Source organism: Ailuropoda melanoleuca, chromosome 6 (genome assembly GCF_002007445.2).
Source record: "Ailuropoda melanoleuca isolate Jingjing chromosome 6, ASM200744v2, whole genome shotgun sequence".
In the NCBI taxonomy this organism is placed as follows: Eukaryota; Metazoa; Chordata; class Mammalia; order Carnivora; family Ursidae; genus Ailuropoda; species Ailuropoda melanoleuca.
The window spans coordinates 89,838,202-89,975,556 of NC_048223.1; the positions used below are offsets into that span (position 1 = coordinate 89,838,202).

At 43.1% G+C, this 137,355-nt stretch overlaps 1 protein-coding gene across 3 annotated transcripts; it reads right to left on the minus strand.

The window, feature by feature from the left end:
- Nucleotides 1-39,875: 39,875 nt before the first annotated feature.
- Nucleotides 39,876-112,682, minus strand: ERCC6 (ERCC excision repair 6, chromatin remodeling factor). 3 transcript variants are annotated; one of them, XM_002927115.4, is made up of 21 exons: nucleotides 112,573-112,682; nucleotides 108,603-109,038; nucleotides 106,621-106,741; nucleotides 104,584-104,695; nucleotides 99,905-100,622; nucleotides 84,968-85,093; nucleotides 79,988-80,146; nucleotides 72,996-73,131; nucleotides 62,954-63,124; nucleotides 62,322-62,498; nucleotides 57,267-57,383; nucleotides 53,459-53,554; nucleotides 51,054-51,269; nucleotides 50,501-50,611; nucleotides 49,977-50,096; nucleotides 49,458-49,552; nucleotides 47,782-47,927; nucleotides 46,998-47,696; nucleotides 45,264-45,468; nucleotides 44,586-44,664; nucleotides 39,876-43,466 (listed from the first exon to the last, which is right to left on the minus strand). In XM_002927115.4, exons 2-21 carry the CDS (start codon nucleotides 109,022-109,024, stop codon nucleotides 43,047-43,049), a joined length of 4,446 nt encoding a protein of 1,481 aa, XP_002927161.1. In that variant the 5' UTR covers nucleotides 109,025-109,038; nucleotides 112,573-112,682; the 3' UTR covers nucleotides 39,876-43,046. The 3 variants fall into 3 exon arrangements, with proteins under 3 accessions (XP_002927161.1, XP_019663425.1, XP_019663427.1); XM_019807866.2 differs by having other exon boundaries at nucleotides 108,603-109,034; nucleotides 112,573-112,668; XM_019807868.2 differs by lacking the exons at nucleotides 106,621-106,741; nucleotides 112,573-112,682 and having other exon boundaries at nucleotides 108,603-108,737.
- Between the last annotated feature and the right edge of the window lie 24,673 nt (nucleotides 112,683-137,355).

Sequence of the window (137,355 nt, forward strand, 5' to 3'; positions counted from 1 at the left end):
TAATTCTTGTGCGGTAAAATGTATTTTTCAATTAACCAAATTCACCGATCTGTCCCGCTTGGACACTCTGATAATTTACAACCTAAAAGTGTACTTTCTTTATCTAAAGACCAAGGTGACTGCTTTTAATTTTCTCTAACCTCTTTACACTTGATGTTCACCAGACTCATAATGTTAATTGGCTTCATATACGGATCATCAGTTTAATGAAGAAATAAATCCTGTGTTGCTTTATGTTTTAACAGTGATTGCTTTAATGAGGAATGTGACATGTTCCAAAATCAAAGCTGCAGGAGACATTAGAGGGGGCTTCTATTAGGACCGAAATGCTTATTTAAAGTTAAAACCACGGGTCATATTTCAACAGATTCTTACACCGCTGGCCCTCCCCACCCCCACCTGGGCTGCTTCCAGCCCCTGGAAGGAGACAATTCTGTGGTTGGTCCTCAATGTTCCTTCTTGTCCCTATTTAATTCACAGCAGCCGCAGAGTCTCCCTTCCCTCTGAGTCATTTTCTGGTTACTAAACAGACGTGCTCCTTTACCGCCTGTCCAACAGAGCACAGAGAAGCCAGAATAGGGTGGATTGTTCAACTTTCAAGGTTGTTCACTTTTTAAAAAATAAAACAAAGTGGGAAGAGAGTGTCACACACTCCCTAAGACATGTGTGCAGAGGTGACTTCCCCCCTTCCCAGCGTGTCTTTACCACCGAAAATTCGAGCCTCCACTCCTAAAGCAGACAGCTCCCGTTTAGGCCGAGGGGGCTGCTGCTGACCCACTGGCCCCCGAGAACATCTGCAGGGGATGTGCTAGGCTCCCGCCCGGGTGACAGGAGTTCTACATCTCTACATCAATTCATAGCAGAGTAAATCTGCTTTCTCTAATGGGTGTTTGATTTTTCTAATTTTAAGCTTGTTCTGTGAAAGGAAAACTGTCATCTCAGAAACACCAACAGCAGCAATAAAATCCTGGAAATTAGAGCATCTATCCCTGAAAGCCCTAAATTGTCTTTCAGTTGAATTATGAGTTATTTTAAATTGATTCCTGAAAAGAATCCCAAATCCTTAGAAAATGTAGAGATTCGACTCCGGGTTGATGTCTCAACCATCACACATGGTTTTCATTTCTTACCGTTTGCTCTGTTCTGGGGAAACTGGAGAAACATTTCAGTATACCACTGTCAACATCTTTTGAGTGCAGATACATGAACAAATGTGAGATTTGACATCTCAGTTGTGCTCAGAAGAGATTTTCCCCAACCTTCCTTTTAAAACTTTGTTTAGCAGAAACAATTTCAGTAAACATGGTTTAAAAGCATAACAATATTTCCATTTTCAGGGAGGAAGAAAAACCCACTGAATTCCTAATTTGTGTTTTGGAAGGGTCTGGGTGATTTGTAATGTTAATGTTGTTTTGTTATTAAATTGTTTAAGACCTCCCTGGTGTAACTCACAGTGGTCACACCGCTCTCCCAAGGCAGAAGGTGAAGCATATGCATGCTCAGGATGGACCCACATATTCTCTTCTTGTCAGCTAATCTATTGTCATTCTGTAGTTTTGGAAATTGCCAAGAACACTTGAGTGAGCTAAACATGATAAGCTCTGTGGAAAAAAAAAAAAAAAACAGCAGCTAATTGAAATTCCAGATGAACAGGGAACTATGAACAGGAAATATATATATACAACAAGGGATAGATATGCATTTTATTATCTTGGAAATTTCTTACCATTCATTAGTTTTACTGTCATGTGAAAGTAATAGCAGCTACTCAAATGCAAGCCAACTTCCAATAACTTCATCTGCGCTGGCCACAGGACCAAGTGTATTCCCATGTGGTTCCCAGGAAGTTTTGCGGCTCAGCTCCAAGTGGCCTAACCCTCCCAGGGTAACAAAGCATCTCACCTGATGCAGGCCCACCCCCTGCAGAGCCCGCAAATGCGAGCTTCCCAAACAGGGTGCACTTGAGAAGGCCACTCATTCTCTCAGGAACGCCTTGACTTCCTCTGAGAAAGGAGTTTGAAAACACCTACATCCAGCACTGGTAAGGGGATTCAAAACAGTGCTAGACAATGTTCAGGGCAGTGAAACTATCCTGAGTGATACTACAGCGGTGGGTACTTGCCATTACACTCTTGTCAAAACCCATAGAATGGACAACACCCACAATGAAACCTAATACAAACTACGGGCTCTGGGCGATTACGATACGTCAACGTCCAGCTCTGGTGAGGGGCGTTGGCAACAGGGAGGCTGTGCACGTGGAGGGGCAAGGAGTAGATGGAAACTCTCTATACTTTCTGCTCAGTTTTGCAGGGCTTTGAAAACTGCTTGAAAAAATAAAGTCTATTTTTTTTAAATAAAGGGGAAAAAAAGATAGTGCGGAAAACAATGCCCAGCACAGAGCAACCAGTCAGTCAATACCAGCTATGATGGCTCTACTGTCATTCCTGTTACTGCCCTGCCACTACTAATAGCCCACAAGGAGACACGTGCCTGGAGAGGGGCTACCCAGTCTGGTGCTGCTTTGAGTACTTCTAGATGGCACGTGACTTTTCTGGCTGTCTCCAGGATGAGCCCACCTTGAGCTGAAGCAGAACCACCCTGGGGAGAGCTTCTCTGCAGCTCCTAATACTACCTATCTACCAGTCTGCCATGCTTGCTTCCTTACATTTTGTCCTTCTTCATGCTTCATTGTCAGGGCTGTTCACTTGCACTCAGTACACGGCTATTTGACTAGGAAATCGAAGCCAAGGGCCTTTGAACTGGATCAAAGGTATTTTATTTGGCCAACAGGAATTTTTTAAAGAAATTCAGATGGAGTGCCCTTAGCCTGAGCATGTCAACCCTGCTTAACCACAAGCCCCACTATTCCACACTACTTTCCTCCAGGTCACTTTTTCCATTTGTGTGACCCACCTTGTTCCTGCAGGCATCTGACTTTCCGACCCCTCACATAAATTCTGCACGAGTCTATCATAATTTTCAGACTGATAATGACTTCTTGTCAAGTGTTAGGATGGGAGAAGAGACAAATCCATAGCCTCTGGAGTTCCAGAGTTTAATTCAATCCAATTCAACAAACCTATATCGAGTATTTACTCTGTGCTAGGCGCAGAGGACACAGACCTGAGCTATGGGCCTTGGGAGCCAACCCCCAGAGATTTTGGCTAGGAAAGGAGACTAGATAGCAGGAGAAAGGAATCTGGCACTATCTGGTACCACAGGAAAAGCCACTGGATTCACTGAGCCTTCTTTCCACCGCCCTAGAGAGCTTTCTGGAAGGGCAGCTCTCAGACTACAGCCTACCCCAAACTGGCAGAGGGATCCCCCACACTCACGTATCCTCATACAGCTTTAGATGGAGAAGTACCCTCCTTCCCCAGAGCTCACAGACAGTCTCCCCTCTGTCCTCCAGGGACCCAGAAGTCTTGACAGGGCTCAGCATCAGCCTCCAGCCCCTTGCTTCCCAGTTCCAGCTGCAGGGAGAAGCTTGAGGGACTAGACCGCACATCAGTCTGGGATATGTCCTACAGGTTCACCCACAGTTTCAATTTTTAAGATCCCAACATCCAGCACTACTCTGACGGATCTCCTACAGTCACTGGCTTGGAGCAAAATCATTTAATAAACATTTAGTTGGTAAGCCTAGCTGACTATGATGAAAAATGTAATAATGAATTGCAAACAAGAAAATGAAACCAATCCAAGGAAATCTCAAATAAGATTCGGCCAAAAATAGAAGAAAGATCTCAGTCTCCAATTCTACATTATCTCTCCAATAAACCTAGGAAAAATAACTTCCAAGGTCAGCTCTTTGGTGCAAAACAATTCTCCCTAAGAACGAAATAACAGAGCTGTAGCATGTGAAGAGTGGAACCAACAGAATCATGACTGGAGGCCAACCTTCCCAGCCCAAGCCCAGGGCTGGTCCCTACACGCTCTTTAATAAGACAGGCTTCTCTTGAAACAAAATATACAGCCAATTGCCCATGCTAAATGCTCAATAAATTTAATTGAAATGACTATTGAAGAAATGAAATAAGTTTGTTACATGAATGATTAGTAAACACAACGAAAGCCTTGTAATTTCTAATAGACTTGAATTATGTAAACATCTCCAATGGGAAGGGTGTGGGTTTTCAATGAGGTGGACTGGGGGTCAAATCTGGCTTCTTCCTAAACCCCCCTGTCCTAGTCTACAAAGTGGGCTGGATAATGCCTACCCTGCAGTTATCTGTCCCAGCCATCAGTAGCTTCTTCTCGGCCTTCCACCCACATACACAGTAGGTACTTCCTAACTGTCACTTCTCTGTGATAACCTTTGCAAACCTGGATTCATCAGACCCTCCCTCTTCCCTTCGACCAGCCCACTCCTGTCCACAATCAGAACCCACGCCTCCAGGACGCTGCCCCCCAACCTGCCTACCCCACTGTTCCACTTGTACTGTCTGGTTCTCTCTTTATGACTTGGTTCGCCACCAACTTGCCTAGCACAGCCAGGCCACCTGTGTGCAGACACGTGCACTTCTCTGCACACACCAGTAAGGCACTCACTGCCTCTCTTTTCTCTTGCCGGCCTCAGCTTCATCCAACAGCGGACTCTCAGAGTATATTTAAATCCCAACATAAATATTTATTGAATGAAATTGACTGATGTCTGAGCAAAGCTGGTGCCGCGGTCTCCACCTCTCAGCCTCGGGGCCACATAGCCCACCGTGCTCCACAGGCCAGCCAGGTGAGGGGCAAAGCTTAGCACCACACACTGAGACACGCTAGCAGCCTTCACTGTTTACCTGTCTATTCATTCATTTCTTCACTCATTCCACAAATAGCCATGGAGCACCCGTTTTGTGCCAAGAAGTCTTCCGGGAATGCACCTGCAAACAAGACCCCAGAGACCTAGGAGAGTAGTATGTCAGGAAAGCCTCTCCGAAGCATTGTAGCAGAGCTTGCCAAAACCAGGTCCCCAGAGACAGGCTGCAACCCTGGAGAGGACCCCAGCTGTCCAAGACTGCTCCCACAGCCCCCCAGCTTGGCCCAGGCAGTCCGAGCCAGAAGGAATGAGCTCCAGAAGCTGCAAAGGGCAGCTGAGGCAAGGATGGACAGGCTCATCTTTGCTGGGAAGGTGGAGATCCCCGGCACAGCCTCCCCAAGTGTCCATCCTGTAGCCCAAACATTCCTGTTCTCCCTCACATTCCTTCAACATTCCTTCAACAGATGCTCGCTGAGACCCATGCTTGTGCCAGCCTGAAGCTAGGGGCAAGAGAAAAGAGATGTCTTGTCTTCCACCGTTCTTAAAACCTTTTAATATAATATATGTGTGTGTTGTTGTTGTGTTTTGTATTTGCTAATCTTGTCTCCCCAAGTAGATGCCATGAAGGTAGAGAGCAGGTCAGCGTGGGCTCATCGTGATATGCTAAGCACTTAGCCCCGTGCCTGGCACCTAGCAGACATGCAGTAAAGATCTGTTAGGGGCATAGATGAATAAGGCAAGATCTGTGAGCTCAAGTCTAGAGGGCATAGACATGAACAGACACTTGGCGATCAATACCTTTCCCTGCAGTGCAGTCTTGTGTCCTTCGATGCTCTCTGGGACAAGTTGGGACATAAATAAGTACATGAATCAAGAGCCAATCAATCGTCTCTTCTCTCTCGTATCTCTTACCAGATGCTGCAGACCTCTCAGCAGTCACAGCGGTCACCTCCGAGGTGGTCGTAAGTGGCTCCCAGTTGGCAGAGCAAGGCGAATGCGCTGTCCAGGCTTGCAGGAAAGGCTACAACTCTATGAGAACGCTCTCTTAGGCTATGTTGCCAAACTTCACTCACACACCATTCTAGAACCTTCTGTCTCCCCTCAGCCTGAAGTAGCAGAATGGATGTGGCATTCCACGTCCAAAATCCCTGTTGCTACTTTCCAGCTCTCGAGTCATCTGACCTTTTTGAACACCAGTGTCCCCATCTGCAAAAGAGAAATGATTCCCATCCCAGAAGAAGTCGTTTATAAGTGGTAAAACGCACACGCGGTCTCCCTTTCATAAAGCTAAAGGGGGGTGGGCAGAGAAGTGAGTCCCAGCCTTCCCCCCCACCCTTCTGTCAAGATCCCAGCATGCCTGCCTTTCTCTGGTATTCCCATTCTCTCCCTCGCCCTCCTGCCCCCCTCCAAGTCCTGCCTCCACCTGGCAATGCCTAGGCTAAACTCCTCCCTGTCCAAGGGGTGCCTACCTCCTTCCCTCTCCACTGTGAAGAGTGGATAGGTGGGGGAGATGGGGGTGGAGAACGGGGGTAGGGGAGGGGAGCCCTCGTGTCTTACCTGATGCAGAGTTTTCCACCTGACTATCACTGTAAGAATTTTTGTATTTGACCAGAATTGATATTGACTTTATTTTATATTCCATTTTACATTATTTAAAATGTGAAAACTGTACAGAACCCAACTGGCCAAGGTCCAGACCCTGCCCCTTTGCAGCATCTCACCCCTTCACGCAATGATGATTTCTGCCTGACCTCTGAAGGCATCTGAATTTACAGCCCCTGGATAGATTTTTTTTAAATAGTGGGCCATGGCTGACTTGCCTTTTATTGTGCTCCTCAGAAAAAGTTGTCTAAAGGAAAAAATCAATCCATCAATAAATTAAATGTTAAAATGTTTTTAAATAGCACATAAGACAATAAACTAAAACCATCGAAAATCTCACAACCTAAAGATAACCATTATTAACATGTTATTCCAAAACTTATGATATTTTACATGAATTTCTTGTATGCATATTTTTTAAAGAAAAAAAAACGGGATCATACCATTACGTGGTTTTTTAGTTTCTTATTCACTTAGCAATCTATTGCAAATACCTTCCATGTCATTGAATGTTTCACAATAATCTTAGGGGCTCTATATGTAGTTAGGACCTATGTCCAGGTGTTGTAATAGAGACCCAAAATAGCGGCTGAAACAAGACAGTTTATTTCCCTTTCATGTGGACGGCCAGTCTGGTGCAGTGGCTCTGCTCGAGGAGGTAGCAAGACTTCCCTTGATCTGCTTTCTCCACTATTGCTTGAGTGTGGCCCTTGTCCACAGGGCCCAGAAGGACCTCTTTCCATATTGGCATTGCAGCCACAAGGGAGGGTAGAAAAAGAGAGCAGATAACATAGCCTTCACTGGAGGCCCAGGGTCTGCAGGCTGCACCTGTTACCTCTGCTCTCACCCCATTGGCCAGAACCGTGGCCACACCCAGCTGATTGGAGGCTTAGAAAGAGTTCTTTTCTTAACATCCATGTGCCAGATAAATATCGCAGGTTCTATCATTATGGGGAATAGATATTGGGGGACAACTGTCAATTACTGCCTCTATCTTACTTTGGGGACTATTGCGGGATATCCACACCCATTGTTATTTTCTCAAGATAAATTTTTAGTAGGCAAACTATTTCAAAGAATAAGCATATTTAAGTTTCCTAAGAGCCATTCACACTTCTTCCCATTTCTGCGAAAGGTCATATGTAAATACTTCAGGTCTCCATCCTTTAAAAGGGGACCAGCCTGCATGGGTGGTAAACATCAGTGAGCATAGCTCCCAACTGAAAATCGCATCCATCAGCCCCTTCTAGTCCAAGGTGGCAAAGTTGGAGCCAGGCAGGGTCTCAGGGGCAATCTGAAATATCACGTGCTCCTGGTGAGAAGCCCCAGGCCAGGGGATGGAAGTGATGGAGCCGCTGATCCCCTGGACAGGCTCTTAGGCAAAGAAACTGTTTGGGGGCAGAGATCACAATCAGGAAACCCTAGACAAAAGGAGGGTGGGATGTGGGCTGGAATGCTGGGGAAGCAGGTTGTGGAACAAGCAGGAAGTTACAGCTTTCTTTCCCAGGGCTGGGGAAAGAGATATTTACAAGGTCAAATACCAAGGGAATCAAGACCCCAGGCCACTGGTCGATTTATCCCCAAACAGGTTCATCTAGCAGTGGTCCTGAGGACCTCCCCTAAACCCACAGCACAACTCTGGTGGGTCTTAGAGGGGGGCTGCCACCAGCAGATGGGGCTCTCTGTTTATACCCATACTTCCTGGGTCACGGATCAGCACAGTGAGCTCCATGAAAATCTAAATTCAGATTAGCCTCTGGTACCCCAAAAGGAGACTGAGGAAGTGGAAGAACGGAGGGTGGAGGAGAGCCAGGCAGCCCCGTCTTGGGAAGCAGGGAAGGGGATGGGGAGGGTCTCTGCATCCCCAGTGCTTCCAGCCCAATTTTCTCAGGTTTCTGCTTTCCTTGAGAAAGAGTTACCAAGCCACTGGGCGACTTCTGAAATGGCTGCTGTCCTGAAGTCTCACGGAGCCACCCTGCCCAGAATCATCCCACCCAGATCAGCCAGAGCCAACAGTGGCCGCCAGGAGGCACCAAACTGAAGAGGGGTAGCTCCTTCCTTCCTCTTCAGCAGGAAATACTGCGTAGTCAGGTTCCTGGTCCACCAGCCAAGCCAGCCCCCCCCAAACCTCCCAGCCCCAGCCTGGCCAGCCATCTTCCTGCCCTTGTCGTTGCCCTTCTCTCTGTCTGGGAAGGATTCGGGCTCTGCCCGCACTTCATCCAACCTCAACTCAAAGTCATCTCTTGAAAAGAAGATTTCCAGGGCTACCAGAGCCCCACTCTCCCCAGCTCTCCGCCATCTCCTGCTTTAATTTCCTTTTTTATCATCAACGCCTTCTCACAAGTTTTAATGGTACGTGCTTAGTGTTGTCTCCCTGCAAGCATGCGAGCTTAATGGTGCATCCAGTCTCTAGAACAGTCTCTGGCATGTAGCGTTTTGCTGACTGGACAAACCCCGGCTCGTCCGCGGGCTGGACCAGCCTCCAGCAGCTCCTGGTCCCCTCCTGGCCACTCCCAGGCAGGACTCTCCACCAACAGAAGTCTGTTGCCCTGAGAAATGCACCTCCTTGTTGCAAAGACAACTTCTCCTTAATTATCCTGCTGATTATAAGCCCTGTAGTCTGAGCTCTGCACCGCCACCATCGCAAGCCTCATATCCTTATGAAGTCCAGGATAAACAAATCCAATATATTTTGTTTTAATTATTGCTGTTTAATGGGCCATAATGAAACTATGGCGAGGGTGCACAAAAGGAGATCATTTAGAGAAGGCGCCGGGGCAGAGCTGCCGGTGAGTGAGGGCCTTGCTGCTCAGACCTCATTTACTGTAATACCGGCTGCCTCCCTGTGCCCAGAAACCCATCACTTATTCATCCCTCTTTGCCTTTGGCTCTGAGCCCTCCACCCCAGCAGGAGGTCTGCCTCATGCAGAGCAACCAGGAACCCAGGGACCAAGGGGACAATGGGAGTTCCCCAGGGCCAGGTGCCTGGATGTGTTCCCCGCACTCATGGAGGCAGCAGGCAACTTTCAAAACAATTTCTGACAGTCTGACAAGCCGCACACAGAAGACATCTTTTTCTATGTTCTCTCTCTCTTTTTTTAAGATTTTATTTATTTATTTGCCACAGAGAGAGAGAGAGAAGGTATACAAACGGGGAGCGGCAGGCAGAGGGAGAGGCAGGGTCCCCCCTGAGCAGGGAACCTGATGCAGGACTCGATCCCAGGACTCTGGGGTCATGACCTGAGCTGAAGGCAGACGCTGGACTGACTGAGCCACCCAGGCATCCCACTCTCTCTCTCTCTTTTAATCATTTTATGGGGTTAAGCAGTTTACCACACCCATATTGCTTTTATTGTATTTCTACTTTTTTCACATTTTCTTCTTTTTTCTTTCACATTTGTGTTTATTCTTATGTATTTTTTTAAATTTTATTATGTTATGTTAGTCACCATACAGTACATCCCTAGTTTTTGATGTAAATTTCGATGATTCATTACTTGGGTATAACACCCAGTGCACCATGCAATACATGCCCTCCTTACTACCCATCACCGGCCTGTCCCATTCCCCCCCTCCTTTGTTTCCCAGAGTCCATAGTCTCTCATGGTTCATTCCCCCTTCTGTTTACCTCCCCCCCTTCCCTTCCTTCTCCTACCAATCTTCCTCTGTCCACAATAGCTAAATTGTGGAAGGAGCTGAGATGCCCTTCAACAGATGACTGGATTAAGAAGATGTGGTCCATATATACAATGGAATATTACTCGGCCATCAAAAAGAACGATTTCTCAACATTTGCTGCAACATGGACGGGAATGGAGGAGATAATGCTAAGCGAAATAAGTCAAGCAGAGAAAGACAATTATTATATGGTTTCACTGATATTGTATTGTATTTCTTTTGGGGTTTTTTTTTGGGGGGGGGTCTTCTCATTCCATGCCTGTTTTTCTGTTGGAAGGTTCATCATTTCTACTGGAAGNTATGGTTTCACTGATATTGTATTGTATTTCTTTTGGGGTTTTTTTTTGGGGGGGGGTCTTCTCATTCCATGCCTGTTTTTCTGTTGGAAGGTTCATCATTTCTACTGGAAGATTAATGATTTGTAAGAACTCTAGATGCAATGAAGATTTTACTCTTCTGTTTGGCATCCACTTTGCAAACGTTTTTCTTGGTTTATCATGAGACAGTGCTGGGCGGTGTGTCCGCTCACAGGACAATCCCAAACACCGCACGTGAGAGAATTAAGGGGAAAGGAAACATCCAGAAAAAGGACACCGAGGAACCCTGGAAGCACCCTGCATGATGGCTTGTCCTCGCTGTGCGTGCTCACAGAGAGATTTCTCCGCACCGTGCAGCCCATCAGCAAATGGAAGAGTGGGGCCCCCTTTCGGTCTTGGCATCCACAAGGCAGTGTGTGAGGGTGAGATCTGGGGGCGTCAGCAGCAGAGGAGGTAGGGGAACTGTGGAAACAGCCGGGGCCTCCAGTGGCACTGGGCTCCACAGGGCCACACCCGGTCCCCTCGCACAGGGGGGCTTCCCAGGGGCAGCCCCCCGCTGGTCCTGAGCGCACAGAACCTTGAAGGGGCATAGAGGCAAGTCGGGGGCTTGTTAGGCTCCTAACTACGGCCAGGGGATTATTTGAAGACAGTGGGTATTGTGCCTGCTGCCATCTAACCAATCAATGATCTGGACCGGGCGAGAGGGCCAGACATGCCCAGATGTGTCGTGCCGGCTGGGCACCGTGTGGTGAAGAAGCAGCCGGCTCTGCAGGCCCGCCGAGGGGTCCGTGCCTGCTGTGTCCCGCAGACGGCCCGTGCGCCCAAAGACCCCCTTCTGAGCAGCTAGCTGGGCTTTTACTGCAGGATCATGAAGTTTCTGTCTGGGGTAGGGCTCAGGGACACGGGGGATTGGCCCCAGACTCACGGAAGGTGGGCCAGGACGGTAAAAGCACAGGACTGTGTACAGACTGAGCTGGGCCGGGGGAGGCACTGCCAGTGGCCCCCAACCCCGTCACGATGGACTGGCAGGAAAGCAGCCAGAGCTGGAACACTGGCTCTGCAGCTCGGGAGCTGTGCCCTGTCAGGACTGCATGGGGTGGGGGTGGGGAGGTGACTGGGAGAATGGGGAGGGACCAAGCCCAGGGGGGTCGGAGGAAGACTGAGCACTTCTTCCACAGCACCCACTCCCCTTTCACCTTTAAGAGCTCCTATTCATCCCTCCAGACCTGTAGTTTTCAACTGGGGCAACTTTACCCCCAGGGGCCATATGGAAACGTCTGGAGATGTTTCTGGTTGCCACAACCTGTTGGGGTGACAGGTTGCTACTGGCATCTAGTGAGAGAAGCCAAAGATACTGTTTAAGTTCCTGCGATTGCAGAGGACTCCCCACACGCAACCAAGAATCATCCATCTGGCCCCAAAGGTCAACAGGACTGAAACTGAGAAACCCGGTTGCGGACCCAGCTTGCTCGTCCATCCGTCCATTCATCCAGCACGTATTCACGGAGTGCCAGGAGGACCAGCCTTAATGGCCCCTCTGCTGACATGCCTCCCTTCCACCAGGCACATGTAGGTGCCATCTCTTTCTCATCTCCAGCCCATCATCTCCCCCATGTCTTCATTAAGTAGCAGACGTGTCCCAAAACCCAGCTCTGTGCCAGGCTTGGTCCCACAGGAGAGGGTTCCATGAAATCTGCTCCTAGATGCTCCTAGCCTGGCCCGGCACCATCTTCTCTGCCACCTTTCATGTGAATAGTGTTTATTCCATCTCCCTCACTATAGTGTCTCTTTACTTTTTATTTTCTTACTGTGCGTTTACTCCTGCACTAACCCTGAGAGATGTGGCATTTCTCACTCTTTATGGATAAGGAGTCTGCCATTCAGAACACTTGCAGGACTCTCTTACACAGCCAGCTGGCCAGGGGCAGAGCTGGGTTCAAACATAGGACTTTGACCACATTCTCAGTGTGCAAAGGACTGGAAGCTGACGGCCTTCATCTTTAAGTCTGCAGGACATCGAGAAATAATCCTTGAATGGAATCCTAAGTTGATCTGGGAACCCCAAGTTGTGAGAGGCCTCAGAGGTCCCCAGAACCTCATTTGTACCAGGCAGGAGCCCACGACAGGCTTGTAGGCAAGGCCTAGAGATGCCCCTGCTTGGCAGACACGCATCTCCCCTGGTCAGTGTTCCATGCTGCCCAAATCAGAGAGCACATCTGCTTTGTTTTTAAAATAGTTGTTTTTTCTCTCCCTAATATCTTCATTGTAGAAAATGTAGAAAATATAAGTGAGAAGAAACCAAAAGTGCACGAGATCTCACTAACAAATTTTGTAACCAATTTTTGTAAGCAGCTTTGTAACCCATTTTTTTCATCCAATGATGTTGTGAACATCTTGTTATGAACTTCATCTCCAATGTCTTCTCCATACCTTAGAAGAATGGATGGATGGATGGATGGACAGATGATGGAAGGAAGGAAGGAAGGAAGGAAGGAAGGCAGGAAAGGAGAGAGGGAGGGAGGGAGGGGAGGGGAAGGGGAGGGAAGGAAGGAAGGAAGGTCGTCCATTCACCAGTTAGTTCCCTATAGATGGGCTTTTAGTTCACACCTATTCTTAAATTTTCAAATAAATGGTTTGTCCTTGACAACATACTAAAGAATTTGCCAGCGGGAGTTTCTTCTTTCTGGTTTGCTTCACTTTTATCTGAGCAACACTATGCATCTACAGGGGACCACAGAGGGAGACTTACTTTTCTCTCCACTACCTGGTAGCTTACTCGCAAGGCAAAGTTCTTGTTCTGATTTCATGAGCCCTCTCGTGATCTCACCTGGGACCCAGGTGAGTGTGTGAGTGTGTGAAGGAGAAAAGTGAGGACCAGAGACACCTTCTGCTTTACTGCTGTCTCAGCTGCACAGGGAGGCAGGTGCCCCTGGCGCGTTGGCTATGCAAGGTCTCAGCTATGCCAGGAACACACTTCCCTATGCTTCATAAACACCACTGCTGAGCCGCCTGCTAGGGCTGACTGCCCCCACCACCCCCCATCCAGCTGGGAGAGGGGAAGGCCCCAAACTAAGACTCAAGACGCAAGCAGTGGGGGAGATGGAAGAAGTCAGGGAAGACATGAAACTCTTCCTCCTGCTTCCTCCAGACATGGCCTTTTGAGAAGAATGACAACAGAAGCTTCCAGTTCATTTATTATTGATTTAATACTATCAAGGGCTGACTCTGTGCCCAGCCTGTGTGGTCCACAGGGACCCAGCAGTGAATGACCCTGCAGGAGAAGATGACACAAGCAATAACAGCTCCTCCCAGAATGGAAGCAGCCACACTTTCCTCCCCAGCCAGTACCGTTCCCAAGTCCCTGGCTCATCTTGTGAGGCCAATCAAGATGCCTCTCACTTTGGAGATGGAGAAACCAAGGCTTAGGGAGGGTCTGTGCCTCACCTGTCTCCAAGGGACTTCAGCGCATCCTCAGACAGATCTGATGCTCTGGGCTCCCAAGTGGGTATTTTCTTCCCATACCCACTTCCTGCTGCCCCTACTCAATGGAGCCAAGTTGGTGCCAAGGGGAGGCTCCAGGAAGATCTGCCACCCACCCCTGCCTTACTGGCAGCTGCAGCCCTCCACTAGCGTCTGCATACCGCCACAGCACAACTGTGTCTTTGGCTCCTTGATGTAGAGGAAACTGACAGCATTGGGCTTTTTGGAGACCCAGGAGGGGCGGGAGATGTCGGAGTTCACCTTATAGTGGGAAGGGAAGGACAGGAAGGGGCTGTGATGAGAAGTATTGATCCTGTGGCCCAGTGGACAGACACACTGTGCCTTGCAGTCGTTGACCTGGTAGCTGGCGGGCAGGATGACCCAGCCCCTACTAGCTGATATCCTGGCAGGCCACAGGCCCTTTGAGCTGCCTCTCACAGTCCACAGCCACAGGGTGACCAGTGGTGACGCGAGAAGGTGGCTTCCGCAGGGCAGCTGCAGAGCGCTGGAGGCGTGTGCATCTAGCAGTGGCCTGAGCCTCCCCTCCCCGTGCCCGCCCCTCAGCCTCCACCTCCGTTCTCCAGGGAGCAGTAAGTACCGGTGACCAAGCTCTCTTACTGCCTCGCATGTGCTGGGCGGCTGTGAGCAACGGTCAAGTGTCAGACATGATCCATGGGTTTTACCCACATGCTGGGGTCGAGATGGGTAGGGGTTAAATAAGATCTTCCTACAGCCACACCGCCTGGGTTCAAATTCTGGCTCTGGCTCTTACTAGCTGACTGGTGTCTCGTGCCTTGGTTTCCCCCACTGTACAATAGCAGTAATAGCATACACCCACCTCGTAGGCCTGCGAGAACATGAAAGTCGTTTGACTTGGGATGGGTGAGCTTAAATAACTCATTCAACCCTACAAGACCCCCACCTGACCCCAGTTTATGCAAAAGGGAATGAAGGTCCGAGCGGGTGAGTCGATTAACCACGTCCTCAGGAGGTAAATGGCGGAGCTAGAATTGGAACCCAGACAGTGAAGCTTCAGGGCCATGTTCTCAACCACTACGTCCCGCAGCCCGCCTCCTGGTGCCTCCGCTTCAGACGTGTAGCAGGCACACAGCAGCACCTCTTGGTGGAGTTGTCGTGCTGGTGTGATCCGAGAGGGGCTCTTGAAGGGCCTTGTCAATGCGCGGTGCTGCCCACGGACTGCGGCCCGACAGTGTCGCGGGGCTGCCTGCTGCGGGTGCCAGGACTCCTTCCCAGCCCTCCAGAGCCCCTTCCCGTCTGATGCCTCCCCTGCCTGTCAGAGGGGCCACGGGACACCCAGTGCACCGTCGACAGAGCTCTCGCTTACCCAGGCTGAGCTGCCTGGGTAAGCACCTGCCAGCTGGTGGTTCGTCCTCACTGGCTGGCAGGGCCAGGCAGTCCCCCCCACCGAGGGGGCTTCTTGCCCCTATTGTTGTTGTAGACAACCTGCAAAAAGTCCCCATTCCCTTTCCTGTCCCTCCTGGTCAATCTTGCCTTCGCTGCACCTCGGCTTGCTTACATTCTTTGCCTCCAGGACCAGAGAGCTCCCAGCCGAGGCTTTCCTCTGGATCCAGGCAGTCGCCAGGGGACATCATCCAAGTGCCAGGGGCCAAACAGGTGGGGGTTAAACAGGATGGTCCTTGAGTCACACTGCCAGGGTCCAAACTCTGATTCTGGCCTTTATTAGCAGTGATTTTTTTTAATGATTTTTCTTAAATGATTAACATTTACTGGGAACTTACCGTGTGCCAGACACTTGATATTTTATGTGCATTATCTGAAACCAATCTTCCCAATAGCCTCAGAAGTAGGAACTATATTTATCCCCATTTTATATATAAAGAATCTGAGACTTACAAGGTATGTAGAGAAGTGAAAAGTCCTTAATATGTACCAATTCCCTTTAAGACAAACCGAGAGGGCAAGTCATGGTTTTCTGCTTAAACAGACCCAAGCCAAGCCAGTGTGTGTTTCTAATGGAAAGACAACCTCAATAAACACTTTATCTTTGAATATGAGCAATGGAAGAGACCTTAAATTTCATGCAGTCCCACATCTGACACCCCAAATTAGGAAAGCAAAGATCAGCATCCCTGGTCACCATCATAGCCTTGAATTACTGCAGCACCAAGGAGCCCTGCCTCACTGAGTAGCCTTTTGTGCCTCAGTTTCTCCATCTGTACAATACCTATAAGAATGGTGTAAGCGTTAAAGGTCTGCTGAGAGCACTGACTCATATGACTTGGTATGACTGAGCTGTTTTTCTTAGTCTAAGCCAACTTCCCATGAGCAGGGCATTCGCAGTATCCGGTGTCCTGGGGGTATACTCCAAAGTGCCCCTTGGTGTTCAAAACCAAGTCCACAACAACATGGTCTGGGGCTTTCCTCACTTCCCTGATTCACATCCCACCTTCACAAAGTGATACAACAAACCCAGGGCTTACTATCAACTTCCTTTTTTTTTTCCTATAAATTGCCTCATATTGGTAACCCAAAATCTATTTTAAATGAACATTTTAAAGCACTATCACAAACCCATTATCTTTCTGTTCATGAGGACTGACTTAATACAGAATAAAAGCAATGCTCCAATAGCCCTGAGCACATATAGCACTCGCTTTCTACATAGCATTCCCCGCTGAGACCGGAGCCAGACTGCAAACGCTATGTAAGTTTGAAGTTATTTCAGAATAAAAAGTTAAAAAGGGGGGGGGTGCCTCAGTGGCTCAGGTAGTTAAGCGTCCGACTCTTGATTTAGATTCAGGTCATGATCTCATCTTCGTGAGATTGAACCTTGCATCAGCCCTACTCATGCTCATGTTCTCGCTCTGTCTCTCTAAAAGAGAGAGAGAGAGAGAGGGAAAGAAAGAGAGGAAGGAAGGAAAGGAAGGGAGGGAGGGAGGAAGGAGGGAGGGAGGGAGGGAGGGGAGAGAGGGAGGGAGGGAGGAAAGAGAGAGAAAGAGAGGGGAGCAGTAGTCCTCAGAGAAATGGCTGATTCCAGCTCAGGCAGGGAAAGTACACTATGAGCCTGAACCATCTCGCTGTGCCAGGAGGTAAAGAATGGGCCAGAAATGATGGGAACATGTCAAAAGGCCACAGGAGCTCACTTAAAGCAGCCCCTGGCCAAGACTGGGAATATTTGAGCATCAAACTAAATGAGGATACTAATGGATTACAATCTACTGAACAAAATACAATTCTAGGAGTCCGTCCTGATGCAAATAAATACATAAGCAGTGACAGCTCTTCTTTCCAGTAAATGCCAATAATAAACGTAGAGGGAACGGCACAGTTAGAACATCTTCTGGCAACCGTCAGAGTAATCATGGACTCAGGCAAACGCATCAATGAAGGTTAAAAATATGGGGCAAAAGTTAGGTGAGAAACAGCTGCATAATCTCAAAGAATTTCTTCACAAATTACTTACTGAGCCCCAACGGGGCAAGAAAGAGCAATGCAGAGTGGAGGAGGCCACCATCCCAAGGCGGTCAAGGTCAGCACCACCACACGGGGCCAGAGGCTCCTGGTGCGTTCCCGCGCCACGCCCTGAGGGGACAACCACACACCTCTGCTGAAGGGCTTCACCTACCCCTAACCAGGCAGGCGGAAACCCTCCACAGGCTCCAGCAGAGAGAAGCCCTCCAGCGCTCGGGCTGGGGACATCAGGAAGGCAGAGGAAAAATGGGACTCCCCAGCTGAAGGAAATTTAAAGTCTGGCGGACCCAGGGCGGTGCGTGGTCCCGGACAGGTGCATGCGGGGGGCGGGGGGGGGGCGGGTCTGCAGGGGGCAGTGTGGGCAGCTGACAAGATTTAAAGATGGAGTTTGTATCAGGTGACAGTAGTATATCGATAGGAAACTTCTTGACCTTGATAAGTATACTGCGGATAACTGAGAGATTTCCCTTTTTCTTGGGAAAAACTCACAGACATATTTAGGGGTAAAGGGGCACGAGTCTGCAACTTACTCTCAAATGCTCAGGAGCAAAAAATGTGTGTGTGTGTGTGTGTGTGTGTGTGTGTGTGTGTGTATGGAGAGAGTGCACATAAGCAGACGGGGCAAAAATGTAAACAGTTGGTGAATCTGGGTTAAAGGTACATGGGAGTTTTCTGCCATTCTCATCACTTCTCAGTTAATTTGTTAAAAATAGAAATATTTTTAAAATAAACGTATCTGTGTACTGACCTGGATCCTCTGCTTCGGGGGTCCTTGAAAGAGTAGAAAGAGGCTGCACATCAAGAGGTCCCGGGTTCAGGTCCGGATGCCCCCTCCAAAAAAAAAAAAGAGTGTGTGGCCAACAGACACCCTGCAGCCCAGCAGCCACGTGCGGCATCCGGGGACCCCCAGGCATCTGAGCACTGCAGCCAGAGAAGCCTGGGCTTCAGTTTGGAGAGGGCTGGGGGAGACGCATCTAAGATGATGTGCACAGAGGAGTGGGAGTAGTGCCCGGCACATCACAGGCACTCAACAGTGCTGCCTCCTTTGCCCCCAATCCCCTCCAGCCCAGAGAGAGGAGGCCCTGGCCCCTTCCCATCCAAGGGACAGCAAACACCAGCTGGTGTCAGAGGCAAGTCCCAGGCTGAGGAGGCTCCCTCCCTCCAACTCTGGGGTGGATCTCAGGACCTCGTGGTCTTACACGTGAGAACGTGGCAACCCACCAAGAGAGAAGCTCACAATCCCAAAAGAGAAGGAGGAAAGCTGCCCTCAGCCCCATTAAGAAATAAGACCCAGATGCCAAGAAATGCCACAGCACTGACCACCAGGGAGCTGGCCACCTCCTTTCTGGGGAAGTTAAAGGGCCGCTGACCTGGGAATCCTTCCAAGAAACGAATCCAGAATGAGAGGGGAGGAAAAAACCTTTGTGCCTGGAAATGTCCATCACTATTGTTTGTAACAGGAGAAAATGGGGAATTGATGTTAATTATGACCCATCCGCATGATACAACATTATGTGACCAAGAGAATTCTTAACATGGGAAAATAATTTAGTGAAGACATCAAATGAAAAATATGTTTATAAAATATAATCTGCCATCAAAGAAAAGTCACAAGAGAAAAAGACTGGATGCGAATACATCGAGAAGTTGGAGTTGCCCGTGAGAAGTATGATTACGGATATTGTTGCTAGCTCTTCTTTAGAACTTCCTAAGTTCCTCCAGTAAGCATATGTCTCCTCGTTACCTATGGAATACAGTCCAGTCCATTCTTCTCATTCCATGCCTTCTACGATTACTTCCAACCCACCACCAGCACTCACATTCCCACACAGCCTTCTCTGCCCCCATCTTACAATACCTTCCCTTTGCTGCCTAGCAGCACCTATGCATAGCTCAGAGCCCAGATGGCAGGAACTTCTCCAGGGGCTTTGCCTGATAGAAGACTGTGGAATGCATGAGTACAATGCCAGCTTCGACAACAGCTCCCTTGGATTCCCTGCTCCATCCACCCACCTGTCTCTTGAGACTCTTACCCGGGCACTGGTTCGTCCTGCCTCTTGATAGTTCATCGATAGCCCATCTCCCCCAGGGTTCGGGGCTCTGAGAACAGAGTCTTTGCCCTTAGAGAATGGATTAATGGTACATACAGTTGACACCCAATATATGACCAAATGAGAGCAAGGAGGAAAGGGGGGAATAAGGAAGGAAAGGAAAGGTGAATTTGGAGATTTGCTAAATTCACCCCAGAAACAGAGTGCCCACCCTTTGCCACCTTGATTCTTGCTGCTGAGGATGCCCACCCTGTCTCCTCCAGGAGACATTCCATGGCTTCTTGCCCCCTACAATCTCCCCAGAAGCTTCCCCAGTCAACCTGAGAGTGAAGGCATTCGTTCCCTCAGATGGGCTTGGGTCCAGAAACCTCAGTCCCCAACCTGCCTCTGGGCCCACAGGCTGTGGGCAACCTGAGAGCTTGGGGAAATGTATTTGGACAGGCCAAGGCTGGTTGTCCCTTTCCAGACATGCTCTCTCACGCTCAACTGAGACCAGTTCAGAGAAGCAAGCAGTCTCCCAGCCTATCGCTGGTGGGCGGCTCCCCCAAAGGCCCTGCTCACCCTATGAAAATTGCTCTACTGGAATTTCTCCTCTCATGGCTGTTTCCAGACCACACTCTTTTATAAGGAAACACTCACGGATCCCCTCACCCAGCCCTAGTGTGCTGCACAAGGAGGATCCTGAAAGTCAGCCTGGGACCCTTCCTCGCCATCCTACCCTTACCCAACTACCTCACCTCAAGTTCTGGAGGAAGGGAAACTCTTAGCTCTTCCCAAGAGCCCCATGCAGGCCCTACTCATTGCAGGTGGAAAGGGCCTATTGATAAGAAAACCAAACAACCACTGGGGTATCTTAAGTTCAGTCTTCTGGGGCTCCCTTGGCTTCTCCATGCACCGTCAGCCCTCATTTGGGAATATAACCAAACCAACAAGCCCCTGGGCCCTGGGATTCCCTTACAACCCTCACCGCTAGCCCAGCCAAAGTCGTGAGACCAGCCCGGGTGCCACAGGTAGTGGGACTGCAGACCCCCCATTCTTTCTCCATCCTCCAAGCACACTCAGCTCACTTTGATGGAGCCCCAAGGGTAGAGGACATGGATCTGAAGCTGTGTTGGGGCCATTCACTTGAGGGAGTCCATGTGTGACTGGAGAAGACGAAAGTTCCTCAGAGCAATGGGGCTCTTTTGTCTTTCTTTTATTTTTTAACAGAGCAATATACGTGTATGTTTTAAAAGTCAAATGCTGTTCCAAAGCTGGTCATTAACTAAATGTACCCTATGCCGGATTGGGGTGGGACTACACAGGTATACACATTGTCCTCGAGTGTTGGATCCTTCCCTACCTGTTCTTATTGCATAAAGAGGCATCAGAATTGAAAGACCCATGTGCAAGAACAGAGCTGGCTGCTTGAAGAACTTCCTGGGGGGGGGTCCCCACTATTTGGAGTCCCCTCCCTCCTGAAGGACCTGAAGAGTGAAGTCTTTTCTCTTGGTCATTCCATTTTTCCAGAAGAATCTGCCAATTTTCTAACTGGGGATGAAATCTGGCCACTGGGAATCTGGGCCCAGGATGGAGAGAGTGGCTTGGTTCTCACCATGTCTACTTGATTTCTATCTTGCCGGCATGTCTGTACCCCTACTCTCTGCTGTGCCTGGTGCCCAAAGCCCACAACTCCTCCAGTTCATTTCTGCAGAGGGTCCACACTCCTGCACTGCCTGGGTAGCAGGAGGCATCTGGCATTTCCAGACTTGGAGGAGATTCGGCTGCATTCAGCCTCCAGTGGGCCCTTAGTGCCTCTAATTCTGAGGCTTTCTGGTCTTCCTCAGCATATTGTCTTCCTCCCCTTCAGCTTTATTCTGCTAGATTACGTACCCTTCTTCATCCACATTGTCTTTTGAAAATATTTCTGGTATTCTCATCCACTCTTTCCTCTTCTGCTCTCATGCCCTTGTGGGTCTACACCACGGTTCAGGAAGGAAGGGAGATAGCTGTGACCTCAACCACACTTTCTAACTAGAGGGCTCTGGTTCGTTTTCTAAGTTGTTATATTGCTCTGAAGAATGTTTCTTAACTTCTCTGGGCATGAGTAACCACCTTTGAAAGCCAAAAATGCTGACTTTCAGGCATCTTTAAGATCTCAAATTGCTTGATGGCCCAAGTGCCTGGGTGTGTGGTGTAGCCAGGATTCAGCTCTGACTTTGGAACGGCAACTTCTCACTCATCATGGAACAAGGCACAGGAAATGGCAGCATGGGGCAAAGTTGCTTCGCTAATGTTTGATGATGTTGCTGAAAGGAGGCTTTAAAAAGAGGGAGAGAAACATGTCCACTCTGCCCCAACACTAGGTGAGTCGCTCACCTCCTGTAGCCTCAGCTTCCTCATCCTTCTGTTAAGAAGAAAACCTACATGCAGGCTGCGAGGACCAAGAGAGTGAAGGGACATCAATAATTAATGGAGAATGGTGAGGGGAGGTGGATGACAGATGGTGAATGGAGGTAAATGGAAGTGGATGGTGGTGGGTGGTGAATGGAGGCGGGTGGTGGGTGGTGAATGGAGGTGACTGGCGGCTGGGAAGCTCTTTCCCACCTCTGAGCAAAGGAAAGATTTTTCACATTCCTGCAATTTTCATATCCATCTTCGAAGGATATTTTGCTTCAATCCATTTGAAAGAGTAGGGATTTGGGGATGGCTCTCAGAGGGTCTGGTATGAAGGAACAGAAAGAAGACAATATCCCACTCCTGGAAGATAAGTTCCAAAATAGCTTATTCCCAGAACTTTGCTCTAACCCCTAATTTAGGTCTTAGGGATGCATCTGGTTGTTATCTTCCAGAATGTAGAGAGATTAGGTGGCTCCCAAAGCGAGGTCCTCAGAAGCCTCCGCACCACCTAGGACCTTGTTAGAGAAGCAGAGTCTAGGCCTCACCCTCAATCTACTGAATCTGGAACTCTGGGGTGGGGCCTACCACTCCTGATTTAAGGAGCCCTCCAGGACACAGTGATGCCCACCCAAGTTTCAGGACCACTGATCTCTAACATGCACACAAATCATAGAGATCTTGTCAAAATGCAGGTTCTGAGGCCTGAGGTCCTGCCGTTCTTGCATGTTCCCAGGTGATGCCAGTGCTGCTGGCCTAAGGACTTCACTCTGACTAGGAAGGCTCTCGAAAGTATAATCTGAACCACAGATTGAATTATAAATTTTCTGGTAGCCACATTTTTAAAAAGTAAAAGGAGATACATTAACTTAGATGATGTTTTCTTTAAACTAATAGATTAAAACATTATTATTCCAACATTTAATCTATATAAAAAATGTTCAGAAATATTTGATATTACTTTTACATTATTTCCATATTTACATTCTTTTTCATACTAAGTCTTTGAAATCTTTTTAGTTTGAAGCACATCTCGGTGGACAGTGGCCACATCTCAGGTGTTCCACAGCCACGTCTGCCCAGTGGTTCTATCTTATAAAGGGTAGCTAGAGATGTTCTCCCCACAATCCCACCCACACACCCTGGGATGAAGACATGTGCCCACAGCTCTGTTGGTGAACTCCCTGTGGGACCGTCCCCTCATTAGACTGTGTACATTTCACTTCACCATTGATTTAATATTTAAAAAGATTCACACCTGTGTTTGGAACATTCCTATTGCTGACTCGAGATCATTGCCCCTATGCTCTAACATCCCACAAAAAGACAGGAGAAAACTCATTGTCCGCACTCAAGCCAGAGCCCTGGAACTGAGACCACGGCGCAAAGCTAGGATTTGCAGCAGCACGGGGGCTACAGCGAAAGGGGAACAAGGGAAATTCTGCCCAGCAGCATAAATGAGGTCAGGGTAGCTGATATGTGCACAGGGCTCTGAACTGGGGGGGCAGGCCGGGGAAGAGGGAGGATTGTCCCCAGGGAAAGTGAAAACCTAAGCTTACATCACACATAGGTTTGCAGTCCCCGTGTACACGATCAGGAAGTATGGAAATCCCTAAACTGTAAAAACTAACATGAGAATTGGTTATGATTGGGTGAGACCTCAGGCACCCTAGAGCAAACAAAAGCAAAAGAAATCCTTAGGAATAATTTCCCAGCCCAAAGGGTCCCACATTCAAAACAAATAAATGAAACCCCTGCTATGTGGAAGGTCCCAATTCAAAAATTCCAAAATATACAGGGAATAAGACAAGATGAGGAAGTATTAGCAGGAACGTCAAACAAGAGGATTAGCCTCCCCTACCCCCACCACACTTGAGTAAAACATGAAAAAGTTTATAAGGAAAAGAAGAGTTTATAAGGTAAGACTATTTTAAATGATTAAAGAGACTAGAAATCCTGTAAGAGGGGCGCTTGGGGGGCTCAGTTGGTTAAGCATCTGCCTTCGGGTCCAGGGTCCTGCGATTGAGCCCCATGTTGGGCTCCCTGCTCAGCCGGGAGCCTGCTTCTGTCTCTCCTCCCCGCTTGTGCTCTTTGGAGCTGTCTCTGTCTCTCGATCAAATAAATAAAATTCTTTAAAAAAGAAAAAAAAAAGGAATCCTGTAAGGACAAGGAACTTAGAAAAGATTAGCTAAGAAAAACAAAACAAACCATTTAAAGTCACTGAAATTAAAACCAATAAGTTAAAGAACAGGTTAGATGCCTCTGAGGGGAGAATGAGTGAGGGGCTGGGAGACAGTCTGAGGGAATCACCCAGCATGCATCACAGCGAGAGAAACAGATGGAACTCTCTGCGGAGTTCGAGAACAAGAGACTAGGAAGGGATGAGCTGCCACACATCCACAGGCATTCAGGAAGGAAGGAGGGAGCAGAGGCCATCTTTAAGAGGTTCGTCATTTTTAAGAAATTATACAAAAATATGAATCCTCAGACTGAGGAAGCAGAAGTAGTCTTGAGCAGAAAAAATAAAAACTGAACCCACGGCTCTACGCCACTAAAATCATCTAAAAAGCAAAGACAGAAAGAAAATCTAGAGAGCAACGAGAGCGGAAAGACCAATGACCTTGCTAGGCAATGACCGTCTGACGGAGGGCAGGTGTCTAAAGAGCAAAAGAAGAAGCCAGAAGACAAGAGAAGGGCATCTTCAGTACATTGAGAACACATACCTGCTAACTGAGCATTCCATACCCTGCCGAAGACTCATCCCAGAGGTGAAACAGAGTAATTTTCATTCAAGTAGAGTGTGTCATTGATGCTCATTCACTCGCTCACTCACTGAGAGGACTATTTAGGAACGTACTTCCGAAGCAAAGAAACTGGACCTAAAAATAAGGAGAGAGGTGTTCCCAGCAATAATGGACACAGAAATGAGGGAACGCTAGGTCCATCTAAGGGAGCATAAACTGTACAGAACTACACTATGATCGGTGGGTATCCCTGGAAACAAGACAGACCTAAAAGCAAGACAACGTTCATGCAAGTTGCTGGGAACAATCAATAACAGTGCAAGGGTCCCGTGGTTCTTTAATTTTTCAGGAAAAGGATAACGATGTTGATTTTTAAAAATGCATATTCAACTTTTAAAGAATAGGGATAAACTGTCTAACTTCCAAGTAAATAAAAGTTATAGGGAATAATAGCAAAAAAAAAAAAAAGTGAAAGTGAAAAACAATTCACTGAAGACGGGACAAAAATGAAGATTGAAACTAAGCATGATGATAATAAATACTAAAAAAAGAGAAGTAAATACAGATTTATTAGTAATCTCAGTTATAAACTGACTATATTTTCCCATTGAAATACAACAATCTCAGATAGGATTTTTTTAATCTAGCTATAGGCTATTTTATAAGAGATGCAGTAAACACTATGACACACAAAAACAGATGAATATAAAAAGATGAGAAACTATAGTAGGCAAATATTAATCAAAAGAGCAATTGAAGCTCTACTTACATTGGACAAAACAGACATTATGACAAAAAGCATTATTAGAGTAAAAAAGATCACACATGGAGATAATGAGAACAATTCACCATAAAGATATTAAAAAATTCAAATTTGTATGTTTCTAACAATTTAGAAAACAGATAAAGCAAAAATCAGTAGACTTAGAAAATTTAAAAATCCACATCATAATAGAAAATTTTATTAAACCCTACTCAGTGATGGATAAAGTAGAGAAAAAATAGACCAGTAAGGACACAGAACATTTAAACAACACAGTTTACAGGTTTGACCTAAAAACGTTTACAGTACACCCAATAATCAGCATCACCTGGCCAGTTTCTGGACAACAACACTGGCCTCAACAAATATAAAAAATCAATACCATGGAGACCATGTTCCCCAACCACAGTAAAATAACATTAGAAATCAATAACAGAAAGAGAGTCAAACGTGCAAATGTATTTGAAAATTCAACACTTGATTGGGGCGCCTGGGCGGCTCAGTCGGTTAAGCATCTGCCTTGGGCTCAGGTCGTGATCCCAGGGTCCTGGGATCGAGCCTCATGTTGGGCTCCCTGCTCAGTGGAGAGCATGCTTCTCCCTGCCTCTCCCCCTTCCCCTGCTCATGCTCTCTCTCTCTTTCAAATAAATAAATAAAATCTTTTTTAAAAAAAATTCAACACCTGAAACAGCTTATGAGATGAAGAAGAAATCATATTGGAAATTAGAAATTATAACCAAATAATGGTGACTACATAAGCTTAGAAACTATAGGATGCACCAAAGAAGTATTTCAAGGGAAATTTATAGCTTTCAATGCAGGTATTAAAATACAAGGAAGAGTGAAGAATCATGAAACAAGAACCCAAACCAGGATATTATTAAAAGAATAACGGGCTAAAACTCCAAAACCATAGAGGGAAGGAAATGATTTTTAAAAACATGTTCCTTTAGGGAAATAAATGAAATTGAACCTCTACCTTACACTGTACATGAAAATGAATTCCAGGTGGATTAAGTACATGAATGGTGAAGTGAAATTTGTAGTAGAAAATATAAGTAAACATCTTTCTGAATTTACAGTAGGAAAAAATTTTTTAAACAGGAGACAGCAAGCACTGGCATTAAAATTTTGATAAATTTGACTGTATCAAACTAAGGATTTATGTTCAATAAACACCTTAAAGAAAGAGCAAAGACAAGTTATAGACGGGAGAGCATATTTGCAACATGTGTAACTTACACCTGATTAGTATCAAGAATGTGAAGAACCCCTACAAATCAATGAGAAGGACAAACAACCCAATAAAAATGAACAGGAGAAAGAAATGAGGGAGAAAACACCTATTGAGAAATGTTCAATATCATTTGTAAATCAATGATCAAGGGAAAATCCGATTAAGATTAGGAGGAGAACGGTGCCTGGCTGGCTCAGTCCAAAGAGCATGTGACTCTTTTTTTGGGGGGGGGGCCAAAGTATTTTATTTTATTATTATTATTTTTTTAATGATTTTGTATTATGTTATGTTAGTCACCATACAGTACAACCCCGGCTTCCGATGTAAAGCTCGATGATTCATTAGTTACATATAACACCCAGTGCACCATGCAATACGTGCCCTCCTTACTACCCATCACCAGTCTATCCCATTCCCCCACCCCCCTCCCCTCTGAGGCCCCCAGTTTGTTTCTCATAGTCCATAGTCTCTCATGTTTCATTCCCCCTTCTGATTACCCCCCTTTCTTTATCCCTTTCTTCCCCTACCGATCTTCCTAGTTCTTATGTTCCATAGATGAGAGAAACCATATGATAATTGTCTTTCTCTGCTTGACTTATTCACTTAGCATTATCTCCTCCTGTGCCGTCCATGTTGCAGCAAATGTTGAGAATTCATTCTTTCTGATAGCTGAGTAATATTCCATTGTATATATGGACCACAGCTTCTTAATCCAGTCATCTGTTGAAGGGCATCTCGGCTCCTTCCATGATTTGGCTATTGTGGACAATGCAGCTATGAACATTGGGGTGCATATGGCCCTTCTCTTTACTACGTCTGTATCTTTGGGGTAAACACCCAGTAGTGCAATGGCTGGGTCATAGGGTAGTTCAATTTTTAACTTTTTAAGGGACCTCCACACTGTTTTCCAGAGTGGCTGTACCAACTTGCATTCCCACCAACAATGTAGGAGGGATCCCCTTTCTCCACATCCTCTCCAACAATTGTTGTTTCTTGCCTTGTCTATCTTTGCCATTCTAACTGGCGTAAGGTGGTATCTCAGTGTGGTTTTGATTTGAATTTCCCTGATGGCTAATGATTTTGAACATTTTTTCATGTGTCTGTTAGCCATTTGTATGTCTTCATTGGAAAAGTGTCTGTTCATATCTTCTGCCCATTTTATGATTTGTTTATTTGTTTCTCGTGTATTGAGTTTGAGAAGTTCTTTGTAGATCTTGGATACCAGTCCTTTATCTGTGGTGTCCTTTGCAAATATATTCTCCCATTCCGTGGGCTGTCTCTTAGTTTTTTTGACTGTTTCCTTGGCTGTGCAGAAGCTCTTTATCCTGATAAAGTCCCATAAGTTCATTTTATCTTTTATTTCTCTTGCCTTTGGAGATGTGTCGTGAAAAAGGTTGCTCTGGCCGATGTCATAGAAGTTGTTGCCTATGTTCTCCTCTAGAATTTTGATGGATTCCTGTCTCACATTGAGGTCTTTCATCCATTTGGAGTTTATTTTTGTGTATGGTGTGAGAGAGTGGTCAAGTTTCATTCTTTTGCATGTAGCTGTCCAATTTTCCCAGCACCATTTATTGAAGAGACTGTCTTTTTTCCACTGGATGTTTTTTCCTGCTTTATCAAAGATTAGTTGCCCAAAGAGCCGAGGGTCCATTTCTGGGTTCTCTATTCTGTTCCATTGGTCTGTGTGTCTGTTTTTGTGCCAGTACCACAAAGAGCATGTGACTCTAGATCTCAGGGTTGTGAGTTTGAGCCCCACTTGGGGTGTAGAGACTGTTTAATAAAATTAAAAAAAAAAAAGATTAGGGGGAGATTTTATATTCATTTGATCCACAAAAACTAAGAAGTCAATAGCATCAGCTGTTAAAAAGGATATGAATCAACAGGATTTCTTATACTTTGCTTGAAAGAGTGATTTTTGGAACATTTGGTTAATTGCATTCCTGGTTATGTCCAATAAAATACATCCCGGAGTTGGTCTTACTCATGGAATACCAGGAAGCATATATCAGAATGTCGATAGCTACTGTGTTTATGATATGAAAACATGGAAATAATTGAATGCCTTTCAATAAGTGAATAGACAACGTATGGACTATTCACCGAATGGCATATCATACAACAGTGAAAAGTGAAGAAGTACAGCTCCATGCAGCAACATGGATGAGACGGGACAGCAGGATATTGACTTGAAAAAACAAGTCCCAGGGGCACCTGGGTGGCTCAGTCGGTTAAGCATCCAACTCTTGATTTTTGCTCAGGTCATGATCTCAGGTTCATGACCTGAGATCGAGGCCCGTGTTGGGCTCCACACTGAGCGTGGAACCTACTTAAGATTATCTCTCTCCCTCTCCCTCTGCCCCTTCCCCCCATCCCCACCACTCGCCCACACACTCTCTCTAAAAAAAAAAAACAACAAAAAAAACCCCCCCACAAGTTCTGGAATACCATGTACTACAAAATGCCCTTTTTATTACATGAAGAGCACCTAAAAATTAACAATGTACTTTTAGAAATACCCACAAATTCAGAAGTGAAGAAAATGAGAAGCCCAAGACCCAAACTAGTGGTGGTCAGTTGGAGGAGGAAGCCGAGGGAAGGGAGGAGGAATAAATGGTTAGATGTGAACTGTTGGCGTTGTCCTTTCTCTCATGTGGAGCAGCGGGCTCCCACGTGGTTATTATGACATACATACACACAATAAAACAGGCCATGGCAGCATAATGATGCGCGTCCTGAGCCAAGAATTCTCACTTACCCAATTCGGAGCACCTGAGGTCCATTAGAAAGTTAATAACATAGTAATCAAAGAAATCATAGAGAATGACAAAACCTAAAAGCTGGTTCTTTGAAGAGATTCATAAAAGAGACAAATCTCCAGCATGATAGTGAGATGAAAGAAGGAAAAAGCACAAAACAATCTTACAAACAAAAAGGAACAAAATTATAGATACAGTTTAAATTGAAACAACCATTTGAAAATAAGATGAGTAAGTTTATGCTAATAAATTAGAAAACCTGGATAAAATGAAACATTTTCTACAGAAATATAACAATAAAAGTAGCACAGAAGGAATGAAAATGCAGAACAGATTCATATCTTTCTTTAAGTAGAATCAATAGTTAAAACTCTCCCATAAATGCACATACACAGTAAAACAGGTGGGTTCTTTCAACATTTCTAGGAACAGACAACCTTATGCAAATTTCTCCAAAGAGCTGAAAGAGCAGGAAAACTCTCCTAACTCGACCTATGTCCTAAACAAGAATAGTACGCAAAAGGGGCACCTGGGCGGCTCAGTTGGTGAAGCATCTGCCTTCGTCTCAGGTCATGATCTCAGGGTCCTAAAATCAAGCCCCACAACAGGCTCCCTGCTCAGCGGGGAGTCTGCTTCTCCCTCTCCCTCTGCTGCTCTCCCTGCTTATGCTCACGCGCTCTCTCTCTGTCAAATAAATAAATAAAATCTAAAAAACAAAAACAAGAACAAGAGTGTACAAAAGGAAAGTCATACCCCGGATTCATGTATGAACACAGATGCAACTACCCTACATAAAATATGGCAAATGGAATCCAACCGTATATTCAAAAACAGTAGCAAAGTAGGATTTGTCACAGGAACACAATGACAACAGAGCAGCGTGCTTCATCACATGAAAAGATCAAAGGAAGAAATAAAATCATAATCACCTCAACAGATGTAGAAAGAGCATTGGGAAATATTTAACACCCATTTGCGATTATGATTCTTAGTGAAATCAGTGAAGGAAATTTCCTTGGTCTGATAAAGGCCAGCTGTCAGAACCTAAAGCAAATACCATACATTATAGTGAAACTTTTAAATTATTATCTTTAAAACAAGGAATAAGAATTTTCTGCTAAGGCAAAAGCAAGAGAACTTACAGATAAAACTAAGAGATCTAATCAGAGGATTCAATCACCTGATAATGAGAAAACATACGTTTTTAAAAGGTATTACTCCAGTAGCAACAAAATCTATAGGTATCTTTGACTAAATCTAACAAAAGATGTGTATGAACTTTTATTGTTAGAAGTATAATGCTTATAAGTTAAAAAAAGTATAAAGTTGAGGTATAAAAGTATTAAAAAAATCCTACTTCATGGAGGATATAAAAGACCTACATGAATGGAGAGTATACCATGTTTCAATAGTCTACTCAAATCGTAAATATAGCCATTCTCACTGAAATAATCTATAAATTCCATGCAATTCTAATTTAAAGCCAAACAAGATTTTTCTTAGAACCTGGAGAGGTATCTTAAAATTCCCATGGAAAAAGAAAAGCCACGCCTGTTCTAAAGACTGAGATGATAGACTTTCTACTTCACATATCAAATTTTACCAGAATGCTACAGAAATTGAAACAATATGATAAATATATGTCATATATATAAACCCATATACACATACATTGTGTGTGGATATGTATGTGTATGTGCAAAACCTGTAATCTGACAAACTAAAATTATAAGTCAGACAAGAATAAACAAATAGTGCTGGGTCAATCAGCTGTCTCTATGGAAAAGGTTAGAATTCGATTCCTAGCTCACATCATCCACAAAAGCAAATCCCACACAGACTAAAGACAGGAATACGAAGAATAAAACTTTAAATGAAAATACAGATGATCTTTATGGCACTGGGGAGAGGGAATGATTTCATAAACCTAGCACAATATGCTCAAACCGTAAATAAAGAGACTGAGGGCTGAAACCTTTTCTGATAAGAGATAGGTTATACAAAGGACAAACACAAGCCGCTCAGAGGCAACTTTTGCAACATACAGATACAAGATTGGTATCTAGACTATTTAAGTCCTAAAATCATTTAAAAAGGGAGGGGAGGGTCATGGGGAGGGTAAACAAGTGATATAAACAGGCAATTCACAAAAAAGAAACATGAACCAACCCGCTCTTGAGCAAATAAAAAGATGTTCAACTTTTCTAAGAATCAGAGAAATGAAAATAAAACGAGATCCAATATCACTATCTATCCATTTAAAATACATTTTAAATATGTATTGCCGGGGGCGCCTGGGTGGCACAGCGGTTACACGTCTGCCTTTGGCTCAGGGTGTGATCCCGGCCTTATGGGATCGAGCCCCACATCAGGCTCCTCTGCTATGAGCCTGCTTCTTCCTCTCCCACTCCCCTTGCTTGTGTTCCCTCTCTCGCTGGCTGTCTCTATCTCTGTTGAATAAATAAATAAAATCTTTAAAAAATTTTTTTTAATAAATAAATAAATAAATATGTATTGCCATTTAACAAGATGAATTCAACGAACATAGGTGAGTGCCTACAAACGTAAGGCTTTTACCATGGCACAAGCCTCCAAGAAAACGACTCACAGTAAGTCAACTGCCTTTGCATTTGGCAGTGATGTCATACGAGTGAGTTTGCTGATGACTAGCAAAACTGACCCCAAGGCCACGGAATCAAGAGCCTCACAACAAAGACATCCTGAGTATTCAGGTCAAGGCAAGAGGTTGCAGGTAGCCGGATATGTTATTATTTGCCTGATTTTCATTTAGGAATTTGCTACAACAAATAAAATAGTATCTCTTTTGAGGAGAAGAGAGAGAAGAGAAGAGAAGAGAAGAGAAGAGAAGAGAAGAGAAGAGAAGAGAAGAGAAGAGAAGAGAAGAGAAGAGAAGAGAAGAGAAGAGAAGAGAAGAGAAGAGAAGAGAAGAGAAGAGAAGAGAAGAGAAGAGAAGAGAAGAGAAGAGAAGAGAAGAGAAGAGAAGAGAAGAGAAGAGAAGAGAAGAGAAGAGAAGAGAAGAGAAGAGAAGAGAAGAGAAGAGAAGAGAAGAGAAGAGAAGAGAAGAGAAGAGAAGAGAAGAGAAGAGAAGAGAAGAGAAGAGAAGAGAAGAGAAGAGAAGAGAAGAGAAGAGAAGAGAAGAGAAGAGAAGAGAAGAGAAGAGAAGAGAAGAGAAGAGAAGAGAAGAGAAGAGAAGAGAAGAGAAGAGAAGAGAAGAGAAGAGAAGAGAAGAGAAGAGAAGAGAAGAGAAGAGAAGAGAAGAGAAGAGAAGAGAAGAGAAGAGAAGAGAAGAGAAGAGAAGAGAAGAGAAGAGAAGAGAAGAGAAGAGAAGAGAAGAGAAGAGAAGAGAAGAGAAGAGAAGNGGGGGAGGGGAGGGAAGACGACAGATACTACTTATCACCATTCTGTAACCATGAAATGAAGATATTTCCTGCTGTATGATTAAAAGGAAAAAAGTCTTTAAAAAGAATATTAATCATTTCTATGTGTTCATCATAAAGTTCAATTTCTGATTTTAAAACATTATTTGGGGGGTGCCTGTGTGGCTCAGTCAGTTAAGTTGTCTGCCGTCAGTCCAGGTCATGTGATCCCAGGGTCCCAGAATCAAGCCCTGCATCGGGCTCCCTGCTCAGTGGGGAGTCTGCTTCTCCCTCTCTCTCTGCCACTCCTCACCCCTCTCTAGTGCTCTCTCTCTCTCAAATAAATAAATAAAGTATTCAAAAATATATATTTTACTTGGTATTTGCTCAAGAATCACATTTAGGCAAATGGCTTTTGACATATTAAAGTTCTACTAGAAAAACTAAGACATTTTTTAATGTTGTTTAACAACATAAAGTAAAACAAATATCAAAGTAAAAACATAAATACTTTTTTGAATGTATTAATGTTCTCAAAATCTAACTAGTATTGGCAAGGGTGTAGCTCCATAAACTGTTGGCAGGAGAGTAAATCAGTATGATTGTAGACAGCAATTTATTAGTTCCTAAGCTGAAAATGCTACCCCACAGCCAGATGCCTGTCATAGAGAAGCCTTGCACTTGTGCACAAGGAATCTGGAACAGCGCTGTTCACACTGTTATTCCTAATAATAGCAAAAATGTTTATCCATAAGGAATTAGATCACAATGGAATATTATACAGCGGTTAAAACGAACAACGAAGAGCAGTGCATTACCAACACGGAACTAATCTCAAAAGCATATGGTATGTGAAAAAGTAAGTTGCAAAAAGTATGCACAGAATGACACTATTCTGTTTAATTTTTTTCTAAAAAATACTCTAGTGTATGACTAGGTAGATAGTCAATGAATAAAAATATGCCTAGAATAACATACATCAACTTTAGAAGATTAATGTATATCAACATTCGGTACCTAGTTACTTCAGGGAGGGACGTGAAAAGGAATTGAGATGGTTGGTTCATTTTGTCACATTTATTTCTTTAAGAAAAAAGATCTGACACGAATTTTGCATAATCTTCATATTTGCAAAAGCTGGGCAAAATATCATTTAATTCTGCTTTCATGAAAGAACATAACTGAAAAGGTACTTCACTGAAAACTAGTAACTTAGAAATAGGGGAAATGCAGGGGAGAAAAGCACCATAGAAATGAAGATTTATCCTCAGGAATGAGAAGCTTGAGGGTCGGGGGCTGACATATCTGAAGAAACAGGTGAGCAGTAAGCTGGGGAGTTACAGGGCTGGAGGGAGGGGAAGCAGCTGGAAACCCTATTAAAATATTACCTTCCCGCCTTAACATCTCAGAGTGTTTGAGATTCCAAATGGTGATTATTAAATGGAGGAGGGCACCTCTTTTTATATGCAAATTAAAATTATTCTAAAATGTGACTATTATAAAAGTAAGACTAATGAAGAATTTTAAACCCACTTTGTCCTCTTAAAGGCAGAACAGCTGTTCACATCTTTCCCTGTTCCTTTGCCTCTTTACCATGATACAAACTCATTTTACACAGTGTACAATTTTGCGTCCTGATTTCTGAAGAGTAAAATGTATTGTCCCGCAGGGTGGGGGAGAGGGTGCACTGCCAGTGTCACCCAGGGCATGGATTTTCCACCCCCGGGTGCCCCAGGGCTGAGTTCTGCCCACAGCACCAGCAGCCTGTCCAACTCTAGCGCAGCTTTACAAAGCTGTTTTCCCCATTTTGTGGGTTTAAAAATGGAGCTTTGGTTATTTTGATTACTGGTTATGAGCCACTAAAAACCAAAAGGAGAGGAGGTGGGAATGTGAGAGAATGAGGAAGGAACAGGTGAAGAGAGGGAGAGCTCATGCTTCACATTTAAAGTAAAACTTCATCTTATGAGAGATAAGCCAGGAAAGTCTCCTGGGAGCAACGGAAACCTGGGGCACCTTGGTCCCCTTTCAAGACCATCTTCTCCCACCCCTCAGGGTGTTTGTATCCAAATAAGACTCCTGCCCTGGAGGGATCCACCTCCCGGCTCGGGAAAACTGAAGTGAATAGCCACAGTTGCAAAAGTCCAACTTCCCCCACATCCCAGCCCCTCCTTCCCCACCCCCACCCCCAGGCAGGAGAGTTAAACGCCTTGTTTTCCCAGTTTGCGACGCCAGTGGTCAAGGTTTAGCAGAGAATGTGGACCACGCCCCTCTCCCGGCCTCCTCCCTCCGCCTGCCCAGTGGGAGTCTCTGTGCTGGTCTACCCTGATTGCCGTGAAAAACAAAGAGAAAGCAGGTTTGTAGACTTCCTAGTGTAATGCTCCCAAGGTTGAAAGCACCAAATTCATTGTGCAAAAGAAAACGGTAAGTGGTGGTGGCCACGATTCAGATACACAGTTTCTCAAACCAAGGTACAAGCTACAGTGCTGCCCTTTCTCCGTTTCCAAAGAAGCAGAGGGTTCTAACGAGCAACTTTGACAGCGACAATACTAATGAGATGCAGTAAGATGCGTTTGTCTTAAACTCAGGGCTATCCAAAGCAACACTCTAAATTGAAGCTGGGTTCCAGCCTTTTTTTCAAATCTGAAATCCACAATATAGATAAAGGAAATATGCGGAACAGTTGTTTTCAAATCTGAAATCTACAATACACAGGAGGAAATATACAAAACATAAGGTTTGGGGCAAAGGGTTTCCAGCATTCTTGCTGGGCTGGTCTTGCTAGGGGACAGGTGGTCACAGAACTATGAAGAACTTCTGTTAAGATGGACTGAGATTATGGTCCTGTTAGATTCTTCGCCTCCAAAATTTCATTTCTATATTTAGTGAAAAATATTTTCCATTTACTCTCCGGCTACCTGCTCAGCAAAATGAAATTTTTATTCCCCAGAAAAAAAATTTTTCACTATTAACACTCCAACTGCTAATCTGAGGATGAAAACATATCCAAATAGACTAAAAATGTTAGTGACGATCTTCACCTGTAGTTACTTCGTTTGCATTCACTTCAGACACTTGTGCCAGTGGAGGTATAAAATGTCCCCTTGGTGTGACTGGATCGTCAGGAGGTTACCTTCCCTTCCCTCTCTGCATAAATGAAGTTCCCAGAGATTTAACAGCAGAGGACACTGAATGGGAAAGTGAAATTCAACTTCTGAAAGAACCTTTCCCACTTGGGCAGTAAATTAAGAGTCAGATAAAAAATATGTTCTAAAATTACTCTCATGAATTGTTAATACATTTAGGTTAAAGATGTTAAATCAGAGTTATTATATGAAGACGGAATCAAATGGTAGACTGAGTATAAATGCTTGACACCCCTTCCAGACAAAATATATATACACATATAAAAACAGTCATATATAGTTGTATGATATATATATAATATATATATATATATATCATATATATATATATCTCAATGTGTTGGAAGATGAGTAAAGGAGGGCCACTGTGAATCAGAAATTAGGAAGCATCCCTGAAGGGCGGACACCGTGGGGTGAGAAGGCAGCCTCCGCTGGAGCAGGTGGGGCGGCCAAGGCGGGAGTGGCTGGGTGTTGAGGCCACAGGCGGCAGGAGGTCATTGTCATAGGATCAGCGGAGGTCGGCCCTCCCTCCCTCACCTTTGCGCACCCTCACTGCAGCCAGGTGGGCAGGCATGTGGACAGAGGGGCTCTGCCAGGGCCTCTGCTGGAAAGAGCTAGGAGAAATGGGGTGCCCACACACACCTGAGACTTGCTTTGGAACTTCCTCCCCAGCAGCAGAGTCCAGCTCCCTCCTTCTCAAGACAGGTTAGGGTACACAAGAGCATCACACATAGCCATGCAAACATAGCGAAGAACAATCATCAGAGAGGAAAACCAGCGCCCCAAAAGGGAAGTAGCAACACCACCAGCTGCAACACTGGGATTCAAGGAAATAAACTGACTAGAGGAAATGAAAGGAGATATGAAAGATCATGAACATACTTGAGCCTAATACATCCATGACAAAGGAATCGACTATTAGGAAAGAAGGACCGATGACAAATCTTAGAGATGAACAATATACTGTGAAATTAAAAGAAACACAGCAAGGCATAGACAGACTAACAGAATTGTTAAGAATCAATTTAATGAGCCTAAGGATCAAGCTGAGGCATTCACCCAAAGGTACCAAACCCAGAGTTTTACAAGCATTCTATCACATGTTCTATCAAATGTATCATTCCCGTGTGATATAAGCCCTTCTTAGAACAAAGTGAGGGGCGTCCCAATTCATTTTCCGAGAGTAGAATAACCTACACACACACACACACACACGTACACACACACGTACACGCACACACACACGCACGCACGCACACACACGCACACACAGTGTACATACATAGAGAGCACATCAAAAAATGAGAGAAAAAATCTATAGAGCAAATTCCTTTATGAACCAAAGGGTTAAAATCAAGGTATTAGCCAGCTGAAACCAACAATATATTAAAAGCAAAATACATCACAACTCAGTAGGGATCTCCTACCTCTAACCCAGTATTGAGAACATCCCAAGAATGACTGAATGAGTTGACTCAAAAAAAAACAAGATCTATTATACTAATCCAATTCAGCATGTTAGCAGATTAAAGAAAGTATTATCATCTCAATAAATGCAGAAAACGCAAATGAAAATTTAAACATTCATTCTTAATAAAAAATAATTTGCAAGCTAGGAATAGGAATAGAAGTTCTTAACTCATTAAAAAGTTATCAACCTGGATACCTGGGTGGCTCAGGCAGTTAAGCCTCTGCCTTCAGCTCAGGTCATAATCCCAGGGTCCTGCATCGGGTTCCCTGTTTGGCAGGGAGCCTGCTTTTCCCTCTCCCCTTTTTGCGCTCTCAAATAAATAAAATCTCAATGAAATAAAATAAAAAGGATCAACCAGAAACATCGCAAATATGCTTTACACATGGGAAATATTCCTCACTGAAATAGGAACAAGACACAGGTGGCCACACTATTCACCTTTCCTGGCTAACACTGGGGTAGAGGAACTACGTAAGAAAAAGTAAGCGGTAATAGTATTGAAGAGACAATCCTGACATTATTTATAGATGATATCCGGAATACCTAGACTATATGAGAATAAGCTGTAAATTAGTAAAATAGTTTAGCAAGGTTGCTAGATACACACCAATATGTAAAATCAGTATTCTTATGAACTAGAAAATGTCTTTTTAACATCATTTACACTATAGCAACCAAAACCATAAGATAATTAGGCATAAATGTAAGATGTGCCTGACCTTATTGTAAGTGAAAGATATAGTGGAATTTTATGTCTTCATAATAAATACATATTAAAAATGGAGTGATATGCCCTATTCATAGAAGAGAAACTCAAGATCATAAACGATCCTCCCCAAATCATGTGTATAAATCATTACAATTTTGGAAACAAGAATCTAAATGTGACAACCTGATCCCCAAATTTACATGGAACCAGGAACTAAGGCATTTTTGGAAGATGAGGGGACTCATTCTACCATACGATAAACAATTATAAAGCTACCATGATTAAAACAGTGGGTTACTGATAAAGTTAGCTAAGAGGACCAATTTAACAGAATACAGAGCCCAGATACATTTCCATAATTATATGAAAGTTTGACATAATCATAGAGATAGCTTCACAAATCAGAGGGAAAGGATGGGCTATTTTTTTAGCGGTGTTAGGAAAACTATCCATATGGAATTTATAAGAAAAAAATTTATGAGACTGCAATCATGACCTTAGATTAGGAAAAGGACTCTTAAATAAGGAAACAAAACATGGAAAGGAGACTGAATTTGACTATACTTAAAACTTCTGTATGATGACATCATATGTAAAGTAGATACATGGATGTTCTAATTCTCCACATTTTTATGTAAGATAGATCCCCAACCAAAACTAAAATATCTATAAAATACCTAGGAATAAGCCTAATATGAAATGTGGCGAGACCTCTATGAAAAAAGTCATTAAAATTTTATCCAAGAATATAAAATACTTTAATGAGACCTATCATGATCCTAATGGGAAAAATTATATTAATTTGAAGAAGTCTATTACCTCGAATCAATGAATAAATGAATGCAATCCCAATCAAAAGAGCAACACAATCTTAGTGACATAATAAACTGATTCTAAGATTTACCTGGAACAGGAAATACACAAGACAATGGGGGCACAGGCCGTAAGGAGTAGGAACTTGCCTGTAGATAGCAAAACATAGTACAAAGTCAACAGTGAAGGGTGTGGTTGGTAGAATAGGCATCTGGATCCACTGTCCAGGAAGAGACAATTTAGCATATGATAAACTTGGCATTTCAGATGGGTGGAGAGAAAAATGAACAGAGAAAAGAATGAAAAGCTTCAGTAATAATTGGGGGCGACTGCCTTTTCATTTTCGTTCGGGGGGAGGGACTCTAAAAGATTTATAACCAATTGTTAAACTCGACAAATGTGATGTGAGCAGGCAACACTCAGGATCTACAAATGGCCAAAAAACATGGAAATGTTTGATTGTATAAATAATCAGGGTAACCGAAGTTCAAACAAGGTATTTTCAACCCTAAGATTGGTTAAAAACAAAGCAAAAGCCAAAACCTCCCGAGATTGATTTTGATGAGGTTGTGGAGAATGGGTCCTCTTATGGAGTGTAAATGGAAGGAAGCAGTTTCCCTACATCCATTAAAATTGAAAATCTTTTTTTTTTTCAGTTGTGTGGAATTTAAGAAACAAAACAGATGAACATAGGGGAAGGGAAGGAAAAATAAGATGAAAACAGAGAGGGAGGCAAACCTAAGACACTCTTAACTCTAGGGAACAAACTGAGGGCTGCTGGAGAAGAGAGGCGTGGGGGGATGGGGTAACTGGATGATGGGCATTAAGGACACTTGAAGTAACAAGCAAAGCTGGGTGTTGGATGCATCTGATGAATCACTGAATTCTACCTCTGAAACTAATAATACAGTGTATGTTAATTAAATTGAATTTAAATTAAAATTTAAAAAAATTTTTAAAACTCTATGTCATTTTTAATCTAGCAGTTCCAGGAAGGTCGAGCTATAACTTCAGGGATGAAAAGATGTCTTGCATGTAACATTAAATGAAAAGCTAGCTGCAATACAGTAAGGATGAGATAATCCCACCTACGTTAAATCACACCTGTAAAACAAAGCTAGTTCTGTAAAAGGAGACTCCAAAAGACAGTGGTTTAAGCAAGTCAGGAATTTATTTTGCTCTTAAGTAACAGGTAGAAGGAAAGCAGTTCAAGGCTGACAGGCCAGCTTCTCCAGCCTCAACACACAACTTCTGCAGCTCCCATGTCACCCCCACCCCCTGGAATCTCAGGCAACAAGAGGAGTATACACCAATCCCTTATTTAAGGGCCCAGTCTGGAAGTTCCACTCGCATTCAACTGCCCAGTCATGAGGCCACAATTAACTATAAGGGAGGCGGGGAAGCCAAGTCTTCAGCGGAGCAGCCAGGCGTCCGGGAAAACTCGTCAGTACAGGAAGAAGGGGGAAACGCACATGAGAGTAGCAATCTCTGCCACATGTATTTGCAAATCCGTGGAAAACAGCCCAGAAGAATGAATACACACTAACTATAGTCCTCATCTCTGGAATAGGAGTAAAAACAGTGAGGAGACAATAACTGCCTGCAATTTTTTAAACGGTGATAGTATATTCATGTATGAACTAAGGAAGTTTTAAAACTTCACAAAATTTTAAAATCCTTTATTGTTGCTTGATACCAATATAACACATTAAATACGTTAAATCGGTCTACATTGTACAAAGCTTTTAAAGTTCCAAAAAGTAGATTCTATCTAAACGAGTAAGTTACTCTCTATTGTTAAAAACATTACACTTAGATATCTTCCTTTAAGCCTCTCCACCTGGGAGGCATGATGACAATGTTTATAGATGTCCACACTGAGACATAGGCAGGACAGCGACCTGCCCAAGGTCCCAGCTTGCCGGTGACAGAGCTGAGACAAGAACAAGAGTGAGGACCACCCTGCTTATACTGCAGCATAACCTTTGATGGCATTTTCTACGTGATGAGAAGGCTACAACTTCTCTCACTCTTGGGGTACGTGGGTGGCTCAGTCGGTTATGCACCTGCCTTTGGCTCAGGTCATGGTCCCAGGACCCTGGGATCGAGCCCTGCATGGGGCTCCTTGCTCAGTGGGGAGTCTGCTTCTCCCTCTCCCCTGCTCATGCTCTCTCTCAAATAAATAAATAAAATCTTTTAAAAAAAAACAAACAAAACTTCTCTCAGTAGAGTTCAGATTTCAGAAAGAAAGAGATAATGAACTGCATTCAATCTGAGAATAAGGGGGAAGCAATTTTCTTACAGGCTAATGATTACAAAAATAAAAATAAAAACAGAACTTCCCAGAAACAAAACAGTCATGAGTTTTGACTCCCTTCTGAGCCAAATCCTCAAGTTTAGGATTTATTGAGCTGTTTAAAAATCCCTTCTATGACTTTTAGATAATGATAGCGGACTGAAGAAAATAAGAAAATCTTCTTCCTCTAATATATAAATGACTCTAAAAAATGAATAAGCCAGAATTCAAAAAAAAAAAAAAAAGCAGCAGAAAATCCTGGTGGGAATCATGAGTCCATGACATTTCCTGCCTACAGGGAGGGATTCTTTGGCCCGAGCTATTTAACAAAATCTCCGAACGGAGGGGTAAAACACAAATCCTCCAACCAGAGCTGCATGGTGCCCAGCAGAGGCTCTTCCCAACCCCCAAACCCAAATCCCTTCTCTCTGGGTCACAGGGAAGAACATACAGATATGGACAGAGCTGCTCACCTGAAACATAAGCGAGATGTAAAGAAACGGCATGGGAAGAAGACAAGCATGATCCAGAAGAAGCAGAGAGGAAAAACAGCATGCCACAGAGAACAAACAAGAAACAAACCGCACTATGACAGCTCTAGAAGAAATTTAAGCAATGTAATGAATTTAAGAAAACAAGACTTCAGAGCTGAGATGATAAAACAACAAAGAGAGGGAAACAAGAAAAACAAAGCTAAGAAAATAAACTGAGGATCAAAACACCACCATCACAGAACTATAAATACATCAACAACAGCCAGAAAACAGCTGAACACCGAATATCTAGAACAGGACAGTCACAGGGAATGCAAAGGACAAAGAGAGGTGAAAACAACTGGACAGAAGATAATACATAAGGAGAACAATGATGCCCAATACAGAGTAATCCGCCTCCTTAGAAAAGCAAATAATAAATAAAAGTAAAAAATGCTCAGTCACCTCCCAGCACATAAGCAGAGAGAGCGGGCCGCAACGGTGGTCACAACACGGTAATCATGGCGTATCGGCTGTGGTCTGGAGTGATGTTCGTATGCGTATGTGTGTTGGTTGTTTTATTTGTACTCACTTTTGGTTCTAAGATTTGCGTATTTTTTTAAGATAATATATTTTATTTTCCTAAAACCAACAGTCCCCATAGGGGGGAAAAGATGCCCTCTGCTTAAAGTTAAGCCAATATAAGCTGAGAACACTACAACCTTCTGCAAGTACAGGTCTCATCATTCATTACCAAGCTATTTCATGCTTTACTAACAAAAACACCTGCCGATTTACAGTACCTTAAAAGGAAGATTGTTTAAAGGCAATTAATATATTCAAAAGACAGTAAGTCTCATTTTTTATGGGTGTCATATGATAAATTTAAACGTTTAAAAGCTATGCACCAAAAATAAATATGTTATCAGATACTGGTGAACTAATTTATTGAACAGGTCTGACTGAATATAAGACATGTTTTTAGCACCAATAAAAACAGTTCTTGAGGGGCGCCTGGGTGGCACAGCGGTTAAGCGTCTGCCTTCGGCTCAGGGCGTGATCCCGGCGTTCTGGGATCGAGCCCCACATCAGGCTCTTCAGCTATGAGCCTGCTTCTTCCTCTCCCACTACCCCTGCTTGTGTTCCCTCTCTCTCTGGCTGTCTCTATCTCTGTCGAATAAATAAATAAAATCTTTAAAAAAAAAAAAAAAACAGTTCTTGAGATTTCTAGTCTACAAACACCTAACTGAGCAGTAACGTGCTCCCTGACAGCATCTTTTGGGGAAAGGAACAAATGTGATCCAAGGAGTTAGGTCTCTGATTTTGTAACATAATTCATAGTGCCAAAATAAAAAAATCAACCCAAGTATTTTTAAAACTTTTAAGTTTTACAGATGAATTTCTTCTTCCTTGAAGTTTTAAATGATGAGGTAGATATCATTCAAAGTAAACATCAAATGCAGCCAACATCTGTTGAGGAACATGATTATTAATCATAAGATTAATAATCAGAAATTTCCATTAGGAAATTGATAGTTTAAAAAGTAATGTTGATCAGCAGTATTCTGGCTTAAGTTTCCAAATTCCTTCACCACTAGAAGTTCTATGAAAAGTGCAAAGATTTCGCAACAGTTCTCGAAAGACACAAGACTGGGAGGCTGATAACTTGGATTCGAACTCCTGCAGTATCTCGCCAGTGCTGGCCTGGCCGTCCACACGGGCCTGAAAAGCCACGAAGTTTCTCATTTCCACCAGCAGGTCATCGTGTTCCGTGGTGGAGGACAGCGGAGCAGATGCCTCTGGGTGCGCAATTTCACTTTCCAGCCGCTCTGGCAGAATCAGGTGGTTCCTAGCTCTCATTTTAGCCAACAGTGAAGACGAAGACAGGGCCCCCGGTGAAGACTCTGCATCTTCCACTTTTCCACTGAAGTGCTCAGAAGCATTATCCTTTCCATCCTTTCTCGTGACACTGTCCTGAAGAAAGAAGACCCCTGCAGTGAAACACCAGCTTCTAGTTCATGCTCCCACTATATCCCCAAAGGCCCTGAGGAGCCATAAACGAACACCCGAGACCAAGGCAATGAGGCTGACAGGGAAGAATGAGACAGTGTCGAATAAAAAGGGAGAGGGGGCAAGTCAAGCACTGAAATCCACCCACCATTAAAGAACATTTCTGAAAAAACCGAAATCCCCCAAACTACACTCTTCACTTCATCACCATTCTGTGTGGTAAGAGAAGGAAGGGGAGGGTGGGGCAACAAGCCTCCTCTTGGCAGGAAAGCCGGTTCCAGGAGGCGTGGGCTCTGCAGGTTTCTCCTGTTCTTCCCCCCAAATCCACCCGATCTAGGCACCGTGGGAAAAGGAACGATGTGCTTCCTTCTCTTCACTTTTAAATCTTTGGACTCTTTTCCACTTTATGTCTCATGTGAGTTGCCCTAAAACAGCAACACAAATCTAACATTTTTTTACATTCCTACTGCTAAAAGAACGTAACATGGAAGTCAGAAAAAGTTCTCTATTCCAAATGTGTTCATATTAATCTAAAATAGGAGTCTGAACTTGGGAGTCTTCAACTTTTATCAGCAACCTAACCTTTGATCAGTAAAGACCAAAGAGAGAGCACTGAATGATAGAGTTTGGTCTAGTCTTTACTCAGTGAAGCACTCACGGCGTCCGGGGGGTTACAGGACAGGAAGAGGCAGGCACAAGGCTCCAGCAGCTAGTAAATTACACTCAACAGTCGAGGCAGTTTTCTCAACCTTCATTTTAGAGGGCAGTGCTCTCTGGAGCTGGTACTTTGCGTCTGGATGGAGCAGGTTGCATGGGCAGCAACTCACACATCACCTATCCCCTGTGTTAACTTTCTAAGGCAGAGATTCTGCCATAGATTGGAGTTTAAAAGACTTTGTCTTTTACAAAGTTGGCTGGTCCTTTTAGCTTCAAATGAAAGTGCTTCATTAATCAGAGTCCACAACACAAATACTAAGTGTCATGACGCCAGTGTTCTTCCTCACATCTGAATCAGGTTAAGTTTTCATGGCAATTCAATCACATAAATCTCAGACATGAAAAGCAGCCAGGCTATTATATTACCTGGCATTTCTCCTTTGAAGATGCTGAGGAAGGATGCTGCACAGAGAAGTTGGAATTCCTTTTCTGACCAAATCTACTCCTAAATAAGGAAAAGAATCACAGTCGATAAAATGTTTCCTTTGTGACTTAGAGATGAAAATGCCCTTTCAACAACTTCATCTTTTCCTGGAAAAGTTTTCTTCTGCAAGGTTATTCCTCATAGCAATGAGCTCATCCCCTTCGATTTTTCGCTTTACTCGCCTAGGAAATAACTGCTGCATCTCAATTAAGAACCACTCGATATCTTGTTCAACATACGACGGAAACTTTCCTCAAATTCTAGCTAGGAAGATTATTCTAAACGGGTATACCAAATAGCTCAGTAGTTACTGATGGCTGATCACCGGCTGATCATGTCATTGAAGTGTAATCGCTATTCTGTATCTTTTATTTTTAATGTCATCTCTTAACAGATCATGTTAACAAAACAGATCATGTCTCCTTCCCCTGACAGCTCAGCTTTGGAGAGCAGAGGACTATGCAGGGAAGAACATAAGATTATATGTCTTTCCCCAAGTCCTGCAAATCTGGCTGACCCAATCCCTCCCTGAGAGATTTTCTACCACGCCTGCCCTGGCTTGATTCCCAGCCTAGACGGTCTGGCCTCCTCACACACATGGCGGAACAGTCATCTCTTACTTTACTCCTGCTGGTGCACCAGAAATCCCCCGGTGGCCTGTCCAGGTGGGAACACCAGACGATGCTCCCAGACACCGCTGACGAGAGAGCCTCAGGGCTTTCAGGGCATCCTGGGCGACCCGGTTGGCCTCTGCCTCTACCAGCACATAATCTGGATTGGCTCCATCCATGATGGCATCGTGTTTCATGACACTGTGCACACCGACTAGCAAGAGCAAAGGAAACAGTGACATATTATTTCAGTTTGTACCCCATCACATTTTTTCTTCTCTATAGTCTAGTATGTTGTGGGTAGAGAAAAAATAATGAACGCTTTCAGCTATTTGCCAAGGTGACTATCATGACCCAAGAACTTGATAAATGCCATTGCCACGCACCTTCATCACTACTCTACAAGGCAGGGACCATTAACTACCCGTTTTAGAATAATTGAAGCGTAATGCCTTTGTCACCACAACTTCAACATCCCTGCTATCTGGAAAATTTTAACACCGTCTATTAATCAATTCTTTATTGAAGGGAAAAATATAAAAATATAAACCAGAATTCCAGAATTTTTAAAAAGTAATGATCATGAAAATGCTACTTATCAGAATTTAATGCAGTTATCGGTGGAAAATTCACAGCCTTAAATATTTATATATCAATAGAAATGAAAGAATAAAAACAAATTAAATTTCCAAGTCAATAAAAATTATAAGCCAAAAAAAGTCTTATAAAAATTAAGCCAAAAAAAACCTCACCAAAACACAACAAAAAACAAAAGCACAAGGAAGAAAGTAATAAAGATAAAAGAGGTAGAGAATAACCATAGATCTAATTAATAAATTAAAATGCTGGCTTTTTTTTTTTTCAAACACAAAACAGACAAACCACTAGCTTAACCTGACCAAAAAAGGGGTGGAGGAAATATACAAAACTAGAAATGACAAGGGAGAAATTATCTTGAAACAGAAACAAATTTTTACAAAATTATTACAAGAATATTTTCAATGCTTCTGTGCAAATAAACTTGAAAACTAGACAAAAGAGATCATTTCCTAGGAAAATGACCAGGAACTGTAGAAAAAAATAGAAAGTTACCAATAAACTACCTTACAAAAAAGTATCAGGCCCAGATGTTTCTTTCTGAAATGCCCTACAGACACCTGGCCTTCCCACACCGAGAACCACGGCGATCTCTGGTAACTCGGGGCCATCACACGGTGAACACAGTGACCACCAAGGCCTGAACAAGACAGCACCCCCGGGATGACGAAGCCGTGCAGTACTGTCTGTGCTCCCTGGTTCTGAGCAACTGTTGAGTCTGCTTTCCTAAGTTTTCTCCCTTAATGCAAGTCATCAGCCCTCCTACTTCCAGAGTGCATGCCCCGGCCTGCCCCTGCCTGCGCCCCCATGGCGGTTACTTTAATCTCCTGTGGTTGGAAATCGGGTAAATACAGTACGTACAGAAACTTCCGCCCACCGTTCAGGTAGTACAAACCTACTGCGCACTGCACCCCTCCTGTGCATGCTTGTAAGTCAAGTACTAGTGCTTCCCAGAGTTTCAAATTCCTCTAGGTCTTCAGAAAAGAGAGGTGAATGCGATTTTCAAAACGTCCGTATGTTTCAAATCTGAATTTTGGAAGAAAAGACACTTCCAGTTGAGAGCCCCCTCTGCCCTGTGAGTCAAGGCTGCCACTATTCCTCTTCTGTTCCTAGCACACCTGTGCCAAAATCAACAAAAAAGATTACCTGACTTTTTGAAAAGCTTTTCCAAGACATAATCGTCATTGCTCTGCTCGACAGCCTCGTTCTCGTTTTCACTGTCCTGCTTCTGGTACCGCCTTTTCTTCACAAGGTGTGGAATTCGAGTGCCTTCAAACTTGGCATCTCTGCGATGCTTGGAGCTCTTCGGCTTCCACGTCGGCCTCCGATGCTGCTCTAGGGGCTCTTCTGGCGCACTATGTTTCGTTTTTGACTTGTGCTTAGAAAAATTACTTTCCATTTGCTTATTCTCCCAAAGAGGCTCTGTTTGAGCCTGGCAGCTTTCTCTTCTGTCGCAAAGACCTTGCTTTTCATTGACGCTTTCCTCACTAGAGAGCCCATCCATTCTGCTGATTGTCAGAGAATCCGAACAATCCCCACGTCCACTAATCACAGACGACTCTTCTAGTCCAGACACCGTGCTCGCCTCTTCTCCTGGTCCGTCACTGCCAGGTAGACTCCAAGGTGTTTGGGGGGCATCTTTCAAAGGATCGCCTGGATCAGAAGTCACTGCATTTACTTCAGCTTCTGTAGCTGCAGACTTCTCTTCAGATGATGTGGCCTCGTTTGTGGCTGCATTAGAATCAGGGAACTTTTTGCATATTGGAACATTATGGTCTGTTCCACAGGCCGGCGGAAGTTTTCTTTTCAAATGGAGTTTGGGAGCCTGAACTTCTGAGCCAGTTCCTGCGAAGGGGAAAAACACGCTCAAGTTAAATGACATAATTCTTCTGTACTTTATTATTTTAAGTGAAATTATTTTATGTAATACCTGCAAAAATAGCACTTGTTTCAGTGCTCTGGGATGCGTCAGGACTCGTCAGAGTGAACAGCTCATAAAGATCGTTGGACTTGAAAAATCGCCTTTGCTTCGGATCTTTCAGCACTCTGTTTGTCAGAAACTGCTTGAAAATTTGTCTAAAAAGATAAAAATTAAACTGGTATAAAACAATGTTTAGCTGTACCTCAAAATCCTAGTTATAAAACAATATGAGAGATACGATAACTGTAGCGCAACAAATGTCTACATCATACCCAAGCTTTTTGCCTTGGAAAATTACAATTCAGAAAGTACGTAAAATATCAGGTGGTCTCCCATGCTTGACAGAATTTAAATTACAAAGAGTATCTTATTATTCATACCCAGTGAGCTTTTTTCAATCTCCAAGATTCATCACATGTCAGGGATCACCTTTCTACATACAATCATGTGACTCACAGTCTCTCTGAGCTGGAAGGAGTCAGCTTCCGGGCTCCTGGACCAAGGGCCCCCGCCCTGCCCTCCTCAGGACCCTTCTGTGATGGGATTCAGGAAACTCTCTTACATGGCCTTTGCAAAGCTTTCCCTGGGAGCCCTCTCCTCCACCTTCCACCTGCTGCTTCACACTCTATGCTGAAGCTCCACACCATCGTCACTCCTGCCCAGGCCCCACAAAGCAGTCCTGCCCCCACCGCCCCGAGGCTAAAGCATGTCTAAGAGGAAGCTCTCCTTCATAGGACACAGCTCGTCTCTTGCCCTCTCAGAATACGGCCTTGAAGAACACATATCTATCTGGGAGTGGCCCAGTGCACGGAAAGCAGGGAGCCTCCCTTTAAAAGCTGGGGTGCGGTTCAAGAATAAAGTCTTCGGCAGAGGAGGGGGAGAAGGTGGCAGTATCTCCACTCCACTGTTAAAGGGACCCTAACTCCTACTCGTTGTACACAGATGGAAAAAGAAACAGGTGTCCTGGTCAACTTCTCCCTCAGGGGCATTTAAGCCAAAGACCACGAGGCTACCCACACTGATCACAGCTGCATGGTGTGTGAAAATTCTAGTATGTATTTCAACATTGTCACTTCTTTTTTTTTTTTTTTAAAGATTTTATTTATTTGACAGAGATAGAGACAGCCAGCGATAGAGGGAACACAAGCAGGGGGAGTGGGGAGAGGAAGAAGCAGGCTCATAGCAGAGGAGCCTGACGTGGGGCTCGATCCCATAACGCCGGGATCACGCCCTGAGCCGAAGGCAGACGCTTAACCGCTGTGCCACCCAGGCGCCCCTCAACATTGTCACTTCTTAAAATTATTCTAAAAAAAAAGTGGTACACTATAGTAGATACATACACTCCGCTTAAATAACAATTAAGATAAAGTTTACACATAAGCAGTCCCTGATGTTTAATAAGGTGGAAAATTGATCAAGTTCAGACATTTTTTTAAAAATTCCAATAAGCCATCTAAGCTTACTTTAATAAGAAAGAAAAGAATACAAAAATGGGAATAACAACCCCCCCACACATATCCTTTAAGTTACAGGAACTATTGCTCTAAGATAAAAACACTTTTTTAAAGCAATACATTTAAGAAATTCCCAGCTCAACCCTGGCGGCGTACTTCTATCGCTACATCCTGCACACGCTGCTGCTGGGCCAGCAGTCTCCGGTCGCAGAGGCCGCCATCGGTACTGACCGGTGGAAAATCTTTTCTTCAATGGTGCCCGCAGTCAGCAGCCGGTACACCGTCACTTGTTTCTTCTGGCCTATCCTCCATGCTCGCTCCCGGGCCTACGGCAGAGGGATGCATTTCAACAAGCGCCCTTCCCGATGACTAGGGCTCACTAAAAGAAACAGAGAGAGCCGCTGCTTCCTCCCCCTGCCAAAGCCAAAATTCTGGCTAATGACACTAAATACACCTCAGGCCCATTAAGGAAGATAAACAGGCAGGTGAAAAAGATAGATTGAGCCACCTCTATCTGAAAAACGTGTGTTTGTAACTGCACTCTCTCTCTGTCCCCCAGATGTAGCGATGAATGCTACAGATAAAACTGCTGACGACTCTTCCTGTCTGTGAGGCTAGACGGTGTCTTCCTCCAAGCCGAGAACGAGGCAGCAACCAAGATGGGAGCTCCATGAGGAAGCTGACAGGGGCAGCAAAGACCCCTCCCAAGGGCCAGCCACTCAACCGTATGTCACTTGCACACTCCTTTACCTGCGTGTCTGTGCTTGGGTTCCAGTCAGGATCATAGATGATGACTCTGTTTGCCCCCGTCAGGTTGACTCCTATGCCACCCACCCGAGTGGTCAGAAGAAACACAAATATGGATGTGTCCTAGAGTAAGACACACATTTAGTATGTACATTTAAGACTAGCTACAGCTCTTCACCTCTCTCTTCACATATTCTACACATGGAAACTCTTCCCAATACCAAGATGGGTGATGTCCTAGAGACCGCTGGTCAGTCAGGATGCCATCTCACAGCTCCTGTTTTTAATACCAATTATACAGGCAATCTCTCAGAGTTGGCTTTTCAAGAAGGAACACACATTCTTCATTTACACACATGCACACACATGTACAGAATCCAGGAATGCCCAGAGTTAGAAGCGGAAAGTCTCCCTCTACCTACTGCCCATCCCCCATGTAAGCAGGGCTCAGGCGGTGAGGCTGTTCTTCCTTCCTTCCTCTGCACAGAGCAGCACTACTTGGCTTTACTGTTAAATTCACTTGTTACCTCGTTGTATCTTGTAATCAGCGGCTGTCTTGAAGCTATTGCAGTGGTACCATCCATCTTGAGGTAAGAATACTTTTGAGCTCTAAGGAATACTTCAAGTATATCCAACATCTGTTTGGGAGGGGGGTAGGGGATAAGAGTTTAAAAATCAAATACACACCTCCAGTGAGGTCCACATTTGTCTAAACAGTCACACGTTCCCCAACAGGCTTCAATTAAAAGGGGCTTCTTGCTTTGAGGCAGATAAATGTAACTACTACGAGAGTATTTTTGGTATTTTCCTACGGTTAATTCTTACAGGGCATCTATCTGAGTTCAGACCCAAACTTGCTCACACCCTAGAATCACATGATTAACCTTTTTAAAAACCCAACTTCTGGGCACCAACTCTAGAGAAAGATCCAAGCCCCCAAAGAGATTTATAGGCTGCCACCTCAGTATCAGCAGGTGAATTGGCTTTTAGAATCATTATTTTAAGATTATATCCCATTTTCTTAATAACTGGTTGTAAGTTTTAACCAAATTGTTTCTTATATGAGGTCCGTATACTCACTTGTCTTGATTGAGAAAACAGCAATACTCGTTGACCCTGCTTGTGCCATATTTTCAACAGGGACTCAACTACTATCATTTTCCCAGAACGTTTCCAGTATCCAAACTGATCTTCTTCTAGTTCACCGTCTGGAATGTCTTTAGGATTCTTTGGGCCTCCAGAAAAGAGATCAGGGTGGTTGCAGATTTTTCTTAGGGCTACAAGGCCAGAGAAAATCTATGGTATAAAAGAATTATGCGCATTCGGATTATACCATGTAAAGTAACATTCACTTGGGAAGGAAGGGAAGGATGCTATTCGATATGTAACACAGATTAAAAAGTAATTCTTGGGGCACCTGGGAGGCTCAGTCGGTTGAGCATCCACTCCTGATTTAGGCTCACGTCATGATCTCAGGGTCATGGGAACAAGCCCCACAATGGGCTCTGCACTCAGCACGGAGTCAGCTTGTTCCTCTCCTTCTGCTCCCCCCACCCACCTGCCCGCTCTCTCTCTAAAATAAATTAGTATTTTTTAAAATCTTAAAAAAAAAAAGTAATTCTTCACCAGCGTCTTAGCTTCCTCCCTATTCACGGCATATGAGGAGCTAGAAGAAATCAACCTTCATTCATCATCCTTTCTTGGCAAGTTCTCTAAAAACAAAAACATTCTACTGGACCGAACATCCATTGGTCATATTTGATTGCTGATGATTTATTTTCTCTCACTAGAAAAAAAGGTGTGTAATTCACAGCATATAAAAAAATGACTCCTCTTTTTTGTGGGGGAAAAAAAAAAGTCATGCCCATCTAAATTTGGAGACATCAGGCAGATGACTTAGCAAATGCATTCAATACTACACTAAGTACCCCTTATTAAAGGTTCTGTAGTTTAATATATGAGTCAGAGGTTGAAGTTCCATCTACTTGTACATTAGAATATCAGAAAACATATCTGCATGGGAAATACACAAATGGGGAAGGTATGGGGGTGGTTCACGCAGCAGAAGGGCATAGGAGACAGGAGTGCCTATCCTCCAGGCCCCAGCAGGGGGGCATCCTTCACAGCTTTCCAAGTGTGACTCAAATCAAGCTCATGAGTACAAAAGCTCAAGGAGAGAAAGATAAACCTTAAGTTAAGCCAATAATCAAAGAGTACGGTAGTTCTAACTAGCAAACAACAGTTAAACAAATAATAAAAAATCTGAACAAATCAGGAATATTTCAGAACTCCCCCAAAGAGTCATCTGTAACTCCTCTGTCTGCTTCTAGATCTGTGCTTCCAACACAGTGGCCACAGAAGGCTAATCTAAATTGAAATGCTCTGCAAATGTAAAATATCCAGTTTTGGAGACACAGTTTTAAAAAAAAAAAAGGTAAAATATCTCATGAAAAATTTAAAATTTTTTATTACATATTAAAATGACATTTTAGGTCAGGTTAAATAAAATTCATTACCAAAATTGACTTCACCTGCTTTTCTCTTTACCTTTTTTAATGTGACTGTTAGGACAATTTAAAATCACACATGCGGCTTACATTCTGTATCTACAGGTCAGTGCTAATCTGGACCACCTAAGGCTTCATAACTTGGAGGCACATGAAGATAAGGGCAGATTTAGGAGAGATGAACAAACGTGAATGATTTAAGAACCTCTCATCGAGGCCAATGATAGATGAAATAAGAGAAACGGTGAGCCGCGGCCAAAGAACTGAAATGACTTCCTCTGGAAGAAAAAGCCTGCAGACATGATGGGACACAGGCAGCCATGCCACTCGCACTCATCTCTTTATCAGCCTCTGTGTCTAAGCAGGGAAGTGTGCTTCGGAGAGGAAGGTACTCGCTACTCAGTCATACCTCCCATGAGGACAGACCCAAGAATAAGGAAGTTTTATGTGTCTACTAAATAAAACACAATGTATACTTTAGGACCCTGAAGCACAAAGAAATTGAATAGTTCATATAGAGCTTCAAAGTATATGCTGATTATAAACCCACTACATGTGCTTATTGAACAGACCTTTACCAACATCTATTGCTGAGTATTGCCAATAACTAAAATGTTATTACTTACACAAACATTTATAATAATTCTTCCTTCATGCCCCTACTAACCCCAGCAGTCTGGGACCACTTCCCTGTGTTCTGAGTAGGACCAGACATCCCTGCAGGACTCACTGCTACAGACCCTGTGTCTAGCACTACTCTTCTGCTAGACCACATGATGTGGGGTTCAAGGGTAACCATGCTGCAATACAGACAAAAGGAAGCATGCTCAAATGTAACTGCACGCTCTCTTACTTCTGGAAGGGCTCTGAATTAAGTGATGGTTCACACCCAAGTTTTTCCAAGAGGTAACCGTGAAACCTGACTAGTACCAGCTTCCTTTCCACCCCCTCTTCCCTGCTCTACAATTCACTTCTGACCTGCATATCTCCATTGAGAATTCTGTAAACTTCTTTGGAATCGATAAAATTTTGGTAGACTCTATGCTGCTCCTCTGTAAGACGGCAAAATAAGACCTATGGAGGAGAAAAAAATAAAATACAATAAAATAATTAAAATATCAACAAAGTTTTCTAATCAAAAAAGTGCAACGTATACAATTTTAACAATGTACCTCTCATTTTAAAAAGCCAAAATGGTGCCCCATCTCAGAGCTAAACAAAGACACAGTCACCCCTTCTCATCAGCCCCTCCACTTCTGTCATCCATCCACCTCCTGGTCCCCACCCACTAACCCAACAGTCCCTGAAGGTCGGCTTCCTTCCCACAACAAAGCTCAGGACCAGGTACACAAGCCCTCCTCCATCCTAGCCTCCAAGTGCTCAGACTGTCTCACTGTCCATGCCCCTCACCCACACTTCACTTCAGCACTCCTGACCAGGGACCCTACCCTCCCTCGACTTGCCCCCTTTCCTGGAGGTCAAAGCACAGGCCCACAAGTTTACCAGACCTGTCCATCCTCCCAGCCCAACTGTGCCTGTTACTCCATGCCAGAATGTTCCTTGACTGTCTGCCTCTCAATCCTCCTCTCTTTCTTCATGTCCACTCTATTCCTTGGCTAGTCATCCACCCAAGACATTTTCCTGCAGCTACACCTTTGCCACCCACTACTCTGCCTTGTAAACTTCCAAATGAAGACTGACTTAAACACCTGCCTTCTCTACTCCTTTATGCTAAGTGCTGAGCACTGCTGGAGAACCTCACCCATGTGGGCAGTGTCTTGCTCCTGGTCTCCAGGGGAATTCTCTAGACATTCCTCCTATACTCCTCATTCTCCCCAAGCCACCCACCGACTTACTCACCTTTGATTCAATATCTACTTTAAAAAAATCAAATGGGACACCTAGTGGCTCAGAAGGTTAAATGCCTGCCTTCAGCTCAGGTCATGATCCCAGGATCCTGGGATCGAGCCCTGTATCAGGCTCCCTGCTCAGTGGGAGTCTGCTTCTCCCTCTCCCTCTGCCCCTACCCCTGCCCCCCACCCCACCGCCGTGCGCTCGCTCTCACACTGTCTCAAATAAATAAAAATCTTAAAAAAAAAAAAAAAAACAAAAAAACAAACGGACAAAACATCAAAAACAGAAACCAAAGCTATCAGTCATGATTCCCTAATTTTCACCCCCTATAATTTATCTACTTTATCCACCTCACTTTGTTTTCTTTATTTTCGGGGGAACAGCTAGCTCCCTGTTTGGGAACTGGGGCAACACTCTGACCTTCACACCAGATCTAAAAACCCTCTCCTCTTCCTCTGGACAGTGCTCCACCACCTTAGACTCTCCAAAAACTTAAGGGGAAAACTCCTTATAAGGATTATGTATCACTATCCCCACATCCTCACCTTCCAGCCTCTTCCTATCCCAGCACAAGCCTGGAGGGCAAGTCCACTGAGAAAGTGCTGTGGGACGAGCTCACTAATGACTTCCTAGCAGCCAACCACACCGAGTCCCTAGGCCTAATGATTCCTCCTGCCTTTCTGCCTAGGCCTCCTGTCCTCACAGCTCGCCCTTCCTGATACCGTCTCCACAACACTGCAGCTTCTCTCTTTTCGTTCTATGCATGCACCCCAGGCAACCTCATCCCTGCTCATAACCTTCACACCTTCCCTGCTCAGAGGTCACAACGACATCCCCGCCTAGAACTCTCCTCAGAACCCAAGACCCATTTATAACTGCCTTTTGGGGAGGCAGATGTGCCATGGGCACTCCAAACGACCTGAAGAAACTCACAACTATCTCCACGCTCTGTCCTTCTGAAAGGTCTGGCAGTAGGTCCATCCCAGCATCTAAACAGGAAACCTGGGAAGCACCTGCCAGCCTCACACCCTCCCAGGTCCATCCTCCCCTCTGTGGACTCTGGAAGGACCGTCTAACTCATGACTTTGCCTCCATTTTTTCTTCCCCTCCAATGCTTTCATATGCTGCCCGAGTGATCTTTTGAAAATATGAACCTGAGTATTTCTAATCCCTGATTTCTTAAATTTGTATTTCAGTATTTTAAATACAATGGCAACAGAGAAAATCCTTTCCTCTGTTAAGCACAGGTTTAACTGAACTGATTATTCACCAGAAGCTTAGTGTCTGCAAATCACTGTTTTAGGTGTTACATGGCACTTTAAGGTGGGTAAGACAAAGTCCCAATCTCAAGGAGTTCTAGTCAAGAGCCTAGTGGGATCTTAAAACTTCCGTGTGTGGGTTTGCCAGGGGGTGGGTGGGTAGGTGGGTACCGTGGGGTGGAAAAACCTTCAGGGAGAGGGAACATCACATGCAAATGGAAAGACAAGTGGCACATGTTTGGAAAACAGTAAGTGTTTCCAAGCCATTTGCCTGGGCTGCTACATGGATTATAAACAAGAGACATTCCGGGATTCCACAGTGAAAATAAATTGGTGCAAATAAGCTAAATCAGGACTCTTGATGGAAAGAGGGACATGAAGGTAGTCAGCAAGAAGATGAACCTTGGAAAAACTTAAGCCAGCAACGCTGTGCAATACTGATTGGAGTGGAGAGTGCCAACGGCTGGGAGACCAGTTAGACACTGGCTGCACTAATTTACGAGGATGTGGAGCAAAGAAGCGAGAGCATGAAAAAGGACAAATAAAATAGCACAGCAACTGATGGATTTGGAATTAGAAACAGCACAGAGCACTGTGGCCTGAGATACCGGTGGGAAAGGGAGACCTGTAAGGGGAATGCTAAGATCAAGGGCTGACTTTGGAAATGAGTTTGGGGGAGGGAAGAGGCAGGAATGAAAGCAGCCTTGGCGACAGATCTCCAAGATGCTTTATAGTTTCGACACTGAGAATCTACAATGTATTTACTGTTAGGTGTTGAAAAGAGTGTGCAGTCATCTGTTGAGATAACAGAACACTAGGACGGGCTTTAAAAGGATGCCCCTTTAACAACCTAAGTCAGATGATATCGCTCCTTGGCTCAGTCTCTCCTTGTGAACTGCCTCCTCACTCACAGTAAAATCTGAAGTCTTCACCGTGACCACCAGGCCCTGGTGACCTGGCTGGCTAACTGACTTCTCCCTCCAAGTGCTCTCATTCTTCTTCCTGCCCGCAGGCCACACTGCCTCCTTGCTGGTCCTTGGAGGTACCAACACCCTTCCATTTCCATCAACCTGGAACACTCTTCTTCCAAAAACCCGATGATACGCTTCCTTTACCTTCTTTAGGCCTCTGTTCAAATGTCTGTTTATCAGAGAGGAGACGTCTCACCATCCCTCATAAGAAGCCCACTTCCCCAAATCCAGGCCCTACACGACCCATCCCCCTGACCCTGCTCGGGGTTTCCTCCACATCACTGCTGCCTGCTGGGTGACGTATGTGTCTATGAGTGTCTCCCTTCCTCAAGAATGAAGGTGAGCTCCAGGATAGCAAGCAGTTGCTCTGTTCCTTGCTATCACCCAGGAACATGCCTGGTGCCTCTGATTTGTGGCATGAATGAGCTGGGGGCTTGAGGAAAATGAGAGGTTCAAAAGTGCAGTTGCAGAAATCTGTGTGTTAAAATGAGAGAGATCAAAGCCTGTGGACTGAGGAAGAGTCCTGCTGAGGGCAGATGCCACGGCAGGCTCACCTGTCACATACAGGTGTATACAGAAACTGGCTGCCCTGCAGCACAGTGACCAGGCCTAGCCTCACCAATTCTGCATGTGAAAAGAAGAATAAACAGACAAGTATACCCACGCATTAGGAATGGGTTGGTAACTCCTGGATTTACAGACCTGTTCATTTTTGTCTGGCAAAGAAAGGCTCATTTTGACATCTGACTTCATTCTCCGCAGCAGGTATGGATTTATGGTATCTCGTAAGACACACGCACATTTATAAGCAGTTTTTACCTTTAATAAGACAAAAGGGCAAACAATTACTTATATTTAACAAATGCATTTGTTCTTACTTCTCAATTGATTCCAATGTTAAAAAATTTTTTTTCTAACAACCTATGGTTATTCAAAATTGGCTGGAAATGGTTGGAAAATGGTTTGGAAAAATTAGGATTAAGTTCCATATACTCCAGAAGTGGTACCTTTCAGAAGATATCATCAGTTAAAAAACGTATTAACCAAAATATACAACAAAAGAACTGGTAGTTTTGTGCCCTATCCTTCCTCCATACTTTGCATTAATTATTATTATTATTATATTGTTAGACTCTAAAGTAGAGATTTCTTCGGTTCTCGACTATCCTCTAGGGAAAAAACGGCTTTCAAATGAATCTGTTTATAATCTTGTATTCTCCAAAAGCTACAAAGGAACTGCTGCTCTGCAAGACTGAAGATCAAAAGCTAACTCTGGGGGAAAGCTGCAGCCATGGGAGCAACCAGATAATAAGCAGAGATTACTGCCCACTGGGGACTTTCGAGAGTAAGTTCAAGAAAAGCCCTATGATCCCAGAAATGAAAGGTCACTCTAGACTGAGACGGAGCATATGGTTCTGTAATGGAGCATAGCCACATGAGATGCGTATTAACTGTACGTAGAAAAACAAAGACCCACCGCTCAGGAAACACTCCCTCTGCAATTCACTTAAAGGCAAATAAAGAATTCAATAAATTATTGATACTTATTAAAAAAAAAATCTAAATAGGTTTAACAACCTAGTAAATTACTCTTTAATGAAACAAGAAAAATTCCAACCAAAGTCTAAGTTTAACAAAATTGGCTGCAAAATGAATAAAAAGAGCTTGACCATAACACATACAGAAAAATACATGCTAAAAAATTAACATGGGGTGCCTGGGTGCCTCAGTCAGTTCAGTGTCTGCCTTTGGCTCAGGTCATGATCTCAGGGTCCTGGGCCCAAGCCCCACACTGGGTTCCCTGCTCAGCGGGGAGCCCACTTCTCCCTCTACCCCTTTGTCCCTCCCTGCCCCACTCATGCTTTTTCTCTTTCTCCCACTCAAATAAACAAAATCTTAAAAAAAAAAATAGTGAAAAACATTTTAAAAGACCCTAAGAACACCTCACTCAAATATGTATACACGTATGAGCATGTATGTGTGTTCACCGTGTGTATATGTGAGTACATACACAGAAAAAACAGGATTTACTTGGAATAGCAGACAATAACAAACAAGTTCAATTAATCAACAACTTTTAGGGGCGCCTGGGTGGCTCAGTTGTTAAGCGTCTGCCTGCGGCTCAGGGCGTGATCCCAGAGTCCCTGGATCGTGTCCGCATCAGGCTCCTATGCTGGGAGCCTGCTTCTTCCTCTCCCACTCCCCCTGCTTGTGTTCCCTCTCTCACTGGCTCTCTGTCAAATAAAGAAATAAAATCTTTAAAAAAAAAAATCAACAACTTTTAGTTACAGCTAACTTCATAAATGTATCGTTCAGACACTGATTAAAAATTACCCTTAAGATGATGAGCAGGTACATATTATGGTCTGTAATACAGAAATGATAAATTTCAAAATTTAACATGACATTACAGTCCCACCACGGAAGCAAGTACACTGTTTCAATTCTTTCTAAAAATATATATAGTATGTTAAGGAAACTATCTCCACATCCCCACCTCTACTCACATTTCTCTCCTCCAGAAGCACGACTGAGCTGGATGATGATGCTGGAAAACCAGGGCTAGGTTGGTGAATGGTCTGGCCGCTCATTCCCGCTCTCTCTCCTGCCTGTCCACCCCTTTGGAGAGTACTCCTTCCACCACCCCTCCCTGTTCCTGGCCCACTGTGGTGAACTCACAGGGGTCAGAGCTCACAGTGCCTGGGAACGGGTCTGTTTTTCACACCCAACTCTCCTCAGAGGAAGAATTAAAACTCTGGGATGTGGTGGGAATGGGAGAGCAAGGAAGACTAAGAAACCCAATTTTAGCCTTGATGTCCAGCCATGTTCTCAGTCCAAATTTCCTAGGCAATCCTGTGCTTCAGGCAATAAAGCCGATTCTATATTTACCTCCCACCTGCCTCCCTGTCTCTCTGAGTACACACACGGTAAGGCTCCAACTGTATTTCTCTTAACTATCACTCCCAATTTCCCAGTGCCATGGAAAATGGAGACCTAGCTGAGCACGTCCATGTTTCCTTCCTATTCCTCACAAGGTAGAGTGATAATTACTCCCCAGTTCTGCCTATTCCAAAGCTGAGGGGACCTCAGGCCAGTCACCAAACCACTGAGTCTCAATAACCTTAAGCAAGAAATGAGGTTCTTTTTAGTTTTTTTTTTTTCTTTTCGGGTCTAAAATCTAAGCTTAACATGCAAAGCCAAGAAGGAAGCCATATTCTTGGTAGTTAATGTTCTTCCCCCTCGCTTTCCTCAGCCTAGCACAGTCATCTGTCCCCCAGGAAGCCTTTCTTGACTCCCACAAGCTGTGATATTGGATATCTCCCCTGATCATGGTCCTCCTTACCCTGTACTATGACCATCCCACTGGACTGAGAACACTATTCAAGGGAAGGTTCTGGTTGCCAGCCACCTCTCATCATTTTTGCCCCAGCCTCACACAATAAATATCTGCTGACAGACGATCTTCTTGGGATTTAGTAACTCACGGCAACCATGGACTTGAATAAAAAAGCAAATGTAAAGCAACAGCTCTGGGGCACCTGGGTGGCTCAGCCAGTTAGGCACCTGCCTTCGGAGCAGGTCATGATCTCAGGGTCCTGGGATCGAGCCCCACGTTGGGCTCCCTGCTCAGGGGGGAGTCTGCTCAGTGGGAGTCTGCTTCTCCCCCTGCTCATGCTCTTTCTCTCTCAAATAAACAAAATCTTAAAAAAACAAAACAAACAACAACAAAAGACAGCTCTGCTCCCAAGGACCTTATAACCTACAAAGGGAAAACAGGTAAGTACACAGACTTCTAACACAAGGATGTCAAGGAAGAAAGAGACCATGTTTACAGGGTTTCCACGTCTCTCCCTACAAGTGTTTATTAATTCCAAAGGAAGTGATTAATTTGAAGAGTTTAGAAATCTGGTAAATACCATCTTACCCAAGTAATCAGACACCACCAACTGTCACCACCCATGAAGGATAGACCGACAGCATGCGCCTCCAGAGGTGAAGCACTGAGGAAGACAAGTCACAGAGAACGGAAGACAAACCCAAAGTGAGGTGCATTCTACAAAATACGAGGCCTATAGTCTGGAAAGATATCAAAGTCATGAAAGGCAAAACAAAACTAGAGGAATTGTTGCAGATTAAAGAAGGACTAAAGAGACAGGGAAACTACTAGAACAAATGGCAAGACATGAATGACTACAGACCAGACCTCAGGATTGTATCGGTGTTAAATTCCCTCCTGATTTGGATTTCTTACTGTGGTTACATAGTGGAATGTCCTTGTTCTCAGGAAATACACACTGAAGGATTTGGAGGAAAGGGACATAATGCCTACAACCTGCTCTCAGGTGATTCAGGAAAAACAAACAGTATAAATTTGTGTGCATGTGTACAGAGAAGTGTAGGTAAGGAGGAAGGAGGGACGGAAGGAAAGATAAGGCAACTGTGGCAAAATGTTAGCAAATGCTAACAACTGGTGAATCTAGTTAAAGAGTACAGGAGTTCTTTTTATAATTCTTGAAACTTCTGTAAAGTTTGAAATCATTTCAAAATAAAATTTCTGAAAGAATGGTATAAATGAAGGACAGCAGGAATTCCGTGGAAGAAGAGGGGCTCTTATAAAAGTTATACGTCATTCCATCTCAAAATATAAAAGGTATTAAAATGATTTTTGACAATCCCCTAATTTTAAAGGTCTAAAACTCTTTCTCTAAGTATTTTTAAACACGGAAATGTCTCTTCTGGTGGATGGCTTTATTTTTGGCTCAGTCATGACCTGGCAGGTACAGGCCATGCCTGAAGGCTGTCCCCCTCACCACGGCTGAGGTCTACTTCCACATGCCACAAACTACCCTCAGGTCAACCTCCTAATGTTCCTGTAACAACCCCCCCAACTTCTGCCAGTCACCCCGGTCTAAAACCTCAGACGTCAGCTGTAGCAAACTCACCACCTCTACCCCATTTCCTTTATCTTAGCAGCCCCCACATCTTATTTGTTCTACGGAAAAAGATGCCACTTGGAACTTTTGCTCTCCACCTTCTTTCTCAGAACCACCACCCAAGTCTGGGTCCAGGTCATCACCCTTACCCCTAACAATTCCTGGGGGTCCCTCAAAGCCAGCCTTCATCCCATCACCACTTGCAGCCTGAGTGACCCTCCAAGAGCAGCCCTCTTTCAGCCTCCTGCTCAGACACCTTCGGTGGCTCTTTGCTGCCTGAGAACCTCTGCCTCCCTTTCAAGGCCCCATTTCTGGCATCCACACTTTCCCTGCTACCCCACAAGCATCTCCAGTGCAATCAGCCATGTCTCTCACTGTGGCCACACAGCATAGCTGTGTTCACACCGCTGCCCTAATCCAGAATGCCCCACTCTTCTTGGTCTGTTTTCCCAGAATCAGGTTAAGGGACATTTTAAGTGTTGCATTAAGTCCTCTCTGAACAACTCAATCCTCCCAGGCTTCCCTTTTCCTAAGCTTTTACTCTGTCTTATAAGATACACTATTTATAGTGTCCAGAACTGATTTTCATTCTTGTTTCATAGTTTCTGACCAGTTTTGAATACGTTATATGATTTTTTTAAAACTCATCTGGAAAAACACGAGCTGTCAAGCAAAAATAGTTTCGTGATTTTTGGCAGATACCAGTTCACAAGCTTGGCCATTTCCCTTATATTATGAATGACTTGGCTACAAAGTATAGTTATTAGGTAGGAACAGTGTAAATATCAAAATGCCTAGAAGTGTTACCTGCCTAATGTGTTACCTGCACTGGGGAGGCATTTGAATACCCCCCCATGGTGATGGGGACCGAGAACTGCTCCATGAACACGGGCAATGTGCCCAACTTCCCTGGGAAGATGAAGTCAAAGAGCGACCACAGCTCCCGGAGGTTATTTTGCATCGGCGAGCCAGACAAGATGATGCGATGAGGGGTGCGGAACTATTTGGGGAAAGAAAACACTTTTTTATTAAATTCACTTTTCAAGAGATGAACACGATCCCTACCCCAAGATATTCCCACACAATCCTGGTTATTTAACACTTTTACATATCGTTTTAATCATCTCCAAAATGCAGACATTTTAATGAAATACAGAAAAAATAAACAGGGAAGAATTTTTCTTATTGTTCAAGCTGAATACTAGGGATGAGAGTTGGATTTGGTTACATTCTAACAACTGACCCCTATAAGAGACAGTAATGTGAACGATGAGAACTTTTAAAACCATGATTATGGGTGAGAATAAAGAATTTTCTGCATTAAGGCAAAATGTGTATTTCAAATTCCTCATGCAGAGGCACAAGAGTCAGTAAGTGTGTTACTCAAAGCAGAGTTTATTCTCAATTAAATACTATTTTCCACCTGGAAATCTCCCTTGCTATAAAAGGTCATACCTGTTTGCAAGCAAGGGTGACAGCAGCATTCGGATTTCGAATTTTGTGTCCCTCATCCAAGATCACGTAGTGCCAGTCATGCCTGCTAATGTCATCTTGCATCAGCCGAATGTAGGAGTAAGAAGTGATCAAAATGCCATGACAATGAGCAATATCTCGAATTAGTTTCTCCTAAAAGGATGATAAAATGGTAAAGCCAGTTTTAAATAAGCTCACTTAAATAAACTAAATGAGCATGATCCTTTAAATGGCAACCTTTCCATGATGTAATCTAACGCACTTTAAAAATATGTGTACAATCATAATATATACGATTACAATTATACATTATCAGGACTGGAAGTTTATGCTTCATTAATCTGTAACTGGTTAACACTGACTACTAGATCTATTAAGGAAGAGGGCCCTCAAGAGAAGCCTAGAAAAAGTTATAATACGTAAACACTTATCCAATATTTATTTTTCTAAAATACCCTTTGTGTCAATTCTTGTTAAACTTAAAACAACAAGATAGATGGGAAGTGATGTATTATTTTAAAACAAGAAAAAGAAAATGAGAGAAAAGCCAAGGAGACAAGAAAGACAAATCCAGGCGCTCTACTGATGCAGAACATGAATTGCAGGATGAAAGAATAAAAAAGGATATTAAAGCAATGATTTTTTTTTAAAGATATAAAAAAAGTTCTGAGGAGAAACAGGAGTCTACAGAGCAAATGGAATGGAGTGTCAGGCAGAAACACTGAAAGAGACCTATACCTAGGCATATACTTACTAGAATTCCAAAAGTAAAGAGAAACCGCTGTAGTGTCTAGTCAGAACAAAATAGAAGAAGAAAAGATTTCTTTCAGAGGAAAAAGACTCCACCTGGGCTGGACATCTCTTCTGTTACACTAAACTGTCAGAAAGCAAGGAGACAATCCTTCCAAAATTCCAGGGGAAATGCTCTGACCCTGGAATTCTGCACTGATCCAAACTAGCAGTCACGCTTGACAGAAAAAATAAATTCCACCTCCAGACAGGCAAAACCAGAAAATAAACCAGTGAGAGAAAGGCCAGGTATAGTACACTCTATCTCCAGCCAAGGCAGAGGTATGGTCACTGAAAGAACACAGTCCCTTTCCAAGGGCAGAAGAAAGTGTGCCTAAAACACACAGCACTCAGCAGAAGGCAGACGGCGGAGCTCCCTGACCCAGAATGCTCATCACAGACAGAGCACTCCCAGCAACTCCCTGAAAAAGGACGAAGGTCCTATTACAAACCCCTGGTTTACAGAGGAGGAAACTGTAATAATATACCAGGTCACATAGCTGGTAAGTAGTGGAGTCATGATTTGAACGTAGACAGGCAGCCAACTCCAAAGCTAGTATTAACTAAATACTAGGCAATGCTGCCTCATACTTAACTGTAAAAGAAAAAAAAATTTAAGGAAAAATTACATGTAGCATGTATGCCAGTTCTTTAAAAAATTACAGGTATCCTCTGCTTTTCCAAAGTTCAGTTAGCTTCTTCACTTTCACAAAATCCCTACATCAGTACCTGTTTTTGTCAACCAAAAGAAAGCCAAAGAGGATTTTCACTTTTATGGAAAAAGGGTGAAAAGCAAAAACAGCGTTCAGTCTTTGTCACTCAGGGAACCACTATAGAGGCAGCGCACACAGCGAGCACAAGAGTGGCTCCACCAAACCCCTTCCCCGGGAACTACAGTCGGCATCTGGGCAGCAAGCGCCGTAGCTTTGAACTGATCTATAAGCATCTATGCATTATCTCAATTTATTTTGTGCATGTTAGCAAGATGTATCCTAAGGTATCAGAAAAGCCTAAGAGAGGTTATTGTTTGGGTCTGGTAACGCTCAAGATCTTCTTCATATAAAGTGATGGTAAGTGCTTCTTCACTTCAAGCCATTTCAGCGTATGAAAGGTTCTACAGGAATGCTCTACTTTCTGGATAGCAGGGAAATCTGTATTAGAACAGTAAGTAAATATTAAAACATTGTTTTAAATATTAATGAAACTGTCACGAATAAATCTAAAATATAAAAAGGGATATATTTTTAAGTGTCACTATAATTCTTGTTTAGTTTAACAAAACCTAGACTAAGAACTGGAAAAATAAAAGGGGCAGAGGTGGCAGACACTGTCTGCTTTTTAACTGTGAAAAAAAACAGGCTGGATTACATTTGTAAAAAACAAGCCCATCTACTGATCCATAGCTGTTACATAAATACAAGAAAAGAAATAGACTGTAGAATTATCAAACAACTCTAGGGGAAAAAAGTAATAGAAAATAGAAAAAAAAATCAGGAAAACAGAAAATACGATCGCTGGTTTCAGACTAAATGTACCAGGAGTCACAACAGTGACTTATTAGCAGCAAGACTTTTCCAGTGTGTACACACGGCCAAACCCTTAGACCCACATGAGACTGGCACTGAAAGCTGAAAATAAGGGAATTACCCAAGAAATGCAAACAGAAACAGGGCAGGACTAGAAATACAAATAGCAGACAAAAGAAACTAACAGGAAAAAAAAGAGGGATACTTGATATTTTAAACGAGACAGTGCACACAGGACGAGCCACGCACCTTCACCTACCAGCAAGTCCTGCAGCAAACCGGGGCGCAAAGCCCCCAGAGCTGCACTGATGAAGCAGGACAGCACAGCCTGCAGGGGACCCGACAGACCCGAAGAGAGAAAGTAAGATTAAAGAAAACAAGAGGTCAAATATTAAAGCACAAATGATCTGAGCACCAGCATCCATGAGCTCCTTCTAATAGCTATCAGCAGAGTTTCTGACCACACAAAGAATACTCATTCTTTACACGCCACTGAGGCTAAAGCCAAGCTGAGCAGTCAGTCAACGCAATCTGCTAAAAAGGGAAAATGAGAGAATAAGATAAAAACAAAACTTAGTGGACCATTAAAAAACAAAACTGGAAGAACTGAAAAAGCATAAACAAAACAGCTCATTGAAAAAAACAAACAGACAAAGCTCTGTCAGGTCAGCCCATGGAGCAGAGTCGGACGCACAGCGTGAGAGTGTCAAAAGAGCACAACCCAGATGTAGACACTTGTACACAAATGAGTCTTCTCACCACTACCACTACCGAGCTCATGCCAAAACCCTGAACACTTTGACAGAGGACAACTGTTAAAAAAAGTGAAGTACCAAAATGGACCCAAGAAAAATGAGACAAATCGATCAGACCAATTACGGAAGAACTTGAAAGAGATGGTATGCTCTTCACACCAAAAGTCAACCACACCCAAAGGGTCTCACAAGCAAAGTAGGAATCCACCCTGTTGTTCAACTATTCCAAAATGCAGAAAAAGACAGGACGCGTTTTAATTCATTACTACAAGGCTAGCAAAAATTTGTTTTCAAAACTGACAGACACAACACACTTACACATATACTCCCTACTAGAGATTCACTACTTAAAAATAAAATCTAGCCGTATATTAACCTAATAAGACTCATCACAGGAATATAAGAAGAGCGAAATATCAGGAAACCTAATGCAATAATTCATGTAATCACAATTATACAAATTTTATAAAACTCAACATCTTCAAAAATGATTTTAGTATTATGTGAATGAACTAGGATTGGAATATTTTTTAACTTAACAGAGTATAAAATGGTGCAGTAAGAGCCCAAAAATTTTGAAAGAGAAAAACGAGGGAGAGATGACTCTCATCTCATAACACACTCAAAACTCCTGAGTTTATAAAACTGCTTTAGAGAACAAGGATGATACCTGGATACACATTAAAGGTTCAACAGGGAGAGCTATATTACCGTGACTACTACTTTGCCATCCTCCTAGTCACGGTTTTCAATGCCTGCACAGTCCTACATTGAAGACCACACCTGATTCACCATTTCCCAACTCCGTACCTTCGGTGAATGCACAGGAAAAACCTCAGCATTCACAGCCTTACAAACACACAGACAGGTTTCTCCCGGGACTCGCCTCCCTCCCCTTCGCCCTGACTGCACTGCTAATCCACCACCGGCCACCACAGCGACCAGCGCCCATGAAGGAAAGCGGGCTGTCCAAAGATGCGCTGCTCCAGCTCAAACGCCTCTCCCTCCAGCCCTGTGACTTTCAGAAGCCGGAGCTGATGCTAATAGCTGCTCTGCATCTAAACCTTCTACTGAGACTATGGACAGGCCACTGCTACAACCCTACCCCCGTGTCCCCCGCCAGGAGAGCAGTGGCTGCTAAAAGTCATGAAGCAGCTAGGCCTCAAGAAGGCAGCACACAAACAGAGAATGTCCCTCCCAACTCTCCTCCAGGCCTGGAGCTCTGTGGACGCACAGAGACAAGAGGGGGATGAAAACAACTACAAATGTTTGGGGCTTCAAAACCAATAGATGTCAAATTACCACCCACGTTTATAAAATGTCCCCTGGGTCGCAGCCAAGCCCTGCAAATGTGGGTCCACTTGCTCAGGACCCTCCAACTCTTATAACTGCTGGATGCAAAGACTCACCATGGCAATTCCCTTAATCCCCCCCCAGGGAATGCCACCTCAAGTTGGATTCTGGATGTCACTTCACCGCAGCTGAACAAATGAGATGCCAAGCCTCTCAAATACACACCACTGGCACCATGTTCAGCTTCTTTTGCATGTTTAATGAGGACTGAAGTTTATTTGGAAAATTCCATAATGTTAAGCCATAGAAATAAACAATTTCTAACATATTCAGAAAGATGTATGATGATGAGTAAGAATTAAAAAGACACTTTTGTAAGAAGCATAAAAAATTTTTTTTTTTAATGCCCCTATTGAAAATGTAACTTCCACTTAACAGTCACTGGATAAAAACACCATCTAAGACTATTTGTTTTCACCTGATTCAATCTCAGAATTCTATAACGGCCTAGTCTGGAGTTTCAATAATGGCGAATTGTTGAATATTATGGACGTCTCTATCCAAACACTTAAGACAAATCATCTCGGGCGGTTTCAAATTAAAAGCTTGTAAAATATGTAACCTCTCCTACTTTTTGCAATTAATAGGGTACATCTGCAATTAGCCTGACTTACTGAATGCAGTGCTGTTGTCATTAAAAGATGTCTGTGAAAGTGCTGCTGTTATTATGGAGGCTCAGGAGACCAATCCCTCCTAGAGGGCAAACAGTGGACTGGTAGAAAACAACAGCCATAAATCACACTGTCAGGCAGCAGGGAGAGCGGAGTGGAGCATAGGCACATGAAGGCCATTCACGGTAAACACAGCACGGCAGCTTCCCAGGCAGGATTTACTGCACCTGTAATTAATTAAAATTTCCTTCAAGCTAAACCTTTAATAAACAAGGATTTGTGCTGACAATGAAGAAAAAAAGGGCTCCAGCAACATAATTTTACAATACACCTCACAGAACAAGCATAGCATCTATCATTTCTTGTATCAGGTGTATACACCGTCTCTGAAGTTAATAGGAATTACATCACTTTGTTATAATTTGTGTACCTGGAATGGGTCTGAAATATTTAGGATACTTGAGGGAACACGTGGCCCTTTTCTACGTTTATTTGTTATGTTTTTGCCTGACTCCCTTCCAGCTCTTTAAAAAGTCAAGTCCTTTGACTCTAGTGTTCCAGAAAACGGGCCTTTTTAAAGAACACGTGATGGCAGTTTCATCAAACAGCCATGTTTTACCGTGGTTTGTTCTTTAATCACAACTTGTGTTCCGCAAAAAAAATTTTAACACGCTATTTCATTGTTTCCTTTTGGGGCCGAATGCATCTGGATGTGAGAAAAAAAGGTCTAGACATGAATGCCCACGAACACGTGTGATAAAGCAAGTGTTAACCTTCAATCTAGCCAAGTATTTATATTGAATCAGTCAGAAACAGCAGCGCATCTTTTCTTTTGACTACCAAGAAGAATGGGTCGACAACATTCTTTGTTTCTAACAGTAAGAATTACCTGAGTAAATGTCACACACCAAGGACAACACTAAGCTTCTCGTGCATATCTATTACCTCAACTCTTCATAAAATTACCAAAAAATACTCACTGTTTTGGAGATCAAACTAGGCTCACAGAAGCTAAGTGACTTGCCCAAGTTCAGAAAGCTATAAAATGGCAAATCCAAGATTCAAACCCTGGTCTGGTAATGACAAAAGCTACACTTTGGAACCTTTATGCTATTTTTGCATTTCCTACCCTTATGCCTCTACGTGCCACGAGTTTGTCAAAATGAGATAAAACTCTTTGATTTATCAAAAATATTCCACAGAATTACCGTATCTGTAGGATATAGCAGGAAAAGGTGGAAGAGACAAAGTGACAACTGTTTCAGAATATAAGCAAGAAATTTCTCATTAAACATCTTCCAACAAATTGAAAAAAGGGTCCTTAACAATTAAATAAACTTCATAACACAGTGCTAAAGATGCCACCACCCACTGTGAGTTACGGCATAAGTACATTTTCTCTCCCCAAGAAAATGGCTAGCTTTTCAAGGTCAGTTAAAAACATCATATCCATTTTTTGGAGCCCTAACAGCGTCAACTACCTGCAATGTCATGTTTATAGTTACTCAACAAACGTCTGTTAATCAACTCATGTATCAAGTTTCTCTATGTTAGAAAAAAAGGGATCACAGGGGCGCCTGGGTGGCACAGCGGTTAAGCGTCTGCCTTTGGCTCAGGGCGTGATCCCGGCGTTATGGGATCGAGCCCCACATCAGGCTCTTCTGCTATGAGCCTGCTTCTTCCTCTCCCACTCCCCCTGCTTGTGTTCCCTCTCTCGCTGGCTGTCTCTCTCTCTCTGTCGAATAAATAAATAAAAAAAGAAAGAAAGAAAAAAGGGATCACAAAACATAATGAGAAAAGGAAATCTTAGATTCCTATGAAATGAGATTTCAATTGACCATTAAAAGAAGATCTAGAAGACTGAAAATGTCTTTATCTGATTTGATTGTTTGGTTGAAAACACTAGCCACATATTTTTCTGCATGGTTGCTGGGTTTACATTTGGTAATTCTAAATTACACTGTCAGTCAAAGAGAGTGTTAACAAAGATAATACAGGGTCACATGGTGAGAGAGGTGGGAAGCTAAAAGGCAACGTAAGGAAGAAGAATGATGGATGCATTCCATTCAGAAATTGATCTGATGTCTGTGCTCTAAATGAAATTTTTAATTTTTAATTTTCAAAATTTTATGTCATATCTGCTACAACAAATCATTAGGAAAATAAAGACAATCTACTTGAGTGATAAGCAGAACAATTCTTGAATTAGTACTTTTAAATTTTCCAAAGAGAAATTCTCTTCTCTTTCATATTTTCTCCAGCACAGAATGTCCCTATCTCAGAGTGCCATTATCTGGACAGGCCCGTGGGCACAGAAAGCTCCCCCATGTAGAAAAAGAATCTTAGCTGATAAGAATAGAAAGGAAGTCAGGCATTAGATGCCGGGTTAGAGGTCAGACCAACACTGACAGAATATTTGAAATATGATTAAAAAACATATTTAACTGCAATCTAACACATTATCTGCAAGCCAACAGGTGTGCATGGGGTGGTGACAAAGATCTTCATGAACAAATATAAAAAGGAAGGAGCAAAGGTTATTAAATGTCACTTGGGTGTTTGAATCTAGCAGCTGGATTTCTTTTCTTTTCTTTTTTTTAAGAAAAATTCATTTTCTTAATATACATTTTACAGAGATAGAGACAGCCAGTGAGAGAGGGAACACAAGCAGGGGGAGTGGGAGAGGAAGAAGCAGCCTCCCAGCAGAGGAGCCTGATGTAGGGCTCGATCCCGGGACTCTGGGATCACGCCCTGAGCCGAAGGCAGAAGCTTAACGACTGAGCCACCCAGGTGCCCCCTAGCAGCTGGATTTCCGATCTTGGAAGTGTTACTAACAAGGTCTGCGCAAAGGATTTAAAGTATATTCAATGAGTCTTCATCACAAATAATAAACTGATATTAACAATAATAAATAATAAACTCTGTTTCTAAGTCAAGAGTATGGTCTGTAAGATGCAAAAGAACACCTTTTTGGTCTTTTGTATAACAACCTACATCTTTAGAGATCTGGGATACTTTATAATGGAAAAGAAACAACAGAGTTAATTAAGAGTCAGAGGAAAAACATACGTCTACCGCTTTTCCTCAAAAGTTAAATAAGAGGGCACCTGAGTGGCGCAGGCACTTAAGCATCTGCCTTTGGCTCCAGTCACGATTCAAGGGTCCTGGGATCAGCCCCGCATCAGGCTCCTTGCTAAGCGGGGAGCCTGCTTCTCCTTCTCCTCCCCACTTGTGCTCTCTCACTATCTCTGTCACTACCTGTCTCTCTCTCTAATAAGTAAATAAAATCTTTTAAAAAAAAATAAGAAACTTCAAGTTAAGGTCCTTAGCAAACTGTAAAGCACCAAAAAAATTTATGAACAATCACATGCATGCATGTGTTTGTGTGTGCAAAACCACTTCAGAAGATGGAATCACTGCAAAGTGAAATATCTACTCTCTCAAGTTCTGCCTGCCAAACACGGAAGCAAGGCACCAACACAGACATTTCATTTATATGAAGATAGTTCTTCAGGTTATAATAAAAGAGGAAATCCAGGTAAGCTATGATAAAGGTGAAAGTGAATATATGCCCTTCAGTAGCCTAAAAGAAAATAAAAGGATAAAGAGGAACATATGGAAAACGTGCCTTTTAAAGAGAAACATCAAGTAATGAATCCTGCTGGATTTTGCAATACAGAACATTACGAAATGTCAACAGACGATGGAAGTAAAAAAGATATCAAAAATGTTTTACAAGGGTGACAAAAAGATAGTTACAACAATTCAGTCTGACTAGAAAAACAAGCCAAATGGTTATTTTCATGCTGTTAAAAATCACTGTTTTGTTTTGATCACAGCATTAACCCTACTTCATTAATTATTTTCACTCAGTTTGTTTTCCATTTACCATTTAAAATTCAGGGCAAAGTCAGTTGGTTTTAACAGCAGCTAGTATAAGCAAGATTCTATTTCATCAAACTTGAGCTACCAGATTATAGATATTCCTGATTCACTTCTATCAAAAGTTCCATGTACTCATGATCGTGAACAAAATGGGAGTTTGGAGGAAAGGGGTACTGAGCGAAACTGCAGAAACCATGGAGTTCAGGGGCTCGCGTGTGTCGAACTCAGTGAGGCAAACATGCAGCAGCTCTTTTAGGCGCGCTGCGTGGGGGCACAGGAGAGCTCACTCAAGAGCTCCAAAGACTTGGGTAAGAAAGAACTCATAACAAACTGCCACTTCATGTCAATAAAGTAACCTGTAAACCCACGGTGAAGAAATGTAATTATCAACTATTCAGCAAACGCTTAAGGGCACTTTACACAGCTTACAGTCTGGACGGTCAGAGCTGAGAATTAAAAAAGCATAATACAACCTCTCTATGCTACCCATTTGAGCACAAACCAACCTCCTTTTTAATCAAGTAACTAAAACTACAAATAAGTGAAGAAATCCAACTTTCAAAACACAATGGTTATGCTTACATGATGACCAGGGATTCAGGGAACACAAAGCAATTTAACTAAAAAACAACAATAGGAAAAGCAACAAATCAGGAAATTCCCAAAATGGCAGGTTGTCCTTTTGTTCATTAAAAATGTTGAAAAGCATGTTAGATGCATTTAACGATGAGGAGTTACATTACACTTTCCTAAAACTGTGGACAGCTGCTAATGGCCCAAATCCGACTAGTTAACTGTTCTGTAAGCCCCCAGTGTATGGCCCCACTCACGCTAGCAGGCTTGTGGTGCCCTGTCTGTGCCCAGTTGTGTTTTGCTGGACAACAAACACGTCTCAAGGCCACTATGAACTGTGAGAATGATAACGTCTAAATTCACAATTACTGTGAAAATAACAGAGCTCTAAATTAAATCAGTAAGTTAATGCACAAAAGAAACACAGGAACATACATTTAAGAAATACAGGGATCAAAGGTGAAACAAATAGGTAAAATGGAGAAGTTCAAAACCAAGCAAACCAACAGGTACTGAAGTGCTGTAGTGTTACCTTTTTTTGAGTATAGGAGCCGGTTTCATGTAGAATTGCCACTCTGAACGGAGGCCACCACGTGTGAAATTCCTTCACCCACTGATGCATCACTGTCGTTGGACAGACAATTATAGTCGGACCCAACCCCTTGAACCTGCATCCAAAACGTCCAAGAAGAAAACACAACAGTGAATGACAGCATATGGATGATTAACCGCCAAAAAACAAAAAAGGAAACAAATAGGTTAACAGTTTGAAAAAGAAAAGCCTAGCTATGGAAATTTATTGATATTTTCTCTAAAGAAAAAGCTGTTGAAGTTAACACCCAGTAAGTGAAATCTACTGTAAAGTAAAAGAAAATGAAACAAAAATTACATAACAAAAATACTTTCCTTTCCTCTTCTATTCCAGGTGAGGGAAGGTGTTATGTATCTCTTCAGACATAGAGAATCGTAGGAGTTTTCACCCACAGGATCTCAATCAACCTCCCAGCCGTGGGGAAGTAAGCAGGACAGAAATGCTGCAGTGCTCAGGGGCTCCGAAGGTTGACATCCCCAAGGCGACGTGGTTACCAGCAGACGCAGCAATGCCTACGGTCAGTCTCCTGACCGCCGCGGCCTGCTTTCATGACACTGTGCTGCGCATTTCTCCGTGGGGGGGGGGCATCACAGTGACCGCTTCCCCTGGAAGCCCACACCAAGCGTGCAGCTGCACTGTTCTTGGGGAAAGCAGCAGAGCACGACACAGCAAGAGTCTTAGCAGTCACCCACTGACCCCGCAGTCCCAAACACACACTCATGTACTGGGATATCCACTGTAGCACTATCTACACCGTGGAAAAAGTGGGCGCCACCTAAACGTCCATAAAGACAAGTGTTGAACAAACCATTCCACTTCCTTTAATTCAGCACAAGCTGGTCATTAGGAGCGTTGCCTGGGTCTACCCAGCTCTGCACACATTAACTGCATGATCTTGGGCACATTACTTCACCTCTCCGAACCTCAGTTTCACATCTTAAATGGGAATAATAACAGTACTGATCACATAGGGTTAAATGAAGATTAAGTCAGTTAATACCTGTAAAGTGTTCAGAACAGTGTCATATAGCAAATATTATAAGGGCTTGTTAATAAATAAGATCGAATATCACAGAACCATTAAAATCACTTTTGAAGATTATTTAAAAACCTGGAAAAATGCTCATAAGAAGTCTTTTATAAAACAAAACTATTTATGGAATCACTCCAACTCACTTTCACATAGAGAGCTGGCAGATTGGTTGTGATGGACACTATCTCAACATTCATCTCTCCCTCTCCTTCCCAATAGAACCACGATTCTGTGCGGGTGTTCCCTCTTTCTTCCCACACTTGTACTTGATGGGGATCTGACCACTGCCTGGCTGTGGGAGAAGCAGAAAACCGGGTTCATCCACAGCTGTCAGCACACAGTACCCGGCCCCCTTCCCGGCGCCATTCACTCTTCGACTCGGCCTGGTAAGACTGGTTCACTCAGAGTAAGGAAGGAAGGACTTCCATTCCAGGCTGGCGGAGACTTTTCTCTCTCGGTCTCTCCGAGCGCATGTGAACAAGGAAACACAGCCCAGTGGCTGCTGGGCAGCTGGGCTACAGTGCAAGGAGATCTGATGACTACAAGGAGAACTGACCTTAGGAGAAAACTGAAGTCCCTGGGACCCTGCTGACATCACTGAGCTGCGGATCATGCTGTGTCTACTGCCCACCTCCTCTGTAGGTTCCTAGGGGTATCACACACGCTGTGAACATCTGACTCAACGTAAGGTTTTGCCTACTTGTAACCAAAATATCCTGACACATTGCACACCACAGGTAACTGACTGAATGTGCACCATCCTGCCCTCCTTCCCCCCATCACACTGGAACAAGTGTCCCTCTTCATGTCTGACCAATCCCTTTGCCTGTGCCTAGAAATCCATACTCCCATTACTGTGGCCACACTTCATCCTCAGTCCTGCTGGGAGCTGGGCGCCAGTTGGTACATAAGATGAAAATCAAGCAAAAGTCAGACTAACTATGGGAATCTCTTCAGCACTAGACTCACGCTCAGCTCATGCTACAGGAGACAACTGGGAGCCAAGACTGACTGAGGACGCTGAGGTCACGTGGCCTACCTTTCACTCATTCTGAGGCAGAATCACTGCCACTCTCCCCCTCCCCCACCTTTTTCTGCCCAACAAGGATGCTGACTATCTGAAGCTAAATGCACACTACGTATACTTTCCCCGTGCTACCTCATTAATTCCCATAGCTGCAATTACTCCCTCCACACGGGTGACACCAAATCTAGGTCCCCAGCCCAGATCTCTTTCCTGAACTCCAAAGTACCATATGCTTGGATGTCTAATTGCTGGCTCTCCAGTTAAATGTCCCCACAGCACCACACACCACATCCTCCCCCACCTTGCCCTCCTCCCATGTTTCCAAACCCAATGGAAAGAACTGTCACCCACTATCCAGGTGCCCAAATTCAAAATCCATGTTTCATCACTGATCCGTCCCTCTTGTTCTCTACCTATTCAACGTACACGGAGTTCGTGTCATGTCTACCTCCAAGAAAGGCACCCTGTCTCTCCTTCTACACTGTTGATACTCCAGGTGTGGCCACTATCACCTCTTACCTAGGTTACTACACTCTTTAGCACAGACATTTCAAAAAAGCAAAATCTGAATGTCTCATCCCTTTGCTTGAAAGGCTTTAGTGTTTGCCTACTGCTCTTGAATAATCTACACACCTTAAGCTGGCCTATGAGACCACAAGGACTGACCTCTGCTCACCTCTTCACCCCCACCTCTCTCACGGCTCCCACCCCAACATCTGCCTCTGTGGTTCAGCACACCACCTGCCAGCACTGTCTTCAGTTCCTACAAAGCACATATTCCTCTGATCTCTCGAGATTCCCCTTATCCTAGCTGCCATCTACTTGTGTTTTAGCCCTGAGGTTCTTTTACAGAGTCTTCCTTTTTCTCTCTGGATGGGTTAAGAATTCTTCCTTGTTATATCCACACTAGTTAGGACCCCATACTAACCCTACCATAACAGGTATCACTCGTATTTTTAATTGTGTGTTAGATCCTTCCTAAGCCCCTTGAGGGTAGGAATGGCCTCTTCTTCAAATGCCTAGACCACAGGATGCTGGATTTATTCAATGAAAACATTTTCTTAAAGGTTGCAGAAAATACATTGAAATGTTAAAAGAGATTATTTCTGAGTTAGGGAATCATGGGTAATTTTTATTTTTTTGCTACAGCTCAGTAAATAATTTCTGAGCTTAATTTTTTTGTAAGTTACTCAGAGTAAATCACACAGTGCTCGAAATGTTAAAAATAATCTTCTGCACAGCTCAAAAATACCTGCAGTTCTATTACAGAAACAAGCTGAAACTGAAATGAGGCTCACCGTTATATTCCAATGTGACAAAATGCCTCCATCCACTTCTAAATCCTCTCACCCTTCACAGCTACAGCTACTGCTCCCTGCCCCTCTGCTCCATATTAAGGGCTCAAGAAGTAGAGGCTACAACAGACTTTGCACTTCCCAAAGAACACCCAAGCCGGGCTCTGCTCCTCACTAAGGGCAGGTCCCATGCAGGCACCCCCTCAAGCTCCCTGGGGATGGCATGACTCTGTTCTGGCCCCCTTCATGACAATATTTCCTTCTAAACGGATTAAATGCACCAGCTTCTTTATATCCTCCATGGGGAACATGAGTTATTATCAATATGCACTTAGCAGGGATTAGGAAACAACCAATCAAAACCTGTTTAAAATATTTACAAACAAAGTCACTTTCAAATAAGCATAAATACATACACATGCTTTATTCAGCTACATGCATTTTTTTCTTTTTATCACATGCTTTCTGCAAACGGCTACACTGATGACTCACGGTGTCATTTAGGACCAATATTTTATTCTAGCTGAACACACATCTGGCATTATGATGCCCTTTCATTTCTGCCATTCTCCCTCTATTAGAAGACTATGGAGGTTTTCACACTGAGTGGAAATCTAGGAGCAGACCTAGATTGTTCCTGAACCACAGGAGGGGCAATCAAATCCATTAACTGTCACATCAACTGAACCACCCTTTTCCAACCCTCAAAACCAGTGAGATGAGCATAAGAAATGGCTAAATGTACTAGAGTGATTAGCATCAATTACCAAACTAGCTAAAATTCCTTTCATCTTTGATTAGCATTGATTACCTAATGAGTTTAGGAGAAGCCAATAGCTCCAATGGTCAAATAGTTCAACCTACAGGATGGAAACCCTGCTATCCACAGGCTAGAACTTACCAGGAATTACAAAGTAAAATATTTACCTTTGAAAGTTCATTAACTTTTTCAGGCCATTTTATTTGTAACCAGGAATTTACTAAATGATATCCAAGACCTTAAAGTATTAACTGAAGTTTGAAAGGTAAATAATTTATTTCCTCATCATGAAATTCAGGGGACCTATCGTTATAATATGAACGGCCAAGGGAAAAGAAGGTAGTATACACATGATGAACTGGGAGCACAAAAACCAGTACAGATTTTTACAACTGCACATAATAAGCTTCTCCCTCTTTTAAAAACAAACACACATGCAAAACACATTAAAAAACAAAACCAAAAAAAACCTTCTTTACCATGAAGCTTCTTCTTGGTATCCCAGAGACTTACAACTTTCAATGACCATGGGCCATAAAACTGCAACACGAAGACCATCTCAAGTTAGGGCCCCCAAATCTACACAGTTCACAGGGGTTCAGAGAAAATGTAAATAGCCAAAATGAACCATGTCAGCTCACTGAGAACTTCATCTGACCATTCATCTATTTTTCTTTAGGACATAAACACAGAGAAGAACTCCAAGTTCATCGAGTTGCAGAGGTGGACAGGTTATAAAATTGTAAGAAAACTGTGATACAATTTGCTCTGGCACATGGAAGTCGAGGGGACCACGCTCCCCAGCACACCTCTATTCATAAAGAGCCTGGCTGTTTGGATGATACATAACTGCATTCTGGGAAGCCACTTCTACCAATACTATTTTAATAAAGACAATCTGGGCTATCATCCAACAAGCCACACTATTTCATTATGGAAAAGAGGATATGAGCATTGATAGTTAATTGATTACAGCTGCTGCTCATTATTAGCCCTGCCTTCACTCCTAGTAGGATTGCCACCACTCTGGAGAGCACGTTTTAATTTTTAGATCAAAACTACACTGCAGGGATGACTTGAGTTTTCGTAGGCCCAGAGTATTAGACTCCACACAAGTTTCATGATAATAGGAAGGGAAGGGAAGATAAGAGATGGGAAATAAGAAAATCCCAGAAATCATTTAAGGAAAGAAAGACTGTCCTAGAAACCATCTGGGGCAGCCTGGGGCATTCCAGTTATCCAAAAAGAAAAAAACAAACAAAACCGTCCAGGTAGAGATGCAGAGCCACGCCAATCAAAGAGCTTATTTAGAACAGAGAAAAGCACTTTCTAAAACACCAAACTAATGACACTCATAGATAAGAAAACACTAAATGCTCATTTTCAACTCTGACTTTTCCCTTGGGCTGGAATGTTTTCATGGTTCCAAGCAAAATATGTAATAGAATTCTAATATTTGAAGGAAAACCTCTGCTTCAGTACAACTTCCCTGTAATAACAAAATACTCAGTATTTTAAAATCTCCACGTTTTTTCCCTTTCCTACATCATACAAAATATTCCTAAAACGAATACTTCTCATGAGAAGTGTGATCTGTTAAATTAATGGGAAAGGAATAAAAACAAAGCACTACTAAAGATTAAAAAAAAGTTCTTTACTCAATAGTTTACGGTTTGCATTTGGCTCCATACTAAACGTTTCTTTGGGGCCAAACCCGAGCACAGGACAGTCACTCTCTGCAGTTGCTGACTTCAGGCACATTGGCACTGTGTTGAAGGTGCCTCTAAACCCTGAATTATTCAGTGAGTGTCTGAGGTTGCTACAACATAACCGTCTAGTAAATATCTTGCTGTTACTCATTAGATAAACCTACTGGAATGCAAGGAGCTCTCAGATTATCTGGGTTAGAGATTAACTATCCTACATAATTCACTTCGTATTATTTTTACCAATACTGATTTACATAAAGCCAATTTACAGCTTTAGTATGGAAATAAATGCTCACTGTATTTCAAGAGAAAATATTTCAGTCCCAACATACTGAACTAACACAATTTAAATGTTGATTCTTTCTGAATACCACAGCTTTAATAGTTCATTTAAGTTCCTGAAGAGAATAAAGATCACAATCTAAACATAATTTTCCATCATTTTAGGCAATCATTTAGGCTTTGCCTTTAGAGTCGATATAAAATTCTTGAAGATTGGGAGAGGGAGAAGAAAGCATAGTGAGCAGGCAATTTCATGTAAAAAAAAAAAAAAAACAAACCAACTACTATTACTATCTATAAATGCTATCGCACATACTGATTATAAAAGAAATTCGGGAGAATGGCTTCTCCAAAGCTCCAACTTTCCCCATGAATAGACTTTGTACTTACTGTAATGCTCACCTGGTCTCCTGCCAGAACAAATATTTTAATGTAAAATTTAATAAATGGGACTAAAGGTATTATACCCAATTTAAAATTCCATATTGTGTAAACTATCGATATTAACATAATTGAGTTTGTAAACAATCCATTTGTAGAAGCTAACCTTAGACACTGTATTGACCCAAAATATCTAGTGGGGCTCATCTGCAAAATGAAGCATCAATGCCTGGAATTCATTAAAAGTGTTACATGTTTAATTTCTCCTGCCCTACAGCTCCATTGTCTCGTAAAAATTTTCCTTTGATGTCCCCCACTAAAAGAATTAAAGGAATATTGTAATTGAAATGTCATCAATAATTCACAAGACCCTCCTCCACAGCAATACATCTGATGAAATATTAATTGAGCTCCACAGACTGACAGTCTGCAGAGGAGCACTTGCCTGTAATTTGAACCACGAGTCCTGATCTTGCTGTAGCTCAGACCTGCCAAGAAGGCAATTATCTGGATGGTCTTGCCCAATCCCATTTCGTCTCCCAGAATGCCTCCTGCCTGCTGGCAGTGCAATTCCCACAGCCACCTAACACCTGTCTGCTGGTACCTACAACAACAAACACCAACAAGAAAGAGAAAATGGCAAATGGTGGATAATACAGATCGTAACAGAAAGTACTCATGAATTAATCATTTGGCTAGGTTCTAGTACCGTCAGAGAAACATGCCGGATGTGTGTTTTACATGAGTATTATATTTATAAGGTCATACATTTTTGATTACCTAGGCAGAAAATCACAAATTTTTCTTTATAGAACATGTTAACACATTTCTAATTAAACTGATAGATGGGGTAATTAGGGACTATTTCATTTCTTTTTCAACATTAGAAATAGCTTGGTAAACAAGCATAAATTTATTATCTTTTATTCAATATCTTCCCAGAAAAAAATCTCAAATATTTTTAGTTATATAAAGTTCCAATGATTTTTCTATGAAAAAGAGGCATTAACATTTACTTTTTCTATCCCAACAGCATCAAAAAGCAAGAGACAGAACACTACAATTAACAGCACATACTTTTGAAAAGTCACTTGACAATTATATTATCTTTTATAGGGAAAATTGAATTGAATTTTAAGGCCATAAACAAGTCTGAATAAAAGGGATGCTCACAAAATTAGTACGACAGATGATTCTCTCATATTATTAGCAGATGAAAAAAAGGACACTTTAAAGACTCAACAATACAAAAAGTCTTTTTAATATTTTAAAGCAGAACTTGATTCAGAGGCTTTATCATAGATACAGAAAGATCAGAGCTATTAAAATTTTAAATAAGGAGTACAAGACAAAGAAAAATAATATGTTCCCCTATAAAAACAAAGTTGGTATTTTCTTTTCTCCATCAATGGCATATTTAATCTATAATCTAAAAATGAAGCTAAAAAAAGGGATAATGCAAGAAGCATTTTTGAGAGTGAAGAAAGACAACATCATAGAATGATATGAAAAATATATGCCAAGTTTAAAAACAAATCTAAGGCAAAAAATATTTAAAAGACCATGAAATCTAAAGTTTTTTTTTTCCAAAAAAAATACCAAGGCTGATGAGCTTCCCATCTTAAATACAGGCATTTTTGTTGTTGGTTTACTGGCCTGATATCTACTCCAATATGTGTGGTATGTCTACCTAAAATCTCACTGTGAACTCTAGTCCTTGTTGAACTAGTTTCATTTCATCTCTTAATCATATGTTATAATTAACTTCCCCCAGTAGTTTCCCGCAGAATCAATTACAAAAGTTTACCTCTAGCTGTTGCTATTACTATCTATCTAAAACTTCGAATGAGAATGTTGCTGCTTATTAAGTTTGCTATTATACACACTGAATATGCACCCTGAAGAAGAGGATTAAAAATCAAAACACAGTAAAGTCTAGTATGGATAAAAGATCATTAAATTGAAGAACAACAAGTTCTATTAACACATGGTACATAATCAGAGAATAATGGCTCCTAACTCCTTAAGCAGCCAATGCTGGGGAGGGAGGCAGAGGGCCACGTGCTTTGGATACAGCCTCACAACTACCCTGCATAAAGATGAGCAACCCATTTTATAGTTAGGATGTGAAAGCACACAGAGGTTACGTAACTTGCCAAAGGTCACACTGCTAGGAAAAAAACAAGCAAGCCAGAACTGAAATCCGGAACCTCTCCTTCCAAAGTGACTCCACTTAGGAGATAATCTTGACCAGCGTTCTCAATGGGGAGTTATTTTGCGCCCTAGGGGACATCTGGCAATCCCTGGAGTCATTTTTGGTCATTCAAACTGGTAAAGTACAATTGTTATCTAGTAGGTGGAAACCAGAGATGCTGTTCAACATCCTACAATGCACAGAAGAGTCCTTAACAACAAAAGAATTATTCTGTCCAGAATGTCAGTTGTGCTGAGGATGAGAACCCCTGATGTAGGCTAAAAGCTGACTGTGAACCACAACAATGAACCAATCTCAGCTGTGGATGAAGATATAGTGCAAAAAAACCTGATGTATGATCAGAAGCACTAAATACTAGTTAATCAACCTCCTTTTACCGAGGTGGAGAACAACTATGGGACCAGCTCCTCCAGGCAGAGTAAGGACCAAAATCTCCCAGTGATCATTCTAGTGTTTCACCACTACACCACACCACCTCTCCTAACACGGGTCCAACATCTCTTTTTGTTTGGGGCCAATCAACTTAAGGCGGGGGAAATCTAGAGGAGCACTCAAGAAACCATGAAAGGAATAAAGAATGGCAACCTGCACGGTATCCCAAAGGGAGTTTAGGAGGGCATTAAGACAGCTGCATCCTATGTGACCCAGGAGAGGCAATAATAGTGTGATTTCTCCTCATTTACAAATGTAATCTCCAAGGGCATACGATTTCGTGTTTATAAAATGATTAACACTAAAGAAATGGTTTAAGGAAAAATATCTACTAGGTGGCCCTGTAAGTCACACCACTACATGGAAATCCCCAACAACTGAGACATTGTACAAAGATGGCAGAGTGGCTCTTTCTTTCTACAAAGGCCCTCAGACCGCACCAGCACATTGGCTGGCGGGTGGGTGTCACTGGATGAGGAGGAGTTAGGGAGCCTGGGTTCTGGTTTCAGCAGTGCCACTAAGTGACTTAGGTTTTGTTGCTTTAATTTCCTAACAAACACTATAAACAATGACATACTTCAAATGAAAGCAGGTTACAGAATAGTTATCAGAACCTTTGAAAAGCATATAAAAAATTACTCCTTATAAAGATGTCTTACAAACTATTGTACGATAGTTAAAAAAAAAAAAGGACCATACTCTGCTGTCCCCGTGAGAATGAAGTATCACAAAATAACCACAAATAATTGGTATATATCTTGGCATTGTCACACTAACCCAAGATTCCATTTGCTAGTGTGGCTAAAAGTAAGGTCAAAAGATTGAAGTTTGTCATTTGATTGCTAAATTATACAGATGAATGCATTTGCTGGGCAAACTTTCAAAACAGAAATTTAAAAGTTAAACATGATCTTAGAGAAAATAGCGCTTAAATGGATAACTGTAGCTTCTGACTCCCTTGTGTACAACTATACCCTGTTAATTTAATTCCACAGAGTGCAATAAATACAGCAAAAATATATCTACAGCTGAAAATTAAACTTGGCCTGGCTAAAACATAATCATAAAAGAAAAATGAAAACTTATCAATCCTATTAATTTTTTTCATACAGCAGAAGAAAAGGAACAAGTTTAATAACAATTATTTTGAGAATATGTTTTTTAGAAATGAACACAAAACACTTTGCAGAAATGTGTAATTAAGACAAATTCAAACAAACAAACATGACATGTATTTACATTAACTACTATAGGGTTAATAGTCAATACACTGAAACCTATATACCCTTAGTAAGCAAAGTCTGGTTCTAGTAACTGTGAAATTCCGTTGGCAGAAATTCTCACGCTTATACAACAGTGCACATTCAACTTGACTCTTGAGGATATATACCAACTTACTACACATACAGAAGTATCCTTCTTCGTCAAATCAATTTAATTTATAATTTGGGTATTTCTTTTGCTAGTACAACACTGGTACTATCTGGACTGTTCCTTAATAAGCAATCACTTTAGAGAAGATAAAAAGAGTTGTCAATAAATGTTGTTTACATACCCTTCCACAGTTAATTTTCATTTGGGAGAAGCAATAAACAAATAGCCACCTCTCTGGGCTACAAAATGATGTGTCTGCAAAAATTATTAGAGCGGTTCAGATTTGAATTTCAACATAAGTCGGATTCTGCCAGTTATGGCAACCCAACCAACACACTTCACATTTTTAGGATTTAAGCTTTCCTGTATATTTAGTGAGGTAAAATAACTGTTCCCAACGCCTTTTGCCCACCCTCCCCTCATGGAGGTAAAAATTAAAACTATAATATAAGCCCTTTGAGAGGAAATATAAAAAGCATGTTATTTTTAAATAGACATCTTGCACAAGTTTAAGGCATGGCAGACAACTGAATCTAGAAGGAGATTAGGCATAATTGTCTCAAAGAAAGAAGCTTCTATCCTGCACCCAACTACCAAATGATGCTGCTGAACAGAAAGTAGCTATGTAATGGTTTAACTTCCTATATGCACTGAAGAAGCCTTCCTAAAGTATCTTGTTAAGTAAATCCCAGGAGTGATGAGACGGAAAATGCGCCTCCGTCTTTACACTCATCACGGGAGACTGGCCCAGGCCATGTAGGCTACAGCATCTATCACACAGCTCCCGGTTATCTGGAACACTCGGCCACTTCACGTATGAAACACGGTCAGTTTGAAATAGCAACTTAATGCTGAAGGTGTTTGCCTAGATCTTTTCTTTTGACATTAGAACATCTACATAAAATATTTAGATGCACATTTGGTCAGCTCAAAAGTATTATACCCTTAGGTACAATATAAAACACTCAAACTACTCTCAATAGTTTTTATTTCTACACATTAGTTAAAAAAAAAAACACCCCAATATTGATTTTAATATACAACTCTTCTTACTTAATTCATCTGACTTAAGAAATTAGAGGTTTGGTCCCTTAGAATTACTAAGAACAAAAAAATAATTCGACGTAGATGGCTTTTAAATGTGTTGCTTTTAGCTGGCTGAGACAGGTCCACATAGATTCACCAGCTTACAAACATGCCCCATGCGCACTTTAGTCCATTTATTATCATCTACTTTTAATGAGCAGCACGTGGCTAAAATTTCATTTGACGATATCTGTATTTGCAATAAATTGCTGCAAGTACCTTAAGGGCCCACAGGTAACTACTGTGTCATATCTAAAATATTAATTTGTACACAATGGCTTGATGACAGATATAAAGGAAAGAACACACGGCACATACTTAAAAAGCTTTTTGAACAGAAAACCCGGCATTTTAAAATCATCAAACTCCGCATCGCTCTCCTCAGAATTGTCTTCGAGCTTCAGACACTTCTCTTTGTCCTGCAGCCTCAGCTTATTCCATCTCCTGCCATGAAAAGAAAAATCATATTTTCATTATTTTGGTTACAAGACAGATTAAAACACAGTTCTAGATAATGCACAGGAAAAAGACGGAAATTAAAATGGTCTTTTAGCTTTCTGCCACCGTCATTACCCAAAACACTGATATTCAAAGAAAAAAATTCTCTTTTCCTTCCTTTTCAATTCAATTCTTATGTGAATTATTACAGCTACTTGAGAAATATTTCTGTAAGGTCCCATTTCATTATCAAAACTACTTGTGCCTCTTCTGGCATACCCTAAGGGGAAATTTCTCCTCTGCTTCCTAAGATATATGAACTTAATTCTAGAAAAGACTCAGTGAAAATTTCAATATAACTATTTCCAAAATGGCAATATAACAAAAAATAGATTTTATTTATCATTACAATTTCTGTGCTAAAGATATGACAGTCATAGCATAAAACAACACAGTATCTTGAACATAAAGCAAAGGTTAGGTCAAAATTGCTATATATCAGATTAACATATTATTTACTTAATGGAGGGCCATCAGCAATATCAAAGGACTGATAAGTAAACAACTTAGAAAAAAAGGTGTTCACTAAATAAAATCTAACTCAGAAAAAAAGGTGTTCACTAAATAAAATCTAAGTTATAAATTTAGTAATATGATGCTTTTCAGATATAAAATAAGATCAGTGTTTATATTTCAGAGGGGTGATGCCATGTATGTATACCAGAAGAAATGTCTAAAGATTTGAAAGTCTTAACAACACATTGAGGTTGTTGGGAAGGTGTAGTCATTTAACCAGACTAACTCTGCATCCAAGTAACTATATAATGGACACCAGTGTCATGAGTTTAAAAAAAAATACACACACACACACACACACACACAACTCAATAGCCTCACATTCTATTTACTTCCAAAATAAAAGGATGACCTTTCTTTCTCCGTATGCATGCATCTCACAATGTGAATTTCACAAAATGCTGGGAATGGAATAAAGCAATACAGATAAATGCCTTCAAAGTAAAAAGCTCACAGGAAGGGAATGAGAACAGCAACATGTATAAGATATTTAACCGCCACTGATTACATAAGAATATTACGAGAACGTGTGGAGAAAGGTAAATGAGAAAATGGAAGGATAATATCATACACGCTGCTCGGTTCAACCAACGGTATTTTCCAGTATCAATTACCACACCAGCGCAGGAGGCCAAATACAAGAGCGACAGGCAACCCCATCGAGGTAGCCGCTGGAGGACCTTAAAGCACGTCCTCTGATACAAAGTCTTGCCTTGTTGAGAATGTTCATTCTTCAAAGTAACAAAAGGAAGGGCTACCTGAGATTTAACTGCAATCAATAAGGAAGAAGTAGCTGGTGATCTGAAGCTGCTTCTCCGGGTACTAAGAGTACCTATAAATAAGCACTGCTGGTAATTTCCAGAGAAGAACAGGAAATTTAAGAGGCAGTACATAGCCAAGCCTAAGAAAACTGCTGTCATATAACCATGAGATAGTCTTTTTATATAAAATATTTAATGACCTTTTTGTGCTTAACTTCTAAAGGCAATCTCTTCCTCTCTTTTATTTTTCTTCCTTAAAAATTATCTCCGTGCAATTGATGAAATGAAGTACCTCTCGGTGTCTATAATCATCTTTGCTATTCTTCTGAGTTTCATATTACCCACAAATTTAGTTAAGTGCAATGGTGTACAGCAGTGGTTCTCAACCAGGGGCAATTTGGCCATCCTCCCTGCCCCCCAGGGTAATTTGACAATGTCTAGAGACATATTTGGTTGTTCCAACTGCTGCGGGGAGGGACGTACACTACTAACATCCAGCAGGTGGAGGCCAGGGACACTGCTAACAAACACCCTACAATGTACAAGCCAGGCCTCCACAACAATGTTATCTGGTCTCAAACGTCAATAGTGCCAAGGCTGAAAATTCCTGGTAATATAAGTAGATGCACTACTGGAACTTAGAAACCAAAATGATGTAAATCCATTTTCCTGGTATATGTATCTGGATTCTCGATACCTACTATCTGAAATTTAACGAGCAAGCAATTTCACATAATGAGATATTCCTCAGTATCCAAATTCCTTACTATCAGAACTCAAAACCAAACATCTGCAAAACAAAAGATACTTGTATTTAGCAAATTTATGAACAATACAAAACTCAGAAGAATCACAAAAACTACCAATCCACTTAAAAACACTCCATTTTGCAATTATGCAAAGATAATTTTACAGGAAGAAAAAGAAAAACACCAGAAGATACTGGTTTTAGAAGTTTGGCATAGGGGCGCCTGGGTGGCACAGAGGTTAAGCGTCTGCCTTCGGCTCAGGGCGTGATCCCGGCGTTATGGGATCGACCCCATATCAGGCTCCTCCGCAATTGAGCCTGCTTCTTCCTCTCCCACTCCCCCTGCTTGTGTTCCCTCTCTCACTGGCTGTCTCTATCTCTGTCGAATAAATAAATAAAATCTTTAAAAAAAATTAAAAAAAATAGAAGTTTGGCATAAACTCATTAAATATTTTACATAAAGAGTATCACATACTAAAGTCCATTGACAGATGATAGCTATTTCCTCAGACTCGGCCAGCAAGTCTTTGTGGCCAATTTCCCACTGCATCACTCTGAGTCAACAGGGTTTCAGCTTCCTCCTTCTCCTCCCTCCTAAAAGGTACAGGCATCATGTCACCACAGAACACAGCACCTAGGAAACCACATAAGCCACTACAGAAATGATTGCATTCCAGTGCCTTCCGCTTCATAAAGATGAAGCAAGCCAGACATTTATACAGTTTGGCTAAAGGATGACTAAAGGTGGTAGGGAAAAATCATTATTGCCTACAAGCATTTGTACCATTGTGAAGACAAATCGCCCCAGTAGAATCATATACACATATTAAAGACAGAAAATACCAGGGTTATAAAACCACATGCATATGCGGCTCAGGCTAAGACAGCCTTCTGTTATATAAAGCAGTAATTCCCCATGTGGCTTGTAGCCAAAACAGACCTCCGACCATCTAACCAATGCCCACTGAGGCAGTGCAGCACCAAGTGCCGACGGACAAGAAGGACGCCATGGCAGACTAGGGAGGTGGAGGAGGGCCAGATTCACCTGAATTGAGAGAAACAGAAGTCTTTCCCAACCTGGATACCATCAAGGGTCTTAAAGCTGCTCTTCTTTGTGTGCTTTAACCTGCCTGTCCTGCAGCCTGGTAGGCTGAGCAATCTGTGTGGCCAGCAGGTGTAAAGGGATCTCTGTGCTATGAACAAACTGGGTTTGACGCATGGTGCAAGCACAGGCCAAAACACGAAAAGTCTGCACCCAGACGGTCTAGACGGTCTAGAATCAAATCCTGACTGCTTTTTACCAGTTCTTTAACCCTCAGCAAGTCACTCAGCCTTCGCAGCACCTACCTTTCTTCAAGTGGGAGGTGGAGAGAGTAATGGCATGTTACTGCCCTAGATTTAGGGAGGATTAAATGAGGTGTCACATGTAAAGCACTTAGCATGAGCCTAGAATGTAAGTACTCAACAAATAAATACACTGTTCTACATAATCACATCTGCTTACCGAAACCCTCACACCAACTCAGACGTGATCCTCACAGGCTGGTACTGCTACTCTGTTCACATACGGAGAAGGAAGTGGAGGCAATATATAGTACAAGGCAATCCACTGCGATAATGCGAGGCACCACAAGGGTTTAACAGAACTACCTGAACACGTACATCTGAACAAAAACCATGTTTGTGAATCAAACAGATGCTCAGAAAATTATTACAAATAACGTGATCACCATGAGTAAACACACCTACCCATTAGAAGGTACCTGCTGGAATACCTCAATTTTAAAATTCTGTAATAGATGTGAAAACAGGGAGCTGTCATGAAGTATGGCTGCTTTTTATATGGCAGTAAGAAAAAAACAGATACAGAATGACTTGAAATTGGATGGGGGTGGGTCGAGACTAAGATTCGGGCCCCAGTGATTTAAAATCATAAAAATCATGTATGGTCCCAAAATGTCTAAATTCTGTTATTTCAACAAAGAAGCTACATAATGGATTTTAAAAGTGGAAGGGGGCAGTAAATAGTCCAATATTTACATTTTTGGAAAAGAAAGAACTTTCTCATATTTTCTATGCTCTCATTTAAAAACCTCCGCACATGTCATAGTCACAGCTGCAGCCACATAAAAGCAAGCGGGCCCGGTGTTCCCTGGCAGGGTTTCTAACTCTTCACATGTCTCCCATCGTCAGCCTGCTAGTGACTCCACTGGCAACCACTTAGAAAAGAACCTAGCAATAAACATAAACTTACAATTCCAATCAGATGCAGGCAGAGAAACTGCTCCCTGGCTTTGCTACATTCGTGCAAGAATGAGAACCTGGCCCAGGCTGTGAGGCCTAGGGCTGAGACCACAATAACGATCTGTCAGAAGCGACTCGGACCCAGGGCCGGGTGGCTAGCAACAACGCACAGCATAACCAGCTGAACTATACAAGGAACAACACCTCCTCCAGTTGCTAAGGCACCTTGTCAATGGAATCCTAAGAATACACCTGAGAGCTAGTGGCCACCATTTAAACTTAATTTACTTTCAATGGAGAATTTCCAGAATGCCAAGGATGTTCAAAATATATAAGTGGGAAAACACGGCTAGCTGTCATTATGCCACTACCTTGTGGTTTCCTCCTTCCTGTGCCATTTTGCATTCCTGTAGTGTCCCAACCTCCCTCCCGCAAACACATCAACAACCCCATGGACCTATCAGAGCTCTGTTCAAGCAGTACCTCCGGAGGAGGAAGCCCTCTCTGACGAACCAGAGTTGTCCTGTCCTCCAGGTACCTTCCCAACTCCACGGCACCATGGGCACACCTGGTGTTTTTACTAGAGCTCTCACCAAGTGTTCAGCAACATTTGAAAACTGTATCTGTCTCCCCCATTACACTGGGAGCCACCTGAGGCCAGAGACTGTTTTAGTCATTTTCGTACCTCTAGAGACCAGTACAATGGCCCACCTTAACACAGATACTCAGTAAATGCTATACGAATGAATGAATGAGGTTTAGATTTGGGCTAGGGGTAAGGAAGACATCAGGGACAGAAGCGTGGCTTGAGAATGGTCCAAGTAGGTCATTCAAAAATGGGTTCAAGAATCGTCCTGTTCTATCTCATTTACAGCCTACCTCTTGCTGCATTCCTCCTCTTTCCACACGTATGATGTTAAGGTACTACAAGACCCATCCACTGGACAAACACGGTTAAGGTCCACAACAAAGAATGAGGCACGGCAAGGATGAAATCAGAGAAATTCTTACTTTTATAAGGAGGAAAAAAAAAAAAAAAGGACAGGAGAGGAAGCTCATTATATTTAGTAATACAAATTTTGTAAGTAATTTTCAAGTCCTGAGTTCTGTTTTATGGGTTTTCCAGTGGATTTACTTTGCAACAAAACTGGTTTCTGCACACCAGTCCTTGGGAAGAATCAGGAGCCCTGAGTTTGGGTCCACGCTTCCCTAGGACCAGGTGGAAAAGGGGGCAAATATTCAACTTTTTTAAATGAAAGAATTCATCTTCCGACACATGGGAAAAAAAGCTTAACTAGCCCTGAACTACAGTGACATTACTAGGAAGGAAATAATGCTTTTGATGCTTCATCTTTTTCTTTAATCCACACATGTAATAGTCACAGCTACAACCAAATAAAACGAAGGACGTCAGTCACTGGGGAGACTTTCTAACTCCAACAGCTCCTCAGAGTTCGGTGGCAGCCACTAGAGGAGAACCCAGGAAAAAACACAGATTTCAGATCCCACGGAGAAGTGCAAACCAGATGTGGGCAGAGAGCTACATTTCAGGTCTATAACTAGCAAGGGGAGATCTGAACTTCAGAAACATCATCCAACATCACTGCATTTGTCTCCTCGGCCACCGAAGGAGCCAAATAAAGGGTTCTCACAGCAGTACATGAAAATATATATACTACACCCTTTGGAAACTATTTTTTTATACTGCATACATATCAAATGCTACCTCACAATTAATTACTGGCAGGATATTATACAAAAAAAGTAAAATTGGGACATTTTCGTTAATTGTAGGTTAAATATGAATAAAAAATAACAACTGTGAAAACACCTACTGCAATCTTGGGCAGAAAGGAGTTAGACGTAGCCCCCAAGTCTAGAAGGCCTTCATGCTAGTCCACCCATGCCACCAGCCAAGAGTAAGATTATCACAGTCCACTTGGGGAATGATGTCCTACACATCTAGGTTAGCAAGGAGTGTGGAAATCAAGCCTTACAAGACACTACAAAATAATCTCGAACACCGACCTGAGAACAGAGAAGACCGTGAGGAACCAAAGTGTAATCCTGACCTACACACACTTAGAACCCAGGAGCAGGCTATGGAAGCTTGAAGAATGCCCCCTGGGCAGAGGTCTAGTGCCCCCTAGTGCATTCAAAGGAGAAATAATGTTTATTTCTCCCCAAAACTACTGATAATGTGCTCCTATTTGTACAGATATTTTATCACTAAGTGGACCTTATCATATTAATAAAAAAACGTATGAGAGGTAAGAAAAGCCTGACATCAACAAAACTATTATAATAGATAATGATCTGGCTTTGCATATCAATACCAACTTTAAAACTGCCTTTAACTTTGGAAAGAAGACACCTTTTCATATAGATCAATATTTATAGGCTCTTCATGATTCTCACAGACCCTCCTACTGGCTCAATGAAATCTTTGTAGTAAATGTTTAACCCAGCGGGCATGCAAATAGGAAAAGTTAATATTTACGGAGTGCCTGACATATGCCTAATAGCTTAGATACATTATCTTTTGTAATCCTCATACCACCCCTGAAGAAAGTACTCCTATGATCCCCATTTTACAGATGAAGAGATGGAGCAGATCTCACAGCTACTAGGTGACACTCTGGCATTCAGTTCTGTGGCCTGTGATTTCTAACCCCTATGTCACATATCACCTCCTTGAGTAACATTTGCTAGCTCTAGACCAGCTGTGTTTTGAAATTATACATACAAACATCCACACTAGGTATATTTTTTTTTAAATTTAGAGTCAAAAAACAAATACTAAGTAATAACAACAAGAATAGTTACTGATGTTCACAGTGTCCTGGGCACTGTTTTAAGTAATTTACCTGTATTAATTGATTTAATCCTTAGAAACCCTATAAGGCAGATACCCAAGATCACTAACATGAAGATTCAAACCCAGATAATCAGCCCACAGAGTCTGTACTCCTCTTACATAATCTTGTCTCTCAAAAATATTTTTCAAACTACCTAAAACCCTCTTTTCTCATAGTGTAAGCCAAAGAGTCAATAATCACCTCTTTAATCACTAAAAACTGAAAACAATTTTACAAGAGCAAACCAAATTCTAAAGCTTCAGTTCAAATTTGTCTCAAAAGATTTCCTTCCCCACCTCATTACTGCACAAAGTGAGTCAAAACTCATTCTTCACTGTACAGCTGCCAACTTTTTCAAGTAACAGTAAAAACACCTTAGTAATTCTTTTCACTACAAATAATCTGGGCTGAACAAACACATAGGATACATTTAATAAACAGACAAACCAATGCCCATGCCAACTCACAAAACAGACAAAATATACCGATCAATAGAAACTGTCAATTATTATAGCTTCAGGTCATACAGTAATAAAACAAACATGCCTGCTCCCAAACTCCAAGGAAGCCCTATATACAGCTGCCTGAAATTCAAAAGTGACCTAACTGCTCTGCCTTCATTTTCACATTGCAAGGGCCACCAAGCCCAGCGTTCGGATCCGCACTGTGAGGAAAAAGTCACACACCACATAGTTAAATCATTCTCAATCTCAGGCTCATTCTCCACTATTGCAATAACCATGAAAGAAATTCTACAACAGAAGCACAATGAGTACAATTTGATTTTTAAAAATATATTCAAGGCACCAAGCTGGGTATTTAATATAGTTTGCATTTCTGTAGTGCGATAGGTTTTCTATTTCAGACAGCTAAGAATCCCTTACAGATTAGTCTAATTTGCTAAATTGAGATACTCAGTGTTTTACTTTTCTTATCTGCCTTTTTATGGCCTATCTGGGTAGATTTAATTGGCGCATCTGAGCAGATGAAATACCCTCAGTTAGGAGTCCAGATCTCACAGAGTAAATTAAGACTGATGCAGACAATTATGCACTGGAGCTGGGAATGAGAGGTGTGTGCAGAGCACGAAGCAGAATTAGTCTTCATTTGTGTCTTAGCTTCATCATTTAAAAGAAGCCAAGATTCTCTCTAAGAAAACTCTTTAAGGGAGTAACTTTTTCTTCTCTTTAAAATATAGACTCCTGGTGGGGGGCGGGGAAGAACATAGGGTTATTTCTTGAGAAATTAACTCCCAGACACTGATGGTAAGAACAATGTTCAAAGTATTAGGTTTCTTCATCAAATGAGGTTTAGGTTTCTTGATCAAATCTAGATTAAACTTCTAATAAATTCAAATTTTAGAGAACAAATGGTTTTTTCAAAAAAAGTTACAAGCTCTACAATGTAATTTGGCCTTTGTTCTGTGCAACCTTCCCATATATGCTAAATGGTCATCCAGGGCAAACAAAGTTCCAACTGAAGAATAAATGAGACAATCCCAGTGCAAAGGGAGCCAGCTCTAGGCAAAACAAGAGAAAGAGGCTCTGTGTGGACAGTAAGATGGAGACAGGCAGCTAGGAGAGTGGTTCTAGGAGGCATGGTCTTCAGCAGCATTTCAGGCAAGGAATGGAACCCACAAAAAGTGTGGAGGTGGTCCCCATCAAGTGACGGCAGAAACCTGCTGCTGAAGCAATGCTCTTCTCAGTCTACTGCACTGACCAAGCTGATAGATCACTCCCACCTGCCCCCATTCACCTTCAGGTCCCTTCCCCAGCCTTCTCCATGTATGCTATCTCGGGCAAATTATGTCAGCTTTCTGACAGGTTCCTGTCTCCTCAGGGGTTGTGAGGATTAAACCAAGGAGTCTACTTGACATGAAGCACTGCCAAGTAGTGCACATTCAGTGCTGCTAGCTACAGTTGTTCTCAGAGAACCTCCTTCCATCCCCCACATGCCACCCTTGCTTGGGTCATCAAACCGTCCAAATTTCCAAACCCAAGAGACTTTTTTCAACATTTATCCTACTTGGCTTGACCCCTCTAAGCATCTGAAAATGCTGAAAGCCTTTCTCTTCTCAGTCTCTTTTTTTCTCTTCATGTATACAGCCAAACCCTCCAAATCAGGATCCAACTCGCCCCTGGCCACAGCAGCCCCAGGGCTCAGGAGGAAGGACGATGGAGATACTGTTTACTCAGATGATTAAGCCTTGCAGTGAAGACACTGTGTAAGATTAAAATAATGAATGGAGTCATTCAAAGTTAGTCATGTAAAATAAAGTAAAAAAGGGGGGGAAGAAAAGAAAAATCTTTAAGGTTTAAAGGTATTTTATTAAATGGACTAGGAAGCAGTTACACCAACAGGCATCGTGACTACAGATGCAGGTTATACAAAACAGGAGGCAAAAAAAATCTATCCCCATCCACACCATACCTGTCAAGTCTTCTAGACTCCCTATAATCTCCCCAAGTCCCCATTAGGTTTTTGGTTTGGTTTCCATCACTGGGAGGTGGAGGCACCTACATGCTGATTCTTGGCGCCACCTTGTGGTCACATCTAGATATAGTCCATTCCACCCAACTCCACAAATGAAAGGAAAATGACATTTACACAACCCTGTACTGGCTTCAAATCCCAGCTCTACCTCTTAACAGTGAGATTATAAGCAAGTTGATCAACTTTAACAGGGCGTGAACAAATGTTTGAACAGCTTACTATAACTGTAATAACTGAAAGCTATGCATGCACAGGATCAAAGCCTGGAATGAGATGTAGACAAGTAACATGAAAAACAGAGGCAGAGGTAGTTTTTCTTCATCTTAATGTTATCATAAATTCACTATTAAAAAACAAGGAATCACCAAAAGTGCAAGGTGGGGAGTGTGGAAAGCCTTCAAACCATTCGCAGGTAACAACTCAAATGGGTTTCAGGCTGTGATCTCAGCAGCTTGGCCTCAAGTACCTGATAATCTGAGGAGACTCAGGCACCACCCACTCAAGAGTCTGTTTCTGACACTACTGGGCTTCACTCACTGAGGTGGGAGTGGAATGAGGGACGGGGCAGATTTACTGCAGCAGCAATACCAAGCTGACTCTGGGCTAGAGGAGAGAAAAAAAGCATTTCATTTTCAAACCCCAACATCCTTACCCACAGTTCCTTCCCACCGCCTCAAGGGCTTCCTAAGCGGGAACATAGCAAGGGCCTGTAATAATGAGGAACGCCACCAACCTCGCCTCAGCATCAGCGGGAGCTCGGTCAAAGCACTCGTGCAGTGCCCAGCTCCTGCCACCCCTGACCTGCTGCCTCAGACACTCCAGGCTGAGTTCTCAAGATGCTTTGCAGGTGATTCCAAAGCATATGCTCTGATAAGAAGCAGATGATCTATTATGTACAGCATGTAGCGGAATGAACTAACCTCAAATTTCCTCTTCAAGCCCTCCCTACATAAACACACTGTGCAGGATATATATAAAGAGGATTTCAGAGAAACAAACACAAACTGAATCTGCCAAAAGCCACAACCTCAAAAAGGAAAACAGTACATGAAAACCTATTTATACACACCAAGCAGTTCTCAAACTTGACAGTGCATCAGAACCACCTAGAAAGCTTTTAAAAAATTACTGCTTGGTAGCCCCACGCTAGACTTCTTGAATCAGCACCTCCAACGGCAGGGCTCCCAGGTGATCCTGCAGTGCCAGACCAGAGGCTGGGAACGTCTGCTTTAGTCTATGCTCACTGCCAAGGAAATACAGCCTGTCAGGTTAGCAACTTAAACAATAATGTCTGGCAAACAGAAATAGAAAGAAGAGCTTCAGGGTATGGGTTTAAGTCAAAGTCTAAGCACTAGCCCTAGTTGTGCCAGCAGGAGACAACACTTATTTGGAAGTGCAACCTCCTCGGGACGTAACCTGACCTGCAGCCCAAGCCTGACCCAAGCACTGCTGACCGCTGCCGGAGAAGGAGGCCAGAGCTGGTGACATTTTTTGTTTGTTTGTGCTGTAAATCAAGGTTGGCAAACAGCTGGCATGAAAGCTGCTGTTTCCCCAGGGACCCCATGCCCATGGCAGACATCACTAATGGCACTGCAGCACTCTTTCCCCAGAGTCCAAACAGGGCCTCAAGCTCCCCTGAACAGAATGCTGCTGCCCAAGATGGGAGTTGTCCAGCAAGACGAGGGCCTGTGCCCTGCCTGTCCTACAGTGGATGGCTTAGAAACCAGGCATCTCTGCAGACCATGGCCATCACACCACTGTCCGAGGCAATCCATATGAGAAATAATGTGCCTCCAAAGCAAAGCAAGTATTTTCCCTCAATAATCTGCACCCTAAGGTCTATTTCAACATATCTGAACTACTCAACAGACAAGGCCCGATGCTGCTATGGATCTCCTCCACACTCTTCCCTGAATATCTGTCTGATTCGTCCTTCCCTTCACACTGGTTAGGGCCTACTGGCGCCCATGTCCCCTAAAAGACTGCAAATTCCTTGCCAGAAACCCTAGTCCTGGTCCTAGAGTGCACACACGCATCCATGCATCGAGGGCAAAGTGGAAGCAATGGGAGTTGCCTCTTACCTCATCTGAAAATCAGTCAGAAACACTGAGGTAACAAGGATTGCTGATCTTTGATCACCTTGAGGGGAAAGGCGCACATATGAAATGTCTGATCTTCTAGGCCGCCCTGACCTCTCCTGGCTGTACAGACTGGATAAGATAAGGAACAGCTAAGTGTTCACCAGAGACACCTATCGCTCAAACACTGAACGTGTATCATTCCTATTAAGTCTTCATTTGGCTCCCAGAGCTCCTAGACCCTAGCTTTCTTAAGCAGCAATGTATTTTAAGAAAAGCTGAACTTCACAACTAACAGCAATACCCTAATAGAAACTCTGCTGCTACAAAATGAAAATTAAAAAATAATGGATGTTTTCTAGGGTTTGCATACTAAGGACATGAGTAGGAACCGACGGAATATGTACTTCTAAGAACTGCCTCATCCATCCTGGTACACTATCAAAGGTATGAAAATCAGGGAACATCAATGAGGAGATAGCCTCCAAATGCAAATTAGTACAGAGACAGAAGCAGGATACAAATGTGAGAAAGGCAAAAAATATATGGGCAGTTTAAAAAATGGGTAACACTTCCGAGACTGATCTGAGGTCTTGGGCTAAGTCAGAAAAAGTAGGATCATAAGTGTCATTATCCTTTTCCAGAAAAGGTTAAGCTATAGGAAAGGGTTGACAGGAAATTACCACTTGGCAACAGCTAAAAACAAAGATACCTAGTTGGGACTAAGCTAGAGCTAAGGAAAGACCTCTGATGCTCCAGCTGAGAGAATAAAGGGGCTGAGATCTCTAGGAGTGACTCACTTTCACTTCTGAGTCTAAATGAGCATTACAATTAACAAGGCTATACCCAATACAAGTTCAGTAAAAGGCGCCCGGCTTAGGTACATATTCCTAAACTCTAACCATAAAGAAAAACTCATTTTCTATGTTGCAAACTCTACGGTGCTTTATTCTGATCATCCGTCATCAAACCACTGCTAAGACAAGGGAGCCTAAAGTTGTTTTTTTGTTGTTGTTGTTCACTCAAGGGAATAGGATTATAATTTCAATATGTATACAAAGATCAGCAACAAGAAGTAACAAAATAAAAAAAACAAATGGCAGCTCTAAAATGTTCTTAATAATGCTTCTCAGTCCCGAGCCTTTTCTTTTACCATCCCCCAAACCAAAGAATACCAAAGGGGATGTAATATAAACATTTCAATGTGCTATCTGCAGTTTAACAGCCTTAATAACTGTGGCCATAAAATTTTAAGAGCTATAGTATTTTGGTGGCAATTAGAGTTATTGATATTTCTGAAATTCATTTGAGATTCTACTGTAACTTCAGCAAAAACTGGCTTTGATATGGCTTTGGAAATAACTGTTCTACAGTCTTGAGATTATGAAGAAAAACGTGTTGCCATGAATTTAAACTACACCCATATTTAAAACTCAATCAAAATAAACTGTTTCCGATCAAGATACTAATACATTTAAAATAAATTTAATATTGAATGAGAAGAAAATATTGTTCCATTTACAATCAATATGTTGAGATTAACACTTTTATTAATTCTCTACAGTTAGCTAAGAAAGAGACTGACACTGCTCAGGGTTGAACAGTATCCAGCCATATGCCTCCAATAGCTCTACAGATATTAAATGTGCAAAATAAAGTTAAAGTTGCAATGAGAAGTAACAAATGTAAGCCACTCCTCCACTATGCTACATGAGCTCTACCATGAGCCTGAGTGTAACAGCTCTCAAGAACTGGATTTAGGTCACAGGTCCTCAAGCTCTGTGTGAAAAGAACTATGCCACATCTGCTTTTAAAGTATGGTAATGTATGTGACAGTCTGGATGTGGGTCATCAGTTCTAAATAACAGAAGGATAAAATATCAGAACAATCTGCATTCACGAAGGTCAGTGGAAAGCTACAAGAAACACAATAAATGAGGTCCCCTACATAGAAAACAAGTAAAAACTGTTGAGGACTGGGAAAAAGCCATCCCGGGAAGAAATACTTAAAAACTAATCTATCTGTTAAACAGATTCCCTTTCCTTTGGACTTTCTTGGTGCTGTGTAAGCTCACATGGGAGGCCGGAGATGTGGCAGGGTCGTGCTCGGTGGGCACACCAGGTACCTGCAGCGTTCAGACTGTTTTTTAGGGCTCACAAAAAATATGTGGCAACCGACTTCCCGAAGGAACACGATCACCTTCCCTTTCATCTTATTTGCAAAATCTAGTGAGAAAGTCATGGAAAGAAAAGGCAAAGTCTGGGGCGCCTGGGTGGCTCAGTCATTAAGCATCTGCCTTCGGCTCAGGGTGTGATCCCAGGGTTCTGGGATCGAGCACCACATCAGGCTCCCTGCCCCGCTGGGAGCCTGCTTCTCTCCTACTCCCCCTGCTTGTGTTCCCTCTCTCGCTGGCTGTCTCTCTCTCTGTCAAATAAATAAATAAAAAGAATCTTTAAAAAAAAAAAAAGCCAAAGTCAGTGTGCAGCATCAAAGATGAGAGTGAAAAGGAAGGGTGGGCTCTGCATGTGAAAGGTCTTTCTGGCAGCATGACAGAAGTTTGCAATTCTGTAGGGGACTACTTTCTCAGGACAAGGAAAGAGGGATTTAAGAAAAACAAGCTTATTCTTTCATACATAAAGCTTAAAATTTCAGCTTTTTGGAGGAAAGTCCTGGACAATTACTTTCCTGCTTCAAAAGAAAAAAACCAACCAGGCAGCATACACCACACAGGCCAGCCTTTTCCTCTTCCTGACCCTGGCTACAGGTGAGCTCTCTGAGCGTAAAGGCATACGGCTCACACTTCAGTCCCTGGCATGCCTCTTGCCCCGGCCCTTCCCCTAATCTTTTCTTCTGAGACTTGCGCCAAATCTGAATGAAGACAGAGAAGTTAGAAGCATTCGGAATTAGCTCCACTGGGGACTCAGGGGCTCTGCTGGTTCTAGGAGGCTAAGGCTGCAGGAAGTCCAACCCTTGGATAAATGGGGGCCTAATACACTAGGCTGAATCTAGAACTCTTATTTAGCAAGCAGTGCAACCTGTTTACAAAGTGCAGACTGACCTTAACCGCTGCTTATAATAATCTTCATCTCCATCATCTCGGCATCTCACTACTTTTCGACCTCTTCCTCCACAGGCGGCTTCTGCTTCTTCCCCAGAACTCGGAAAAAAGTCATCCTCGATCTCCTGCACCATGACTTTTTTCTGCTGTTTCTGGTGCTTGAGCCCAGGCTTCAGTTCATAGTCCGGGCCCTCTCCCGGCAGCTCGGCCCCCTCTGCCTCCTCCAGCTCCTCCTCCGTGGGCAAGTACTCTGACTCGTCACCCTCGGAGCTCCCCTCTGCCCTTGCCCTTGCGTCAGACTCCAAAGACTTCTTTCCTTTTGGCAAGCCCGCCTTCCCCTGGAAATGAAGAGCCCTCTTCTGGAGCTTCTTGATGTGCTTTTTCAAGCGCTTATCTGTTTTCGAGAGAACTTTGCTTCGCTCATTTGGTTTGTTTTCATTGAGCGTTGCGCTCAGTTCAGAAGAGACCGAGGACGTGGTTCTTCTAGCTGCTCTTTTATTACAAGCTTGCTTCTTCCTTTCAAAAGACAATTTTGCTTGATCTGCCAAATACTTTTCAAAGCCTGACGCTTCATTGAGCATTAGCTTTCTAGGCTTTTTCTCCTGTTTCTGAGGGATCTGGGTTCCAAAAGGTGTCATCTGGCCAGTGCGGATGAGCTCTTCCCAAGCTGTCTCCTGGACAGGCATGAGCATGCTGCCGAGACAGGACGGCCCCGGTTCTGAAAGAGGGAGGACAATAATGCACTGGGCACTAGCTTAAACCTTTCCAAGAGTACAACACAAAAAGTCACTTCTTCAACTAACAGCACCCACGATTAACTCACATTTTAAAAACATACCATGGATGGGGGCACCTGGGTGGCTTAGTCTTGGGCCTGTGATTCTTGGTTTCGGCTCAGGTCATAATAATCTCAGGGTTGTGAGACTGAGCTCCGTGGAGGGCTCCACACACAGTGCAGAGTCTGCTTAAGAATCTCTCCCCCTTCCTATCCCTCCCCCTCTGCTCCGCCCCCCACTCACATGTGCTCTCTAAAAAAAATAAAAATTTTTTAAAAATTAAAATATACCATGGATGTATTAAAGCATATTATATAGAGAGAAGGGAATAAAATTTATTATAGCATTCATCATGCCAAACTCAACATACTCATATTCAAGAAGGTGAATTCTGAATAACTTTTTCTAAAATAATGCATTATAAATACACTCTGTGCAGCCAAAGAAACACCTACTCGCATGTAACATATAGACAAATGTGTCTGTTTCCTTATCAAAGAGTAGCCCCCGAGGAAGCAATCTCCCAAGTTTCTATGTCACTTTGAATACCAGCAACCACACAGACTTAAAATTCAAGAGACAGTAAAACTGCAAATGTATAAAGAATCAACATGTACCTAAATAGGTAAAACATAAATGTTTGCTCTGCACTGCCCAATATAACAGTCACCATGTGGCTATCTAAATTTAAGCTGAAAATTCAGTTCCTCAGATGCACTTGCCATATTTCAAGTGCTCAGTGAGCCATGTGGGGCTAAGGACTACCACAATGGACAACAAAGACAGCATTTCCATCACTGCAAACAGGTCTACTGGACAGCGCTGTGTTAGATGTGCAAAGGGACAGAACAGACGACATATATTGGAAGGTAGGTCATAATAATATTAAGTCACTCAGAAATCTCTGAACTTAATCTCTGGCAACATTACTTTACCCATAGCCAAACACCAAGGTAAGTAAGGCTGAACACAATCCATATTCTAAAATCTACATTTCTTATAGTCCAGTAATACCGCAGCCAGTTTTTCACTAAACTTGCAGTGAAGAAAAATATGCATCAGGAAGTGTACAATACTAAGTGAAAAGCTCAGTGAATTTTCAGAAAAAAACATACCTGTACAGCAACATCCAGATCAAGAAACAGAAATTACTAGCACCGCTAGATGCACCCTTCATGGCACCTTCCAGTCTCTACCCCACCCCAAAATAATGACTGCCCACACTATTAACACTATAAGCAAGCTGTGCCTGGCTTTGAGCTTTATGTAAATGAGATGTTTGTACACTTAGCTTATTTTGCTCAACATTATGCTTCAGATTCATCCTTATTGTTGAATATAGTTGCAGCTGTTAATTTTCATTGCTGTTAGTATTCTATCTTATAGCTACACTATGATTTTTCCATTCCACTGTTCATGGACTTTTGGGTAGCTTCCAGGTTTTAGCTACTATGAATTATATTGCTATAACTATTCCAGTACACATCCTTTGGTAATACATTTATACATAATTCTTCAGGTATGTTAAGCTTTAGCAGACACTGCCAAATAGTTTTTCAAAATGGTCCTATTAATTTTAAGTTCCACCAACAGTGTTTCAGAGTGTCAACTGGTCTACATTTTTGCCATTCTGGTACGTGTGTAATGGTACCATTTTGTGGTTGTAATTGGTATTTCCCTACAAACTAATGAACTAGGGCACCTCTTCATAGATTTATTGACCTTCTGAATAGCCTCTTTTGAAGAAAATGTTCGAGTCTTTAGCCCTTTCTCGAGGGTTTTTTAATACACTCTGGATTCCTGCCCTTCAATTAATACATGTGTTGCAAGTATCTTCTCCCACTCTTTAGCTTGCCTTTCCACTCTCTTTTTTTTTTTTTTTTAAAGATTTTATTTATTTATTTGACAGAGATAGAGACAGCCAGCGAGAGAGGGAACACAAGCAGGGGGAGTGGGAGAGGAAGAAGCAGGCTCATAGCAGAGGAGCCCGACGTGGGGCTCGATCCCACAACGCCGGGATCACGCCCTGAGCCGAAGGCAGACGCCCAACCGCTGTGCCACCCAGGCGCCCCTCCACTCTCTTAATGCTATATTTTGAACAGAAGTTTAGTTGTGATACAGCTCACTTATCAAACCTTTTCCTTTACAGTGAGCATTTTTGTATCTCATTAAGTCTTTGCCCCAAGATCATGAAAATACTCTCCCATGCTATATTCTAAAAGCTTTGTTTTACCACTCACATTTATATTTAAAATCTCTGTCATTTATTTTTGTACATGGTGTAACAGGCAAAGATTCATGTTACCTCCGTGTGAATCAACCCAGCACCACTTACTGAAAAGATGGTACTTCTTCACAGCACTGCACTGCCGTACCGGTCATAAACCAAGTGACCACATATGGGTGGGTCTGTTTGCTGGACCCTATATTCTGTCCCATTGGTCTATCTGTCTTTCCCTGTGCCAATACCTCACCGTCTTAATTACTGTAGCTTGATAACAGGTCTTGATATTTTGTTCTTCAAGATTAACTTTTCTTGGCCCAATACATTTGTATATCAATTTTAGAATCATCTTGTTAATGTCCTCATCCTCACCCTATACTTCCCACCCCAGACTTTCTCCCTCAAAAAAGAAAACAAACAAACAAAACAACCCACTGAAGTGGTCAGAGGGTCAAAAGGAAAACTAGGTGAGACTGGGATCCTGGAAGGTACAGAAGTATCAGCTGCTACAGACATGCCCAGTACGGCAAGGACAAAAAGGGGCTTCTGATTTTGGGGAAGTAACTATTAATCCTGGGCAAAGTTTTACCAAACAAGCAAGAGGAGGTAAAACGCAGTAGCAGGTTTTAGGGAGCCAGACAGGAACGAGAAACACGGCACCTCAGCAGCAGAAAGCCTTGACCGCAGGCCCAACGTACTGAGAGACTGAAATTTAAAAGTCCATCTCTCTGATATTTTTTTTCTATTGCCTCAATTAATTCTTCATAATAATTCTCCTGTGTTACTGAACAAGCTTCAGGAGCTAGTAGAAAATATATGCTTGGAAAGCTTACATGCTAAGAAGCCTTAATCTATATTTCAAGTATTAAATGACTGCACAGCTACCAATAACTTCTAAACACACATCTACACATACACACACCCAAACTACAAAGATACTTCGTTTCAGAGCTTATGCATTTTCTCAAAAGGTTTTCCAAAAGACACCCATCCTAAGCAGTAATAAAAACAAAATCAGAGCCATAGGATAACCTGAATGAAGACAGCTTTTCTTGAACAAAAGATGTAATGCTTGGAAAGCCTGCCAAATATGTCCCAAAAACATATGTAAAAGCAATTCTGTGAATACCGACTGATGATGCTAGACTTAAAAATGTAATTTGAGGGGCGCCTGGGAGGCTCAGTCGTTAAGCATCTACCTTCCGCTCAGGTCATGATCCCAAGGTCCTGGGATCGAGCCCCGCATCGGGCTCCCTGCTCAGTGGGAAGCCTGCTTCTCCCTCTCCTGCTCCCCCTGCTTGTGTTCCCTCTCTCGCTGCCTCTCTCTGTCAAATAAATAAATAAAATCTTTAAAAAAAAAAAAAACAGTGATTAGATCAAGATGTTAGTTGTCTCTACAAAACTAACCACATAAGAATGCTAAGCTCCCTAATTTACTAAACATAATACCAAATGTGCACCAGTAGCCCCTAGCAGATGGAGTTAAACTATTTATTCTCCAAAAACCCCCTTATAACTTAAAAGATTTGGTTCTACAAGTGTAGAGAATAAAATCTTCCTAAATCTGTTTGAACATAAGGCAAAGACACGGATTTTTCAGGACTGTGGAGATACCCTCCACCCCTACAGGCATTAGGCACCAATTCAAGAAAAAAAGACACTGTTCCCAGTACCCTCACCTATATCCTCCTCCTCCAGACTGGCATGATCTAGTTCAACTTGTACCTCCGCTCCTCCAAGGATGGCCTGGAGACGTTTTTGTTTTGCTGTGATCTTCTTTAGCTGTTGTTCCTTGAATGGTAAATATTGAATACAGAAAACGGCAACAAAGTGAGTGATTTATTGTTAAATACAAAAGATAAATTTAAAAACTTTAGTCAAAAGCAAAGCAGAACGAATTCTGTATGTTACTATTATTATAGAGAACCTTATTTGAGCAACTGCCACTTTCTAGCAGGATGTAGGCCTAAAAGCATTTCCATCAGGCAGGCATCCCTGTCCCCACCCACTCTCCTGGCTGGGCGGCCCAGCTTTCTACGTGCCTGAGCACTTAAGTTCACATGTACTGACTCTCCACTGAGGAGGCAGAACTGCTCTACTTGGTTTTCTCCATTGCACACTGGGTACAGTATTAAACTTTTGTTTCCGACCTTAGCAACCGACAGACTATGGGGTCAATAGACTGTAGGGATAAGAAACAAATACAAATGTTCGAACACATGAAAAAGTCAGCCTCCTTTGATAATCTACCATATTTACGATTGTCCTTTACAGTCTTTTGTAATAGTATTCTATCCAATCACTAGACTTTAAAAGGAATATACATTTAGATATACCCTTTTACCCTAGCCACCCCAGACCCCTCTTTGTCTTCTCTCCCTCTACATCACCAGTGCTAAGCTATGCAGCCATACCTAGGGCCTCTCCAATTAACTAGGCCTATGGTACCTGGTTCTTCTTCCCAAGGTCGAGAATATTTAAACGTCAAACATGAGAGTGGGATGAGGAGAAACGCTGAATATAAATGCCATGTTATACTTTTATACATATACATGCAATGCCTTTTCTTTCAGTTTTCTCTCACTTAATCTCATTTAAACAGCCTTTCTAAAAACAAACAAACAAAACACAGCCTTTCTCTTTGAACAGTCTATCTCAAACCATCAAAGGGCTATTTTAGAAAGATAGGAATATACAACTGACTTGGACTCGGATCTAAAATGGCCCAAAGTCTGGTCCTCACTGCTCCTTGAAACCTCAGCCCACCAGAAGCCCAAGGTCAGAGGTCTCTGAACGTCCATTCGCAGGTTCCCACAAGAAGCCAGACGTCCTCTCTGCTTTGGTGAGACTCCGACTCCCTGAAGCCACTGCTAGCTCTAACCTTTGGGCTGCTATTCTGGAGGTAGGTGATAGAAGATGGGATGGTGAGAATAATGGACTGGTGAGTGGAAAGCAAAAGGAGGCACTGAGTCTATAGACATCACTAGTGAAGCTTAAATAAGAGATGCAAGGACTTCACTCACTGCCGTGGGCCAGCACAAGAATATCTGCTCGTCATTTTGGACGGCAGAAATCAAATGATCAAAACTAGTCATTCCTATCTACTCTATTTTCATAAAGCATAAATTCTAAAAAACATTTCAAACCTCATAAAAACAGTGTCATAAGTAACAGATATTCCCTACCCTGAAGTTGTACAAACCTAAGTGCACACCCATCAGTATGTCTGGGTGAAGACCATAATACCTAAGAACAGCGAGCATGCGTGTGTGAGGGGTGACGGCTGCAGCAACAGGAAACACAGTGTACATAATCAGGACAAGAAGGAGCCAAGCAAAAAAAAAAAAAAGTTCACACACACAAGGAGACTTATGAGAGGCCTGCACGCCAAACAGGAGCCTAAGCTGGGTAAAAGAAAATGGCACAGCAAGGAAGACTATAATCATAAACATCAATAAGGCAGCATGCACAGCCAACAAGGGAACCTCTTCTCAAATATGTGTGTATATATGTGTGTATTTTCAAAGATATTCTTTAACAGAAGATATTAAAGGGAAACAGCTGAAATATTAAACATAAAAAAGGAACTCAAAATTTTCTATTATAGCTATTTCCTTCACATCTTAACTACTTTTCAGAATACTGCTCAAATATTAAATGAACGGAAATGATGACTTTTTCAAAAATGCACTACTTAATGTGTTATTTGGAATCACCTTATTATACTTCTGTCGTTTTACAGAATCTAGTTTCCTGTTGATGTCTCTGTTGGTGGCAGCTTGAGGGCTAAGTTGTTCAATAATTTTATTGATTTGCCTTAGGGATGTTGTACATGACCTGAAAAATAAAATAAAATGTCTATTTTCCACTCTGGTAACATTTTTTTTATAGTATAATGTGAAGACAGAAATGCTACAAAGATGTCCTTTTACTTCTTATTAACTAAAAGACAAAAGAAACTAAACCAGAATGCATATACCTGTTGGCCATATATAGAACTTGAAGGGTTATCAGAAGTTTAAAGTAACAGCTAGGGTTTTCTTTGATCTGGCTGATTGAAATCAGCACATTCCCATTTGTAAGTGGTTTCATTCATTCTACAAGCATTTTAAGTGTCTACATGATTCAAGAGACTGTGCTAAAACAATGTGCAATAAGTTATCCTTCCAGATGAAAAAAAAATGCATATACGTGGTTTGGGTTTTTTTTAAAGATTTTATTTTTTTAGAGCGGTTTAGGTTCACGGCAAAATTGAAAGGAAGGTATAGAGACTCCCATATATCCCTTCCCCAAACACACACAACCTCCCCCATTATCAACCACCTAAGCATGGCTTTTTAAAACCCATTTTGGAAGTCACACCCAAAGTTTGGAAAAGTACTAAAAATGCTGACACATTTTTTTATATAAGTCAGATATCTGTAACAATATTTTCCTTTCACAACACTGGAAGACTTATTTGCTGTAGCATAATATTTTATAGTGTGAAGGGGAAAAAAAAAAAACAATCCCTAATACAGTGCTCCTAAAACAGACACCATAGAATGGTAACCCCCAATTTTCAAAACACAAATTCAATCTTGACACTTGTATAATTTGCTATTTGTATCCTTTGCGGATTTCAGGACGAAAGATATTATCAAGTTACTGGCAGTCTAACCACGTTGTCACCATGGATCTAGTGTCCATCTGCGTGGTAATTCTGCAGCACTCTGACGTCACCTATGCAAGCAGTAGGCACATTTCCAAGGTCAAATGCAAAAGTGTGTTCCTTATCAGAAGTCGAGCACCTCACACCTGGAATACTACAAGTATTCCAGAATACCTGATACTCAAGAGGCCCAAAGAACACACCAGGATGCTGCTGGCAGAAAACAAGTCCTTTAAGTTCCAACAGCCATCTGTACCACAGTCTCCCTGGCTGAGGGTAGCCAATAACTCCTCATTCTTCCCTCCTCTCCCCTCCCCTAGCCATCCCCATCTGAGACTGCACCATTCCTCCACCCATTCCTTTACTCTTTCGTGCTTGCCTGACACAGTCTAGAACACTGGCCAAGACAGGGAAGACTGGCTATAGGAAAGGAGTTCAATCTTCACCTGCCCCACCCTTCTAGCCCAGGTCCAAAGCCTGCTTCTCCTCTAACACACAAATGAAGTTTTCACGGGACTTCATCTTTCCTATAGAGTCACAAGTAGGAGAGAAGAAAGGAAAAGCAAGGAGTTGTTTCACATTACTTCTAGAAACACAAATCTGAAAAATTACCAAAAGACTGACACTTGGTTTAGACACAGGAAACTGGAAAGAAACTATAAGACAAGAGAAAAATGGGGGGGGGGGTGAGGCGTTCCTGGTATCTCAAGTGGCACACATCACTTTAGGTACACTTCTCCTGAAAACCATTTTGGGCACACGCTTGTGAGTTCTGGGGTACTCAGAACAGTATTTCTCTCTAAGACATTATGCATAAACAGGTTGTTGTGAGCTGGCCTGAGACCCTGACTATCTCGTTCAATGCTGCTCCTGAGGGAAAGGGCTGGAGTTCATACACAAGGTCAAGGACTGCCCTGATTGACTCCATCCACCAAATAAGAGGTTCTATAAACCTCCTAAATTTCTGGAATACCACACCTACTATCTGAATTTCTCCATCACATGTAAACACAAATTCTGCCATCAGAGAAGATGGTCCACACTCACGTGAGGTCGTCCAGGACTGACCGATACTCCTTCTCCGCGTCGGCAAGTTGGGCCGCACGGCTGGCCTCATGAATGGCACTGTCCACCTGCCGAAGCACACCCTGTTCCAGCACGTCCTGGTCATACACATCCACACCCAACCCCTGCAGTTCAAGGGCCTGCGCACTCGGCTCCACTGTCTGTATCTGATGTCTGTCGATGTGCAGCGGGGCCGGCCCTCTCCTCGCAACTTCCGATAAACACCCCTCGGCAGAAGTGGATGGTCCATTAGCAGAGGAACAAGAGGGGAGACTTTCCTCCACCTCCACATTGGCATCATTCTCTTGCTTGATTGTCATTTCTTGTTTATCACTGACATACTGACTTTGCAAACAGTCTTGCTCCTGAGTTTGATTTGAGTGGGGGATTCTCGCATTTTGCATCCTCTACCGACTATCTGAAAGGAAAAAAAAAATGTAATAAGCCTTTTGGTTATAAAGAATTGATATTTATATAGTTTCTTAAAATTTTTATAACTAAAGAAGATTGATTTCTCAAAAGATCAAGTAATAATCCTCCTGTTAGATAAATTTGAGTTTCCAAGTATTACTTTTCTTAAAAGGGTACAAGCTATATATCTTGTTGAGTTCTGATAATAATTAAGAAAAATTAACCTAAAAAAAAAAAAAAACAACAAACAAGAAGAAAAAAAAAAAAAACACAGTATCAACAACAAAGGACATTTGGAGAGCCAGCTAAGAAAACTGGCAACCAAAATCTTGACTGACACCCTAAGAGTCTTCTCCAAATCAACTGAAGTCATCTGACTGCCACTTTCCAAGTTAGCATCTTCACTGCATTGTGGCACAAAAGATTCACAATATAGTGGCATGATCAACTGTGGTATACAAATTTAGCAAAGTAAGGAACAAGCTTCTCTACGAATCTAATCTCTAGAAACCTTAAGGTTGAACATTTACTCTAATAAACAAAAACTCTGAACGAGACATGATATCACCACCAAAATCTCAATCTGAGAAAGATTAAATACTATCAAAAATAACCCCATTTCAATGTGCAATACAATTTCTGCCAGTCAGGTTGGCAAAACAGGTTGGGCCTGATAATACCCAGTACAGACAAGGAAGATCCACTCTCACACAGTGCTGGTGGCAATATAAATTACTGAAGCTTTTGTGGAAGTCAATTTAACAATATCCGTCAAGATTTAAAATGCACGTGACCAGGTATTTATTCCACAGAAATAATCACATACATATAAAGATGTTCACTGTAGCATGTCAATAATTTAATATAGGCATTAAGTATTTTCAGTGACACTGATATAAAAGTCTAGTGAACTGAAAAAAAATCACGGAGTATAAACACATTTATGTTGGATAAAAAAATGTATGTTTGCATCTGCATGTATGGAATGCATTCAATGTGATCTGGAGATACACACTAAACCTGCAACCGTTGGGATGGAGGAAGCAGAAGGAATAGGGAGGAATAAAGGAAGCTTTCACATTTCACTCCACATATTTAGGAGATCCTTTAGTGAAAATGTATTCACTATATTGCCTGTGCAACTCAAATAAATACATTAAAAAGCAACACAATAACCAAGAGACAGCCTTGGTTTTCATTTAACTGAATAAACTAAGGTTTCTTTCACCACCAAAACTTTATTTATATAAAAATACCAGATGTTCTCCCAATAAGCCCCACTGGTTTCTCATTAAATAAAACCATCCTGGCAGCCAAGCACAAGGATACAAAGATGCCAGGAACTTAGCGCTATCCCTTCCAGAGTAGCTCATTCTCTAGGGGAAGAGGAACATGTCAGTAACAACACAGGAGGGCAGGTCTGTAGAAGAGGCACCAACAAGAGGCCACCTGGAAATAGAGGGAGGGACAAAGCTTTGGGTCTGGAGCTAAAGAAACATTTACAAGCTAAGATTTGAACCCCTGGCCCCAGGCCTGATACACAAAAGATACTCCATATATGCTGAAGGGAAGTAAGGTTCAGAGAGGAGTCTAAAATAACAAGTCTGATGTGAAGAACTAAGCCACTGGTGAATTCACTCATAAAAATGAGAATCTCAGAAAGGAAGCAAATGGGAAGCAGAAGGAGGGGCTGGAGAAGAATAAGAATCTGGAATAAATGTCCTATAGAAGGGAAAAGCTGATGGGGAACAAACACTGGTGACAGGTGTGGAGGGCCCCCCAAAACCACAGACTGCCAACAATCCCCAAGGCTGTAAAATTCCCTCCTTCAGTAATCAGCAGTCCCAGGGGAAATGTCACTGTTGGGAGTTTTCAGAGTAGAAGTAGCAAAAGGGCAAAAGGGCATGGATACAGATGCTGAGACGAGTAGTTCAAGTAACTGAACTTGGGGTCCAAGCTGGATAGATTAAAAAAAACAAGCCAGAAGGGAATGGGATAGGAAGGGAGGGAAGGAGAAAGGGAGACATCAAGAAGCCACTTGGAGAGTGACTGTGGGCCAAAGGGCAAGTCCCCTGGGAATGAGAGCTGAAAACCAGGAGGTTCTCATCAGACACTAAACAGTTTCAGAAGTGAAATAAATCATCCACTCAACAAATACTTGATGTTGATAGTCAATTATACCAGTGTACTAGGTTAGCTAGTTTCTGTCACCATAGGGCTTAGAGTCTCTTGGGGAAGACATACATTTTAAGAATTATATACCATATACGTATTTACACATTTAAATATGTATGTTCATATATAAATTATACCCACAAATGTAATTATGCTAACTGCTATAAAAATACAGGATTCTTTAGGACAAAATAACGGAGGGACCTACTTGACAGTGCAGAGGTAGGTGTGAGAAGGGAGACCTCTCTGATAAAGTGATACTTGAGCCGGTATCTGAAGGATGAAAAGGATTAATCGGGCCAAAAGTGGAATGAACATTTTGCAAAGAAACGTGTAATTTCTAAGGCTGGTAGCACTTGGGAAAATGAAAGAAGGATGGAACACAGTGATAATTTTTTACTTTATCCTACATGAATAACTGAGTTAAAGTTGCTGATAAGGACTCCATTCATTGTATAACTCTTAGAGAATTATCTTCTAACACTCTGCAAGTCGTAATCCTCTGGAAAAACAGTATCTTCATTGTCCTGCCCTTGAGCACTGGGGCTTCTGTGGGAGGAGCTGGATACTGGTTTGCAGATTTGGTTGTAAACACATCTAGCTGGGGAGGGAGTGGGGCATAAGTGAAGATGGAGGGGTAGGCAAGGTCACAAAGAACGTGGGAAAACATGAACTTGGATTTTATTCCAATTGCAATGGAATGATTTTTAAGAGTTTTAAACAGAATGATGATGGCATGACCTATTTCAAGTTCCTAAGAGACCACCTGGGCTACCGTACGGATAACGGACTGGCGGAAACAGTACAACAAGGAAATGATGGGCGACATACGGGTGAAAAATGACGGCAGCTTGGAACAGGGTGAGAGCAGTGAGGCGGGATGCTACGTAGGAAATCAATGTTACAGCATTCGTATACGGACGGCTCAATCCTCCTTCACACGCTCCCACTGACAATATCAATGCCCAAAGCGCCTGACTTGTATTTACCCCGATTCACTCTTTCAAGTAACAAACGACTCCAATATTTTAATAGAAATCAAAAAGGGCCCCGTTGATCCTGCGCGCCGGGGCCGACACAAAGCCCAGAAGTTCAAGCTTCCCGGCGGGCCCGCTAGCCTGCCGCCGGCCCGAGGCTGGAACCGACCGCCGCCCCAGGTGAGAGCGCGCTGCTACGTCACTTCCGGCCGCAGGTGCGCCGGCACGGAAGGCGCGCGGCCGATTGGAGGGCCAGCTCCCGGTAGGCCCTGCGGATGGGCTCCCTCAAGGCGGCCAGATGCCCGAGGCGAGGCCATGGGCGCCCGGGAGTCCGAGCGGGGCCCAAACATGCCCTGCTCGACGTTCAGCCCGGCGGCCCGAACACTCACCCCAGGGCCGCGCGGCCACCCGTACGGAAATGAAGACAACACCGCCGCCAGCAGCCGTGGAAGCCGGACTGGCACCCGCCGCGGCGCATGCGTCTTTTGTCCGCTGTAAGCACCGCCCCCGAGCGTGACACGACCACAGCGCATGCGCCGGGCTGCCCTGGAAGAGTGTGCACGGCCACGTGATTGGAGGGAGGCGCGTAGCCCCGCCTTTCTATCTGCGACTTGTGTGTGAATGTTGTATGGGCAGGTGACCATGTCTGTGGCTTGGGTCCAGCGCTTCAGTCCTGGTCAAAAAATACCTCTTTAGTGAGGCGATCGTAAGGATTAAAAGACATTTTCCAGGAAGAAAGAGAGAGGGAGAGAGGTACCCGTGTGCAGTGAACCCCAAAGAAAATAGGCTCGAGGAAGGGAGCCGGCTTTAATGTCACATTTCAGTAGCCATGCGCGGTAGACGTTGTTGCTCCCTCTTGGTCATCTGGTACGGCTGTTAGCACGCAAAGAATAGCGAGAGGCCTTATTTATCTCTGTTGCCCCTCCACCTCCTACCCACATATCTGGGCAAGAATGGTATGTGTGTGTAGTGGGCCTACATGAATGTCTCAATTGCATTAGTGAGTCAATTATTTAGTATCTGTCCTCATATCAAAGAGGAAGAAGGATTCTGAGCCAAATGAGAATTTTTGCTCGGAGCTTTTGAAGAAACAAAATATCCACACCTAGGTTCAGAATGAAGGGAGGTAAACAGCTTTACCTGAGGAAGGAGTAGCCCAGGATGGGTGTCAGCCTTATCAACAAGGCACCTTCTCAGCCCAGGGATTCCAGCGCTGGAAGAGGGTGGATTTTCCGGGGCCAGCGCCAGAAAGTCCTCTGGGACTAGCAGTGACTAAGGGAAGGATCTTTGTGGGGGGTTTAGGGAGGGAGGGGTGCTTTGGTTTGTTTTTCTGGAAAGGATCTTTGGTCCTTCAAAGTGCCTTCCTCACTTTGAAGCCTGAAGTTGGACAATAGGAAAAGGGGGCTGGGAAGCTACTCAGTAATACTACCATATCTGTCTTATCCTCAGCGTTTGCCTCAAGTCATCCCACATAAAAATGTAGCTTGTTTTTTTTTTAAAAGGAATGAAAAATTCTAGTGATCTCCTGAATACAATAATTGAGAATAGAAAGGCGTTGGTAAGATATTAGTTTTAATACTTGAATATGAAAATTGTTTCTCCCCAATACACAGTGGTTCCTGATCATTTTGAGAATGAGGTCCCTTTTTTAATGTGTGCATTTTGGTGAGCCCCCATGTATCAATCAGAATTTGGACAGGAAGCAGATGGTAAACTCAAACTAGGTAGTTGAGAATTAATAACTTTTACAAAGGTGTGGAAAGGATCAGGAAAACAACTCAGATGGCACAGTACTCCTGGGACTAGCAAGACTTTAGGAGCTATTGCCATATATTATGAGCTGGATTTCATCCTTCCAAATTTAAACCCAGTACCTCAAATGTGACTGTATTGGATGAAATCCTAACCCCCAGTAACTCAAATGTGATTGTATTTGAAGACAGGATCTCTGAAGACCCTAAAAGCCTCTTATTAAGTTAAAATGAGGTTATTGGGGTAAGCTCTAATCCAATATAACTGGTGTCCTTATAAGAAAAAGAGATTAGGGCATGGACATGCACCGAGGAAAGACCATGTGAAGACACGGAAACAACAGCCATCTACAATTGAAGAAGAAAGTCCTCAGAAGAGACCAGCCCTGCCAACCCTTGATCTCAGACTTACAGCCTCCAGACTGTGAGAAAATAAATTTCTCCTTCTTGAGCCACCCAATCTGTAGTATATGTTTTGGCAGCACTGAAAATGAATACACCATCCCTTGGCATGAAAAGGTAATGGGAAGACATAGGTTCAGAAGAGAATAGTTGAGGGGCGCCTGGGTGGCACAGCGGTTAAGCGTCTGCCTTCGGCTCAGGGCGTGATCCCGGCGTTGTAGGATCGAGCCCCACATCAGGCTCCTCCGCTATGAGCCTGCTTCTTCCTCTCCCACTCCCCCTGCTTGTGTTTCCTCTCTCTCTGGCAGTCTCTATCTCTGTCAAATAAATAAATAAAATCTTTAAAAAAAAAAAAAAGAAGAAGAAGAGAATAGTTGAAAAGACCAGTTGAAATGTACCAACCCATGGTCACTCAGTGGGAGGGAACTGGGGAAATAAATACCCTGAACTCACTACCCTTTCATTATTTCATCTGCCACTGCCTCCCATTGATCAAAACCTACTGATGGCCAGAGGGCAATGGAGACTGTTGATGCCATTCTGTATAGATCAGCCTCTTCAAGCACAAGGCAGTGTTGAGAGAGCTGGAGAGTAGGTTTGGAGGATCAAACTGGAAAGATGCATCATTACCCCACACAATTGTAATTATCCTTTTAGTGTCCCTTTAATTTAGGAAAGGCGTAATGAAACCGTCACTATTAATTCAGTAAAGCGTTTTAGATGAATTTGTATTTAGTTAATTAAAGGATCTATGTACTTTCTCTAAGCCAAGTTTCTCCTGACTTCTGTTGCCTGAGAGTAGTAATAAGGTCACATTAGCCGCAACAACTCAGATTTTGATGATTCCTGTGCCCACTTGAATACTCAGGATCCTTCTTTTCACTCATGACCTTATGAATGGGATTTAGTGTCCTTATGAAAGAGGCCCCAGAGAGATCCTTCGCCCCTTCTGCCATGTGAGGACACAGCAAAAAGACGGCTGTCCATGAACCAGGAAGTCAGCTCTTACCAGACACCGAATCTGTCAGCATCTTGATTTCAGACTTCCCAGCCTCCAGAGCTATGAGAAATAAATTTCTGTTGTTTCGAAGTCGCCAGGTCTGTGGTGGTTTGTTAGAAGCCTGAATGGGCTAAGATAGAATACAAGAAGTGGTGCGGGTTTTAGTAATTTACTTTAATACTCATTTACGATCTTAAGTGTCTGAATGTCAGCCAAAACCTCTCTCCTTTCCCCTTACGTCCATTCAGCCCCCCAAGTTTCATTGACTGTGCCTCCCCCATAGATTTCACATTTATCCCATCTTCTCCATCCCCCCTGTTCAATTTTCTTAACTGTTGCAACCAGTCTCCTAGCCCAGTCTTGCTCCCTAACCATACAATTGGGTGGGGATTTCAGACCCTTCTGATCATGTCTCTCTTCTGCCTCAGACCACCCCAGCAGGATAAAATCCAAGCTATTTAACACGTTGTCCAAGCCATTTTATTATCCTGCCCAATCTGATGTTTCTGCACTCTCTGGATGCCTATGCTCAAGATTTAAAGAACTATTTACTACTCTATTTGTGATGTGCTGCAGTCGGCTTGGACTGGCCAGCAAGTCTATTGTGTGTACCTCTTTCCAACTGTCTTAGTTTTCTCAGGCTGCCATAACTGGGTGGCTTAAACAACAGATATTTATTTTCTCACTGTTCTAGAGGCTGGGAAGTCCAATTCAATTCTGGTGTCTCTTCCTTTTCTTTTCTTTTTTTTTTAAGATTTATTTATTTATTTGAGAGAGCGACAGAGCATGAGTGGGGTGGGGGGAAGGGACAGAGGAAGAGGGGCAAGCAGACTCCCTACTGAGCAGAGATCTCAATGTGGGGCTCGATCCCAGAACCCTGAGATCATGACCTGAGCCAAAGGCAAACGATTAACCAACTGTGCCATCCAGGTGTTCTTGTCTCTTCCTTTTCTTATAAGGACATCAGTTCCACCAGATTAAGACCCACCCCACTCTTAAGACCTTATTTACCTTTAAAAGTGAATTTTATGGTATGTGATGATATCTCAATAAAACGATTTTTAAATACGTTGTAGTACATTAGGGCTTGAATTCTTGTTTCGGAACTCTTGGGACAGCTGCCATTTAAACAAGCCAAAGGGACATTAAATTAACTCGAGATGCGTGAGTGAGGTCGCCCTCAGCCATTCAGTCGCACCTGACACCCAGACCTTTAGCTGACCTCAAGGATCAGCAGAGCTGACCCAGACCAGAGAAATTCCTCACTGGCCCATAGAATTGTGAGAACCAATGAGTATTGACTGTGTTAAGCACTGTGTTTTGAAGTACTGTGTTATGTAGCAAAAGCTAACGGATATGGAAGGTGACCCAAAGACTGTCACAATGCTCAGTGCCAGAGATGTGGAAGACAACAAGGGGGCTCCCTTCTTAGGGGTCACCTTACCAGAGAGGACCTGTCAGGTCGCAGGTCATTGCACTGTCGTCTACAGAGCAAGCACATCTACAGGGACTCCAAAGGCAGCACAGATGGCTGACATTCAAAGGAGATACAGGAATGAGAGAGCAAAAACAGAGCCACTCCTCACCCACCGAGAGCAGGTGGTCATTAAGTGGGACCCTTCTGGGCACTGCCCGATGAGCAGAGACACCTGGGGCTTGGAGGGTGGGAGGGAGGGAGGCCATGTGCTTTTCTCTGCAGCCCACTGCTTCTGAAGACCTGGGCAGAGAATCCTAACACTCAAAGAATCTGAATATTTACCTGAAAGGACACAAAGGTTTTAGCCCCACATTAGAATACTGGCCAGGTGTGACCTGGCTGATCTTGTCAGGCAAGAGACCAACTTTTCTTTCTCCCCAGTTTCAGGAATGGAAAAAGAACCCGAGAAAGCAAAGTTGATAGTAATGCTTATCAGAGCGGGGGGAAAATCACATTTGTACATTGCTAGGTTAAAACTGCACAATTCAGCCTGTGACCTTTTTTTTTTTTTTTTTTTTTTTTTTTTTTTTTTTAANTTTTTTTAAAGATTTTATTTATTTGACAGAAAGCTAGAGAGAACCAGAGGGCATGAGGAGGGAGGGGGAGATGGCAGAGGCAGAGGGAGAAGCAGGCTCCCCGCTGAGCAGGGAGCCCAATGTGGGACTCGATCTCAGGACTCTGGGATCATGACCTGAGCGGAAGGCAGTCTTTTAACTGATTGAGCTGCCCAGGTGTCCCTGTGACCTTTTTTCACTCATTTTTCTCTGCCTAATATTTGGTGCTAGCCATGTGCCTGATCCTTGGGAAGCAAAGGAATAAACGTCTGAATCTTAGCTCATGTCTAAGATTCTCCTTAGAGAAACCACATTCTCCTCTGTGGTGATGGATATTCTCTGTCCTCCATGGTTTAGCTCAATTCAGCCCTTTTATAAAGCTTTCCTGACACCCGACCTCAGTCTGCAGGAAATTCTCCTTGTTCTTTGTCCTCAATTCCAGCACAGCACTACCCAGACAGCTTTGTAATTGGCTGGGTCAATGTTCATTTCCCAAGATCTCCACTGTTCCCACAGACTTGACCCTTTCCCTCCAGAGACACAGGACGCCAATCCCAGCCTCGTCCTCTCTCCCAGAGCCACAAGGACTGTCAGGTGCTGCAGATAGAGACACGACTACTCCCTCAAAGTGCATCAGCCCCTTGGGGACCCCAGATCTCAGAGCCAACAGCTGTTCTCAGGTTGTACGAAGTGGCGAAGCTTCAGAAACGTGCCTCCTCCAGCCTGGCAGAGCCCCTACCCACAACCCACCTCATTTATGTGAGGTCTGTGTTTAGAGACCTATAGATTCCTCAAGATGCTTTTTAAGACTTCCTGCTCTTTGCTGGCAAATTGTTAATCAGTTTGTGGCAGCATAAATAAAATTAGAGGGTTTAATTAAAACTAATGAATGAGGGAGCGGAGACCAGCCTGGCCACTTTGCTCTCTGAGCCTTGGAGCAGTAAATAATGAAAGTGTCACACCGCGAGTGATAGGTTTTAGCAGAAGTGTAGGGCCAGCAGAAACGAGGCCACAGAGAGCTCCTCCACCCGGGTGCAATTTGTGAGCTGGTGGAATCCCCATTTTAGTGTGTCTTATTAACTAATTCTGCAGAAACTGCTCCAGTGTTCTGGCCTTTCAAAAAAAAAAGGAAGAACGAAATAGCACTCAGGATGCCCATTCTCTATATATCCTTGGCATGCTTTCACAGGGCACTCCTCAATATCCTGGCCCTCGTAGAGGGGAGCAGGGGACACAACGATGAGCAGGGGGTATTTCTTGGGCAGGGATCTGGAATTCTGACATTCTCAATGTGTAAGGCATAAAAGGGAGGATTGGGTCTGCCTGGGTATTTGCATGTTGAAATGAATATGATTTTATTATGAATTACTTCCCTTTTATTTCATTCAGCTAGGGCATTATACTGATTTTTTAAAAATTGTGTGTAGGGAGGGTGAAGAAATATTTGTTATAGAAATGGGTGGGCTGGATCAGATGAGTTTGAAAACCACTGCTCATGCCAACATGTGAATATGAAGAGTGTTGAAAGGGTTTTGGAGAACGAACTCTCCCACTGCTCCTTCTGTTCGCTGTCCCCACCACCTCGTCAGCTCTGATTTAAGTTAAAGGGGACTTTCAGAAACCATTTCCAAGCCCCTGGAGCAGCACGTCAGCCTGGACAAGTCTAAACACTCCACCTGGCTGGCTGCCACGCTCAGTTCTTTCCCCAGCTCTCTCCCCACACACCCTACACCCACTCCAGCTCCTGTGACTCTTGAAGAAGTCCAGGAGTGTTCCTTACTTGGTTTTCCTTATTCTTCCACTCACTATGATGTCCAGGGGTTTGAGGTTATGAAGGTAAGGTTCCCAGACCTGGACACTGGAACAATGTGATAGGCAGGATTCTGAGATGGCCCCCATAATTCCCCCCACTCCCTGCCGGACACGTCCTGCATAGTCCCCAGGGCTGTGAGTATGCTGGATTTTACCCGTCTGAGCAGGTTATGTTACATGGCACAGCTGACATTAAGGTAGGGAGATTTTCAATATAGGCCAGATATGATCACCTGAACCCTTAAAAGACAGAGCATTTTCTTGGCTGGTGGCAGAAGAGGAAATCAGAGATTCCTAACGTGCCACTGCTCTATTAAGGATGGACAGGGCCACGTGGCAAGGAATGCAGGTGACTCTCGGAGCTGGGAGCTACCCCCAGCTGACTTTCAGCAAGGAAACAGGGACTGTGGTCCTACAACCACAAGGATCTGAACACTGCCAACAATAAGAATGTGCATGGAAGTGGATGTTTGGCCCAGCGCCTCCAGACAAGAGCTCAGTCCTGCTGACACCTTGATTTCAGCCCATGATTCTCCGCACAGAGTCATGCTCTCTTGGTCGTGCCGGGCCAGACTTCGGACCTACAGAACTGGGTGCTGACAGATGTTGTTGAAGCTGCTGGAAATTCAGTAATTGGTTGTGTAGCGATGGGAAATTAATGCAGACAGGCACTGTTTTCCTGAGGGCAACAGAGCGAGATATTTGGAGAGGGATCTGAGAGGTAGTACCTGCGAGGAGCTCAAGACAAGGCCTGGCAGAGAAAGAAAAGGACGGACAGCACAGGGCTGCAGACAGAGACCAGAGGCCAGGAAGACGGAAGGTCTAAGTGGTGGTGGGGGAGGGGGGAGGGCCAGCTTAGTGTGTACTGCATTGACAGGGGACAAGTGCTGAACCGTGGTCAGTTCTCTTTAAAATGTTTAGATATATATTATTTGTATATATATTTTACTTATAATTATATATAATAAACATTATATATTATGTAATATAGTGTGTGTGTGTGTGTATATATATATATATATAATCAGCCTTATTATAGAAAATTCACCACCAAAAAGTAGTAAGAAAAACCCAGAAATCCCAACCCTGCCAGACGACCATTGTCAACTTTGGTTTACACTCTGCAGGTATGTATGCCATTTGGAGGCAAACATTTGACACAATAATTAGAACTAATTTTCATCGGTGGCTCGCCACGGGTCAGTACCATGCAAAGTGGTTACACATGCTAACATTTAATCCTCACAGCACTTAGGAGTACTTATGTATTCACACGTCCTGCTGAGGTAAGTACAGTTCTTATCCCCCTTTGACAGCACATTCACTGAGGCCCAGAGAAACGGAATCGTTTTCCCATGGTCCCCCGCTGTAAGCCTGGACTGGAACTCGGGCAGTTGGACTCCCAAAGCTGTACTCTTGACTGTTGGCTCTCTACTGCCTCGTGTGAACAGGATTTTAAGACGGATGCGATTTTACAAACTGCTCTTCTGGGTATCCTAAGTTGGCTCCCGCCGGAAATAGGTGCTAAAGCAGAGATTTGTGTGCGGGAGATATATGGGGCCGGGGAAGTAAGACTGAGCCGAGGGAAAAACTGGACCGCCGTGTAATGTCAACACAGGTCTTGGAGTTGGGATAGCCCTCCAGTTTGAGCCACAGGGGCCACTACCTTTTGCCTTGTCCACCAGGATGCAACACTACGTGTGACTTGGTCTCTTGCCTGGAGATGGGGGGCAGCAGTTTCAGAAACTCCTCCTTGGCCTCCCCAGTTGCAGTAGCTCTTACTCCACAGCCCAAGAGACCACCGTGGGCGTTTCATCAACCACCAAGTATGTGCCTCCCAATGATCCATTTGGGGGCTGGGGAAATAACCACAGGGTGGGTCCGTGAGTCCTTCCACAAAAATTGTTAGCTCATCGGACGGGAGCTACTTTGTCCAATGTCTAATGACCAGTTCATATAGGGGCACAGGGAGCAGCCTCCATGCCACAGCTCCTAGTACAGAGGGCCAGCCCAACCCCAGGACTCTTAAGGAATTCGTTCTGCCTTTCTTTTTTTAAAGACTTTATTTATTCATTTGAGAGAGAGAGAGACAGAGAGAGCACAAGCAGGGGGAGAGGCAGAGGGAGAGAGAAGCAGGCTCCCCGCTGAGCTGGGAACCCGATGCAGGGCTCGACCCCAGGACCTGGAGATCATGACCTGAGCCGAAGGCAGACGCTTAACGCGATCTGAGGCACCTATGCGCCCCTAGTTCTGCCTTTCTTGCAACTGCATTTCCAGTTAACTGCCTCCATCTGCCCAGTCCCACTTCCCTCACTTCCACACTGTGTAGTTACCCAGAGCACTTCCCAATAAATGTCCTCTGCCTGAGAGTCGGGTCCCCAGGGATCATGACCTAAACCAGTCAGATTCAGGAGTGGTTCAAGGAAGCTGACTCTAAAATGGGATCTTAGGATTGTATCACCCGCAGGCTGACAAGGAGGGCCCCACACCTGGGTTAGGAGGAGTAGACAACTTCTAGCATGCTAAAGCTGTGCAAGTTTTTAAAAAAGATTTTATTTATTTATTTGACAGAGAGAGAGAGCTATGAAAGAGAGAGAGAGCACAAGCAGGAGGAGCGGCAGTCAGAGGGAGAGGGAGAAGCAGACTCCCCGCTTAGCAAGGAGGCCAATGGGGGGCTTGATCCCAGGACCCTGGGATCATGACCTGAGCTGAAGGCAGCCGCTTAACCAACTGAGCCACTCAGGCGCCCCCAAAGCAGTACAGTTTTTAAAACTTACACCTGTCATGCACTGGAATGGGGCAGCAGGAAAAGGATATCACAGGTGCAATGTCTCGGGCTTAGAAGTTCAAAGAGGTAATGGTCATAAGGGCAATGAAATTGGTTGGCTCTTACTAGGTGCTCAGATCGCATGCTAACTTGGTGGCCCGTGGTTAAGTGTTCTGTCTCTATTACGACCCAGTAACAGACAAAGAGCTGTTTCTCAAAAGGAGAGTAGTTATCTGTGGAGGATGGCAGGGCATTGTCCCCAAATCCCAAGGGCCTGCATTTCAATTCACCTACAGGGACCTGCCAAAGTCTCCAAACCACATTTCTCTCTGCCACTGACGCTTTGGTTACTTTAAAGACTGGATTTTAAGAAAGAGCAGATGAGCATGGCACTTTTTTTTTTCATTTGATTAATATCTTCTCCCTTGCTCCATAAATAATACTTTAAAAATACAGCATGATGCTTTATCAGTGTGAGCACGGATCACTCTGTGTTATAAGGCCCTGAAGGCAGGGATAGAAGAAACCCATTGTACCTCCATAACCTCCCTGCCGAACAAAATGCCTCCGAAGTGATTCTGTTTGGTGTTTATGAGATAGATGGATGGGAGGCTGGCACGTGGGGTCCTGAAGGGGTCTGCCAGGGTTTCCTTCTACCTCCTGGCTCTAGCACACTCGTCTGAGATTGAAGCAGTGGTTCTCAAATTGCGGCATGAGGTACCCCTGCATCAGTATCACGGATGTGGTCATTAAAGGCAGATTTCCAGGCTCCCTTCAGATCACCAGAAGGGGGATCCCCAGGAGTGGATTGGGAACAGGCCTGTCTCCCAGCCTTGGCACCTGCCGCATACTGAGTGGCAGCCTCCGGAGCTCCAGACCAGAGGAGGCATTTCTGACTCCACCACCCTCAGGGAAACTCCACTCCTTCATTCTCATGCTCACTCTGACCCTCCCATGTTTGGCTATTTCCTTTCCGTACATTTCCCTCCACCTCCTGATTATCTCCCTCCTATCACACCAGAATAACTACTGGGAAGTGCAGGGGTAATATTTTTCATAAAGTTACTGCCTCACATTTCCCACTCAAGATATGTGGTGTTTTGTTTGTAGCTGGCTGTTCTAGCCTGAGTCAGTACAGAACCAATACAGGTGGGGATCGGGGAACAAAGATACAGAAATCGGCAAAGATCCCAGGATAAATCCCAACTTAACAAAACAATATTCAAGAAAAGAAGGCAAAACCCTCTCACACAATTAATGCCTTGGGATCACAGCTTTAATTTAAAAATTTTAAATCCTTATTGGGGATGGGAGTTGGGAATCACAGCCAATGTGGTGTGTGTTGTTTTCTGACTGATAGAGGCAGTGAAGCCTTTGGTCCAGGGGAGAAAATGCAGGCTCATCAAGATTCCAAAGTGAAAGCAATTTGGAAATGGTTTGGAGATCAATTCCCTGCCCAAATGGTCTGAACAAACCCAAACCAGAGCTTTTTACACAAATGATTAGAAATGAAAGCAAAAATTTCGTCAAAGCAAAGGTGTGCGTGCAACATATTGGCCCCTTGGTGTCATTTGAAGGAAATTAACGTGGAGGGCCAAAGAGACGGAGTCTGCAATATGCAATGCCCCAGAGACCTGCCTGTGATTTTGTTCCTAGTGTAGCAGAAATAAATGCTCCCAGCAAACCTGCAGGGAGAAATAAGACATGTGCATAAGTAAGATTAATCAGTAAAGCTAGCGTCGACCTAATGAGTCATCTTTGACATCATAAAACTGGAAAAATACAAGGTTGTAGCCTGTCAGATCTGTGCATGCTTGGAAGCAGCAAAATGGGGGCTGCCCAAGTGCACAGCAGTGGGCAGCTCTTGGGCACGTGAGGCCTAGCAGAGCAGAAGAAATAGAAACATGGCTGCATTGGGAGTTTAGTGAGCTGTTGTAGGTCTGTTTATGTGGAGATTTGAGGTGGGGTGCTGGGGTGGAGAAAATCGAAGTTGGGGGGGCTCAAGCACCTTCTACACTCAGGAACCCCTTTCCTGCTATTCAAATGGAGCTCCCAGGGACACTGTGTTTCCATCCAAACACACCATCCACCAGGATTTCCTGGGATGCAGCAGCCCCTTCTGGGAGACTGGGGAGAGGAGGGCCACAGAACATGGCCCGAAAGGACCTCCACGGGGCAGGACCTTCAGAAGTTTTCAGGTCCGATAGAAAATTGTTTGGTGTGGCCTTATGTCTACCGACCTGCCAATTCTCCACTCCCATTTGTCATCTGACCCTGCTGGCAGCCCCCGCCTAGAATTAGCCCCTCCTCTCTGCTGTGCATCCACATGTGCTCACACACAGCTTCGACTTCCCCTGGGCCTGAAAATCTCTTCATGTCTCTCCCTTTGCAGCTCTGATTATCTCCAGACTCAATCAGGGAGAGGCTGAGGGCCATGTGCTGTCCGTATAAATCGCAGGCCCTTTTGGAAGGTAGTCTGTGCTTCAGGTAGCCCACCTGCCCCCTTAACCATCAAAATCCCAAGCCTCCTCCTCAGGGAATCATGGATGCAGGGCCAGCCAGACCCCGGCCTCTTGACCATATACTTCCCAGGCACTTCCCTGCTTTGAAAGTTTTCTTTAAACAGCGAAAAAGCTGAAATCCTCCCTCCCACTGTTGACTGATTTCATGGCAATGGTGGACAACACACCCTCATCAGTCCTAGAGAGCCCCTCGTGGTTAGAGCCCCCTGAAAGAACAGCCAGGTCCCAGGATGCCTGGGCGGCTCAGTAGGTTAAGCGTCTGCCTTTGGGTCGGGTCATGATCCCAGGGTCCTGGGATCGAGTCCCGCGTTGGGCTCCCTGTTCAGCGAAGAGCCTGCTTCTCCCTCTGCCTGCTGCCCCCCAAGGCTTGTGCACACACTCTCTCTCAAATAAATACATAAAATCTTAAAAAAGAAGAAGATGCAGAACAGCCAGGCCCCTCCGCTGTACCTGTGTACAGCCAGGTTCTGTGGGAGCGGTGTCCTCCCTGAAGGGATCACACCACCTCACGCCATCACTGGCATCTGACCAACATCTAGACCTCTCCAGTCCTCTGCACACACTGCCAGTCCTGTGCTGTGCAGCTCGATGCTTGGCTTATTCCACAAGACTCAGCTGCAGCACTCAGCGTTCTGGGCACACAGCGCCACTACCCTCACCTCGAGTGGCTGATCCCAGAAGTCCTTGGCAAGGGCATCAGATCTGGCCCACTTTCCTGGGCATGTGCATACTCCCTGTCCATGCATGCACCTAGAGAAGAGATTTCTGGGACCCTTCCTCATGACAGCCATTGAATATATGAAAAGGCACAGGCTTTGAGGCAATGCGACAACAGACTTGGCCTGGTATCGTGGCTCAGCCACTGATATGCATCCTGGGAAGTGAGCCAGTATCTCAGAGCCTTGGTTTCCTCACCTTTTATTCATTCAATGACTATTTACGGTCCCTGCTGCACACCTGCTCTGTTCTAGGCACTGAGGAGACAGCAGCAAGTAACAAAGACACAATCTCTGCTCCCCTGGAGCTGAGAGAGGTCTGAAATAGAGACATAAGTTTGGAAGTCTTCAGGACATAGATGGAACGTGAAGCCATGAGATCAGACAAGGACACCTGCAGGCAATGTAGAACTAGAAAGATGGGTGCTCTACAGCCTCTCACATTTACAGGTCAAGCACGAGAAACCAGCAAAGACGACGAGAAACTGGGGTAGGAGAAAAAACGGGAAGGAGACAATGTCACAAAAGCCAGGAAAACAGTACCCCAAGAATCAGGGAGTGGTCCTTCGTGTTTATAGCACCCACTTCATAGGACCAAACGGTATAGTATGTGCAAAAGCCCCTATGCGCCACGCCTTGAACGTCCACCTTTTACTCTTAAAAGGCCTATTGTTGTCTACCTCCTGGGCCTACTGCTCTCATGAGGTTCCTGTGGACCACTCTGTCCTGAATTGCCAGGGATTTTATAAAAGGAAGAGCAATGACGGCATTGTTTCCCACAGGAAGTCCACTAGAAATTGTAGTGATCGTTGGGTAACAAGAAACTTCCAAAGGAATGGACCCGGAAGGGTTAAATGAGAGAGGAGGATGGAAAGAAGAACGGAGAGTTTATACACATCACCAAGGTTGCCGAAAACAAGTTTTGCCAAAGAAAGAGTAAAGGATTATTCTAAACCTCATTAAGACACTGAGACCAAACATTTAGTCCTGATTGCACATTGGTTGATAAAACAGGATATCTATAAAGTAGTTGGGTTGACAAGAGATGTGAGTAACTTTTGGACCTTTTGTAACAGAGCATCTGAAACTATTATTTCACAAGGTAAAATAGCCCAGTCATTTCCAAACATCTCTATTGTTTCTCCGTGTCTTGAACAAACCACAAGAAAAGGCTCATAACAACAACCATGAGCTTTAAGTGCTTGACTCGTGTGTGTGTGTGTGTGTGTGTGTGTGAGAGAGAGAGGGAGAGAGAGAGAGAGAGAGAGAGAGAGGGAAAGGGAAATGCACAAAAGAGAGTCAAATTAGGGAATAAATCAACTTTTTTTTTAAGATTATTTATTTATTTATTTATTTATTTATTTATTTATTTATTTGAGAGAGAGAGAGAGCAGAGCCTGTGAGAACCCAAGTCAGGGGGTCAGAGGGAGAGGGAGAAGCAGGCTCCCCACTAAGCAGGGGGCCCGACATGGGGCTCAACCCAGGACCCTGGGATCATGACCTGAGCCAAAGGCAGACGTTTAACCGACTGAATCACCCAGGCACCCATAAATTAACCTTCTGAAAATCATATTTCTATGTGAAATACTGTGTATGATGTTTCTCCTTAAAACTTTCTCCCCTCTTTCACCATCTCCCCCCCCCCCCCCCCCNTCTCCCCCCCCCGACCTGCTCTCTTTCTCTCTCTCCCTCTCTCTCTTGCTCCTCTCTCTCTTTCTCAAAGTACTATTGGCTTTTAAAATTTGACATTACAGGTACAACTCCATCTGGTTAAACAAGGTCCTACATTGTGTTTCCTATACTAAGTAAAAAGAAAACCCAAATAAATTGCGCAGATTATTTTGGATTCTCATAGACCCCCAGATGGTCCCAGTATCCAATCTGTTTAAAAGAGCCAAGGCCAGGGATGCCTGTCTGGCCCAGTCAGAAGAGCATGTGACTCTTGATCTCGGTGTCGTGAGTTTGAGCTCCACGTTGGTTGTAGAGACTACTAAAAAAACAAAACTTAATAAAACTTTTAAAAAATAAAATAAATAAAAGAGCCAATGCCAAAGATGAGAATTAGTAGCTGGTTTCTACCTCTTGCTAATGCTAACCTAACTCCCACCCTGGGAGGAAGCACAGAGGTGCTGGTAGAGCAGCCCCACCACATGAGAGCTTCACACAGACCTTACACTCTCATGGCTTTGCTCCTTTGCCTTGCTTCTTTGTTAAATACTACAGAGCTGCAGGCTAGGTTTCATGCCCATGCCAACTCTCTGACTGGGTCAGGGTTGGTTCTTTCTCTGCCATTACACTGGACTCTAGTGACTGTCCAGTGTCCTCTAGCCTCTCCCCAGTCTTTGATTCTCAGCTTTGTCACCCTGTGTTGGTCCTCAGCTCAGTTAAACCATGTTCTGCCTTTAGTCAACCAATTATTCACTAACTTATACACAACACAACATCCATCCACCCCCCTGTCCATCCAGTGAGCATTTATTGATCGCCTTCTCTGTTTCAGATCCTATACTTGATGCTGAGAAGTCAGAAATAATGAGAAAATAATAATAAAACAAAACCAGATTTTTAAAGGGAGTAATAAGGACTATATTTGACCTCCCACATGGAGCAACCAAAAATCTAGTCAAAATACATGAAACAATGGATTTCAACACATTGGACACCAGGCAATGAAATACAGAGGTGGCAAAAAATCACAATGAGCCCTAAAATTGTCTCAGCTTTCCACCTTGAGAGCATTTCCAGGTTGTAATACAAACAGGAGGAACTGAAACAGAACCAGGAGACTCTCTGATTTGAGAACATGGAGCTGAGAGTCTAGGACAACCAAGGCAGCTAAAGTTTAGAGGGCAGAATACCAGAAAGGAGTGAGGACTACAGGGACTTACAGACTTACGGAGAGTCTCCCTTGAGTATTTAGCAGAGTATTGACCAGCATGTTTATGTAAGGAAATTACCCAGTTCGGGGAAAAGAGCTATCTAAAAAGATTAGCGGTAACAATGCCTATTCTCACACAGTGACTGGAATATGCCTGCTCCTACCAGACAGACTGGAAAACCTCATAATTCACAATAGAAATACTCAGGAAGGTCTTGTCTCATAATGCCAAATAGTTAACCCGAGACTGAGTACTGCTCCAGACCCACCAAACAAATTATAAATCAAACTTAAAGAATCAAACTGTCTCCAAGTAAATTATACTGCATCCAGGACAAAGCTGAGGAAGACTTATAATGCTAAAACATATTCAGCAACCAATAAGGCAAACTCATAATGTCTGACATTCAAAGATTACCAGGCATTCAAAGAAGCAGGAAAATATGATCCACAATGAGGATAAGGAACTTATAAAAAAAGACCCAAGTTAAATTCCTGAGATGAAAACTGCAATGTATAAAATGAAAAATACAATGGATAAGATTAATGGCAGAATATAAATTGCAGGAAAAAATATTACTGAACTTGTAAACATTTTAATAAAAGCTATCCAAAATGAAATAGAAAAAAATGAATTTTAAAAATGAACAGAGCATCAGTGAGTCATAGGACAACTTCAAGCAACCTAATCTGTGTGTGACTGGAGTCCCTGAAACAGAGAGGGAGCAGAAAACATTTGGAAAAAAATGGCTGAGAAGTTTCCAAACTTAATGAAAACCAGGAACCCACAGATTCATGAAACTTACCAAACCCCAAGCAAGAGAAATATGAAGAAACCTACACCAAGGCATATCACAATCAAATTGCTCAAAACCAGTGTAAAAGAGAGAATCTTAAAAGCAGTCAGAGGGGAAAATACAGGTTATATACAGAGGAACAAAGATAAAGATGACTGAAGATTCCTCTTTGGAAATAATGCAAGCAGGAGCACAGTGGGGCAGTATCTTTAAAGTACTGATAGGGAAAAAAAAAAGTCAATCTAGATTTTCATACCCAACACAAACATCTTTCAAAGACAAAGGTGAAGTAAAGACTTTTTCTGACATAGGAAAGCTTATAGAATGTATCATGAATAGAACTGCAACATAAGAAATGTTAAAGGAAATCCTTCAAACGGAAGTAAAATAATACCAGATAGAAATCTGAATCTATCAGGGTGCCTGGGTGGCTCAGTCAGTTAAGCAGCTGACTCTGGATTTTGGCTCAAGTCATGATCTCAGAGTCATGAGATCAAGACCCTTCTCGGGGGCTCTGCACCAGGCACGGAAACCGCTTGAGATTCATTCTCTCCCTCTGCCCCTCCCTCTCCCACATTCTCTCTCTCCCTAAAATAAATGAATAAATAAATAAATAAATAAATAATAAAAATTTTAAAATAATTTAAAATAAAAAAAGTCTGAGTCTATACAAAGAAATAATGTCATAAAAGGTAACTATATGGGTATGTGTGTAAGACGTTTTTATTATTTAAGTTGACTTAAAAGATAACAAAAATTAAACAAAAATGATGAAAATGTGTTATAGTAACTATAACGTATGTAAAGTAAAGTATATGACGATAGCACAAAGTCTAGGAGAAAGAGTAAGTACGCTGTTATAAGGTTCTTTATCCTGTATGTCAGTGTTTCTCAATCACTCCGATAACAACATTTTGGACCAGGTAATTTTTCACTTTGAGGTACTGTCCTGTGTGAACTGAAGGATTTTTAGCAGCATCCCTGTCTTCTACACACTAAAGGACACTGTCAAATGTCCTCTCAAGCACAGAATTGCCCCCAGTCCAAAACCAGTGTTCTATGTGAAATGTTTTAATATCTCTTGAAGGTAGACCATGATAATTGAAAGATATATACTAAAAACCCTAGAGCAACTACTAAAATCACAAAACAAAGAGCTAAGAGGCCAACAGAGAATATAAAATTGAATATTAGAAAACATTTGATCCAAAGAAAACATGAAAAGAGTGAAAATGAAACAAAGATAGGATACACAGAAAACACATCATAAGATGATAGACTTGAACTTAACCGTATAAAAGAATCACATAAAATGTACATGGTTGAAACATCCAATTAGAAAACAGAAATTATCAGACTGGGTGAAAAAGCAATACCCGAACTACATGCTAAAAGAAATGCACTTTAAATTTAAAGACAAATAGATTAAACATCAGGGTGGGAAAAAAACATATGCCAAGATAACACTAGTCAAAAGAAAGCTTCAGTGGCTGTATCAACATCAGACAAAGGAGACTTCAGAGCAAATAATAATCAGGGATGGAGAAGGTCATTTTGTAAAGATAAAAGGGCCAATTTATCAAGAGACTAAAACAATCATAACTACTCATGATCCTAATAAGAGAGCTTCCACATATATGGAACAAAACAAATAGAACTTTATTGAGAAATTGATAAATCCACATTATACTCAGTTATTTCAATACTCCTCCTTCAATAATTATAGAACAGGGACACCTGGGTGGCTCAGTCGGTTAAGTGTCTGACTTTGGCTCAGGTCATGATCTCAGAATCCTGGGACTGAGACCTACATCAGGCTCCCTGCTCAGCAGCGAGTCTTCTTGTCCTTCTCCCTCTGCCCCTTCCCCCACTCATTCTCTCTCTCTCTCAGATAAATACATAAAATCTTTAAAAAATAATTATACAACAAACAGAAAACCATCAAAGATACAGGTTGACTTAAACATTCTCAACCAACTTGACCTAGTTGACATTTATAGAATTCTCCACAGCAAAGTATTCATTCTCAAGTTCATAGAACATTTACCAGGACATTCTGGTCTATAAAATAAGTCTCGATATTCTATTTCATTCCAGGGTAATAATCATATTTCTGAGGTCATCCAATTTAAAACTACCTTCTACCTTAGTCCCTACCTGTTCCAGACTAGAAACTTTCAGGAAGCCTGAAAGATGAGATAGGTATAAAGAACATATCTTCAATATCTCCTAGTTCTGCACCCACTACCACCAATGTCTAGACTGTGTTGAACCAAGAGGGATAGATAATTAACAGAAGGCACAAAATCCCTGGTCATCTAGTAAATGTGGTCCCTGGATACCAGACTTATAATTGCCAATGTGTTCTCTCATTGGGGGATTGTGTAGGTTCATTGTTGTTCCCTTTTTGAGGAGAATCATCCTCTTAAGAGCCCAACAGGGGTATGGAGAATAACAGCAAAAAAAAAAAAAAAAAAAAGGGGCNGGAGCCTTGGAATCAGGGAAGATATCTCCACTTCTACCTTCCCACAGACTGCAACCCAGATGGGACAGGGACCCAGCTTCAATTACAAAACTAGGGCATTCATTCTCAAAGTGTGGTCCCAGACCAACAACTTTAGCATCACTTGGGAATTTGTTAGATATTAAATATGCACAGTCCCCAAGTGCATAACAGACAGAACTAGAAACTCTGAGAGTGGGGTCCAAGTCTGGACTCAGGGAAACCGTCCATGATTCTCTCATACTACAGTAGCTGTCCCTTCCTGGATCCTCAAAGAACAACCCAAGCTCCCTGCATCTGAGCACCTACCCCACAGTTTCTGGACCATGGTAGATCCAACATGAGACTAGGGGCTCTTGGTCAATAAGTACCAGTGCTTCCTGTCATACCTCCAAGAATCCACAGGGGGAGGGGTTAGCACCTCCCACCACTGCCATTCTGATAACAAACAACCCAGCTTAGCAGCTTATATCAAAAAGCATTTATGGAGGTGGTGGGCATCTGTGACTTATCTAGGGTTGGCTAGGGTTAGCTCCAAATTAGGACCAACACCACTGGGGCATGATCTTCTCAAAGAAGAAGGCAGAGCAGAAGATTTTAAACTACATCGTGCAAGCACACAAAAGCCTCTGATCACAGTTGCATTGGCCAAACATCACCCCAGAGGGGCAGAGAAGTATACTCCTACCGGGAGCCATGACAAGAATGGATGGGGGAAGATGGTACATAAATAGCACCATGTAACGCAGAATTCAACGAAGAGTCAGTCTTGTCAACCTCACTACATGGTGGGACTGTGTGAAGAGACTGTGTATCATATACTTTTATTGACCTTCACCTCACCCCAGCACCTAACTCAGTGCTCTGCTCATGGTGTGTTAGTGAAGGTAAAAGACACTTTCAGACAAAGACAAATGAAATCCTGCTTCCTTATTTGGGACACTCATTTCTTCATGGGCCATCAAGTACATCCGTCGTCTGAAGCCCAACCTCTGACCTTCTCCTGTAGCGTTAAACCCTCCCTACGACCTCATGGTGTGGGCTGGGGATGACCTATGAATGGTCATGGGTCCAAGTGGAAACCTTAGGACACAGAAGGGTCCCGAAACAACAATCCTAAGTCATTTTTTTAACACACCAACACGTATCCAACATTTAATCTCTTGAAATGATCCTCAAGAAAAGCAGAAGGACTTAGTGGTCAAATAATTTTCCAAGACACTAGATTAGCTCATTAAGGTTTCCAAGAAGTTCTGTAATAAAATACAACACAACAATAATAAGAAGACTTCCAAATCCAACAATAATAAGACAACACAACAATAATAAGACGACATTACTTTGTGTAATATAGCACAGGACCATGTTCCTCACCCTCGAGCTGAAGTATCTTTAGAAAATGATGCGCCCACTGCCAGAAATTGAAGAACTTAGGGGAACAGAAATTAGGCAAACCAAAGTCAAATTTCAATCATTAAATAGTTGGGCATTTAGCATCAGCCTTTCCCCAAGCCGGAGTAAAATAATGATACTTCTTGCTATGAGAGGCCCTGGGAAAATGCCGTGGGTGGGGCTAAGCACAGCTGGGAAGTGATTCTCTCTCTCCTGGAAACAGATGGACAGTTGACTGCCCTTTGTCCTGAAGCGAGGCATGCCAAGACCTCTATGTGTCTTCTGAAAGGAAAGTGGTCTAAGAATCTACTCTGAAGGAAGAAGACCTATATCTTCTGTTTCAAGCGGATGTTTGAAAGCCCCTTTCTTTCTTGCTTAAAGCCTAGTTTGAATGAGTTATATATCATAAAGACATAATTCGTTTTTTAAAACTTGCTTGCTTACCATCTGATATGTGTCTTAAATAAATTTATGCCCAAATAGAACTAAGGAGATGTCTTATAACTGTCTCTGTGGACCTATAATTTTGCCCCAGATGTGGTGATGTTGGTCAGGACGATTCCCACCTTTTGCAGAAACAGCTGCCCAATTGTCCTTAGAGGGGCTTGACTAAGACGACAGGAAAAACCAATGAGTCCCTCCCCCTCATCCCATTGCCAACTAAACCCCACCAGTTCCACAGACCAGGATCATGTGTGTGGATTGTCTCTAAATCCCAGCCTTCCCCACAGATCATGCCTGAATGTTACATGGTGCTGTGTGCATCTGGGCACATAGGAGTGAGAACCTCAGACAAAACTTGGTGTCTCGGTGGTCTGCTGTTTCCATTTTAGGGAAAATGAAGCATCAGAGTATAGCCTAGCCTGGATAGGGACAGACACAGCCCAGGTCTGTGCAAATCCTAAAACACCTATTATGTGCCGGGGCTTTACAGACCTTATCTCACTAAATCCTCGGGAGATGGAATATCAATAACTTACCCAAGATCACACCAGCAAGTGGCGGATCCTAAATTCAAATCTAGGTCTTCCAACTCTGATGATTTCAGATTTCTCGGTTCATCTTAGAAAGAGGTCATTTCATAATCCTGAAAGTACCCAGAAAAGCAGAACATTTTGACCCTGCTCATTTAGCTTTAGCCACATTTTGACCAAATTTCCTTGGGGGGGGGATTTGTTAAAAATAGTCAACACAAAATACAATAGGTAAAGCAGCATAGACAAAAATTTTTAATTTATTAAGTAACTGATTAACCCTCTCCTAAAGAAAATTAGAGGTAGAAGTTATATTGGGGAAATTTGATATGGATTATTAAAGCCCAACGGATAAATAAAATCGTCATTGGGGAATTTACAAGAAAAAGAATTCATCCCCCTGAAGATACTGTCAGTGAAATAAACATTAAAACCAAGAGCCAGATGAATGGATGCATAATTGACACGTCAGAGGAAGAGAACGTCATTCTCAAGAGTAGCCAGACAGTGGCAGCAAAGACCAGTAATGGAATCAAACTGGCCAGTGGTTCTCTAACTATGGTCTCTGAACCCACAGCCCTTTCAGGAAAGATATAAGAGAATTTCAGGCAAGGGCAAACAAAGCCTCGCTGGGAATTTGTTAAAAATACAGCTTCCCAAACCCACTGAATCAGAAACTATTAGGGCCCTGTACCCTGCATATTAACAAACCCTCTAGGTAATGCTGATGCCTGCTCAGGAAACTGCGCAGCCAAACACAAGTCAGCTTTCCCTTTTTCATGTGACCTCCTGGGGCATCCATTCCAGGGAGGGGGGACAGATAGTAAACATAATCTGTAAACTGCGTATGAGGATTCACACTGGAAAAGAAGAAAAGCAGGCAAGGGGGACAAGAAGTATGGGGAGCAATTTGAAGCAAGGTGGTCTGGGAAGCCTTCATTAACAAAAGCACATCAGAGGGAGATGAGGAAATGAAACGTGCAGATGGATTACTTTCCAAGCAGAGGGGCGAACTCGTGCAGAGTAGAAGAGCCATGAAGAGGACCCGCTGAGTGGCAGTGAGGGTGGGATCTAGACCCTAGGGCCTGGAGCTACTAGGAGGACATGGTGCTGATGTCCAATCTTCAGATGGCAATAATTAAACAGGTGATATGGTTCTCCTATTAGATTGTTGGTTTTTAAAGATAATAACTCTCATTGCTGTCAGGTTGGAAAGAGGCATCTCATCATGGGAATGGAATCGGGCATGATGCTTTTATTTTTTTTATTTTTAGTTTTTTTAAATTTTTTAATATGTTATGTTAGTCACCATACAGTACCTCGTTAGTTTTTGATGTAGTGTTCCATGATTCATTGTTTGCGTATAACACCCAGTACTCCATGCAATACATGCCCTCCTTAATACCCATCACCGACCCCCCTCCCCTCTAAAGCCCTCAGTTTGCCACGATAGGCTATGGACTCTGAGAAACAAACTGAGGGCATCATGCTTCTAGAATGCCATTTGGCTTCATGTATTAAGAGATGTAAAACTGGGGGCGCCTGGGTGGCTCAGCGGTTAAAGCGTCTGCCTTCGGCTCAGGGCGTGATCCCGGCGTTATGGGATCGAGCCCCACGTCAGGCTCCTCTGCTATGAGCCTGCTTCTTTCTCTCCCACTCCCCCTGTTTGTGTTCCCTCTCTCGCTGGCTGTCTCTATCTCTGTTGAATAAATAAAAAATCTTTAAAAAAAAAAAAAAGAGATGTAAAACTGGTCCCATCATTCGAACCAGTCATTCCACATCTGGAACTGTATCCTAAAAAAAAAAAATAGGGATTCTTATTTTGTTCCTTTCAATTAGCCACAGAAAGTTAGTTGGCTTCCAGGGCCTTGGCACACAGCCCCTCCAAACCCAGGGCTTCTCACTCTAGCATCTCACCCCCACGACCAGCCCCCACACACAACCCCCCAGCTGCAGCACCTGCCTCCAGGTTTAGCCCCTGTCTTCTCCTCCCTGGACAGCACTGGTCAGGGTGTGCCTTTCTCCCCTGCCTTCTGGCCTGGGGCAGCCCAGTCACACCCTGCCCCCTGCTCAGGAAAGAGTTCTCTTCCTCTATCTTTCCAAAATGTCCAGGACTGATCCTACAAGAGGTACCTCTCTCCATCCCTCCTACAAGGGTCTGAAGCTGGGCCTGTTGGACAGGGGCAGAGGGGACAACTTGGGCATCTCTCACTCCCACCATGAGTAGAAGGTCTTATCTGGTGCTCCTCCATGTGGGGTATTGCCTGGACCCTTTCTGAGCCCCTTGGGAGTGCTCATTGGGTCCCACATCTCACTAGAGATGGCTGAGGAGGGCTACTCAGGGCAATGACTGCCCTGCTGTTATCTCTCTTTCCAGCCACTAGAGGAAGAACAGAGGCTTTCTAAGCCCATCAGCCCTGCAGACTAACTCACAAGGAAGGCTGGAATTTGCTCAATATCTGAGGTCGGACAAGAAGTACATTCCAGGTCATGTAATCTGCTATCAGACGGCATCGGAGAAGTTCAAGTAAGGAAATGGCACCTGTCCTCTTGTCACTTGTTCATTTACAAACCCACAGACTGTCCACTCTTTGTTAGTTTGGCCAGGACTGGAGCCTGCTGATAGCCAAACACTCAGCTTGAGCCTCATAGCCCATGGGAGACAGGCACAGTCCTTATGAGGGATGCGTGCATGTGTCATCAAGAATTAGCTTGAAATGGCACACCTGGGTGGTGCATTCAGTTGGTCATCCGACTCTTGGTTTTGGCTCAGGTCATGATTTCAGGGTTGTGATCTCAGGGTTACGGGATAGAGCTCCCTGTTGGGCTCCCCGCTTGGAGCAGAGTCTGCTTGGGATTCTCTCCCCCTCGCCCTCTGCCCCTCCCGCTCATGCTCTCTCTCTCGCTCTCTCTCTCTCTCTCACTCACTCAAATAAATAAACAAATCTTTTTAAGAAAAGAATTAGTTGGAAACTACTTTAAACTAGCATCTTAATTACCTGAGAAAACAATGTTCTGGTTAGTCTTACTGATACTCAGATTTGATCATGTTTTCAGCTGAGAGTGCCCCCACTGATCTTCCCACAGTTCCCACCCCAGCTGCCCAGTACCCCCCACACCTGTAGAGAGAGGGAAGCTACATCAGCATTCACATCTGCAGCTACAGATTTTCTGCATCCCTGCCCATGTCACCATCTGGAGCTCCAGGACTAGTCAGGGGACCCCCCTATCCCGCTCAGGAAATCCTGAGTCAGGCCTCACTGTAGAACTGGACTCATGTAGCCAGTATGGTCAGAGGTAGGGTCATTCAGGGGTGTCCCTGGCCACCTGCCCATGCCCCATGGGACCATTTCTTTCCATCAAGATATAGGTTTTTTCCTGCAGAACCTCCCATGACATCACCAGGAGTTTGAGGGTTAGAGTACCCAACTTTCCAGCCCAGACTTGCTCTCTCATGGAGACCTCCTCTCAGGGCCTCATCTAGCCACACGGCCAAGAGCAGGCCTCCGAGTTTCTTCGGATATGTTTTAACATCTTTGTACCCCAACAAGGAGTCACAACTCTGGTCACTTTCCTCCCTGCAAACACCACCAGAAAAAGCCAGTTTTTATTCATTTTTCCACATGT

Bases quoted from the DNA above. Each gene is read 5' to 3' on its own strand.
- ERCC6 (XM_002927115.4), bottom strand. From the start codon at position 109,024: ATGCAAAATGCGAGAATCCCCCACTCAAATCAAACTCAGGAGCAAGAC. The intron at 50,612-51,053 runs GTGAGTATACGG...CCTCCCAAACAG, and splicing joins TGTTTTCTCAATCAAGACAA to ATGTTGGATATACTTGAAGT. The intron at 43,467-44,585 runs GTAATATAATAG...TTCTTTCTTCAG, and splicing joins CTTCAAAGGAGAAATGCCAG to GACAGTGTCACGAGAAAGGA.